Raw genomic sequence first — 138,535 nt, 5'->3', positions numbered from 1 at the left:
CTCATTTCTTTAACATTTAATTTTAGGCGTTGGTAATTGAATGAAAATTAGCATATAGCTTTTCAAGAAATAATGGTTTTATTTATTTGCAACATTATAGTAAAAAAACTGTATTCAGTGTTTTTACTATTATTATATTCAGTATATATAAATAATTCAAGATTTAATTCAAATTCAAGGGTTTTATTATCATGTGCACAGTAGCTTCAGTGAAGTTATCGAAATAAAAATCTTTGGTCCCGAGCTCCTCCAACAATGCAACGTATTACATATTAGAAAAAATAAAATAAAAAATAAAATGTGTGCGAAATGAATTTTTGTGCAGGTTATGTTGCAAGACCAGCCTTCTGGTGCAGATGAAGTTACCTATATATATGTCAGAAAAATCAATAAATACAATAAGCTAAATGATGCAGAGAATGTTGAAAGTGAGCCAGTAAATGCAGGATTCTATGTACATGTAAATAGAATAAATAATGTAACCAAATGAGTATTTAACTCACTGAGCAGCAACCCTTCAGAAGAACATAATAGTGTGGAAATTGAACAACATGCAATCATACGATTCAACATATGAAGCAGACAAAGTTTGCAGTTACAGAGGCACTTAAACTCTAAAATGGTAACGCTTTAAAACCTTAAGGTATAATTTACATTTTAGCCTATTACTTTTGTTGTAACTAGTAATGGGATTTAGTACATTTCATTCAAAAGCTTGAACTGTAACCCTCAAGCTAGGTATATTTTGTTTTGAGTGTATCCTTGATAATGATACTTATGGTATATTTTGTGTGCATTGTGTGCATCATTCCCTTCTTTTTTTGCCCGTGGCGTACGTTGATTATTTTGACGTCATTTGACATCCATAAAGTCACAACGGTCTCATAATTTGGAAGCCTACTACTCGTTAGCTCATTTGCTTGATTAATAAGTTCGAACTTATATACAAATAAATAAACGTGGGAATGTAAGTTACTGAGTATTCATGCTCAGTCGTCCAACGTTTACCACAGTAGCCCAAGAAAAGAACTGAACTGCCATAAAGGTCATTCGATAACACAATATTATTGCTAATAATATAGACAACTTTCACTCCTGGAATGTTTTGAGTACCCTACTTTAAACACAGCTAGTGTAGGAGTGTATGGTGTAAACATACAGAGGGAAATAATAAGTGAATAACTTAAAAAGTGATGTACCCAGTTTCCAAACCCATACTGCTCGATAGCATCGAGGAGCGACTGCTCTTCCCTGCTGGTCCATCCTCCCTCTGCCTCGGGACCCCACAGAGAGAACCGACCGCCGTCGACCTGCTGGTAGCCGTGCCATCTCCGGTGATTACCGATTTCTGCACCCGCCGAGAAGCACTCCGGGCACAGCTCGATATCGGGACAGTCGGTGCAGCGAAGCCGCAAGTTTGTAACATCTGCAAGGCAGTTAACGCAGTACTTTTTCCCCAGGTCGGCCATGTTGCCTGGCTCCTGCTTCTTGTTGTTGGAGGCAGAAGTGCGCGCGTGCGCACTGCGATCATCGCCGCGCGACCTACTCACATCCTGCTCTGTTAATATTCATGAGCAGAGGTCAGGGCGGCTTGGATTGGCTCCCTACACCAGTTTCCAGGACAACTGAAACAAAACGAACAGATTCATTCACTGCAGACTTGCACAAGCTGCCGAGCTTTACACAAATTAAATAATATTTTCTATTCGATTCTATCGCTATTGAAAATGGAGGGCGAGACAGAAAATGAGGTAAAGTACGATTTCGGGACGTCAGCAGATTCTTCGAATGTGGAAAACACTTCTTATACTAATGGAAATGGAAATGAAAAAGAAAATGTCCCAGCTACAATAGCTGCATCAGATCATGTTGAAGAAAACTGTGTCGCTAAAGAGACCCTCACTGAAGAAGCAGCTACATCTGAGCCATACGAGGAAAAAGGAAAAGAGTTCCTTGGTGTCCATAACATCAACACAACAACAAATGAAGGTTCGCATGGTATTGACGTGGATATGAATGTAGTCAATGAACAGGCAAAGTTTCGAAAGGGGAGTGTAGTTTTTGAAATAAATAGCCATGATGAAGATGGACCTCCCAGGTTGCCTCTTGAGGCCCTGGAGAGACTGAACACCACACTAGAAGAAAAGAAGGTTGGGGGAGAGCAATCCATTCCTGCTCCTGCTGAGAATGAAGACCTCAACTATGCAGAGTGCATGCAGCTCCACCTGGAGCTGTGTGAGGAAAGAGATAAAGCCAGCCAGCGCTGCTGCCTGTTGCAGAGGAAGTTGGCTGAGTTCTTCCACAAGAAGGCCAGAGTTGATCCCCAGGTGATACAGGTTTCAAAGGAGCTGCAGGAGTATGAGAAGCAAATAACCATCCTGACATACCTGAAACAGCAGTTTATCACTTCTACAGAGACATTTGGAAAGCAAGTAGAGGAGCTGAGGTTCATTTCTGAAGAGAAGAGGGAAAAGGTTTGTCTTACTGTCCGGGGATCTGCATCTTTCCTGTTCTGTGCTAAAACTTTGCCTTTAATAGCTGTATAATTTCCAAGTAAAAATGTTGTAAATGTTTTGTTAAAATACTAGTATAGCATTATTAAACTAGATTTAAAAAAAACCCTATAAAACAGATAAACCAATACAATGCAGCAAATGGTAGCATAACACTTAGTGCATTAACCAGGTGAGACCTGTTTCTAAAATTCAAAGGGGAACTACACCAATTTTACAGTGTTGGGGGAGTACTCTGAAGTGTCTCCAAAAAGATCTGTGTGAAGTCCAAAATATGCCCTCAAGTGATCTCATGAATGCCAGAGTCAGCTGTGGCTGAAGTTTAAAGGTGTGTATTTTCAACTAGGGTGTGAAGTTAGAAAGAGGTAAACTGACCTCTGTAGCTCCAGAACTCTTAATTCTGCTTTAGGCCATATAAGCCAAGTTTTGAAGTTTTGCACTTCAAAGTTAAATCCATCAACATTAAGAGAATGGACTGTGTTCAAGTGCACAGTTTTATCATAAACACGTTTTCTATATGAATGATCATAACCCAACACTGGCTGGTGTCTATACATACTATATATACTATGACTTTTTGTTTTTGACATACTAAACGTACTGTTACATACTAAACTATGACTTTTTAAATATACTATAATATGATTTTTAGTTTAATGGCTTTGTATACTGCAGGGTAGCTGCTGAATTTACTCCAGGTGAACTAAAGTCTGATTTAAGGGCTGATTATATTTACCATCATTAATCCAGATCTGTAAAGAAACTAAAGGGATTAAATACATGTAGTGGAGTAAAAGTACACCATGTACCTCTGAACTGTAGTGGAGCAGGAGTACAAAGTAGCAAACAATTATATACTCAAGTGAAGTAAAGAACCTCAACATTTTACTTAAGTACATTGCTTGACAAAATAAATCTACTTAGTTTCTTTACACCACTGATACTATGACGTTATTCAACATTCAATGATCCTTTTAAATAATTTCAGAAATACTATACCATGACCTTTTTCATTATATTTCCGTATAAGTCATAATGAAGTTCAAATAAAGTTTACATATCATAGTATGTAGGAAAAATGAAATTGTTATGCCTATTAGAATGACATGACAAAACTCAATGGAATTATATCAGTAAATATAAAAAAGGTCACAGTATAGTCAGACTTAAAAATATGGTAATGGTTGTGATATATTCCGTCAAAAATCATTGTGTAGTAAAAGATCTCATGAAAACAAGTTTATAGTATAATCATTTGGAAAATAATTACATAAAAAAACATAGTTTTACGTTGAAAATATAATGAACAATGAAGAAGAATGTCATGTTGACAAATATAATGAAAAATATAGAAAAGTCATTGTATATTATACAACAAGCATATTATAGTATGTAGACAAAATGACAACAGTCATAGTATAATTTATTCTTCACAAAACTACACAGTACAGTGTACCGTGTACACAATTATTAAGCAAGTTGTATTTGAGTCATTTAATTATTGAGCAACTACATTGCTCCCGGTCAATCCAATAAACATCAAACCTGAATACAAATAAAACTGAGGTTTTGGCTTTCTTAGGAGAAAATCTGTGTGTGCACAATTATTGGGCTACTATTAGTGTGCAGAATTATTGGGCTACTATTAGTGTGCACAATTATTGTGCAACTAAATGAAAAGCAAAGATTTCCCTATCTCACTTGTAGAAGGCCCCACAAGTCCTCAATAGGAGGGTCTACGTCAGGTGAGGAAAGGTTAAGGTTAGGTGAGGAATGGGGCCATGTCATTATTCTTTAATCTTTAAGGCCCTCACTGGCTAGCCACGCAGAGGAGTACTTCGATGAATGTGATGGAGCATTGTCCTGCAGAAAATCCTGGTCTTCTTGAAAGATGCAGCCTTCTTCCTGTACCACTGATGTGAGAAAGTGTCTTCTGAAAACTGGCAGAAGGTTGGTCTGTTGATTTTGAGTCCATCTCCAACCCAAAAAAGGTCCAACTAGCTCCTCTTTAATAATACCAGCCAATACCAGTACCCCAGCATCCATCTGAAAGACTTTTTAAAATGTTTGACTTTTCAGAGTCAGTTAAATCTCTTTTTTTGGTCCATTTTGCCTGAGGAAAAGAAGCTGTCTAATAATTATGCACAGCTTGATATAGGGTGGTGATCCCCCTAGGCATTACACAAATACTCCTCACTTAATATGCTTAAACCCAATAAGAATTCAAGTTTATACAGCTTGGAGTTGGTGAATACTCGCTTAATAATTGTGCACACAGTTAGTCTCTTCTGATGCAAGGCATACGCCAGATTTCACCGGATATTTTTTTTAATCTATGAACACTTACAAACATCGGGCCCAGTCAATTGGTATAGATGGAGGTCAGAAGCTCTAAGGAGAATAGATTAAACACAAAATGGTTGTTTAATCCTAAAAACACTAAGTGATCTAAAAGTGTACTGCTGTAGGAGCACACCAGACCAGCTCTGGGACAGGAAAATCCTATTTGCAGTTGTAAAAATTCCATATAGCAAGTACTTTTATAGAAATGTCTCCTTTGTATTTTCCTGAAATCCCAAATAACCATCTTGTAACCCAAATATATTTAAGCAGCAAAATTTGGGGACCTCTACAGGTTTGGAACTAGTATTGATTGTGTGTTTTGTTGTTCTGGCCATGTCTCTGTTGTCAGGTGGGAAATGAATGGCAATCATTGATGGCACTAAAGCAGGATGTAGCTGTGACAGTACTGAGTCGACACCTTGGTAAACAAGCGGCTCAGGCCAAGGTGGAGACAGCCTTGGAAACAGAGAAGCTTCTACAGCACGAGCTGAACAGGCTGCGCCTCAAAAACATCAAGCTGAGGGCCAACATTCACAGGCTGGAGGGAGAACTTTGTGAAGGGGAAACACATGCCAGGGACCCCCTACTTCTACACTTTGATCTGCTGCATGCTGAGAGGCTAGAGCTGAAAAAACACACTGAAAAGCAAAATGAGGAATGTTTAAAGACGCAGCTAAAGATCAGAAGCAGCTTGGAGGTACGTAGAACAATCCACAGGTACATATTGCGTCAAAGTCGTTTCTGTATTTGTATCTCAACATATGACTCCAGAAATAGATAACCCTAACATTGTGTTTTCTTCGGCACTATCAGCTCCTGTCAAATATTAAGGAGAAATTGTTATGGAGTCAAATGGAGGCCCAGGCCAAGCGAGAGCAGCTTGCCATGTTGGAAGCAATGGTGGCCAGGAAAAGGAACTTCCTCACAAGGACTAGGCAGGCACGCAACAGCCTTCATAGCGACAACCTGCGGCTGAGAGAGCATCGCGGACTGCTGGGAAACAGGGTCCTGCTGCTGGACTTTGAGGACACTGTGAACGCCTATGAGTACATGGAGGGACAACTAAAGGATCTGAAGCGCCGGCAAGCTGAATTGTCTTCAGTTGTGGCAGATGGAAGAAGAAGTTGATACAATCTAATTAATGAATGAATAATTAATGATCACACAATACAATAAAATGCCAGAATCAAAACAGCTGAGCAGGAGTACACTGACCAGGTTGACATTGATTTTCTGCACTATGAAAAGTGGAAGGCTTAAGAACAAATAAGTTAGGAAAAAAGACAACTCAAATGTCCGCAAGTAAATGTTCATTTGAAGTAGTTCAAATACTATATTGGACAATACAATGGTTAACACAGAGTTCAGACCAAAACATCAGATGTTAAAGGACTGATATTTTATTTTTATAAATTGCATACACACACACACACACACACACACACACACACACACACACACACACACACACACACACACACACACACACACACACACACACACACACATAAAAGGTTTTCAAATTATTTTTAATGTTAAAAAACAAATCACTTTAATATCAGTTTAAAATTGATCATTTACCCTGTACAAATAAGTATATAGAGTAAGTATAACTCAGAGATCAGAAAATTATAAACTGCAGAATGACAATTCTAGAATGTTGAATGACTGTAGGAGCCATCTTATGTGTGTTGTTGTCATTTCCATTTAGTTTGTTTGTATTTATCTTGCAATATTATTTTGAACACTTGTTGGCTGTGGTTAGTTGCACTGAGGTGTATAAATAGGGGTCAAAGGTAACAGGTAAGGGAACACAGGATTAGGGCAAACAGTTCTTCCCAGACCACAGACACCGGAACAACAGACCAGGCAAAACATATCGTATTTTAAACTAAACTGTAAATAACCCTGAACTAAACTGCATCTGCTGACCGGAAAACCATCTTGTTTGTGTTTGCATACGATCACTCTCACCCTCATCTGTGATATTATGACACCACGGAATGTTGAAGGACAATTACAGAATGCTGAATGGAAATTCTAGAATGTACAATGTGTGTTCTAGAATGCCAAATGACAATTCTAGAATGTTGAATGACAATTTTAGAATTTTTATAACAAACCTAGGATGTTGAATGGAAATTGTTGAAGGACAGTTCTAGAATGCTGAATGGAAATGTTAGGATGTTAAATGACAACTATAGAATTTAAATAAACATTCGAGAAGTTGAGTGACTATTCAAGAACGCCATTTTTGAACTTGTGGTTCATTTATTTTTCTGAAACATTTATAGTTTATTCATTTGCATTACTTATAGATTGGTCTAGCAACATAACTTGCACTAGTTTCATTATGCAATATTTAAATTGGTAATTAAAGTTTTTGTCTTATGTCCAATATATTATATGCTGCATTGTTGGAGGAGCTCAGGACCTAAGAGGTCCATTGCCATAAATACACTGTTGCTACAGTGCCAATGACAATAAAAACCCTTGAACCTTGAATACGCTTATAATAAATAGTTTTTTGGTTCTTTTGTCATTTAACAATCTATAATTGTCATTTAACATTCTACAATTTCCATTCAACATTCTGTAATTTAAATTCAGCATTCTAGAATTGTCCTTCAACATTCCGTTTTGTCATAATATCACAGATGAGGGTGAGAGTGATCGTACGCAAACCGAAACAAGATGGTTTTCCGGTCAGCAGATGCAGTTTAGTGCAGGGTTATTTACAGTTTAGTTTACAATACCAATGTTTTGGTGATGAATGAGATGTATGGGTTATTCTGCCTGGTCTGTTGTTCCGGTTTCTGTGGTCTGGTAAGAATTGTTGCCACTTCACCTGTGTTCCATCCCTTACCTGTCACATTTGACCCCTATTTATACACCTCAGTGCAGCTAATCACAGCCAACAAGTGTTCAAAATAATATTGCAAGATAAATACAAACAAACTAAATAGACATGACAACACCACACATAAAATGACCCATACAGTCATTCAACATTCTAGAATGTTCATTCAAATTCTATAATTGTCAGTCACATTCTAGAATTTCCATTCAGCATTATAGAATTTTCACTATACAATTTAGAATTTCATTTGGCATTCTAGAATAGTCATTCAACATCCTAGAAATTCCATACAGCATTCTAGAATTGTCCTTCAACATTCCGTTTTGCCATAATATCACAGATGAGGGTGAGAGTGATCGTATGCATTCCCAAACAAGATGGTTTTCCGGTCAGCAGATGCAGTTTAGTTCAGGGTTATTTACAGTTTAGTTTAAAATACGATATGTTCTGCCGGGTCTGTTGTTCCGGTGTCCGTGGTCTGGTAAGAACTGTTGGCCCTTCAGCTGTGTTCCATCCCTTACCTTTAATGTCCCCTATTTATACACCCCAGTGCAGCGAATCACAGCCAACAAGTGCTCACAGTAATAATGCAAGATAAATACAAACAAACTATACGGACATGACCACAACACACATAAGATGGCTCCTACAGTCATTCAACATGATAGAATTGTCATTCAATATCTTAGAAATTCCAGACAGCATTTTAGAATTTTCATTATACAGTTTAGAATTTTCATTTGGCATTCTGGGATTGTCGTTCTACATTCTAGAATTTCCATTCAGCATTCTACAATGTTGAATGAACATTCTGGAATTGTCATTTTACATTCTAGAACTGTCATTCTATATTTTAGAATTGTCCTTCAACATTCCGTTTTGTCATTATATCACAGATGAGGGTGAGAGTGATCGTATGCAAACACCAACAAGATGGTTTTCCGGTCAGCAGATGCAGTTTAGTTCAGGGTTATTTACAGTTTAGTTTACAATACAAATGTTTTGGTGATGAATGAGATGTATGGGTTGTTCTTCCAGGTCTGTTGTTCCGGTTTCTGTGGTGTGGTAAGAACTGTTGACACTTCACCTGTGTTCCATCCCTTACCTGTCACCTTTGACCGCTATTTATACACCTCAGTGCAGCTAATCACAGCCAACAAGTGTTCAAAATAATAATGCAAGATAAATACAAACAAGCTAAATGGACATGACAACAAGCATAAAATGGCTCCTACAGTCATTCACATTCTGAAATTGTCCTTTAACATTCCGTTTTGTCATTATATCACAGATGAGGGTGAGAGTGATCGTATGCAAACACAAACATGGTGGTTTTCCGGTCAGCAGATGCAGTTTAGTTCAGGGTTATTTACAATTTAGTTTACAATACCAATGTTGTGGTGATGAATGAGATGTATGGGTTATTCTTCCGGGTCTGTTGTTCCGGTTTCCGTGGTGTGGTAAGAACTGTTGACACTTCACCTGTGTTCCATCCCTTACCTGTCACATTTGACTCCTATTTATACACCTCAGTGCAGCTAATCACAGCCAACAAGTGTTCAAAATAATAATGCAAGATAAATACAAACAAACTAAATGGACATGACAACACCACACATAAAATGACCCATACAGACATTCAACATTCTAGAATGTTCATTCAAATTTTATAATGTCATTTAACAATCTAGAATTGTCATTCAACATCCTAGAAATTCCATACAGCATTCTAGAATTGTAATTCAACATGTTCTGGTGTCGGTGGCCTGGTAAGAACTGTTGGCCCTTCACCTGTGTTCCATCCCTTACCTTTAACCAAACAAACTATAGGGACATGACCACAACACACATAAGATGGCTCCTACAGTCATTCAACATTATAGAATTGTCATTCAACATCCTAGAAATTCAGCAGATCAGCACCTCCAAATCTGAGGCCATGGTTCTCAGCAGGAAACTGATAGACTGTCCACTCCAGGTAGGGAATGAAGCCTTACCCCAAGTGAAGGAGTTCAAGTATCTCGGAGTCTTGTTCTCGAGTGATGGAACAAAGGAGCGTGAGATGGGCCGGAGAATTGGAGCAGCTGGAGCGGTACAGCAGTCGCTTTACCGCACCGTTGTGACGAAAAGAGAGCTGAGCCAGAAGGCAAAGCTCTCTGTCTACCGGGCCATCTTCGTTCCTACCCTCACCTATGGTCATGAAGGATGGGTCATGACCGAAAGAACGAGATCGTGGATACAAGCGGCCGAAAATGGGATTTCTCCGCAGGGTGGCTGGCATCTCCCTTAGGGATAAGGTGAGAAGTTCAGTCATCCGGGAGTAGAACCGCTGCTCCTTCACGTTGAAAGGAGCCAGTTGAGGTGGTTCGGGCACCTAGTGAGGATGCCACCTGGCGCCTCCCTAGGGAGGTGTTCCAGGCACGTCCAGCTGGGAAGAGACCGAGGGGTAAACCTAGGACCAGGTGGAGGGATTATATCTCTTCGCTGGCCTGGGAGCGCCTTGGAATCCCCCAGTCAGAGCTGGTTGATGTGGCCAGGGAAAAGAAAGTTTGGGGCTCTCTGCTGGAGCTGTTACCTCCGCACCCTGACGGAAAAGCGGGAGAAGATGGATGGATGGATGGATGGATTCTAGAATTTCCATTCAGTTTCATAGAATTTTCATTATACAATTTAGAATGTTCATTCAAATCTATAATTGACATTTAACAATCTAGAACTGTCATTCAGCATTTTATAATTGTCCTTCAACATTCTGGGATTGTCGTTCTACATTCTAGAATTTCCATTCAGCATTCTACAATGTTGAATGAACATTCTGGAATTGTCATTTTTGCATTCTAGAACTGTCATTCTATATTTTAGAATTGTCCTTCAACATTCCGTTTTGTCATTATATCACAGATGAGGGTGAGAGTGATCGTATGCAAACACCAACATGGTGGTTTTCCGGTCAGCAGATGCAGTTTAGTTCAGGGTTATTTACAGTTTAGTTTACAATACAAATGTTGTGGTGATGAATGAGATGTATGGGTTGTTTTGCAGGGTCTGTTGTTTCAGTTTCTGTGGTCTGGTAAGAACTGTTACCACTTCACCTGTGTTCCATCCCTTACCTGTAACCTTTGACCGCTATTTATACACCTCAGTGCAGCTAATCACAGCCAACAAGTGTTCAAAATAATAATGCAAGATAAATACAAACAAACAATACGGACATGAGCACAACACACATAAGATGGCTCCTACAGTCATTCAACATTCTAGAAATTCAGCAGATCAGCACCTCCAAATCTGAGGACATGGTTCTCAGCAGGAAACCGATGGACTGTCCACTCCAGGTAGGAAATGAAGCCTTACCCCAAGTGAAGGAGTTCAAGTATCTCGGGGTCTTGTTCTCGAGTGAGGGAACAATGGAGCGTGAGATGGGCCGGAGAATCGGAGCAGCTGCAGTGGTACTGCAGTCGCTTTACCGCACCGTTGTGACGAAAAGAGAGCTGAGCCAGAAGGCAAAGCTCTCTGTCTACCGGGCCATTTTCGTTAACTACCCTCACCTATGGTCATGAAGGATGGGTCATGACCGAAAGAACGCGGATACAAGCGGCCGAAATGGGATTTCTCCGCAGGGTGGCTGGCATCTCCCTTAGGGATAAGGTGAGAAGTTCAGTCATCCGGAAGGGCCTCGGAGTAGAACCGCTGCTCTTTCACGTTGAAAGGAGCCAATTGAGGTGGTTCGGGCACCTAGTGAGGATGCCACCTGGAGCCTCCCTAGGGAGGTGTTCCAGGCACGTCCAGCTGGGAAGAGACCGAGGGGTAAACCTAGGACCAGGTGGAGGGATTATATCTCTTCGCTGGCCTGGGAGCGCCTTGGAATCCCCCAGTCAGAGCTGGTTGATGTGGCCAGGGAAAAGAAAATGTGGGGCTCTCTGCTGGAGCTGTTACCTCCGCAACCCTGACGGAAAAGCGGGAGAAGATGGATGGATGGATGGATGGATTCTAGAATTTCCATTCAGCTTCATATAATTTTCATTATACAATTTAGAATGTTCATTTAAATCTATAATTGACATTTAACAATCTAGAACTGTCATTCGGCATTTTAGAATTGTCCTTCAACATTCCGTTTTGCCATAATATCACAGATGAGGGTGAGAGTGATCGTATGCAAACACAAACATGGTGGTTTTCCGGTCAGCAGATGCAGTTTAGTTCAGGGTTATTTACAGTTTAGTTTACAATACCAATGTTGTGGTGATGAATGAGATGTATGGGTTATTCTTCCGGTCTGTTGTTCCGGTTTCTGTGGTGTGGTAAGAACTGTTGACACTTCACCTGTGTTCAATCCCTTACCTGTCACATTTGACTCCTATTTATACACCCCAATGCAGCTAATCACAGCCAACAAGTGTTCAAAATAATATTGCAAGATAAATACAAACAAACTAAATAGACATGACAACACCACACATAAAATGACCCATACAGACATTCAACATTCTAGAATGTTCATTCAAATTTTATAATGTCATTTAACAATCTACAATTGTCATTCAACATCCTAGAAATTCCATACAGCATTCTAGAATTGTAATTCAACATGTTCTGGTGTCGGTGGCCTGGTAAGAACTGTTGGCCCTTCACCTGTGTTCCATCCCTTACCTTTAACCAAACAAACTATAGGGACATGACCACAACACACATAAGATGGCTCCTACAGTCATTCAACATTATAGAATTGTCATTCAACATCCTAGAAATTCAGCAGATCAGCACCTCCAAATCTGAGGCCATGGTTCTCAGCAGGAAACTGATAGACTGTCCACTCCAGGTAGGGAATGAAGCCTTACCCCAAGTGAAGGAGTTCAAGTATCTCGGAGTCTTGTTCTCGAGTGATGGAACAAAGGAGCGTGAGATGGGCCGGAGAATCGGAGCAGCTGGAGCGGTACTGCAGTCGCTTTACCGCACCGTTGTGATGAAAAGAGAGCTGAGCCAGAAGGCAAAGCTCTCTGTCTACCGGGCCATCTTCGTTCCTACCCTCACCTATGGTCATGAAGGATGGGTCATGACCGAAAGAACGAGATCGTGGATACAAGCGGCCAAAATGGGATTTCTCCGCAGGGTGGCTGGCATCTCCCTTAGGGATAAGGTGAGAAGTTCAGTCATCCGGGAGTAGAACCGCTGCTCCTTCACGTTGAAAGGAGCCAGTTGAGGTGGTTCGGGCACCTAGTGAGGATGCCACCTGGCGCCTCCCTAGGGAGATGTTCCAGGCACGTCCAGCTGGGAAGAGACCGAGGGGTAAACCTAGGACCAGGTGGAGGGATTATATCTCTTCGCTGGCCTGGGAGCGCCTTGGAATCCCCCAGTCAGAGCTGGTTGATGTGGCCAGGGAAAAGAAAGTTTGGGGCTCTCTGCTGGAGCTGTTACCTCCGCAACCCTGACGGAAAAGCGGGAGAAGATGGATGGATGGATGGATGGATTCTAGAATTTCCATTCAGTTTCATAGAATTTTCATTATACAATTTAGAATGTTCATTCAAATCTATAATTGACATTTAACAATCTAGAACTGTCATTCAGCATTTTATAATTGTCCTTCAACATTCCGTTTTGCCATAATATCACAGATGAGGGTGAGAGTGATCGTATGCATTCCCAAACAAGATGGTTTTCGGATCAGCAGATGCAGTTTAGTTCAGGTTTATTTACAGTTTAGTTTAAAAGCAGATATGTTCTGCTGTGTCTGTTGTTCCGGTGTCCGTGGTCTGGTAAGAACTGTTGGCCCTTCACCTGTGTTCCATCCGTTACATGTAACCTACTGTATGTCGCCGATTTATACACCCCAATGCAGTGAATCACAGCCAACAAGTGTTCACAGTAATAATGCAAGATAAATACAAACAAACAATACGGACATGACCACAACACACATAAGATGGCTCCTACAGTCATTCAACATGATAGAATTGTCATTCAACATCCTAGAAATTCCAGACAGCATTTTAGAATTGTCATTCACATTCTAGAATTGTCCTTCAACATTCTGGGATTGTCGTTCTACATTCTAGAATTTCCATTATACAGTTTAGAATTTTCATTTGGCATTCTTCAATAGTCATTCAACATCCTAGAAATTCCATACAGCATTCTAGTATTGTCAGTCACATTCTAGAATTGTCCTTCAACATTCTGGGATTGTCGTTCCACATTCTAGAATTGTCCTTCAACATTCTACAATGTTGAATGAACATTCTGGAATTGTCATTTTTGCATTCTAGAACTGTCATTCTATATTTTAGAATTGTCCTTCAACATTCCGTTTTGTCATTATATCACAGATGAGGGTGAGAGTGATCGTATGCAAACACCAACAAGGTGGTTTTCCGGTCAGCAGATGCAGTTTAGTTCAGGGTTATTTACAGTTTAGTTTACAATACCAATGTTGTGGTGATGAATGAGATGTATGGGTTGTTTTGCAGGGTCTGTTGTTTCAGTTTCTGTGGTCTGGTAAGAACTGTTGCCACTTCACCTGTGTTCCATCCCTTACCTGTAACCTTTGACCGCTATTTATACACCTCAGTGCAGCTAATCACAGCCAACAAGTGTTCAAAATAATAATGCAAGATAAATACAAACAAACAATAAGGACATGAGCACAACACACATAAGATGGCTCCTACAGTCATTCAACATTCTAGAAATTCAGCAGATCAGCACCTCCAAATCTGAGGCCATGGTTCTCAGCAGGAAACTGATAGACTGTCCACTCCAGGTAGGGAATGAAGCCTTACCCCAAGTGAAGGAGTTCAAGTATCTCGGGGTCTTGTTCTCGAGTGAGGGAACAATGAAGCGTGAGATGGGCCGGAGAATCGGAGCAGCTGCAGCGGTACTGCAGTCGCTTTACTGCACCGTTGTGACGAAAAGAGAGCTGAGCCAGAAGGCAAAGCTCTCTGTCTACCGGGCCATTTTCGTTAACTACCCTCACCTATGGTCATGAAGGATGGGTCATGACCGAAAGAACGCGGATACAAGCGGCCGAAATGGGATTTCTCCGCAGGGTGGCTGGCATCTCCCTTAGGGATAAGGTGAGAAGTTCAGTCATCCAGGGAGGGACTCGGAGTAGAACCACTGCTCTTTCACGTTGAAAGGAGCCAGTTGAGGTGGTTCGGGCACCTAGTGAGGATGCCACCTGGCGCCTCCCTAGGGAGGTGTTCCAGGCACGTCCAGCTGGGAAGAGACCGAGGGGTAAACCTAGGACCAGGTGGAGGGATTATATCTCTTCGCTGGCCTGGGAGCGCCTTGGAATCCCCCAGTCAGAGCTGGTTGATGTGGCCAGGGAAAAGAAAATGTGGGGCTCTCTGCTGGAGCTGTTACCTCCGCGACCCTGACGGAAAAGCGGGAGAAGATGGATGGATGGATTCTAGAATTTCCATTCAGCTTCATATAATTTTCATTATACAATTTAGAATGTTCATTCAAATCTATAATTGACATTTAACAATCTAGAACTGTCATTCAGCATTTTAGAATTGTCCTTCAACATTCCGTTTTGCCATAATATCACAGATGAGGGTGAGAGTGATCGTATGCATTCCCAAACAAGATGGTTTTCGGATCAGCAGATGCAGTTTAGTTCAGGTTTATTTACAGTTTAGTTTAAAATACGATATGTTCTGCTGTGTCTGTTGTTCCGGTGTCTGTGGTCTGGTAAGAACTATTGGCCCTTCACCTGTGTTCCATCCCTTACCTGTTACCTTTGACCGCTATTTATACACCCCAATGCAGCGAATCACTGCCACCAAGTGTTCAAAATAATATTGCAAGATAAATACAAACAAACTATACGGACATGACCACAACACACATAAGAAGGCTCCTACAGTCATTCAACATTCTAGAAATTCCAGACAGCATTCTAGTATTGTCATTCACATTCTAGAATTTTCATTCAACATTCTTTATTCTTTATTAGGATCCCCATTAGCACTAGCATACGCGTTGGCTATTCTTCCTGGGGTCCTCACACACACACAAAACAAACATTAAACAAAACTAAAAGCAAAATAGAACAACTCATTTCATCATATGAACAATGGTATACGAAGTGAAACAAAAATGGTCATCACATTTTACCATCATCACAAGGCCAAACCACAGGCACAGTTACATTTTACTCTGTAATGCTCATATAATGTTTTAGCAACCTTTTAAAATATACTTGAGAATGTTCCTGAATTATGTGGACTGGTAAAGAGTTCCAGCTGACCATGGCTCTGTACATGACTGTTTTCTGTCTGATATTTGATTTAGATGTGGGTAATACGAACCTTCTTTCTATTGCATGTCTTGTTTGATAGTTATGTTGAGTGTACTGCGATATAAACCTTTGTGATAATATATGTGGTAAGTGTGTCACTGTAATATTCCTAACAAAATTTAACAAAGTATAAGTGGACCTCTGTCTGACACTCAACCATTTAAGGGTCTCCAACACTTTAGTCACTCTGGTTCTGTAGGAGCACTGCAGTGCACATCGTGCTGCCTTATTTTGAGCTACTTGTAGTTTGGCTAGATCTTTTTCTGCAGCACTAGACCAAATAACAAAACAGTAATCAAGCTGTGACAGAACCAAAGCATCTAGAACTTGTCTACTGACATCTTTTGGCAAATATTTTACAATTCTTTTAACAAGTGACACACCACTTCCCATTTTACATAGAACATTATCAATTCGTTTAGACCAAGATCATTTTTGATCCAGAGTTATACCTAACAATTTCGTTTCCTTGACCTGTTCAATTTCAATATGGTTTAAATGTAATAGCAATTTAGGTTCACCTTTTAACTGTTGATTTGATCCTATTATTAAAGATTTAGTTTTTCCAGCATTAAGTACTAACTTATTATTTATGACCCACTCAGATCTGTTCTAGATCCTTGTTCATACAGTGACTCAGCTCACTTGTAGATGAAGCTGCTCCATATATTGTCGAGTCATCTGCATACATTACAATTTTGGATTCTTGTAGCACTAATGGTAGATCATTTGTAAAAATTGAAAATAAAAGTGGCCCCAAACAACTACCCTGAGGAACTCCACAAGTGACTGACTTAATCTTTGACAAACTTCCATTAAAAAAAACAGTTTGACATCGATTGGTCAAGTAACTTTCTACCCACCTCAGCGCATTCAGATTAAAACCATATTGTTTTAGCTTGTGCAACAACAATGGATGATCAATGACATCAAAGGCAGAACTAAAATCAAGTAGTACTGTACCCACTAACTTCCTATCATCTACTTCCACCTTCCAGTCATCGGTCATTTGTGTTAAAGCAGTACATGTTGAATGGCCCGGCCGGTAAGCATGTTGATAATCAGTGTTAAGATTGTTACCTTCAAAGTATTTTTGTATTTGGTTAAAAATGATTCTCTCCATTATCTTTCCTAATGCTGGTAACAAACTTATTGGGCGGCTATTTGTACCAGAAAATGGTCCAGCTGGACTTTTTGCAAGTGGAATAATTTTTGCTATTTTCCATGCCTGTGGGCAAATACATTGTTCAATACTCAAATTGATGATATAGCAGATAGGCTCTGCAACCAAATTAGCAACATATCTAAGAAATGTACCATCTAAATGATCCACACCTGGCGGTTTATCATTACATTTACCCAGTAGACATTCAACATCTGCAATTGTCACTTTCTCTATTTTAAATTTACAATTCTTATTTTCCATAATTAAATCATTTATTAGAAAAGTGGAGTTCCTATTTATAGGTTGCTTCATATTTCTCCTGAGATCATTCACTTTATCAAGAAAATAATCATTCAAATAATTAGCAATTTGTACTGGTTTAGTCAAGAATTTCCCTTCTACCTCAAGATATGTTGAGGTGGATTTCGGCTTACGGCCCATCATGCCATTTACTAAACTCCACAGCTGTTTCTTATCATCCTTAATGTCTTTAGTTTTATTTCCGTAATACAATTGTTTTTTATTTTTATTTAATGCTGTAACATCATTTCTTAACCTTCTATAAATTTGCCCATATGACTCATAACTTGATGAGAAAGCTACAATTTTGGCATCATCTCTTTGTTTCATTAGATCTCTTATTCCTCATCTAAGCAGGGTGCTCTAAAGTTCCTTACTGTCAGTTTTCTAAGTGGTGCATGTTTATCAATCACTTGCATGAATAACAAATTAAATACTGCAAGAGCGTCATCTGGATTTAGTTTTTCAAAAATATTTTTCCAACATATCTTTTGAACATCCTTTATAAATGACTCTTCACAAAAACATTTCATTGATCTCCTCACAATTACTTTCGGTCCTGCTTTTGGCACCTTTGTCTTTCTCACGATAATTATTCAATTATGATCAGTACACCCTTCTCAATTCTGGGATTGTGGTTCTACATTCTAGAATTTCCATTCAGCATTCTACAATGTTGAATGAACATTCTGGAATTCTCCTTTTTGCATCTGGAACTGTCCTTCTACAGTTTACAATTGTCCTTCAACATTCCGTTTTGCCATAATATCACAGATGAGGGTGAGAGTGATCGTATGCATTCCCAAACAAGATGGTTTTCCGGTCAGCAGATGCAGTTTAGTTCATGATTATTTACAGTTTAGTTTACAAAACAAATGTTGTGGTGATGAATGAGATGTATGGGTTATTCTTCCGGGTCTGTTGTTCCAGTTTCCGTGGTGTGGTAAGAACTGTTGACACTTCACCTGTGTTCCATCCCTTACCTGTCACATTTGACCCCTATTTATACACCTCAGTGCAGCTAATCACAGCCAACAAGTGTTCAAAATAATATTGCAAGATAAATACAAACAAACTAAATGGACATGACAACACCACACATAAAATGACCCATACAGACATTCAACATTCTAGAATGTTCATTCAAATTTTATAATGTCATTTAACAATCTACAATAGTCATTCAACATCCTAGAAATTCGACACAGCATTCTAGTATTGTCAGTCACATTCTAGAATGTCCACTCAACATTCTAGAATTGCAATTCAACATTCTTGAATTTTCATTCAACATTTTAGAATTGTCTTTCTACATTCTAGAATTTCCACTCAAAATTCTAGAATGGTCCTTCAACATTCCGTGGTGTCATAATATCACAGATGAGGGTGAGAGTGATCGTATGCATTCCCAAACAAGATGGTTTTCCGGTCAGCAGATGCAGTTTAGTTCAGGGTTATTTACAGTTTAGTTTACAATACGATATGTTCTGCCGGGTCTGTTGTTCCGGTGTCCGTGGTCTGGTAAGAACTATTGGCCCTTCACCTGTGTTCCATCCCTTACCTTTAACCTATGTCCCCTATTTATACACCCCAGTGCAGCGAATCACAGCCAACAGTGATGTTCAAAATAATATTGGAAGAAAAATACAAAACAAACTAAATGGACATGACAACAACACACATAAAATGACCCATACAGTCATTCAACATTCTAGAATTGCAATTCAACATTCTAGAATTTCCATTATACAATTTAGAATTTTCATTCTACATTCTAGAATGTTCATTCATATTCTAGGATTGTCATTTAACAATCTAGAATATTCCTTTATAATTCACCTTATATTAGTCAGTAAAACAGTTGCGTTTTATCAGAGCACCTCACGACCAGAATCTGAATCATAAACTATCATAATACTATCTCACTCACCCATCAGGGTGCCAATAACAAACAGTCACTGAGTGGTTTGTCAGGAAGTTTATTAAAATATTTACAAGCATTTCTGTCACCAAGACGGAGACTGTCTAAGTATTCAACATAGAAGAAAATGTATAAGGTGCAAAAACAAATACTGATGCAGTGCCCCTAAAGCCCCCCACACAAAGCTACGCTATGTACAACAGGTTCACATTTACTGACGTCAGACATTTTGCTTGGGTATAAGCCATGGTGATAAAACCAGGAATCCCCATTTACCAAAACGTGTAGATATGACCTCTTATATGCCTCTTTCTTCAATTTGACATGCTGCGCACACACTAGTTCACAGACTTGTGGGGTATTGGTTTAAAAATAAGAAAGCAATAGAACATATTGAGATGCGAGGAGCAGTTAGCTGTGCTGTATGTAGCATTTCCAAACTCTATCAGTAGTGAATGCTAACACTTCTTCTGTTAACAGTCCAAAGCAATCTAGCAGAACAAACATGACAGCCAACACAGCACAGTGTATCAGAGAAATAAAAAGCAATTGGAAGCTCTAATAGAAATGTGAGATCAATGAGTTTGTGAATATTATATTTGAGGGGCTTAGAATGTGTCTTGGTACGCAAGCAGGCACACACACATGCACGAACGCATTTCATTTGTGGTTGTAGCTTGCCAAAACTGGCAACTGGATAATTACTAGTTCACGTAATTTATTTGTCTGAAGTCTTGATCATGTTTGCCCCTTTCTGCGGTGGTGAAATATCTGTCTTATCAAAGTCATTTTCCATCAACACAGAAGCTGACTTAGTTACACTGATCAAGATGATTCTTTCCACTTTTGAGTTTCTGTTATCCGTAGAGCTACGTCCATCTCAATTGTGCTCATTTTTATCTCACTATTTCTCGACCTGGTATTGGTAGATTTTTTTCCACCAGAGGGAAAAGACATTAGCAAATTCTGCTAGTCAGATGTCTGGATTGCGCCTCGTTTGTCACCATATTGAGTATTGTTTTGATAGCAGCGCTACAAGCTTATGTTGTATTGAAATCTTCAAGGATCAGTAAATATTGGCATTATTTGTCTTCATGTAATAACTCATAAAACACATTGTATTAATAATGAATTACATTATCAATCATTTGTTTGTAAAAAGGTCCTTAAACTTTCCCAACCTTGACGAAGAAAATAAATAATAACTGTTGTTATTCATGGAATGAGTTTATGAATAAAATGTCAAATAGTGTTGTATTTTTCTACAACTATACAGCTTATCATAAACCCAGCCCTACACATGAACCTCCACAATGCATTGTTTTTTCAGAGTTCAGATGATCCGGGAAGCATCTGTGCAATGCTAACAGTGAGGCGGTGGTTGCAAAGTGGTTAGGGGCTTGGCCTGGGAACTGGAAGGTCAGACCAAGTGCTACCGTGGAGTTCCCTACACTGCTATCTGGGTGCCGTACATATGGCAGGCCACTGCTCCTGACTCTAGAATAGGTCAAATGCAGAATTCTCGAATTTCCCCAACAGGGATTAATAAAAGTACATCTTTCTTAACTAATGCTACTCTTATTGATCTGATAAATGCTGCTGTTGTTTATGATTATTTAAATGCTCTTTGCTAGCAGAGGCTGACATCTGTGAGGGTAGGAGATGGGAGTCTGTTAAGCACAACCCATTCATCAAAATCAGGCTTTAAATATATCAACATAAATAAACAATGGGAAGCTAGTATTTGCTCTACACCTTTACAAATAAATATTTGGTTTTCACCTTTTTGAACCCACACTGTCAATCTGCTGGAACAGAAAGCACAGCGGAGGTCGCACAACTCCATGGTGACACAGTTTAAAGGGCCGCTACGTCTGTGTGTCGTAGTACTGTCAGGATACTAAAAGCAACAACTGGTTCTGTTCGTGTGATTGCCATGCTTGTGTGTTACCCAACGGACTGTATGAAAGGTTTAAATAAATATATACACACTTTCCTTGAAAGGTAAAAAAGGATAGAAAATAGACTGATATGATGGGGGGGTTATGTGCCTGTCTTCTGCTCCCATTCCTGAAAAACAAACACACAGACCAAAAAGGTTATCTTCAATATCAGACTTTAGAATAAATACAATTATCTTAATCAGCAGAACCATCACATGTTCAACAATAAAATAATTCAAATATGATCAAATAATATAAGAATAAGGCTTATCCAGCCAAAAGCCATTGAATAAATCAATCATATGTGTTGTTGATCCACAGCAGGGCGGCCATGCTAGTCCATCCTACAGAAGTCGTGATACGTGGTCAACATATCTGTGTTGTTATAGTAAATATTAGAAGTAGTTGTAAAATACGATGAGCTTAAAGACTTTATCTCTATATTGTATTGTATTGTGGTGTTAATAATATGGATAGTGTCAAGAAACGGCAGCTTTCTTTTTGGGGTTCAATATGGCAGGTAGTTAAGAGTTCCTGTCACCTTTACCCCCCCCCCAAGCAGGATTTGTGAGTCTGTTTGAGCCCTAGTTTACATATCTGCAGACATCACAAACTGACTTATGTTTGTAAATTAAAATGATATGAGTGTATACTGAGGGAAAATGTGGGAGCAGCTGTTCCATCCCCTCTCCACTGCAGTGAGGCAACTGACTGAAGATTATAAGCAAACCATCTGTACAGTTAGGAAGTGTGGAAAACAAACTGTCATTTTATGCTAGCCAACAAAATACCTATTTAGTCCAATAAAGTCCTTAGTCTGGAGAGACGTGTACACTTTTAATCATCTATCACTACAAAAATGATTATAAGGTATGCACCATAGCCATGGCCAATAAGGGATGGCTTTGAGCTCTGTTCACATGGATTCCACATTTTCTTTCCCACTCAGTTTTTTGAGAAAAGTACTTTCACCGGAAAAAACTCTTAAAATAGTCATTGCCGTCAATAACCCATCATTTTCACACTCTTATATCATTTTAACAGCAAAAACACAAGTATGGCACATTTAAGACATTCAAGACAACTATAACACAGGACTATTTTCTATGTGGCCCCTGTCTGCACTGTGAGCTCTGACCTTAGCTTTCCTTAGGACGTGGCCCCGGACCGCCGGCGCCTTCTGGCCCTGCTGCCTGCGGAGCAGCGAGGCGCTGTTGACCGGCAGCGAGCACGACTCTGTGTCACTGGTGTCACAGCTCGAGAATGGGGAAGACTCCTGGGTTCTTCGCAACATGGCTGGTGACTACACACACACACACACACACACACACACACACACACACACACACACACACACACACACACACACACACACACACACACACACGGAAAATAAAGAATTGTAGAATGCACTTTATATAAAACTAGCAACATACAGTATCTGAAACACTGGGGAAGCCTGAGACAGTAACGGTGTTTTTACCTTGACTCCAGAGCCAGCTTTTGGTTCAATGGTGAGGCCCAGGGTGACCCCCCCGCTCAGGGCTTTCTTCAGGCTCTCCTTTACCTCTGTAAGCTCCAGCTCTAGGGTCACCCGCTCCTCCTCCCTCTTCTTGCAGTCTTCCTCCACCTTCTTCAGTCGCTCCGTCAGAGAGGCCAGGGAACGCTTGCCTTGTTCAAGAGGAGAGGGGGATTTATTTGTGAATGTTTTCCACTTTATTCAACTGATACCTGGTGAGACGTGGAGAGGAGGGTTCCTGTGATCTCGTTAGTCCTACCAGATGAAGTCTCCACTGCAGTGCGCAGCTCAGTCCTCTCCTTCTTCAGCTGGGTCAGATGGTTCCTGATCTCCTGCTTCTTCTTCATCAGCTCTTCCTCTTTGGTCTGCAACCGCTTGGCGTCGGCCTCCACCCGGTTCTTCCCATACTTACACTGCTCTGCATCTGCATCACAGGGATTGGATGTGAAAAAGCTTGATTCAAGAATTTGAAGTCACATGAGCATCAATGGCACCCTTACCAGCACTGGGAGTTATTTTACTATTTTATTCATCACACATTGTCTTTTTGTAGAACTGCAGTAGGCATTGCGACTTTGTAATCTGGTATTTTAAAGTTTTAAATTGCAATCGGTCTGAAAAAACTTTAGATTCATACATAACATTATTTCATAATTCATAGATTCATACATTTTGTTAAAGATGTCTCATGGAATTAACACTGGAAAAAAATATGCATATATTGCCACTGAACCTCTGCTGTCCACATATTTAAAACTGGGTCCCTGTGTGACTGCCTCTCTGACTAAAAGAGATATTCCAAGACACAAACATGAGAAAGAAGAAGACTGGGCACTGGGCTCAGAAATCCACTTAACAGCCTGATGCAGTTATTCATTACAGGAAGACTGTGCCTTCCCCTTCTGGAAAATACTCTGAGGGTAATCATCCAACATCTGTGTGTGTGTGTGTGTGTGTGTGTGTGTGTGTGTGTGTGTGTGTATGCATGTGAGCTCTGATCATGAGAAACCCCTCAATCAAACCACAGCTGAATTTTTGCAAGCCAAACTTGGAAAAATTAGTATTGTGTAGCATACTTTTAATCCAACATGGCACATATCAAGTATCCGTTCCAACACAAGTGGTTATTATTCTGCCCATTCACACATTAAGCAAAACAATACAATAAAATATGAATCTGATCACAGTTCCTCCTCCCCCAGAGATCTGTCTGAGAGTCACTGGCAGGAGGGTTAAGTCTGGCCCAGCGCGCCACATGCATCATCTTCAGGGGAGCAAAGGTTTTAGAATTTGAAGTTATTTAAACCACCTGCATTTTCCAAACTGCTGTGGAGTTGAGTTTTGCTACTCAGTAATCCATGGTGGTGAGGCTGACAGTCTGATACTGAGAGAGAAGAACTGAGGAACCATTATCAGAGGTCACCGTCTGAGGACCCTTTCTGTTTTATATGAAGCTGCAGACTGCAGGTGTTTCTACTCACTGGAGCTGTTGCGTTGCAGAGAAGCTGTCCCCTTGGTCCCGTTGACTCCATTCTTTTTGGGCTGGTTCTTTGGCTCTGCCTTCTGTTTTGATGCCCCCCCATTAGGCCCAGTTCCCTTCTTCCCTTTCAGCTGATGGGAGAAGAACAGGAGGAGACATTTTAAACCTAAAAAATGTACCACTGCAGGGCGTTTGATATTGTGCGCTTCATATCCGCGATATTAGAGTTGTATCTGTGGGTACACCCCTTCTACACCAGGGGTGTCCAAACTACGGCCCGGGGGCCAACTGTGGCCCGTTGTCCATTTTCAAATGGCCCTCAGCAGATTCTAAAAGTATAATGGAATATCGTGCTTATCTTATGTTGTGGTTCTTAAATATAAATGTTAAAGTATATCACACAGTATGTGTTAATAAGCGTAGTTTCTTAAATAAATGTTGTCCATCTTAGTTGATAATAAAAGCCCCATATCTTACTTACATAATATTCAGTTTTAAGGAATGAGCTGCAAACACTTTTTGTAACAAAAATGAAACCCAAATGAGAGCTGTGATGTAGCTGCTTTTTCTTAAAGCATATTCAATTATTTAGCATCATTTACCTACATCTGATTGATTTTGCTAACTTATAACTTAACCTATAAGGCAATATACCACACCTCTAGTGAGGGCCCCATATTTCTGTATGTGGCCCTCCCCTTTTCTAAAGCTCTCAAATATCTCAGAAAAGTAAATACTGCACTGTATAAAGGTCAGTGCTTACAAATGATGGACAGGGTGGCAACCATTTCCAGGATTTCACTACGGCCCAAAGAGTTATTTCAACCTTCTCAAAGTCTTTGATTTGATTATATTGTATTTAAATATATTCTTTGATTTAGAAAAAATCTTGGCATTAGTATTTGAATGGGATCCCACATCTCCTTCAAACAACTTGTATATAATTAAGTTTCTCAGCAAAAACTACATTTTACAAGATAACATATGAATACATCCCAATAACAATATAAGTAATCTTCGCCCAATACTCTTTTTTACTGAATTCAACTAGAATGCATCATAATGAAACAATATGCAACCTATATGTTATTCTCTGAGGGTTTGTGCTTCACACTCTTTCATGTACGTTTTTCTAGCAAGGTGCAGAACATGTGTGACCTTGTGATGAGCATGTCTTGCTGTAGAGAAAAGAGTTATAGAAAGACATTTAAAAACTAAAACTAAAATATCCTTCGAACCCAATTTGTCCAGTTTAATGTAAAGCTTGGCAGTGCAGCCAGAAGTCTGCAGTTAACCTCATTGGAGGAACATTTACTCGTTATAAATCAGTGGAACTCTGTGGTCTTATGGCTGTGTTAACACCCTGTGCCACGGCACACACAGCACACACACCAAAGAGCTGGCGGAGCTCCACTCAACACAATCTGGTGACTGAAGTGAGGCAGGGTGCTAATTACAGCAGGGCCATAAAAATATGAACGCATACAGCTGACGTTCACTGCAAGGGAGAGGAAGGAATCACACTAAGTGGACAACCACACACAAACAGTACAGACTGTTGTACCAATACATGTTCCAATCATTCTGTAGATATACTTCACCAGAAACACAAAGAATAGGATCTGATCAAAGCCGAAGAAGTGTTTTTACTCCACGATCATGGAGCAAGATGGAGCTGAAGTGAATCCACCCTGATTCAAAAGAATGGATTTGGTAATGATCAGAGGCGGGAAGCAACTAAGTACATCTACTCAAGGTCTTGAGTATTTCCATGTCATGCTACTTTGTATTTCTACTCCTATACTTTAAGTACATTTAGATGAGAGTACTTTCTACTTTTACTGGAGGAACATTTTGAATGCAGGACTTTACCTGTAACAGAGTATCCCTACACTCTGGTACTTCTACTTTTACTCAAGTACAAGATCTGAGTACTTCTACTTTTACTCAAGTACAAGATCTGAGTACTTCTTCCACCTCTGAATGATTTCAGGATATACCGAGGGGGGGAGCATGCTTCAAAGATTACGGGAAAGAGGTGTTAGTGGCCAGCATCAACAACTTGTATAATGAGCTAAGCATGCTCATGCAGGAATTTTCTTTAGTGATAGTACAGTATGTCATCATTTGGGACACACAATATATCAGCTGCTAGCTGCTCTTCATAGCGGAGAACTTGGTAGGTTTAAAGATAGTTGTTTTCTTAGGAGTTTGCATTGAAAAAAGAGTAAATATGAAAAATTCAGCAGGTAGATCCAATCACAAGTCAAAATGCCTTAGTGCTTCATCAGAGTCAAAACACCTGTATATTGTGGCTAAGCGGTCATGATCACCTCCATTTCCTGAAAGTTATCAACACATGGGAAGCATAACAACCGCTAACTGAAAATGATCTGCTTATTAACTAAATAACACATTGTAATGTTGAAAAAAGAAACACATAAAGAGCATGATATAGTGAATTATAGACAGGTTGTAAAGAGGAGAGTGTTAGTCACCTGAGCAGTGGATTTAGTTTTAGTATCAGCAGAGATGAACTTAGAGGAAACTTTAGAAACAGGAGCTTTGTAGGGACTGGCAGAGGTGGAAGCAGGGGGAGGCTTGGGAGGATAACGACAGTTCAGCTTGGGAGAAGGCATGTTTTCATATAGGTCAGAGTTTTCATTATTCAGCTGGCGCCCCCCTGTGCTGGGACTGGAGTACTGCGACTGCGGGTCCTTCAGTTAGACAAGCATGCAGGCAGAGAGAGAAGAGGAGGAGCAGGGGAAGAGACACAATACAAAACAGAGAGAAAGGTCAAAGGAGAGAAAACAAGGGAGAGGTGATAGCAGTACAAACATTAGATACACTACTTTTCCATAACAAGCGTAAGGTATAATGTCGTTTAACATGTAAGATATCATACTGGGGGGGGTCTCAGTGTATTTCATCTTGGCTTACAGTATTTTCCATTGACATGGCCGTGCTATAGGTTTTGCTAACTTTGAAATCTTAGAAATTATGACTCTCAAAACAATGAGTAGGGTAACATTTTTGTTTTTGAGCAGCCACAGGCAGAGATGTAACTCTGTTCTTTCATTTTAAACAACTGATGTTGCATTTGAAACTATTCAACCCCGACTGCACATTAGGTTCATTGGCAAAATATTCAATTCCCAGCTGATTGCAATAAACAAATGACACAAGAACTGTTTAAGTAGCTCAATGAAACTGATATTACAAGGGTTTTTATCCAAATTCAACACAAAATGCTACTTTTAATGACTACTGCAGTCTCAAAAGTATTCAACCCCCTGTCTCAGGAACACCTGGTGCATGGCTGAGTCAAAAGAATTGAGCTCCATGCCCAGACACCAAGACATGCGACTCCAACTGACCCAAAAGCACAAGAAAAGTAGGCTTCAATAGGTTCATAACCATATAAATATTCCACAGGAGATTTGGAATTCTGTTCTGCAGAGCGATGAAACAAAACTGGAGGCCTATGGATCAGAGGTATGTCTGGGGGAAGAAGAATTAAGCTGAAGAGAACACCCTGCCTACAGTGAAGCATGGCGGGGGCTCAGAGATGCTCTGGGACTGCTTTGCTGCCTCTGGAAAGCTTCAGCCTGTGGAGGGCACAAGGGATTCAGGCAAGTATCAGGAAATCTAAGGTGGCGGTTGCAAAACGCACAGCCAAGAATATTACTGAACTGGAGGCCATTGCCCATGAGGAACGGGGTAAGATTCCTCGGGGCACTGTCAGGAGCTGGTTTCTGGATATGCATCACGTCTGCAGCAGGTCAGAACAGCAAAAGGGTACTACTAAGTACTGAAGATGCTTGTCATGAAGGGGTTGAATACTTTTGAGACTGCAGCAATCATTCAAAGTAGCATTTTGTGTTGAATTTGGATAAAACCCTGGTAATATTAGTTTCATTGAACTACTTAAACAGTTCTTGAGTAATTTGTTTATTACAAACAGCTGAGAAATTGTATATTTTGCCAATAAACCTAATGTGCCATAGGGGTTAAAAATTTCAATTGCAATTCTAAACTGACCTGGTGTACAGTCCAGCTGAACAATATCTTTTAAAGATCTTTATGTTAAGATAACCTCAGATGTTCCCTTATCTGCGAGAAATATTGTCCAGCAGGGATGATCAAACAAAATCTAGGCCTTTAAAAATAATGCAACGTGGTGATTATATATCAGTCAATGTGACCTGAGTTTAATCAGATTGTCCTACAGGAAAGAGTGTGAGGCATCTATCGTGTCAACAAACTTCTTCCCTGCACTCTGTCACGTTGACTTCTTTTTCAAAGCGACTTGTACGTTGTGTTAGAAAATGTAAATAGTAAAATATGTAATGAACAGGTAGATGGGTCACTGTGGTTAAGCTGCTTTAGCTGACACCGTGAGCGGGGGTTTTCTTACCGTTCCGTTGATGGGCACATCATCATAGTGGAGAGCCATGCCGCTGGGGCAGGCGTAGCCGTTGACTGGGTTGTCCAGGTACCGGTTCGGAGAGACAGCACGCTTACTTGTAAAACTGTAAGGACAAAAATAAAACGTGAAATGTATTTATTCCAGGAGGCAGGAAGGTTAACCGTCGGTAAAATACTTTCCTCTGATAAAGCTCAAGGTCAGACCTGGGTCAAGCTAGCTTTTAACCAAGCCCCTTGCTCATTTGTATGCATTTATGACCTCTGTATCTGTGTGCTATGTCCCGTCAGTGAATGTTACTTGGCATTAGTTCAAGAGTATTGTGTCTTTGCCATTGGGAACACCAGGAAGGTTCCAGAGGGCAAGCACCAACACAGAGGTGCTGGCAGCTACAAGGCAAACAGTCCACAGTAGGACACGTTATTGATATTAGTGAGATTAAATCTGCCATCAGTACATGTCGATGTTACTAAGAATTGAAATGATATGTTTTAGAGATTTCTTTAAAAAATGCGTTGTGGGCTCACTTCTAATAACATGTACACAGTGAACACAATCATTAAGACACAAGGACCTTTTTAAATCTGAATTAAGTCGCCACATAAACAGTATGTGTGTGTTAGTGTGTGGGCAGCAATGCCGTAAACATTGACGATGCAACAAACAACAAGCCAGTGGCAGTGGCCTGGCTGGATGTATGGCCTGACTTATTGTCCCAGTCCGTCCCTGGTGGCGCCTGTTGCCATGGTGCTGCCTGACGCCCACATCATTATTACTGGCCACACCTGGAAGCTGTGTGAAATCCTCATGGAATCAATCTTTGTCCTTTTGTGTTCTATACACTTTTGTGTTTGTGGCGCAGAGCAAAGTTCACCATACTATATCAGTAATTATTCATGGTAAAAACGTCAGAGTTGGTTTTAATCACTGGAAAACATGTTTGTCATTTACCAGAAGGACTGCTTGGCCAGCTGGATGACATTAGCGGTGGTCTCGACATCGATGTAGTCGTAGTGCAATGTAGCTGGGTCAGTGGTGGATCCAGTCTCAGCCAATAAAATCCCCAACCATCGTCCCATCTCCTCAGAGGAAGAGGCCTTTGGGGAAAGGACAAAGTTATAGTCAAAAGCATACTAGTTTGGGTTCAAGTTGAGTAGAAATCAATAGCATTCGATTTTACTTCTGATAAAAGCACAGGACAGTTTGTAAGGAAAATAATTGGAAACAAATGTGTAGGCAGAGGGTATACATGTGAGGAAATAGAATCAAAACAGACAAAATGATAAATTAAGGAAGTTCATACACACATTACATCAAATACACGACACAGGTCACATACATGTACATATGTAACTTCTGCTGGGGCAGAGCACACTGGAAAGCTGACTGTCCCGAAGCTAATGCCTGAAGGGGGAATAATGGGGGTCAGGTTATCTCTGCTGCTTGTGCTGTGTCTGTGAAACCTTTTCCTGTCATCTCTCCCTGTCAGTTTAGTTTAGATGTTTATTGTCATTCACACAGCATGGGGGGGTACATGAAGGGGAATGAAACATAGAACTCCGGCCTCGGTGCTAGCTATCTGTCTGAATGAATTTGAGAATAAAAGGGTTCCTCTACATTCTCTTGTGCTTCACTCTGGTTTGATGCAGGATGAGGTGGCCATGGGGGTTCGTCCTGTAATGCCTATTGAAGGTGTGGATGTCCTCCTTGGTAACGGACTGGCTGGCAGCTGTGTGTGGGCAGAGGGTCCACTGCCTCCTATAGTGTCATCTTCACCCACTGTGACTGGTAACCCAGAGTACATTTTTAGTGCTCCCCTAGAGTGTTTGAAGCTTGAGTTGTGACCCAGGCTATGAGCCGTGCACAAGAGGAATCAGAGAAGGGTGACGAGGTGCGTGAGATGGATTCTGTTGTTGTTACTGACTCAATGTTATCTGTTTCTCGCAGTGAATTGGTGATAGAGCAGAGAGCTGATCCCTCCACCGAGGATATTGACACCAGCGGTTATCTGCTGCAGGGGGAGCTGCTGGTAAGGAAATGGTTGTCACATGGGAAAGGCTTCATTGGTGAGCCTGTGTTTCAGATTGTGATTCCTGTGAAATTCCGTGAAGAGATACTCAAGACAGCACATCATCAATCGGGACATCTGGCTGTCCGTAAAAAGCTATAATTATATTTGATGGTATTTCTTTTGGCCTCATTTAAAGAGAGGTGTGTCTCAGCACATTAAATCATGTCACACATGTCTTCAAAATGTTCCCAGTCTGGGATTAATAAAGTCATTCTTATCTTATCTTATGTCAGATGACAGGTAAGCCCAATCAGAGCGTTCCTCTCTTCCCTTCCTATGCTCTTATCTTTTTATGTTTTATGTTCTTGTTTATATTTGCACTGTGGGACTGCCAGAAATGGTATTTAAATGTTCTGTATGTATAACACATGTGGAAATTTGACAATAAAGTGGACTTTGACTTTGGCTTTGGAACCTGCTCCACTGTGTCCCATCCCTGCGACTGTACAGCCTTTTGAACATTTAATCGTTGACGCTGTCACGGAATCAGAAACCCCTAGTAATCTGATTGACTATATAAACGGTTTCCAGCATTGTTGGTATTCATAAGGCCAAAGAGAAGTTGTCGTCTGCCCAGGTAAAAATGAAGTGTCTGTATGAACGAAAAACTGAGCATCACTTGTTTAGTCCTGGAGATCAGGTCCTGGCTTTGTTGCCAATGGTTAGATTGCCGTTTCTGGAAAGATTGCATTCATTTATTCCCTGGCATTTCTGCTTTATCTATTGGCTGACAGCGGAGTTCTAGTAGCTGATTTGACTCACAGGTACACATCTCCTCAAAACCATTATCCAACAGACCATTTGGAGGTCACAACTCACCTCCAGTACTGCAACCTCCTGGCCGTTACGAAGCAGGCGGAAGGCAAATGGGTGTTTGTGATCCAGGCCAGGACTGACCTCGCAGCCTCGGAGGGGCAACGAGGCGATGTGGCTCTTCAAGTCATCGCGGTCCTTGTGGAGAAGCAGCTGGTTGTCTTTCAAACGGCACCAACGCTCTCTCCAACGGTTATTGGACAACACGTTTAGGTAGCCTGACGAGCAAAGATAACAGTCAGGAAAATAATGATTCATGATTTTAACAATGTTAAATGTTTTCATCTAAAGTCATTCTTTATAGTATTAAGGTGGAAAGCAATACAACAGTGGCTGTTCTTTCTCTACATTTTGACAGGAGCCCCTAAGCTGTGTTTGTTGGAAGTGCATTTGTTGCATACATTTTTCATATATACCCTCACTGTATGGTATGACATCATATACAGCGTTAAACAATTTTGGGGTGTTAACTTAAATTTTGTCATTCCAAAATAACTTCAGAGGTAAGTTGGAGGAAGAAAGGCAGACACTCAGGGATTTTCTACACACAGATTACATGAACTGATGAAAACTGGAGGGTTGATGACAGACTTATCCACAGAGTCAAAATCAGTAAACTGATGTTCATGGCATGGTGGGGAGTCATGACTCACAGTTGATTTAATTATTACCAAAATATTCCACACTCATGACGTAAAGTGACCTAATGTAACGTACCGCAACAGAACATAATGTAACTTACCATGACGTAACGTGACATATAACATAACGAACCACAACGTACCATGATATAATGTTACATGATGCTACATTATGTAACATTACGTAACATAATGTAACATAGCATAACATAGCGTAACGTAACACATCATTGTAATATATAAGTTATATATAGGTCTTTCTGATACTGGGAATATCTGCATGAACAACTTACTGCATGTGGGTACGTCTTCTTCTGCTGAAGATGTCTGTTCGTCTGTGGACGGCTTCTTCTTGCCCAGGCCGATCATTTTGGTGATCTTCTTCCCTGCTCCCTTCCCCACCGTCCCAGTCTTCTGCTCAGACTTTGCATTCTTCTTCCCTTTTCCTAAAAGAGAGAGAGAATAACTTGAAATAAATCAAAATCAGTAAAACATTGTTATTGAGGTACTCCGCATATTGAATTTGCACTGCACTACAGAAACATGGGAAATGACTGAGAGATGTGTTTTCATTTATTTTGATTAAATTATGTGTGGATGCTTTTGCAATACTGTAGGGGGAAGAAAAGAGGAGAGAGACTAACTGTAGGCTTTACTATAAACAGCCATGCGTTCAGAACCAGTTGCATTCCTTTTTATTAGAACCTTGTGGGTTCTAAGGCTCTTCATTAGTGAATAGGTTCAGTCTGCTAGTGTAGCTTCACCGCTGGTGTGAGGGGGTAGATTTCAGCTGGCCAGAGGTGGGGAAGATATACTCACGTACTGTAGTTAAGTATTTTTTTGAGTATTTTTATTATATGCTACTAGTATTTATATTCCACTACATTTAAAAGGGACATAATGTAATTATTTAACAGCTTTAGCTACTTTTACAAAATGTATCTAAAAACATTCAACTACTGGACTAACTCTTTAAGTCACAACTCATGAAAAAAGATCACAGTTACAAAATGAAAGATCGTAGTAAGAAGAAAAAAGTGTTGGTCAAAAGATGCGATTGAAAAGATAATATGACTTTAACTTGTTCCAACTGCCAGATAAAGGGCAAAAGACACAGTGGAAAAGAATAAGGAAAAGACCTATGACTCACAACACACACACACACACACACACACACACACACACACACACACACACACACACACACACACACACACACACACACACACACACACACACACACACACACACACACACACACACACACACACACACACACACACACACACACACACACACACTTATAATCCTGCCGGTGGAGGGGAACTCATATGTCATCGTGCCACATGCTCAGAATGACTACAAAAAAACAAAGTAAGTCAATCAAAGTTTGGCTTTAAATGTTTTTTCCCTCACTTTAAAAACTACAATGGCAACTTCCTTCACTAACTGGCAGTTTGGAAGCTCTCTGTACTCAAACAGTATAAAGTATTAAGACACACTCGACACACAATGCAGGCTTTTGGGGAAAGCAGACACACAGATGTGAAAGCCATTGTAACCTTTTAAAAAAAAGCAAATTATTATTGTGTTTCCCTTCGGAGACGAAGAGGAGGAAAACTCTGATCAGGGTATTTTGATTCCAGCAAATCAGCTGTTTTTGTTACCATCCTTGGAAAGAATGTGGCTGTTTAAGCTGAAAAGAGTGTTCAGTACTCAATGAGGGAATAACTAAAATAAGACCAAAAGGTCCGTCAAGTAACTCACTGGAGTGTATTATTGGGATTTCCCTGATAATTATGTTGTCTTTACTGGATAAAAATAAAAGATTATACATCATATTCAGCCAAGTTGTTTTGACCCCGCTGTCAGAAACATTGGATTTACAGTCTACAACATTTATGCCTGTATTACAAAATGTACCTCTCGTGCCACAAATCTCGCTATTGTTGAGGAAGGGAAGGTGAACAGTGCATTTAAGTTATTAACTAGCATTAGCTAATAACACTACTTTATTAACACTGGCTCATGACTACTATCAGCATTAGCTGAAACAATAAGCAGAGAAGTGCAGCCATAATCTTCATCTGGGAGCAAGTGTATACGGAGGCTCAGAAAGAGCAGCAACATACTGAATTATGGTTGTATACATTGTTACTTGTAACAGGCAAAAACGGTCTACACCTCCCTGTGGATGCAATAAACAAATGTACATGATTAAATTAAGCTCAAATGGTAGATTGTTGCTGATCCCATTTCATAGTCCCCATAGTTTCACAGCCATGAATCATTGGTCTGTGCTGACTCCATAAAAGCCCGGTTGGATTCTGAAAATGAACTGCTTGGGAAAATCTGTTTCTGACATTATGTTAGAAAAATTACCTAATCTTTATGATGAAGAAAAGGGTGTTAAATTTAAGTTGACAAGCAAAGTGAAATATAGCACTCCAAGGGGTTTGCCTGCTGAGCAAACAAATGGTATGTAACTGCAGACTATTTCATCCATATCTTGTTTTTTTGCTTTCTGTTTCAGCAACCCTCGGTAAATAAAACCAACAGCCGGAATATATCAGGATATGAGTCCAAGTGAGAAATATTGAAGATCCCGCAACAAAATCCTACCCCTCATAAAACTTAATTGTAAGTCAATACATAAGAAACTGTCAAGTTCAGTTTTATGAGGGGTAGGACTCTGTTCTTATGTTAAAAACACATTATTTTGTATATATATATATATACACATAACTTATATATATATATAAGTTATATATACAGTATGTAATAACATCAGCCAAATTTGACAGAGCAATTTCATTGTAAGGTTCAATTACTAGCTTTGCCTGGATATTTGGGTTCAGAAAATGTGATGGTCCACGTCATTTGAACTGTGTTGTAACACAGCCCATATTATGTGATGTTAATTATTTCTACAAGTAGCATTTATCCAAATGTACAGTATTTCATTTTACATTCTGTACTTGTTTATCTTATTCTATTTACATGTATATAGAGTCCTTCATGATTGGTCACTTACAACACAATATTATTTTCTTTACATGTATAGTTTAATTCATCTGCACTACTTCATTTGTCTTGCAACATAATCTGTTTTCTACTGAGTTTCTTCTGGCAGATTCCCCAGACCTCAATCCAACCGAGCATCTGCGGGATGTGCTGGATAAACAAGGTCGATCCATGGAGGCCCCACCTCATCACTTACAGGTCCTAAAGGATCTGCTGCTCATGTCCTGGTGCCAGACACCACAGCACACCTTCAGAGGTCTAGTGGAGTCCAGGCCTCGAGGGGGGCAGGGCTGTTTTGGCTGCATAAGTGGGAGCTACGCAATGATAGGCAGGTGGTCTAATGTTGTGGCTGATCAGTGTATGTTACAGATGACTCAGAATCTTACCTTGGTCTTTGCAGTCGCTGTGTCCGTTCTCGTGAGTTGCTTCACCATCAGAACTCGGTTTATCATAAGATGCCTTCTGCCAGGTACGGAGACCATACAGAGGAAGAAGAATGAATGCACAAGAAGGTACCAAGTGAAACATTATAACACACACAGCTGTCCTATTAAATTGTATATTGTAAAAACCCTTTAGAGCATCTGCAACATGTTTCAGATAAATAATTGGTCGCCTTCTGTCTTTAAAGAGCTCCCTGCACTTTCCGTCCTGTACTAAACAGAAGAAAGTCCTGATGTGATTGTCTCTAATTGTGCAAAGAATCAGTCCTTATGGGAAGAAGTATATTTTTTCTGAAGAAAATGTTGGTGTTCTACAACAAGATCCAAAACAATCCATCCTTTCCATAGGAGGAAACCGGAGAAAAAGACTTGCTAGAGACTTGCTGGTGACTACGATGGACCATTTAGTATCTAAAGAGACAAATACTTTTAGTAGCCGGTGGAGACCAAAGTAGAGCTAAAGGGAGAGTGAATCTTGGACTTGGTGGACACCCACGGGAAAAGGAAAAATGCTAACGTCTCACCGTGTTAGGGAACGGTTTGCTCACATGGTTTATCAACTTTAAAATCTCAGTGCTGTGTTAACAGCTCGTTCTGCAGTCAGAAATTGGCTAACGCATTAATTATTAAAGGTTTAATCTTAAAAGTACGAATGTTTACTGCATGAATTTTCAGTTATAGGGACGTAAGAATACAGCACTTATCTGTTTATAGGTTAGTTTACCTTTTCCAGTTCAGGTTTGTGCACTGGTGAACCAGATCCAGTTCCATCCAAGTCTACGCCCCCATTAACACACACATCTCTCATCACCTGAAAAACAAAAGGGAATACAGCATTAGCTAATCAGCCACTGTTCACAAGTCCCACCTAGCATACATCCCCAGTGAAGTAGTTTCCTGTATACACCAGCATATCTAACTGGGCCAGCGGAATCTTGAGTCCTAACTGTGATCAGAACACATGGGTGGATCCCATTTAAAAATCCTAAAAGAATTCCTCACACCATTGCCACATAATTAAGCAGCTCATTTCTTCAGCCTGGAGAGCATGCCTGGGTAATGCAGGCCACATGTTCGGTGAACTCCCTCCTTTCATATCCCATCATGCTACTGAATGGCAGCCAATGGATCATAAAGAAAAACAAAGCATGCAGTAGAGAGTGAGCATGCATGTAGGAGTTGGTGCAGGGGTGGGGGTTTGTGCTACACACATTTGACACCACAGAAATGTACAATGTCCATGGAATCCTTATGCAATAAGGTCCAGCAGGGTGAATGAGATCTGCAGGGCTCAGGACGTGGCGCCAGTGTGCTTCATCATGACCCGGTTAGACTTCAGATCTGGCAACCCACAAACACATCTGCCAATCCTAGGCGTGTACTGTGGACATAAGGCTGGTTATGGGCAGAGAAGTAACTAAGTACATTTACTCAAGTACTGTACTTTTGGTAAAATGTTGAGATTACTTTTTAGAGTATTTCCATTTTATGCTACTTTGTACTTCTACTCCACTACAATTCAGAGGTAAATGATGTACTTTTATTCCACTACAATTATTTAATCCCTTTAGTTACTTTACAGATTTGGATTAATGATGGTAAACATAATCAGCCCTTAAATCCGACTTTAGTTCACCTGGAGTAAATTCAGCAGCTACCCTGCAGTATACAAAGCCATTAAAGTCATTTGAGTGGGTCGCAGATGTGCGAGTGAAAAATAGATTGAAAAAACTAAAAAAGATTGATAGATTTAATCTCGGTCAGGTAGTGATCTTCTCAAAAAAACATCTTTGGTGATGCTTCTCGAGTCTTCTGGCCAATCAGAATCAAGATAGCGCCATGGTGTTGTTACCGGAAGTCCCCACGGAGAATAAACTCTTTATACATCCATGGGTACAACTTCAAATAGAAATGAACATGTAAGACTCTTCTCAGACTGAGTCGTTCTACACTTAACATTAGTCAGGGTGTTACACCGTATTTGGTGACCCACTGGATTCTGTGTCCTGCAGTGATCGGATCCAGAGAGCATGATCATCCGTTATTTTCGTCATTTACCGTTTTTTTTTCCTAATAACGAAACAAATGTGTAGTCGTCTGTCGTTTTGACCCACAGAACAATGGGGGCTATGAACCCTTTAAATTAAATAACACGCCTCTCTCAACTCTCTGTGAGCAAAGTTCAGCCGTCAGAACAAAGTAACAAAATATATTATTAAATATGTCGGGTTATATAGATGTATTTATTTTCTTCTCAGAGTGTACCAGAATACATAGTTTACATGTTAGTATTTCAGATAATCTCCAGGGGGGATACCCTCAGAGCCACCCACAGGGGTTGGGTTTTCAAACATTACACATTTTCACGTGTAGTGAGACAAATGTGCCTTTTTATTTCCTACAGTTCAATTTTTTACAAATTCTAGTTTAAACTTGTTTAAAAAAACTAGTTCTCTGAGGGGATACAATCTGCCTTGCATGGCACTAACAATGTTGAAGATGTGGGTTTGTTCCCATGGACTACATATTTGTGTCCATAATATTATGTACTACTGCACTATTTTTTGTGAAATAATACATTAGTGGCTCAAAACGTTTGGTCGTGATCGATTGACAAAGGAAAAAAGTGGGTCCTGAGGCTTGACCAGTTGAGAAATTGTTCTAATTATTACTAATATAGTAGTATGATGTGATGAATGACTTAATCGTGTATATAGAGTACACATTTCAATACAAAGTTATTTTAATAATAATGTTGCCTTTATTGTTAAACAATAATTGTAATTTATCCTTTTGGTCATAACTATTTAGGATGTTTATACACTGAATACACATCTAGTTGCTTTTTACTTATCTGTGGCTAGAAAGCAAATGGTTATAAAAGGGGCACTTTGAAAAGTAATGAAAAGGCTTGGATATTTGAACAGGCGTGTATATTTGATTATGTAAATACATTTTAGTTTAAAGTAAGATGCCATAATTTGTGAGGGATTTCCAAATGTCGAGATAAATATTGTGTAACGCACTGTAGTCTATACATATCTGAGATATGATCCTTATCAACCAGCCCTACAGGGACAGTTCTGTGTATGTAGAGTGGTGGGCAACACAAAGTAACATTTAGTCAAACTGCTGTGTGCGCAAATTGCACTCTAACACACACACACACACACACACACACACACACACACACACACACACACACACACACACACACACACACACACACACACACACACACACACACACACACACACACACACACACACACACACACAGCTCCTCAGATCATGGGTTTTGGCTTGGACAGAGCATAATTGGGTTTGGCGGGGGAAATGACAGACTGTGGCTCCATGGGTTTGGCTCACAGAGCAGCTCAGAGTCCGGGGAGTGGGACAGACTGCTACATCATGTCTGTCTTCCACTGGAGAGGTAGCTCTTCAGACCTGGGTGCTATGGTCTGATCAAGCACTGCAATCAAACCTAAGACGCAGAGCACTTTTTGGTGCTGAATACAAGAATATAATAAATATATCCAAAACTGGTCCAAAACTGCACATCAGATTGTATGTGCTATAAAATAATCTTTAAGACTACAATCATACAATTGACGGTTGACCAAAGGGTAGTGAAGAACTGAGAATGTAATAATTCCAGAAAAATATGATCATTAATAAAAGTATTTCTTCCCTTTACTCACTTGAGATATATTTGGCGCACCTGCTGTAATAATGATTATATTCTAGTGTAAGGTCCACATTCTAGAATCTTCTTGGACAGCTGTGTTTTATCTGTTTAGGGAATTAATATGTAGTAGTCCTGACCCACATAACTTGATTATGATAGGACTCATTTTAAACAGAAAATGATTTTAAAGAGCGTCAGATATTCATTAACAATATTTTGATTGAGTGTGGTTTTTTAGTAAATATTATGTACGATGGTGTGTGTGTTTTTGCTGTGCTCTAGGCATTTTACCAGTGAGTTTGTGTCCTAACCAGAAGCCCGGTGACAAGCTTTGAATCTTACCTTAGGTGATAAATGCTGTGGTGTGTGCCAATGGTTGATGCCAACATGTACCGATAACCATTAAAAAAAAAGCCATGATGGTGATATACATCAGGAAGGCCATGCACGTCTGCACTCGACAGTCATTTTGCACTAGGGGTCGCAGAAGAGACGTGAGGAAGCACACTTTAGCTAAGAATAAGCAAACAAAGAACATAGAACTTACATTCCCCAAACTTAGTGCCGAAAAGGAAAGAAAAGAGAAAGTGCGTGGGAAGATATTAAATCGGTCAGACTAAAAATGAGGTCATATTGTAGCAGAAGGCAAAAGGGAGATAAGGCAAAAGAAGATAGAAAAGGAGAAAGAGGAAAAGAAATACATAAAACATTGAAAAGAAAGTTTCGGAGAATGAAGTAAGCTCCCAATATTGACAAGGATAGCCAATGTCTGGGACGATCTGTATTGTTACTAGCAGGCTGTAAACTGTCAGGTACTATCTTAGCTTTCCCCTCCCATTTCTGTCTCTTCACTACTTTAATCCTCTCTCTTTGCTTGCCCTTTATCTTTGTTTCCAATATCTCTATTTGCTTAATGTGCTTTTTTGGTTCCGCTTTTGTCACAAAGACTCGCTCATTATGCGAGATTTCACAGGAAATCTTGATTTCCATTATCCCGTAATAAGAAATGCAAAAATAACTGTTGAATACGTCTGATACCTCTAGGTAGAAGAAGGATTATACGGAGAGGGATTAAAAATATAAAAGCTGAAGAAAGAGTTCGAAAGACAAAAGCAAAAGTGTGTGGAGTATTAATTCATAAGTGAATGCTTAAAACCCAGGGGTTCTGGAAGCTTGACTCTATATGCAAAGAGGAACAGTTACTTGACGCTGCAGTGGAGATTTTTATATTTTCACTTGCTCTGTGGTTGTAGTCTTTGTTTTTTGACACCAATAAACATACATAAATAAATATATAGGGAAAAGACAGACGCAAACCCTGCCAATGACGGGACAGGTGTTCCTATCGATGGTAGCGAGGCAGAGTTGTGCTACACTTATTCTTTTTTGAAAGACCCTTCTGAGTAATGAACAAAAGTGAGCTTCAAAGTGCGAGTCCAACAGCCCGTTGGTAAAACTGAGGACTGAGTTGGCAGAGGCTAGCAAGCACAAATGATTACAAAAAATACTGTTGCACAACTGGATGTGAAGTGATCTAAATATAACTCACAATACATAGTTAAGGACAAATAAGGATTTCCAGGAGATTTTCAGGAAATGGAAGAAGAGCAAAGGTGGAGGAAGAGGGGGCTTGGGGTTTCTTTTTAATCCAAAATCCAGATGAGGCCGTTTTTTTTTCGCATGTGATCGAAACTAAAAAAAGAGCACAGAGGTGCTGGTACCACCATCAAACAAATGGAAACGGGTTGAAAAGCAAAAAACACAGCCTTTTAGATGTTGGGACGATTGGTTTGTTTTGCTGACTTGTCGAGCAGCCAGAGGGGAAGATCAGAGAGTGAAAAAGGCAATGGGGTGGGGTATGCTGAGAAAGAATGTTAGACCTGTTTATAACACACCACCTAGTCACACAAAATCAGGAAAAGGCTGAACCTGTAGAACAAAAGCAAAACTAGCCTCAGGAGACCGAAACCCTTTATTCTTGGAGAGAATGAAATGGAAGTTGCAGATCTAATTTGACCTCCCTTACAACAACATCCAACTTAAAGCTGATTCCAGGAACTATCGAGGTCAATTATTTTGGGCCTCCTAACTTTTTAACAATTCTATATTATAGAGACCTAATGCTTAAGTTGCTTTAGTAAAACATGATACAAATATTAACGTTTCCTTGGTATTTTTTTTTATCTCAATACAAAAATACGTGGCCTTGTAGATTAAGATAATGGCTGTCAAGGAACCCTAACGTTAAATGATTGACTTTTCAGTATAACAACACTATGTCATTCATAGTTTTTACTCATATGACCAGTCAGCGACCACGAGGGCAAAACAATAATGGCTAGAAATTAGACCATGGAGCGACCACAAGAGCTGGACAAATGTTCACCTTTTATAACCCACCAGTGTTTAGAGCACGGAATGAGGAGAAACAAAGATATATAGACAAAATGCAAGTCTTGGGCATGTGTGGGATTAATTTACAGCAACCAATGCCATATGTCAATCATCCAAAACAGCAAAGTTCCAGACGGAGCTGTGCTTTGGCTAAGCTAGCTAGCCTATGGTAAATCTTGTGCAGAATCTATCCTGTTGCCGAGATAGTAGCTAGTTACTAGTTCGTCCTGCAGCTTTAACTGAACAGTATCACATGATCTACATGAGCAAATGAAGTTTGTTCAGTAGAGTTCAGTACGACTGCTGCATTGGTGCAATTTGCTAAGAATCATATGAAATCTGTGACTGGTTTTGTGGTTGCTAGTGTTTACCTTAAGCCACTCCTCTGCCTGCTCTTTGCTCTGCACGGCCAGCACCAGCGCATCCGCTCCCTGGTGGACTATCCTAAGTTCATGCTTCTTCTTCTTGCCATCTTTCGGAACGTGAGTGATGCTACACCCAAGGAGGGTCAGCTCCATCTGCGGGGTGTGGTCTTTGGAGGACTTGTAACACTAGAGACAGAGAAAGGGGGCAAGGTAGAACCAAACAGGATGTTGCCGGAATGTTTCCGCAGTCATTATTTGGGGAAGAGCTGTGACACTATTTGCACACAGGCATACATTTGTACGTAGATCACCTTTAGAAACACTAAAGTGTGTGAACAGGAGTCCCTTACCAACAGTTTGTTATCTTTGATGACACAGAGCAGTTTGGTCCACTGTCCAAAGCGCTTCTTGCGCAGCAGGAATGCACAGATCCGAGCATCCTTCACCAGATCCATGGACGCCTCTGCAGATGGCCACTGGTGACGCATCTTCTGGCCCTTTCCATCCTCCTCTTCCTCATCATACGACTCATAAGAACTGCTCATGGCGTCCGAGTCATAGTCTGAAAGGAAGGGGCAGAAAGAAATAGCTCATTGTTTTTCCATACTCTGGTAGGTATCATTGATGGGTATTGTAAATCCGAGTGCCACTCACTAGCTGTGATGTATTCGGGAGCTTTTCCAGGACTTAAAGGAACTGCTTCCTCATAGTAGCCTTCTGGTAGAGAGGAGCTGGGCAGAGGGGGGGGGGCCGCTGTTTGGAGGCTGCAGAGAAAAAAGAAGCTTCCATTGATTAGTGGGAAGTTCCAGTATTAAGCAAATCAAATTAAAAAACAACATTCGTCATTTACATTCCAAATATCACTTCGACTCCTTTAAGTATTTGAAATATTACTCCCACACAACATTTCAAAATCAAATAAACGTACCACTCTACAAAAAGACTACCCTTATAAAGGATTCATAAAGGGTTAATAATTGGGTTATTACTTAGTTTGCCTCCAGCCTTTATTTAGTGTTTTCACATGATAGTGTGCTTTACCATTCTAATAGAGTGCTGTGGTGTTGTGTTGTTGAGGGCTGTATTTCACGTCATCTTTCTTTGGGTTCAATGTATGTCTATAGGATGATGATTGCAGAATCAAACAATGAGATGGTCCAGTTCACTTGGCCAGCACGGTGAATCTTAAATCAAACGTTCCTTAAAAGAGTGAATGTGAAGCACTGTATGATACCAAATTAATCCCCAGACTGTGTATTCCTCTCATACACTTACAATACTTCATCATCATGCTCATGTTTCTCTTTTTTCACCTATGAGTCGAGTGGCAGGCTAGGCCCCTAGCAGAAACATTATTTTCCTTTGGGGGAGACTCCGGTTTGGTGAACTGATTTCTTGGCAGGCATATGCTGCCCTGCTTACCTCCAGAGCCGCCAGCTCTTTCTCCCCACCACACCCTTAAAAACAAAAGAGAAAAATCCCCAGGAGAGGAAATCAGAGGGAGGGAAGTGAAAAGAAGAAAAGCAGTCGGACTCTTAATATCAGTTTGAGAGGTGGATGTGTTTGTGTTGGTGGAAGCTGACTGTTGATATGAGGACCGCAGCTATATCTCACATCCCATTCACTTCCTTTCCAAGATTTTAAAGCAAAAACACAATTTTAGAATCAGGGATCATTCAAATGTTTGGGAAAGCATTTTTTTTGCCTGTGTAGGGCATATTTCCATTACATTACACATAAGAGAATGTGGTCCCATTGCTCACCATTTAATGACCCAGACTTTAAAGGCACTGGGGTGGGCAGATAATGTTTGCACACTTATATACAGAGCAGCATATAAACACACAGACGGACTTTCCCTTTGCTTTCTCTACCCAAACGGCAGCTTGGTCCCATCACACAGTGTGCTGCAGATTTCTTCAGTCACACTGTATTCCAGTCTGCTGAGCACAAACTGCACAAAAGAAATGCAGATCTCCAAACCATCTGTGGCCTATCCTCACATGATAGTGTATTTGTATGTACTGATCTGGATTGGGGTTTTCATCTACTACAAATGAGTTGGATGGATATTTTTTAACTCCTTGTGGGGAACCTCAGCCTACATATAGATGAGGGTAGCTCTTCGTCACTTCCTGTTGAAATTATGGCCCCGCTCAATTTCCGGTGAAAACAAGACATTGAGGGAACAATACTTTATAAGCTGCTGTGTCATGCTTTGTAATGTTAGAAGTCAAAGTAGTGACTGCAGATGCTGCATTTAAATACAAAATGCTGACAAGCCAAGAAAATTCCAGTTTCAGTGTTAGCTGCTGCCTGCAGGACATCCAACCGCTATTGATTCAAATTAAACCATAAATCGAAACCGATCATCGAACTCCAATGGCATTGTGTAATGGTGTGCCTGACTGACCATCATTATTGGACTCCACTCCTTGTAGATAAAAAAATGCACGTCAAAATGTCTTTACAGACATTAAAATGAATCAGAATTGAAGCTTGACACTGTATATTGGCCATTAGCTTGTGTATTCTTAATTGACCCCAAAGGGATTGAAAATGTAAGGCCATTATTTCTATGACAGAACATAAGAGCTGACTGACGGCTTATTATTCCCAGGGTTTAGCATTCAATTTGCTTGACCTGGCTACTATAAGAAGATACAACATATGGTACTATAGGAAGTAGAATTTGCAGCTCACTTTTTTCTAAATTAAAGTAAGAGACTTTCTATAAAGTGATTTGGTTACACGGGAAACTTATAAGGCCTCCAATATTGTGTTGGCTCTAGCAGTAGAAAGTCTTCCAGGATGCTCATGTTATTGTCTCCTAACAGCATGCACGATTCTTACAAACAGCAAGGCTGCATTTCAGGTGAGGGTCAGGTGATGTCATTACAAAGCAAGCTCACTTTCTATCAGTCTGAATGAGAGCTTTATAAAGTACTTGTAAGCTAGCCAGAAGCACTCTAAAAATAAATACTCTTGCATCTTATTCACATAAATGAGTGTTGACAGGAAGAGTTTAAATATTTTTCATGTGCCATCATGTTACAAAAGCCGTGTCTATCTGACAAGAATACATTTTAGAGGAAGCACTGCTACAACCACAAGAACAGCAGCATTAACAGGTCACGTGCATGGATGCATATCAGAAATGTCAGAAATCCACAGTCATAATGTGTAATTAGGTAGTGGTAAAGGAGTCCTGACCTTGGTTTGGACTACTTTGAGTGGGAAGTATGTCTGCTGCTCTGCCCTTCCCTAAAATGTGTGCCAAGTATCAAATGTGCCCCGTGTAGAAAGACTGGACCTGAATAAATGTTCCTGCCACGGGGCCAATGGGATGCTGGAATGAATAAACTAAGCGGACACAGAAAAGCCACTCCTTTGGGAGTGGCTTTGGAAGTAAAAACTGCATTTCCAATGATTTCTTGGCATTTTCCCAATGTGGAAGCACATGTGTTTCCAGCTGCTGACAATCCTAACATATATTTTCGATGGCAAACAATGCTGGCTAAAACTAGTAGGAAGGAGGATATTGTATCCGTGATTGATTTCACATATTGAATGCGTCTTCAAAGAAATGATCTAACTATAAGTTACAAAAGTAACAACCAACAGAATACCCAACCAAGGCTGCCCCCTGTTACAGGAGAGTAGTTTTGGGGGTTTATTGGCCATGGAAAAAAATGATATAAGACTTATTGGAGCAAGTCCAGGGTGTGCTCAAATGTTGAGGAGCTGAAGCCGAGGAAAGTCCCCCAAAATACATTTAGCAATGTAAATAATTTGACTTTTGGATCAATTTTGGACACATTTGTCAACTAAGGTGTGGATTGTTTCGTAGCCAACTACAAAGCAACTTTTTGTCAGTTTGCCAAATTGACTTTCACAACAACAACCAATATCTATGGGTATAGTGGGAAGAGCCACACAACAGATATCCACATTTGTGCTGTCATTTTTGTTTGTATCATAATCATTCAAGCATTCGTGCCTCACTACAGAAACACATGTTGAATGCTTTGGTACAACACTTTTCCCGTAAAGAAAGGTGCAGACAGGTTTTACTGCCACTTTTGGAGCTGGTGTTTGGGGGCATTTGGATCAAGTGTACATAGAGTTGAAGTAAGACTAGGCCCAGCATGGAACTGCAACAGAAATGACTTGTGAGCGGAAAAAATAAAATGATATATATATATATATATATATATATATTTATACAGTCTATGGTACTTAAAGGTTACAGCACTGTATCCATAAGCATTAATCTTCAAAACATTGCACCGATACCCATATACATACATGACCCATACATTCTTCAAAGCTTTAGCATGAGGTCCAGCTAATACAATGAGTAATGCATTGAAGCCATACATCACAACAACACAAACGTACAAAGAACTAACTGTATGGATATGTGTATGTATGTGTTGCGTATACAATACAGTTTGACGGATATTGTTGCCACTTTACTTTGGTTCATTAAGTTTACTTAGTATGAACTTAAATTGTCAAAGTTCATTTGTATGTGAAAGTTAGTAGGAGAATGATGTTCACAATGTGCAAAAACAATGTCATGATGTTGGCTAATCCTCTAGCATGATATGAAGACATGTCAGGACACTTTTGTTTGTGTATCTGGCTTGTGCTAACAAATCACAGCAGCACTAATGGAACTGTCTTTGTGTAGGAGGAGAACTCAATTTGAATGTCATCTGTCACACACACACACACACACACACACACACACACACACACACACACACACACACACACACACACACACACACACACACACACACACACACACACACACACACACACAGCTCCTCAGATCATGGGTTTTGGCTTGGCCTAGATAACGACCTGCAAACCTCAGAGATACACAACTCATTGTTTCAACAACCCATGCTCGTGTTACCTCCCATAAAACAAAACCTTTCTCTCATTTAAGACTCATTCCTTCACTTCCCCTCCACCCTTCCTGCCACAGGCTGGCATGTTAAGTGTTTTTGTGTATTTTTTGGACAGGTGCATTCACCAGAGTGCTATTACTGGATGCCAGCTTGCAGGCTGTTCTGAAAAAATAACTGGAGATGGGGATTGGGCTCAGTGTTTCCTACATTTCCCTCACTGAACAATGAGATGTGGTAAGCAGAAGTTGATAGAAGGAGGATGTAGTCCACATTTTTGCAAATGGTTTGAGATTGAAGCTGTGGAACAGGCACTTTCCCGCCCAACACACACACACACACACACACACACACACACACACACACACACACACACACACACACACACACACACACACACACACACACACACACACACACACACACACACACACACACACACACACACACACACACACACACACACACACACACACACACACACACACACACACACACACACACACACACACACACACACACACACACACACACACACACACACACACACACACACACACACACACACACACACACACACACACACACACACACAGTTTTGTAGCAACTTCCTAATGACCCTCTTACTCAGGGGTAGGGAACCTTTTTCCTATCTGAATCAGAATCAAGAGCCATTTCAATTTTAACAACATCCTTTCGGGCCATACTTATTATTGAACTCATGACCTCTGCTGAAGTGAGGACACATTCAACTCGAGGGAATCACTCGTCAATTGTATACTGTTTTTTTCAAAGGATTTATCATCCAGCTGAAAATGAGTAATAATAGATCTGAACAACAAAATGGACCACATACAACTTTCTTCAACTATATATTTTATTTGATTTATTTATCGTTATTTTCATTGAGGATGACAACTTGTTAGCGCTGGGTTTAACAGCCTACTGTAACAAGTTATTGTAATTATTCCGGAAAAAATAAGCCTCGTGAAAAATCCATGATCATATCCTGGATTATGAAATGATGAACTCAAAAGGAAGGATATCAGTAAATAACTAAATTGATAATATAAGGGCATTCTGCTGGTAGTAAAGGTCCAGTGCCTCTCAACAGGACACAGTGCAGAGAATAATTACAGGTGTTCTTATTGTGCAGGTGTATGTGGAACAGGAACACACTGCTGGTGCTCTGGCAGGGATAACAGTGTGTCTTGTATTAGTAGTAGAACAGCGAACATGTCTGCAACAAAAACTCTGTGAAAACTCTGCAGCGACTGACAGCCGATCCAGCAGCCATCAGAAATCACAAAACGGAAGTGTTAAACGTGACTTATCCATGCTACCTCCTCTTCGTGTGGTTTCGTGAGGAGAAGACGCGAGTGAGGGAAGCATGATTGCAAGTTAAAGGTCTCCTATTATGCTATATTTGAAAAATAAATCTAAAGCCACATATCCGATATTACATCATTATATCGGCAGCAAATCTGGATCAGCTTGTTTGTACCCCCGTTTTTAGAGATGTGGGTAAGGAGGAAAAGAGACACTTTGTGAGACTCCTTACACACCAGGGACACATATTTATGTATAAAACACAGTAAAAAGTGCATTTTGCATAATAAGGGACCTTTAAGAGAAATGAGATGGACCTACGGAGAGTCTTGAGTACTCCACTGACTAGCATTGAACTCCTCTGATATTGTCGGACTCACACTTGATACTAACTCTCTAGCTGTAGCAAAGATGAAGAGCTGTGAAAGTAGAGCAGAAATAGCTACACTTTCCCCTCAGTGCTTTATTAAGTCACTATGATCACATCATGTTTCAGAAAAAAAAAAACCTTGGCATTGTAAAACCCCTCCAAAAGGATTTCAGTGGGGGAAAAAGTTGTGAAATAGGTTTTCCATTCGTGGCCCGTGTTTCTCAGTGGGAACGTTTTACAAAGAGTGTTAGTATAAGTAGACTGAAACAGTTGTGGTCCTCATGATAAACCATTATGAGAGCATGTGTCATTTATTTACATCCAATTGCACACTGTAGTTAAGACTTAATCAGTGTCCAATATGTCACTTATTTGATATTCAATAGGATCTGTTAGACAGCCTCATTTCCTGTCTAAAGTCAATGACACAAGTCTAATGATGTCACTGAATGGTTTGCCATGGCTGAAAAACCCACAGAGTAGGGGAACCCCACTGGAATAAAGTACAACATGAGGACAGATTCTTTGAGAGCAAATGAAGACCAGAACAGGTCATGCCACAGCTCCCAAAGGTCATTAATTTCTGAAGACCTCCAAAAGCTGGAGCGATTCAACTGAAATGGTGTAACTGGGACCCGTAGCCTGACACTGCACAGTGACACATTTACTTACTGCACTGTGTTTCACTTTCAGGCTAGAAAACATTTGGTTTGGCAAAATACAGCCTGCCTAGATTTATTCAGCAAAGCTGCTTGTCTACAGCCACCTCCAGGGCCATGACGTGTAAAGGGAAAGACGTTTGTGTTTTCAAATGACTGCAAACCACTAGTGATAGCTAACAATACAAAAGAGAGCATTTAGACATTGTGTGTACAGTATTGGTTGTTTGAACACAAAGCTTGAGCCAAGACATATATTTATCTTCTAAAGGGGTGGGGAGGAGGGGGTTGTCTGAATGAAAATGAGAAGGGGAGGAAATGAATTCCAAATGGGAGCCAGACTGCTAGGGATAACGCAACCTTGCTATCCATCATATGAACGCACTTCTGCACGCTGGTTGACTTGTGTAGTAAGGGAGGTTCTGTTTGGGGGAAGACAAGGGAGGAGAGTAGGAAGGGGTGGGGGATGGCATTGCTCTCCAACATCAACACAGATGGAAATCATTTGTGTCTCAACAGAAAGCTGGTCCGCATTCTCCTTAAGCAGAGCTGAGGTAGAACCCTGAGGATGTGAATACAACTGTTGCCTAAAGAAGTGGTGCTAAAACAATTAGAGAACATTTTATACAATGTGTGTGTGTGTGTGTGTGTGTGTGTGTGTGTGTGTGTGTGTGTGTGTGTGTGTGTGTGTGTGTGTGTGTGTGTGTGTGTGTGTGTGTGTGTGGCTCAGAAAAAGCAAGCAATTTGACTACTATACGTCACTTAAAGCATTTTGAAGTATTTTCTGGAATTTATAGATGTATTAAAACATGAAATATTAAAAACTAACAGAAAAGGTGGACAAAACAACAATAATGTTAGCAGTTTTTAGGTGTGATGCACCTTCTGCGTGTCAATTTGTGCTAAGTGGAACCACGCTTCATTTAAGTTTTCATTTTTGATGACAGGAACGTATTCCATGCCAACTATGAAAGAGCAATATTACTGTAGAATAAATCGTGGATATAAAAAGAGACAGTCAATAGGATGTAATTAGAACCAGACTGTGTTTATTCTTTGTGTTAACATGCATGAATGTGTTCATCCGAACACATTTAAGAGATTGTAAAGTGGGGCAGTGATCCTCTAACTTAGATCTGAAGTGATTTATGAGGTGAGGGTGGAGAGGATCTAACTGACTAAAGATCCTGTTCTCTGTGAGTATACACAATGTGTGTCTGAGCAAAGCCACCTCTTTTCCTAACGTTAGGATTGGTTATTGTACGTTACATCTCTTTGAATGATATGTTGGTGTGGTGATCTGCCCCTGGGAAACAAATCTGTACCGTCAGTTTGTAAACATCATCTTTTCTCGAATGCTGAGGCATTAACCATCTGACTTTCTTTCCCAGCTAATGTAGCATGTTTTGAGCTAAGTTAAGTTAACTGTCATTGCCAAAGTGTATGAAATCAAAGGATGTATGATGATATTTAAATGCATAAATGAAAAATGTACCTGTATAATGATGTTTTTAACAGCTAACGCAGCTAAAACGGTTTATTTAGTTGTGGTTTTGCAAACAGCTCCTTTTAAAAATGTGCCTTTAGTACTGCACGCCTTTGCTACATATACAGAAGTCTAAGCTGTCCATTTTATTTTATTTTACAGTAACTTATGACTTATCAAATTACGAATATAAAAAAACGTATATCAAAAATAAGTTCTTGTATGATTGCCTTTTAAATCCACATGAATACTCCAAACCAATCATTCCTTATGTAACAGCAGTGGAGACGGCTGCCCAGGCTCTGGGATGCAGAGCCGTCTACTTCTCCTTTACTCTTTCACCAAATCTCTCATTTTTTACTGAACTTAAAGCCACTCACACTTTATTCAATAATACATTTCTAATATTTAACTGCAATTGGCATGTTAAAGAAGGTTTGAGTTTTCCTATTGTTTACTTAATTATGTTATTTTTCCCTAACCTCCCTACCCCTTTTTACTCCTTTCTGTTGACTTTATCTCTCTTCATGTCCGCTGCAAGCTGTCATTTATACAACTTGAAGGAACGGAGAGAGGAGAGTGCCCTGACAGATTATCCAGAGGTCAGTGTGGAAATGTGATAAATGGTCATTTCAGAGCAGAGAGAGCAACAGAGATCTGGAAAAGTACAGTAGCTAAGTGTCCATGGAAGTATATTTATGATGTTGGTATTTAATACTCATTCACTGACTTGGGAAGAAATGTTACCATTGAAAATCATAAGGTTTGAGGGACCATAAGCCAAAGGGTGAAGAAAATCAAACTGCTTAAAAGACTAGATCTCAACTGATCAGAATTGACCACTAAGAAAATAGTTTGACATTTAAGAGAAAAGGTTTATTTGCTTACTTAAGAACATTAATGTCAGATGGATACCACTCACACATCTATCCACTAAATATGAAGCTACGACTAGCAGCCAGTTAGCTTAGCCTTCTCATGAACTTGATGTTGTTTTCTAAGACTAGTCGTTTAGACAGAGTTAATAAGACGTACAGAAACATCGTTGGATTGGAGAAGCAAATCTGATATTATTTGGCAATTTTCTTATATGCTATATTTAAAATATATATATATTTAACAGTTACTGGTTGGTCATATAAAACATATTTGCAAATAGAAGAGATAGAATCGGAGGATGAAACCCTCTTTATTAGTCACATACATGCACACAGCAGAGCACACACAGTGAAATTGGTCCTCTGCATTTAACCCATCCTAATACTAGGAGCAGTGGGCAGCTATTGTGCAGCGCCCGGGGAGCAATGGGGAGGGGGGGATTGGAGGTGTCTGGTGCCTTGCTCAAGGGCACCACAGCAGGGCCTAGGAGGTGAACTGGGACCTCTCCAAGTAGCAGTCCACTTTCCATATTTCAAGTCTGTTCGGGGACTTGAACCGGCGACCCTACAATTCCCAGTCCAAGCCCCTACTGACTGAGCCACTGCTGGAATCCAAATCTAGTTTCTTTTATGTCAGAAAGGATTTGAAAAAAAATGATGGTACATCTGAAAAGATATGTGACAGCTTTTGGTAAAGGTTCCTAGAAAGTGGGTTGAGATTATTTTGTCAGACTGACAGAAACATTGCACTCCTCACTTTAACTGGTTTTACTGGAAACCACAGCTATCCTCTGCAGGCACACACTGGGCAGAACGGAGGGAACTGCTTCTCATTACACACTGCACAGTCAGGATTGGTGCTATAGTGTGTGTAGGGAGCGGGGGTATAGAACAAGGTGTTGTGGCTTAATGTTTTGGTGAGAAGGCTTTGAGGGACATCACCTGCTTTCCATCAGAGGCATCAGCTCTGACACACACATGCACGCACGCATGCACGCACGCACAGCAGAAGTAAAGATGTTACAGTCCTTACTGAAGTGAGGAGACATGTCATTCGGCTGAACACTGATGTGATTAAAGATGTGTTGCAGTTACAGGCTCATGTTCAATGACATGCCGATGATTGCAGTGAGTATATTATTTGAATTAGAGGTTTACAAATAAGTTGGATTGTTACTAACGTTGAAAGATGCATGTGTATCTCTCTTATGATAACATAAAGTTGGCTGCGGTTCCATCTCCAAAACAACATATAAGAGGACATTTGAGACTGAACCTGAAGCATCATGATGTTCCCAGTAGGGCTATATGCTGCCAAGTAACTTCTCAGATTTTGTAGAAGTGTGTTTAGGTCAAGGTCATGGTGTCAGGATAAGGTCATACCAGCCAGGGGTGAGGGATCTCAGGGAGGGGCATCTGAGGCGGGGCCGGCAGACCACTGCTGATCTCTGACTTGAAGGAAGGCTCTGTGAAGGAGAGAAAGTGTGTTACTATGAAGTGTGTGTGAGGAGGAGTAACTCTAAACATCACATGGGTTTTGCTGGACTGACGAAGCAAAAGCGCGTTGAATCCCCGGAAAGGGTCCCGCTTGCTTTACTGCTACTTATTAAAATAATTATTTCACGCAATATATTCATTCAAACATGCGTTTTTGATTTATAAATGATTGTTTTGCTTCTGCTTGGAAACAATAGTCTGTTCTACTGGGAAAAATTGTTGGAGATCCGGCCATAGCCACAGTAGTCATAGAAAAGTACCATACAGTATGATGTACCCCATATCCAGTTCCCATTGGTGGTTACTTCCTGTCTGTCTGATTTCTCGCTCTCAGTGTCTTTCATCCGCATCACTTTCTTTACCCCATGATTCCTTTAATGCTCCCCACTAATATGAACATTTGAAACACTGCAATAGTGGGGTGTATTAGATGTAAGGCTGCCCCCCACTAGTCAACTTAACGTTACTTGGAGAAAAATATTCGTCGACTAATTTTCCATTAGTCTATTAGTAAAAAAAAACAAAAAAAAACATGCAGTGTTGAAACCATTTTGGGCACGGAAAAAAAATCCTAATTTATCATAAACTTGAGGCGATTAAACGATTAATCGCCTGAATGGAAGACTATTAGTGGAGTAGCAACATCTTTAGTCGAGGGTAGCCCTAATGAGGACATGAGGGCAAATTCAGGAACATGGTGGTGGGCTTTGTGACATGGTGGAAGAGGTGTTTAAATGCACATTCAAACTTTCTGCTGCATTCAAGGTGCCATTCACAGGTTCAATAATTCTCTGTCATATCCACTACTCCCTATCGCTTTCTGGGCTGCAACTTTCCCTGTATAGATTTGTTATCTACATTATTGAGATCCCACTTCCCCAAATGCCTTCACCCTCTCTGCATGGGAAGGTTCTGAATGCATCAACAAGCCCAGGTCTAGAAGATATGAATGCATGTTACACAGAGGTTCAGTCTGTAGGGACCTGGACTTTGAACCGAAGGATCGCCCTACTTCACGTCCCGATCGGACCAAAGTTTGGGCCACTGCCGAGGTGCCCTTAAGCAAGGCACATAACCACCAACTGCTCCTTTGTGCGGCTAGACTGGTAGATCACATGGTGCATCTCACTGTGTGTATCTGTATGTGACTTTAGTGGAAAACTGAATTTCAATAAAAGGTCCATCTTCTTATGTCAGATATGTAACCATATAAGCTCCAGGTATCTCCACAGTGTTTCTGAAAAGTCTTACTGTGCGAGCTGGCTGTTCATCTCACCTTTTTCTGAGAGAACTCGGTGCAGAATGTTCGAGAGGTGCAGCTTCTTCTCTCGAACCCCCGCACTCAGATATTCCCTGTCCAACAGGTCCAGGAAGAGACGGAGCTCACACACCAGCTCCTCCATCGCTGCAACATGAACACACACACGTTTTAAATTCACAATATATATTCAGGGATGCCGTTAGTGAAGACATTTGGCACATACTGTATGATACAATATACACGATAGCAGGCAACACGTTGAGAGCTGTTGGAAACATGGAAACGTCCAATCCTGCACATTATTCAATTATCAATCATACACTTTTACGATAATGCGATACAAGCAATGTATTCCTCTTTCTTTTTTTCATTTTGTTCCACACAGCTATGCTGCTGTTTGTTTGTACCTAAATAAATATTGTTCAATTCTATGGCTACATGTAAATATTGCATAATTACACCAGCTTCCAGGCTGCACTCATGTTGATGCTCTCTAGGGTTGCAGATTGTTTGACTTTTATTCTATTGTTTGGTCTGCTGACAAAGCATCTACCTCTCTGTCTCTTTCATTCAAACACACGCACGCACACACACACACACACACACACACACACACACACACACACACACACACACACACACACACACACACACACACACACACACACACACACACATCACTCTTTGTGATATTAAATAAACAACCTCACAATAGATGGTCCAGGGGACGCTGCCTATTTACCCGGAACATTCTACATTGTCTTAACTCTGAGGGGAGGTTTTCGTCATGGTTGCATTGAACAACATCCAGTTTAATCTTGTAAAATGTTGTTTTTCACAATTCAAAATGAATAAATAGTTGTTTGAGGTCGATGTTTTTAAGCAATGTATGTGAGCTGCTCTTTCAAAATGTTGGAACAGCTCATTTTGAGATGGATTTGTGTCCAAAGCTTCTGTTATGTCTATTTTTGTGGTATTAGTGGACTTTAAACAACCAAAGCATTGGCTTTTCTAATATAAAAAATACTATTGCTATATTCAAAAGAGAATTTCATTTTTTTTACTTCAGCAAACACCGTCAAATCCGTGAGATTGAGTTTGATACTGACTTACACAGACATTGACGAAAAGTAAAACATGGTTAAGTGGACAGCAAATAGATATGTAAAATAAATCCTTCAATCAGTCAAATCATACAGGCTTCCTTCTAGCGGAGAGAGCCAGAGGTCCAACAATAGTTCAAATCATTTGGAAAGTAATCACAATACATTATGAAAATAAATGCTTATCATTGTTTTTACTTTTCCCCAAAACATGTTTACATGCCATGCCATGAGAGTTATGAGGGAATAATGTCCTCCTTTACACTCAACAAGTCATGACGCTCGTCTTTCTCTTTCACGGGGAGGGGAAAAAAGGACTACAGCATGAACAGGTATGGGGGCGTTTAAACAAAAAGCCAGCATTATCCAAAGATGCTGCTAAAAACACAAGAACTGAAGGAGCAGGCGATGTGAAAAAGAAAACTAACAAACAGACAGCAGACTGACGGACGGACAGGAACAAGCACAGAACACAGTAGGAAACGACGATAAAAGAAAAAGGAACAAAAGGGGAATCCTGGGTATGTTTGAACTGTCCAAAAATCAGCTCCTATCGTCTTCTCCTGTGCTCTATCCCTTGGCCTCTTTGTGAAAGGTCACGGGGTTAAGGAATAGTGGATAGGAGAATTTAAAAGGACTTAGGAAAAGAGTCTGCAGTGCTTTGAGAATCAGACTGGCACTTACACTATCCCACGTGTTTATGATGAACCAGCTGATGTTATAAATGTGCGTCTGCTGTGGGAGCTACAGTTCTCTGTACAGGACTGCTGAAAGACTCTAGAGACTCTGCACCGTGCTCTGATGGTGGTGTTTATGCTTTATGAACATGGAAAACAGTGAGACATATATTCTTCATTAGGTTGGAATTGTACGGAAAGTGAAACCTATGGTTGTCATCCGTGACAAACACTGTGAAATGTGGACTTTATTTGATTATTTCAGTAAAAAAGTAGCGTTTTGATGAATATAGTGCTGAATGTTCAAAACAAAGCACTTTGGCAAGTTACGGCTTAAACTGCTTTAATAAGCACCATAACTTTCATGAAACGCATTTCTCCGTCACGATCGGTTGTTTCCGTGAACCGAAAGGTTGTGTCATGGTAAAAGTTGTGGCCGCAAGGCATTCTGGGACTTTCTCCTTTCCTTTCCTAAAGGAAGGTTCAGTGTTTCCTAAGCTAAAGGTGGTTATAAAGGAAGTTTCAGAGCTCCTTTCCTATCATCTAGATAATCAGAACAGCCCTTATCTTGGCTGCCACTGAGGGACTTCCGGGTCATTTCACTCCGTTAGGAACCTTCCTAAGATAAACTGACTATTCCACAACAACCCAGGAGACAATCAGACAATCAGTAAACAAAGTAAAACTAGACAAAACCCAAAGAGGGAAAACATTTCAAAAATAAAACAGGAAACTATAGTATAAACACAGAACCAGGATCAGGACGTTATCAAGAACTGTCTAGCTGTAATATTTATTCATAAGTTGATGTTTATTCCCCAGATACAGATGTGTGTCCACTCTGAGCCCTGTTGAGGGAAGGAATGTACAGTAAGTGTTTTCATCACTTGATGTTCTTGCTACTTTCTGCCAGGTATCTGCGATGACGCAACACACTCTTATATCTTCTTCAAAACATGTCAGAATTCCCGATCTGATCATATTTCACTCTGCACAGGCATCCACCGTTAACCAACAGCAGATGAGACTGCAGGTATGATGGAGGTTATGACTGAATTCGCCTTTCGCTAAGCCACACCCTAGAATGCAGACTGGCCAATCAAAGCAGAGCCAACAACGGACTCCGACAAAGCTCCAACACTTTCATGACAGCGCTCTATTGACTGTGTCTCAGATTTTCGTACTTTTAACACTGTCGTTTGTGGACTATAACAAATATATGGTTAAATGTTGTGCCTGGGGCACTTGTAAGACTGATAGTTGTTACCCAGAGAGGGTGGAGGGGTGTGTGCATTTTTTTCCCTTCCCCAAACCAAAATCAAAGCCTGACAAGTGTCGCCTGTGGATTAAATTTAGTGGATATCCTCACTCTCAGCTGAACCCCTCAAGGATCGACCGGCACACTTTTGTGTGTTCTAATGTAAGACTTTAACCCTACAGTTAAGTTAAAGTATTCGGTATTCTGTGATTTCAATCTATACATTTGGTTGTTGTATTGGCAGAAGATGGGTCGCCTTTTTCTGTCTGCCTTGGCCCTGGCCACAACGATTGCTGTCTCGGGCTGTGGTGTAACTTTGACACCTCTGGGTTTATGCCACTGTTGTGGTAAGCTTGTGGAGGACTGTAGTTCTAGGCCTACAGACATGTTGGCGTTGTGTGTCTTACAGAGGTCCAGGGTATGGATAAGCCCGATGATGTGTGCGCAGAACCCTGCGGAGCTAATGAAACATCACCTCGTTAATTACAGCTAGCCTGCTAACGTTCCCTATTATGGTTATGATACGCTAGTATATAAGGCTATACAATGTTATACGTGCTTTGTGCTTATGCTTTATAATAACGACGATAATAGTGAATATAGACCTACCCAGCTTTACAGGAACAGTGTTGCTCGTTGACATAATTTGTGCCAGCGCCCGTCTGGATCATCAGCTGATGTGGCAACTCACTTTTTGATTGTGATTTATACGCTTTAACCTCTATTTTGATCGCATTATGCTCATTTTTTGTTACCTTGAGGTCCTGTATGTAACCCTCAAAGGCATACTGTAAACCTCTCTGTTTACTTCGGTCAGAAACAGTATTTGCTGCTTTGTAAAAGCCAGAGAGCAGTTCAGCTGGAAGAGCTGTCAAAGACGCCATGTTGAAAGTATGTTTGTCGGACTTAGCAACAATAACCAAGGGGGGCGGGGCTTAGCGAAAGGTCAATTCTTCCAGAGACGTGTAGTTTTTCAACCACAATAAATGATCCCAGCAGTAGGACAGCAGTGAGAGCTAAACCAGCCCAGAGACAAATTAGAGACTCAATAGACTAATTGATTAGTAAAACAAGTGTGTGTTGAAACCATCAAACAACATACTCTAAGGCAAGGGTGCCCAACCAGTCGATCGCGGTCTACCAGTCGATCGCGGGCTGAGTTCCAGTTGATCGCGAGAAAATGTTGCATGTAGCCTATCCTCCTACTGTTGTGTAAAATAGGCCTACATTAAAACTTCCAACTTAAAACATCTTAAATAGGCACAATGAACTGCTGATCGCGTGAAGCAGTGTGTAGATTTGTAGCTGTAGTAAGGTAGATCAGGCATAATCACAGAAAAAATCTCACGCGCTTCTTTCTATCTGCCCGCGCATGGTATGGTTGCTAGGTTCTAACTAAGGACTCGGAGGGGCGCGAGAAGCTTGACTACAGTGAGTGGATACTACCATGGCAGCAGAAGCTAAAACATCTAAAACTTATCATTTTCATTCAGAGTGGGAGGAGGATTATTGTTTCGTGTATTCGAATGCCAAGTTCATCTGTCTTATCTGCAATGCAAATGTGGCTTTACCAAAGAAAGGGAATTTGGAGCGGCATTTCAAGACGGTCCACAAGAGCCACGATACAAACTTCCCAGCTAAATCACCACTGCCGCCCGAAAAGTCAAGGAATTAAAAAGTCAGCTAGCTGCACAACAGTCCATTTTTACCAGGCCCAATACCACGAGTAAGGCTGCAACCATAGCTTCTTATCGTGTCTGTCCTGTTCTTGCAAAAGGAAAGAAATCTTTCAGGGATGGTGAGATTGTGAAAGAAGCGTTCATGGAAGCCGCAGATGCGCTTTTTGCCGATTTTAAAAATGGAAAGGAGATTGTGTCTGCTATTCAGGATGTGCAGCTATCAAGAAATCCTGTTACACGGCGATGCGAGGGAATGGCGGAGGATGTTGAACAGCAATTGAGGAATGATGTTGACACATGTGAGTGTTTTTCTCTGCAAGTCGATGAATCCACTGATGCTGTGGATGTGGCTCAGCTATGTGTGTTCATTAGAATGGTTTTCGACAATATGAGTGTAAAAGAGGAGCTGCTGACCATTTTGCCTTTGAAAGGGCACACAAGAGGCACAGATATTTTTCAGGGTTTTTTTAAAATATGAAAGACGTGATGGATGTGGCTAACAAGATTGCCTGTTCTGTTCGGGCCAGACGCAGAGGCGATTATTCCGTGCGCAACTGGAGGAGACCGGTGCAGAACACACAGATCTGCTGCTGCACACAGACGTAAGGTGGCTCAGCAGAGGTACATTTCTGGAACGGTTTTCTGAATTGTTGCCCGAAATTAAAGAATTTCTGAAACGTTCAAACCATGCTGAGTATGCACAGCTAGAAGACACTCAGTGGCTCTTGGATTTAGCCTTTCTTACTGATCTGACTGACAAGCTCAATAACTTGAATCTAGAGCTGCAGGGTAAGAACAAACACATCATCAACATGATCAGCTCCGTGAACACCTTTAAAAGCAAGTTGCTGCTGCTATCAAGCAGGTTGCAACAGTGTGATCTGCGGAACTTTCCACACATGGACACAGAACTTAAGCGTCAGGGCAAAGACTGTGTGGAGCTTGAGAGTGCACGATGATGATATGATGATCAAGTGCAAAGCATCTTGTCAGAATTTGACAGGCGCTTTACCGACTTCGCATCCATTGAGCCTGTTGTCAGTTTTCTTTTTCATTTGGGGAAAATATAGATGTGGATTGTATAACGTCCAAAGTGGCATCACTCTTCAACCTGGATAGCGGTGCTACTGAGAATGAGATCCTCACACTAAATAATGACATTGAGCTCAAATCAAGAGACCTGACACAAATGTCCAATTCTGGAATCTAATGCAGAAAGAAGTACCCCAACCTCAGACAAACTGCAAAGAATTTGACAATTTTTTTGCACTTTTTGGATCAACATATTTGTGTGAGTCTGCCTTTTCACATATGAAAATCATTAAGTCAAAATACAGATCCACCATGACTGATGACCACCTTGCGGCCTGCTTACGGCTGGCACTCAGCTCCTACTGTCCGGACTATGAGAGACTAGCTTCCTCCTCTCAGTGCCAGAAGTCCCACTAAGGTAGAGAACCACTTTTCCAACTTAAATTAGGCATTGTATTAATTGGGTTGTATGTTGTTGAGTTGTTACGGGCCAGTCCTAGGCCTACTTGTGCTTATTCTTTGCACGACGTACATTTACTTCAATAAATGTATTATTATTGTAAAAACTTGATCTTTGTGTCAGAAAATGGTGTTGTTATATACAGTGGGGCAAAAAAGTATTTAGTCAGCCACCAATTGTGCAAGTTCTCCCATTTAAAAAGATGAGAGAGGCCTGTAATTTTCAGCATAGGTACACTTCAACTATGAGAGACAGAATGAGAAAAAAAAATCCAGGAAATCACATTGTAGGATTTTTAAAGAATTCATTGGTAAATTCCTCGGTAAAATAAGTATTTGGTCAACTACAAACAAGCAAGATTTCTGGCTCTCACAGACCTGTAACTTCTTCTTTAAGAGGCTCCTCTGTCCTCCACTCGTTACCTGTATTAATGGCACCTTTTTGAACTCGTTATCAGTATAAAAGACACCTGTCCACAACCTCAAACAGTCATACTCCAAACTCCACTATGGCCAAGACCAAAGAGCTGTCAAAGGAGACCAGAGACAAAATTGTAGACCTGCACCAGGCTGGGAAAACTGAATCTGCAATAGGTAAGCAGCTTGGTGTGAAGAAATCAACTGTGGGAGCAATTATTAGAAAATGGAAGACATACAAGACCACTGCTAATCTCCCTCGATCTGGGGCTCCACGCAAGATCTCACCCCGTGGGGTCAAAATGATCACAAGAACGGTGAGCAAAAATCCCAGAACCACACAGGGGGACCTAGTGAATGACCTGCAGAGAGCTGGGACCAAAGTAACAGAGGCTACCATCAGTAACACACTACGCCGCCAGGGACTTAAATCCTGCAGTTCCAGACGTGTCCCCCTGCTTAAGCCAGTACATGTCCAGGCCCGTCTGAAGTTAGCTAGAGGGCATTTGGATGATCCAGAAGAGGATTGGGAGAATGTCATATGGTCAGATGAAACCAAAATAGAACTTTTTGGTAAAAACTCAACTCGTCGTGTTTGGAGGAGAAAGAATGCAGAGTTGCATCCAAAGAACACCATACCTACTGTGAAGCATGGGGGTGGAAACATCATGCTTTGGGGCTGTTTTTCTGCAAAGGGACCAGGATGACTGATCTGTGTAAAGAAAAGAATGAATGGGGCCATGTATCGTGAGATTTTGAGTGAAAACCTCCTTCCATCAGCAAGGGCACTGAAGATGAAGCGTGGCTGGGTCTTTCAGCATGACAATGATCCCAAACACACCGCCAGGGCAACGAAGGAGTGGCTTCGTAAGAAGCATTTCAAGGTCCTGGAGTTGCCTAGCCAGTTTCCAGATCTCAACCCCATAGAAAATCTTTGGAGGGAGTTGAAAGTCCGTGTTGCCCAGCGACAGCCCCAAAACATCACTGCTTTAGAGGAGATCTGCATGGAGGAATGGGCCAAAATACCAGCAACAGTGTGAAAACCTTGTGAAGACTTACAGAAAACGTTTGGCCTCTGTCATTGCCAACAAAGGGTATATAACAAAGTATTGAGATGAACTTTTGTTATTGACCAAATACTTATTTTCCACAATAATTTGAAAATAAATTCTTTAAAAATCCTACAATGTGATTTCCTGGATTTTTTTTTCTCATTTTGTCTTTCATAGTTGAGGTATACCTGTGATAAAAATTACAGGCCTCTCTCATCTTTTTAAATGGGAGAACTTGCACAATTGGTGGCTGACTAAATACTTTTTTGCCCCACTGTAGGTGCACAATTAATTGTGGCTACGCTATGGCTTTCGATATGGCTTGGTAGATCTCGACACACTATCAACTTTAAAAGTAGATCTTGGTTCAAAAAAGGTTGGGCACCCCTGCTCTAAGGTAAGCTTATTATTATTTCACAATAAGAAGAAATAAGACACCAGTACCCAGAGGTGGCAAAAGTACACACATACTTGAAAGTAAAAGTACAGATACTCGTGTTTAAAAATACTCTGGTAAAATAGAAGTACTGACTAAACTTCTTTACTCAAGTAAAAGTAAAGTACCGATAACTTATAGAGAAACTGCTAAATGGACCTCACTTTATATTAAAAGAACATCAATGATCTTCTATTTCAAATTGTAATAATATCATGGTTAGCTAACGAAAGTTTGAATGGTGAACCACCATTTAGAACAAAAGCAATAAAAACGACGAGGCTGCATTGTGGATTCTAGGGTGACTCCCTGGAAACACAAACATTATTATGGTTTAAAAAAAACAGAATTGAGTTATAAATCTAACTTTATCTAAAATAGTAGAAACAATTAATTAACAATAATTGTGTGTCGGATTTTCATTGGCGTCACAGCACACTGGATCGAGCCCGAAAGTGGGTTTGCTGCCGGCGAATTCTTGAAAGCCAAAAGTTCCTGGGTTTTGGGGCCGACACAATTGACATCACATTCGCCATGAATGGTTTGTATGCCGATAATAGCGAACATCTCCCTCATGTACGGCCATGGGTGAGGGAGATGAATATCCCTGCTGCTCTCTGTATTTTCACTAAGTTCATCCCCCTTCTCTTCCTCTCCCGCTTCTACCCTTGCGTCCGCCATTATTCTGTGAGCTGCGGTTCTAGTACTGGCTGGTTTGGAATAATAAGGAGCCGCAGTTGCTTCCAGTTCAGACTAAGATGATGGAATAAGACTTGAGTTCTCATTGGTCCCTCTTCTTTAGAGAATACCAGGAAATGATGGATACATGGATGGTGTTAAAATCAACAGGCACACAATGACTCGAAATAAAAATGATCACGCCACCAAACGCAGATTCAAACTAAAGTAACCAGCCTGTTTAGAAAACGTAAGAAGTAGAAAGTACAGGTATTTGTGTTAAAAATGTAAGAAGTAAAAGTAAAAAGTAGTGGAGTAAAGTACTGATTCCAGAAAAATGTACCTAAATACAGTAACGAGGTATTTGTACTCCACTACTTCCCCTCTCTGACAGTACCAGTGAGATGAAGAGATTGTGATCAGCTAACACTAACTATCTCTCCTCCTGTCAATGTTGTAACTTGTTAGATTTAAAGCAGAGAAATCATTTTTGTATTTGCTTACTGACATAAGCAGGAGAAATGTTGAAACATATTGTTACCTGATTTCATTTTGAAATGCTTGAAAGGAAATGCTTTTATTTTGAATTGCAAGTCTCTGTGTTTTCTGGTTGTTGTAAAAGGATAAGAGATGTCGAGTGCATTTTCCACTACAACCACCATTCCTTTTGTAAACTGCTGCATTCATTCAAAGTAAATGAAAAAAGTCAAAGTAAACTAGACCCACTTTGTTCATCATTCCAATGCACAACAGTCAATTCTAACAATGTAGCTTTTTAAGGGACAAAATATGATGTGGCCCCTTGATGTGAGGATGTTCTATTGGTCGCTGTTGGAACTTTGACACCTGACACACCTTACAACTGGACTTCAAGGTCATAAAGAAACATGAGTCTCTATTTAAAGCAGAATCACTGTAACGCCTCTCACTGGCAAACTCTCGTCCCCATGCCTGCTTTTATATCACAGAAGAGAACAGCCAAGCACTCCTTCCTGCTCCATTTACGCTTTCACTGAGCTTTGTGCAATACTTTACCACTACTGGGGTGGTCAAAACACTGTGTGTGTGTGTGTGTGTGTGTGTGTGTGTGTGTGTGTGTGTGTGTGTGTGTGTGTGTGTGTGTGTGTGTGTGTGTGTGTGTGTGTGTGTGTGTGTGTGTGTGTGTGTGTGTGTGTGTGTGTGAGATTAAAAACATGAAGCAGGCTCTCTAGCTCACCTAAGACGTGGAGGGAAAATGAAGTGGCGTGGAGCGAGAAGGACCACCCTCAAAGAGGGCCCGAGGGGAAGCAGAAAAAAACCTTGTCATGCAAACAAAGGTCCACACCCTTTAACAAACACTCTCTCCCGTCTCATTCCCCTGCTTTGTCACTCATTCAACTTCCTTATTCTTTTGCTGTTGTTCTCATCCTGAAGTCCAAGTCGCTTGTAGCTAAAACATACACACATGCTCACACTTTGGATAGTGCAAATGCATTTTTTACAAAACATGTGTTGATAAGTAGATTTGGCAAATATTTTGTATAAATGACACATATTCTTTGCACTCTAATTAGCCTCTGAGCACATTTGCTGTGTCAACACTTAGCCAAACACACAAAGACCCACTAAAAACACCTAGAGACGGAGGGATGTGTCCTCTGGAAGGTATTCACACTTCCCAGCGCTCAGAACAAAAGGGGTTTTCCTGAGTGAAGTGTGTGTGTGTGTGTGTGTGTGTGTGTGTGTGTGTGTGTGTGTGTGTGTGTGTGTGTGTGTGTGTGTGTGTGTGTGTGTGTGTGTGTGTGTGTTTTGCGAGGCAACAGGATTATGTTTGGATCTTGGAGAGAACTTGAGACCCTGCGGCTCCTTTGCTGTTTTTGCAAAAAAATGCTTAGCCAGGTTAGAGGGAGGAGGGTTCTCTGCCCTCTTCCCAGAACACAGCTGTTGTGATTGAGAGCACACTGACATACGCTATCCTACTTTCAGTGTGTGTGCGTGTGTGTTTCAGGTGTCTGCTTTTCATAACTGAGGGCGTCTTTTAACACTTTGGGGTTGTGTTTAGTCTTGGCATTTCCAAAGTGTGGAGGTCAGGATCTGTCTACAGAAACTCACAAACACATACAAGGTTTAAGGACTATAATAATACAACATTAAATATCAGTGGTTCTACAATGTGTGGTGAAACTAAATCCAGGGGCTCTCGCTGTACAAAATGTCCTGCTAATTACAAATAATCAGGAACACATTCTACTCCTGCCAGTCATCATGTGAATGTGGACTTACTTGGATATGAGGCTTCAGAAACCTCATAAAGGTGTAGGCCAGGGTCATAAGTAAACACTCCCAAAAGTAGACCCAGTCAGTTGTCATAATGAAAATGTTTCTGGCAGTATAGTATATAGTATATGCCCACACAAGGCACGTTGAGGCAAATCTCTGGCATTCATTCAGAGAAACATTCAGTTCAACATTGCATGACCGAGAAAGAGCGTGAGAAATCTACTTTTCCAGAGTCCACTGAAAATTAGATTTTCAATTATTTTATTCAGCGAGTCACACACCTCTTAGGAAATAACCTCTGCAAAGTGTATTTCAACGCTGTCTGTGACTGCGATCAGCTTGGACGGGAGTGTGTTTGTTTAGTGATTGGGGCGCACACGCTGTATTCATTTCAGTGACAAGTGTCTGTGCTTTCCTTACAGTGTGCTGTTTTCATGCTGAGGCATCACGGTTGTTGTTATTGTTGAGTTCTGCTTTGTGATAGCGCTCTTTACTTCAAGTATTAAGGTACAAGAAGCCTATAAATATCTAAGTTGTTCATGCCCCACCAGTTTTGTGCATATAAAAACGCCACTGAAAGTATGCAGCCGAAAACTGTTATCGACCAGAACAAAGAAAGTTTACAATGACTGGAAAACTTGTCTGGAACTGGCACTTTTCTAGTTAAATAAATATACAAAAATAAAACATAAATGCGACTTATACCCCAAAGTGACTTATTATGTGTTTTTTTTCTCTTAACGACACAATCTTTGAGAGCGACTAAGACACGGTGCAACTTATAGTACGGTAGTAAAACTATAGGATCAACATCCTAAAAGTGTGCATTCAAATTGTACTAATGTCTCCACACCTTACATTACATTCGTCACAAAGTTCTGGAGTTGCTGCTCATCATTTCTTTAGCCATGGATGTGTACTTACTTACCTACTTTATTCTAGAATATTTACGTGTGCTTTTCTTCTCCTGCATATTACAGTGTTAGCTTATTCTGTGTGACTGGTGAAGCCGCACACAGTCTAGTATTCGACATACTTATCTCATCTTCTCCTTCTTTCACAAATGTTGTCATGCTACTCATCGGGCAGCTTGACACAAAACACACATAAAAAACACGTGCGGAAGACCGGGATCGGTGTGCTTTGTCTTTTATAAGAGATTCACCGAGCCGTTTTCACGCAAATCACAGAAAACTGCGATCAGTTTCACCATAGGAATGAATGGGAAATCCATTTGAACAGAGCTGAAAAAAAGCACCCCACTTTGACCCCAGATTCCGCATACTTTAACGAAGAACAAAAATGACACGTTTAAACGCTTCTCGAGGCCATGGACTTTATTAAACTAATTGGATATTTGTTGATAGTAGTCGCAGCTTACGTTTTGTGAAAGTGCCACACTGTTTCACATTTTATAATGGGTGTGTGTGGGAGAGCACTTTAAGACTTAGAGGGGGGACATCATGCTCTGATCTCTGAACACACCTGTCAGTCTCTAACTAAATCGAGTGGTGGTCTAAAGATGTTCAGAAACCACGCAGGAAGGTGGTACCAGAATCCAAAAATGTAATAGATAAACAGTTAAAATAGTCAGCTAAAAGTGAGATCAAATAATGATTCTAACATGCCATAGCAACACGCGCACCACGGCTTCAGTCACACAGTCAACATTTCTCAGAATTTTCTAGTTCTGTGTTATTGCATGCCTTTTTTTTGACCTGCTATGCCACTTTTGCTGTCACAATTGTAAATGTACCCACTGTGGGACTATTAAAGGATTTCTGATAAGTGTAGAGTCAATGAGAGGCTGATTAAAGGAACTTTGCACTCAAGCTGAAAATCTGTTTGGATGAGAGTTCCTAGAGAAGAACAGCAGCAACACCACAAGCCAAGCCTTCAGGACAAACCAAACACAGAGCTCTTGCAAGGGCCTGTTCAGGCGCTTACTTTTGGTATATAATTAGAAGCCGCAATTTGTTACAGTAAAGCTACAGAACATCCTAAATCCACATCTAAGGACAGCAGATGGCAACAAGTCTCTTCTGCATGCCCCCCGCAAGGTCACATTCAAATGGCACAGTGAATCTGGAAAACATCTGATGTCTAAGTAAAAAGGAGGTCCAAGTACAAATACCTTTAGTATTTCGAATCTTATGTCTGTTGTAGGGGTGGCACGGATCACAAAACTCACGGTTCACGGTGTATCACGGTTTGAGGTCCACGGTTTACGGTTTAGTACGGTTCTTGGTGTTTTTTTTACTTTTTTATCGTAGCCCCATAATACACGCCGTTACACCAGTGGAACACTGTAATAGTCACTGAAAAGATTTTACTACCACAGCACAACACTTCTATGACATTACACAGTGCCTTTAGCAATGCATTACAACTTGGTCCTTGCCATTCTGGTAACAGCCAGTTTATAACAGGAGCCCTGTCTCTGAGAATATTCTTAGGCAGATGCTATTACTAACCATAGTTTAGGATACAGCATTTAAAAGGGTATAAAATTATAGTTATAATGTAATAATAATGCACAAACTTGAATTTCAATTGACTCTAAGCACACTGTTTTAACAATCTCAGAAAGGTAGTATTTTGATAGAGCAAGAGGGAAGACATGGATGATTTCAACATGTTTTACTTTATTACTCAAAATAAGGGTCAGGAATGTTTGCTGTCCTTTGAACAGGCGAACACAATTGCCTATGAGAACATGAGGCCGTAAACATAATATGAGCCCACCATCCAACCAGCCTAACAGAAAACAAAATCAACAACTCTTCTAATCCCTGAGAGTGAGGATGTATTTTTTTCACTTGAAATTAAAGTGCAGTGCTTTGAAACATATGGCTGGATTTGGTATCTAAACTTAAAGTGCCACTGTTATATTAACAAAATTTCGAACAAAATACACACAGACACAATCAGTATAAAATATTGCAATAGAACCAAACACTGCACTGTTTAAAACAGCCTTCCCCCTTTCACTTAATTCTCATATTCTTCTGCATGAAAATGAGTTTGTCAACATTTTCTGGCAAGAGACGAGACCTACTTGCAGTTACAATGTCCCCTGCTGTGGAAAAAACCCGCTCACTTGGCACAGATGTACCTGGGACAGCCAGGTCACGTTGTGCCAACTTTGCTACATGGGGATACGTGCGTTGGTCTTCCACCATGCGAGGGGATTTTCATCCACAGAGATGCAGCCTGTTTCCTTGTATGAAGTGACCTCTTCACGAATTATATCTTGGAAAGGCTTTGTGCTTCTTGCCTGTGTTGTAAAAAAAATCGTAGCTTTTTGTAAAGAAATTCGCTTGTGTGGCTGTCGTATATTGGGCGCGTTTGTAATACGCAGCTTCGTAACTCCCATTGGGGATTAATGTGGTGGGCAGTCACTGTCAGGTAACTTTCCGTGGACCTAGAAGTCCATCCATCCGTCGTCAGAGCTACGTGGCATGCCAAAGACAACTCCGTCACTATTTCCTCCCTTGTCTCGTCATATAACTTGGGTATCACATTGGTGCCAAAGTATCTGCGAGAGGGCATGACGTACCGCGGCTCCCGGAGCATCCTCTATCTCCGGCCTGGGCGGCCCGCCTTCTCCACTCCCACTTGCCATGTTTGTACACGCTGACACACCTCGACCTCTCAGCTTTCGCTTCTTTCGCGCGAATGAAAACCACGTGGTAACATACGGGCATTAGGCTACAATGCAACGTCGAACGTCTGGAGAAAAAAAACCAAAAAAAAAAACCGTGGACTCCGTACGGTGCACAGACGCACCGCACCGTGGCAAGCAAACCGTACGGTTCGGTTTTTTCACCAAAACCGTGCCATGCCTAGTCTGTTGTGCTTCTTTGTTGCAGGTGATTACCACCGCCCCCCCCCCCCCCAACATAACTGCTGATACAGCAAACAGATGCATGAGAAGCCAAACCTATTAAATGAGTCAACCAACCTATCATCTACGGAGAGCACTTTCTGTGGTTCTGGGACACTTAATTGCATTGTGGGTAGAATTTACAGTAAGATGTTGGTTTTCCTTAATGGAGATTGGTGTATGGTCTGGCATCGTCATGGATACTGCCTCCAAGGAGCCACCAAAGCATGGCAGGGCTTTACTGTAGAGCATTCATTATGGCAATACACACAAAGGTTCATCAAGAAAATATTCTCCAAAACTAACAAATATGACAGAGCTTTTAGTTAGGATTTGATCCGCCTGAACTTCACAGCACAGCTCGTAAAGATCAGCTGAAAAAAAGTCACTATTTAGAGTAGAGAACCATTATTTGAGTGTAAAGCTAAATGATAAAAACGTGGGGGTGGTTGCTTTCAGTAGTACCATTAGAGCGGTGGGAAACAGAAAATGTGTTTGGGGCGCAGTAAACTCAACATTTCTTTTTTCTTTTAAGATGACATTGTGATTAGAACATCTGTGTTGAAACCAACAACTGTAAAGAAACGTAGCGTTAGCAGTTAGCTAGAGCAGCCGGTGGATAATGCATTCATGATCTATTCATAAAAAATGAATGAATTCATGTTAGGCAAATGTAAATTATATCATGATCATTTCAAAAGAAGTCTTGTAAAGCGTAGTTTCCGATGAGAAACTTGAATCAATACAATATAGAGGGTTGAGAAATGTCACTGGCCATTGATTGCTAAACTTCTGGTATGGTGACATGCTTAAAAAGCGTGTGCTTATAATCCAGCTAGATCATATATTTGTTCTATATCACTGTATATTGAATATCTTTAAGGCTCAAGATTGTGTGTTATGATCTAAAAGCTTCAGAATGGATCTTAAACTGCTGTTTCCAATTCCAAGATAAACCTTTGAACCTCAATTCATGAAGAGAACTGCTCCACATTTTCATGATGCCTTTTGATTTTCTCAAAGGATAAATATTCTATTCTTATAATAACATATTTATCCTTTGGGTAATTGTACATTTGATCTGCAATGCGAGGGGGACTCGAGTCACATATTTTGTGACTTGAGACTATTGTTAGCATCTTGTGCTAGCTGCGCTAACGGATATAAGGAGCTGCTTCTACAACAAGGTGGAGGAGAGTCCTCTCCTGTCACACTGAGAGGCTGGTAACTACAGTTCAGTGAGGTAAAGGACTCTCTGGGTGTTTGGATAGTTAACTTTAATCTTAGTTATCTCAGTGGCTCTCTTAACGGTTTGGTCACCATTTATGTAAATAAGTATTTCCAAGGCAGAACTTTATATGATCATTATAGTCAGAGAATAAATGAAAAACAGGTATGAAATCATTCAAATTCATACTATAGGACTATACTATAGGAGGATAGTTTTGTTTCATATAGGTGTTGAGAGATGTAGCCATAGATCTAGTCCCTTAATTCTTCCCCTCAAAGTACACCAGATTGATGCATTTAATGTAAAAAATGTAAACAAATCTTGCCGGGGGAGTGAGTCTAAATTAGAGTTCAAATTATTAACCGTGTGTATATTATGAAGATCATAGTGTGGGTTGAAAATAAGCTTTAACGTTAATGTTGAATGTAAAACTCAACTTTTAGATGATTTAAATGCGGGAACTGGAGTTATTCATCAGCATTGACTTGACTTGTGACTTGCTTTACCTGATCAATGACTTGACTTCACTTGCTTGACTTATAGCAGGGACTCGACTTGACTTGCTTGATTCTCACCACAGTAACTTGGGACTTTCTTGAGACTTATAGGTTAAGATTTGAGACTTGCACATGTATGACTTCCCACCCCTGAATATGGGAATATGGGAATATGGGAGATGTTGTGACAGCATCAGAGGACGGGCGACGCTGCGATTAGTTTATGATGAATGACAAGCTGCCACGCTCTCTCCCTAATCCTCAGCTCTGTAATTATGAGGTTTCTGTGCTTTTTCTACCCGTTGGACATGCCAAGCGAACATCACAAAGCGAGGCTGGCTGCTATTAAACAGCACAGGTGGTTTACCGTAGGAACAGATGTCTCCCTGACCGCAAATACACATCTGCAAACCCTGATCTGAAGAAAGAGGTGGGAGCAAAAAGAGGTTGTAGATAAAGAGAGAAGTTGCAGCGCTGACAGAGGTTTACATAAGATATGAGAGAAGAAGGCAAAACAGGGTGGAAAGAGAAAGAGTGCTTCTCTAATAGCAAGCTGCAGAAAGATAGTGTTTGAGCAGAGCAGTGATGTTCCCTGTGGTATCTCTTTAAAGAGATGATTAGAGGGTGCTCAGACAAAACCACAGGCCAAGGAGAGGGAGATGGAGTAAAGGGGAGTTAAGAAACTGTATTAGAGCTCCAGATTTTTTCCAGATTCTATCTTTTGACGGGAATTGAGGACCATGTGGTTTTCTTAATTGCACTGGGAATCTGCCTGGGTGTGAGGAATGAGTGTCACACTGTACGGAACGTTTTCATTGGTGAAGTCATGGAAGTTGTAAACCAACTAGAATGGAATCATGTATTTATCCCCTGATGACCTGACAACCAATCCCACTAGGACAGTGGAATTGTCCCAAACAGTGGATGGGTCGACCTGATCCAGGCCCAATACCAGCCTTACAGAACAGCTCCAGTATTGGCCAACCCACCTGGATAGCTTTTTGTCTTTTATAGCTTTGGAAAATCTCAATAACCAGTTTGGTAAAATGAACACTGTCTGTTTTTATGGACCACAAAACTCCCTGGCCTCAAGTAAGCTTACATAATAATGTGCACTGTACAGATTTAGCAGGGAAAGGGAAAATGCTGCATCTATTTAACAAAGGCACTCAAAATATCTTTAAAAGAATCACAGGTTGGATCCGATTTGGGTTAACAGGTCAGTGTTTGCATCAGACTTTCACGCTTGATCGACTTGGTCGTAAAATGTACGTCATAATGTTATCTATTATTAAATTGACCCTTTGACCTTAGGGTGGTACATTCAATAAACATGGTGGACACATTAACCTGATACCATGGAGCCTATCATTCCATTGTAAGTCGTCAGGGCATAATACCAATCTGTTGTTTTAGTGATATTATTGATTTAACAAAAACAAACAATCGGAGGTTGTTCTCACAGGCTATGGTTTCTTATGATAAACATATTTATAGACATTATTCATTACCATTCATGCAAAGTGTTTTACTTAGAAGTCCACTAACCAAGACAGTGCTGGTTGAGACATACAGCCGAACTGCATTGTAGTACCGTTGCTTCGCTTTGCCTGTGTTGCTCGCGGTGAAAGTTGAGAAAAGTTCAACTTCTCAAGCGTCGACTGAAGCGCCAGCCAATCAAATTCCGCTTATGCAAGTACAAACGCTAGCCAAAGCGTGTGTATGTAAATATGCTGGGAGAGCGCAGTCAGTTCGTCATATTCCAAAAAAGGGAGGAGAAAATAATAAAAGCGGTAGGGAATCACAGTCTTATAAGACCACCCTGTACAAATACAGGGATACAAACAGGAGGAGTGATTGGTTCATGGTCGCATTAACCCCAAGTGCCAGACACGCCCACCGGCAAGAGTAAACGCAGTGGAACCGTGTGTTCGCTGCGTAAGTAGCCTACCGTACAAAACTTTATGTTGTTGGAAAGACAACTGACCTTGCATTTGTCAATGATCATATGTTAGTTCATTATTATGCCTGCAGGTCACGCATACACAAATGATTTAGAGGGCATTTGCAGTTTCCAACCTCTAACAAACTAACTCCACACACCAGAGACCACCCTGTCAGTCGGCCTATCACAGTGCACCAGGTTACTGTAATGAATGCAGCGTAACACTTTACAAGCTGAATGTACTTCAGTAGGATTTGTGATGTGGTTATAGCTCATGACGATCTGGCTACTACAGGCTTCCTTAAAATGTCAGGTTTTACAAATGATTGATTTAATCATACTCAAACTAATGTACTGCCCTGGGGAGGAACGGAGAGAGATAGAGAGAAGAAGAGACAGCACAAATGGAAGAAGTGGTGAAGTGGGAGCTTTCGAACAGCAATGAATGTGTATCCTCACTGCATATGAAACGGACATGGGTCACATGTTTGGCTGTGTTCGCACCCGGTCTCTTCTTCCACTACTTACAGAGTGTTTGCGCGTTGTTGTGCTGGTGCCTGTGTGTGAACGCTCTGAATGCTCTTTGGGAAACATGAGCACTGTACAACTGTTTTATTATTATTGTTTTTCGAATGAATGTATCATCCTGGCCACAAAAAACAGCTAGACTAACCCTACATAAAGCTTAGGTAATGTTTAATGTGAGACCTTTAAAAAGGAATTCTGAGAGAAAATGTAGCATACATGCCTGCTCAAAAGTAGCTCTGTGATGAAATAAGCCAATCTGTAATATGTCATGAAAATGTATACAGAAAGCCAGAGCAGCTCGCTGAAAGAGAAAGAAAATAATACAGAAATACAAATATGTGTTAGCTTCATCCACTGGTGCTTTATTAACCCTGTAAAGCACAAATATAGAAAAACATCAGCAATTTTGTTTTTGTTTTGACCTTTCAGAGGTTGTTGTAGGAAGACTCTGGTGCAGAAATGAAAGAGTGTTCACATTTGTTATGCTTTTGTACGTTTTTAGGGAAATGTAATATTGCAATGATCAAAATAAAAATGAATGTATTCCACAATGACTAAACATTTACATGTTCTAGACATGTAATATATATAAAAATATATATATATTTGAGACATTTTACTTCGACCTATAAACACATTTACTACCCAATAGCAGTGTGAGGCTGAACAAAAGGACCTTTTGACTATGTATATGTAGTGTTTTAAAAAAACAAACATTCACTTTTTTAGGATAACTTAAAGTGATGTTGTAAAGTTACACCTGGGGGCCTTACAGGTTGAGTAGTCCCTCAAGGGATCCTCAAATTGGAAGAATCTAGAAAGAAATATAAAAAACTGCCTCATTGAGAGGCATGACACAATACAAACACAAATCACACTCCGATGTCTGTATCCAAATCTAAATATAGTAAAAAGGTGTGAAACTTTTTTTTTTCAATGCAACTAACCCTAGCATATGTACATACAGACTGGAGACCTGAGATCTACAAGGAAAAGTCAACCTTTCCCAGGACACAACTCGCTGAACACTTGTCCTCTCAGGAACTGCTACCATCGTCCCACAGAACCAGAAACCCCCACCTGGTCTGTGTGAGTGTTAGCATGTGTGGCTAAAGACAGTGGCTACACAGGTGGATCAAAACAAACTCAGGACACCACATAAACAAATTCACGTAAACACACAGAATTATGATGTCCTCACAAGTGTGTCCATTTGTCCAGACCGCAGCGTCCCCTTTGTTGTAGGTGCTGTCTCTACAGGAGGACCACCCTTAATCTGAGAGGCCGCCTGAGGGGTTAGCCCCCCAAATGACTCCATAATCACCCCCACTACATTAGCTAAACCACATTTTGTTCCAACATTTTGTTTTAAAACTTTGACAGACTATAATTTTCATAACTTTGATCTCATATCCTTGTGTGACTCCGTACTTTTTTTTCTTCTCGATCTGTTGTTGCATAAACTTTTGAATTTCCCCACGTGGATTAATAAAGGTACATCTTAACTCATCTTATCTTATCTTACACCCCACACAGGCTCATCCTGTTCAACAATAATCCAAAAACGAGAGTGAGGAGAAATGAGAAATGAACAATCATCCTCTCTCATTGTAACAATCTGACATTGAGAGTATTAGTTTTACGGTTTGATGCAGAAGTCCAAATGTAAATGCTTGGATGATGAAGATGATGCCATTTATTTCAAAGCCTTATGAAACCCACACAGGTTTTCAAACAGCGCTGTGTATCTCCCTTCTTTTCCCGGGGTATTTATTCCTTACAGATGACTATTGACTTAAGTTGAAGGCCGCCAGGGCTATGATTATTCGGCTCAAAATTAAAGTCTCTGTTCTCACAAGCCAGTTTACTGACAGGCCAGCGTAGGGGCGGTGGAGGGAGGGATTACTTTTAAACTCAGCTCTCCTCGTCTCGCCTCTCCCTTCTGCCGTCCGTCCTCCCTACGACCACCAAAAATGAGGGGCTTGCATGTGAAAGCTCTTAAACTTCAATCATCATCGTGGCGAATGGACTTTCAGAAAGTCTAAACCAACTCTAAACCAGAACCAAATGGTGACATCCATGTACCTATACTGCCCACATCACACACACCCCAGTTAATTGCCTTTTTGACTCAGGGTTTCCATGAGGAGAGCTGTAATAATGAATGGCTATAAACACTTTAACGCTTGTGGATTTTTGCCCCCATAACATTGCATCCTGTAAGTGGAACAACTCTAGAGCAGGGACTTGCTGAAAGGTATCCTTGATGCGTTTCCACTGCCATCTCAGGGCGACCCTAAGACCAAAGCAAGGCAGGGTCCAAGAAATCAGAACCAAATGAGCCTTATTGAGGCTCAAACCCACCAGCTTTTATTACTGCTAACATTAAAACTAAACCAGTCCATTTTAATGAAACCACCTTGATTGTGATTCCTCAACTGGGGTATGAACCAAACCATGATGTCAGAGTACCGTTACACCTCCATTGAAGTACACGGCTACCTAAATATATAACAACTAGGCTTCAATCCTTACTAGATAAGCCAATATAAGCCAAGAAATAGGGACGCTGTAATGTTACCTCTGAGAAAATATTTTGGAAACTTGGGTAAACCAGGTGGGTTTACCATCTATCACATTCCTGAATATTAGTTGTCCTAAAATCACAACTGCTAAACCCCTTGACCAAATCCAAAACAAACACAGGCCTCTGCTACATTCTGGTGCTGCTGAGATGTGATTCCAGCTCCTCCAAACAATGGACGTCTGTCAGAACTTCAGCAGCAGCCCGGCAGAGCAGCCCTGCAGCTGCTGGGGGGTCCGGTTAATGTACCACTCCATTGTCTGCTGCATGTAAAAGACAATAGACATATGGAGCATTTGTATCGTCATTCCAGGATCATGTTGGGAAAAAATCTGGACATTGTAATAACTGACTGGGAAAGGCCAGCACTGCTCTAAATACCTTTCATCAGTAGAGCTGTTGAGGTGGATTGAGGACAATAAATGACTCTGTATACAGAAGTGGAAGTACTCAGATACGTAAGTGAAAGTAAAACAATGTTAGCATCAAAATATACTTAAAGTACTCATTATGCAGATCGGCCCATTTCAGAATAGTAAACTATCAAAGTATATGATATGTTTAGATTATAATTACTGATGCATTAAAGTGTTGTGTAAGAATAATCAATATATTGTGACAGAACATCAAAGGACATAGTTCTCTGTTTCCCAACGGACCGGACTTTGTACTAGCCGGTCCCTGGATGTTATTGTTTTTAGCCTCAGGTAGCATGTAGCTAATGTGTATGTGAGTATAAGCAGAATGACGCATGGAGTTACATACTAAACACACCGCCTCTAACTCTCACCCATTGACGCTGCAATAATACTATTATTACATGTTTAATAACCAATAAACCTCAGAAGAATTGTATAATAAAGTATAATAAGAGATGCAGAAGATGACGAAGCAGAATGCGCCGAGGACCCGCCCCATGGACATCAGCCAATGGAAGACTAAATACAAGAGGGAATATATAAAAATCAATGTTATTTAGAGAAACGGTCTCTTTTATCCATGCAACTGTAGACAGATAGCTGCTCTATGTGGACTGTGGATCAGTGAGTTGGATAGAGGAACCACAGCTGTGTTCCTACTGTATTACTAAATACCGTTAAACTTCATGACAAGCATCCTGGTCTACTTCAGACCCACTCTTGGTCTTCCAACAAAGAATCTTAACAGTTCTCAGAGCTGGTAAAGTTGCAGCTAGTTTAATGGCTTTGTATACTGCAGGGTAGCTGCTGAATTTACTCCAGGTGAACTACAGTCTGATTTTTATTTTTTAATAAATGTAGTGGAGTAAAAGTACAAGATTTTCCTTATAAGTGGGGTACAAGTAAAAAGTATTTAAAATAATTTAACTACTCAAGTAAGGTACAAGTACCTCAACATTTTACTTAACTAAATGTACTTTGTTACTTTACACCACTGTTTGTATATTAATTATAGATGTTATATGTTTGCTAATACAATGCACTTAAAGGCCTACTGAAACGTTTTTGTTTTTACTTAAATGGGGATAGCAGTTCAGTTCTATGTATATTACTTGATCTTTTGGTGAAATTCTTGTATTTTTGGGGAGCACGTACAAGCAGAATAATTGACAAGAAAAAAGGATTTTTATCAGCCTGCGAGGACCTTCTCAAAACAGTCGCGAGTGTAACTGTACGGGTGTTTCAACCATGGCTAGCAGTACTAGTCAGAGTGATTTCAGCGAAAGTCCGTCTGTTTCTGTTGGTGCTGAACATGATGAAAGCGTCAGTGAGCTCTCTGATGATGGAAATCGAACCATAATACCCGGATTTCCGCCGAAAAAGACGTTTATTTCACTTCGCTTTTTTTCTTTTGTATCTGTTTTGTTTGCGCTGGATTATACAACTACTCAACATATTGCAAGGAAAACAATGTAGATATTCTACAACTATGGATTATTATGAACATTTCAAGACCAAGCATGCTGGGCTAACTTATTCGTACGGCCATACAGACAATTTACAAGGTAGGAAGGCAGCGAATGGAGGGGGAGGGGCATTTTGATATGTTATACAATGGAATAAACATATTTTACACACGAAATATATGTTTATTCATGTATCGATTCTTGAGACTCTCAGCTTTCAAATGATATATAGCATTACTATGGTAGCTCATGCTTTTTGTGCCCGTGTCCGCTTCACCTCCCGATTCCAAGCTCGGGACCGACTGTCATCTTTCGGGAATGTTAACAATGACACTCCGTCCGAGTTGGTGTTGCTGCAGAAGGCCGCAATGCATCACTTCCCACTCGCGATTTTCGTCATTTTAGCCAAAAACTGACAAAGCAAAACACGATGAAACACACCGGCAACAATGGCCGCCACACTTGTGGTTAAACTCGTGACGTCACGTGGGAGCTCCGCCCAGAAGGGTCTCAAACAAGACTGTTTTCCGAGATTTCCTGGCGCGCAATTTGATATGAATTACTCCGTTAATTCGACCGTAATGACATCGGTTGCAATGATAAGTTATTGAGTTGTATATGTACTACTAGACTGCGTGGTGTGTAGTGCTGCACTTCAGTAGGCCTTTAAATATGAAAGCTTAAAAGCCTGATATTGGGTAATAAAGTAAGTCTAGGATATCAAAATACCGTATGTCTAAATTCATATCCAGCCCTATGTCGTACAGTATAGCCTAGACACTGTACAGTGTAGCTCCTAAGCTAGCAGCAGATCTTAGCACAATTGTCAGTCATTCCCGGTTCTTCCTGATCCCTTTGTTTTATGTTTCAGTGAAGCATGCAACATAATAGGTGTTGTTTATGTATCATGGTCTGTTGTCTAGCAACGATAAGGTAATGCAAACCAGACTTGCTTTTAAAGTTTCATTGCTAAAAAAAACAGAATTAAGTTACATAACAAGGGGCTATGTCGAACAGATGAAATGATAAAATAATACCTAAAACAAGCATTTGCATCATAGCTCCATATCCTGACAATTATGTCAGGACACTCATTTAAAACAATTCAAACTGAAAAATGTGAAATGTTACTTTTGGGGGATCGGTGTTGTTTAAAATTGGTATTCCAGTGAGGAGTTTGTCCTGGCTGCTATCTAACAAAGTATCTACTCTTCTATGTGGCTTGAGGTTTATGCAGCTCTTCTGCTAATCTAATGACCAATCCATCAAATTCCTCTGTAGTAGTAACATGAAAGATTCGCCCGAATATATCCTAAAAGTTACAAATAAATCAGTGTCAGTGCTTCATGAGGTCAGGGCCTTACCTCCTGCTTCACATGTAGCAGGCGTTCATGTGTGCATACAGGCCATATTGAATTGCCAGATGATTGAATGGAGTTGGCGGAGTTCATACTGCATAGACACTTAAAAAAACGACCACAACCCAAACGTCACGGTCAGAGCCCGCTGTCTCTCCACAGTCTCTCCTCCTGACGCCCTCTCTAACCCCTCCTGTTCGAGACACATCCGAACTTTTCCACAGAGAGATACTTCAACGCACATTTCAAACTGAAATCTACCACTAGCTCTTCAACATTCTGAATAGACTTATAGAAACTGCCCTATGAACATAATGTTGACCAGAATCACCCTGGATATACATAATGAACTATCCTGACGGGAGTTTTCCAGCGCGTGTGTCCGTGCGTTTGTGCACGCAGGCTTTGAGCGATGCACGAAGCACGAGATACATGAGCCTGGCACACTGAAGAGTACATGGAGGCGTTTTAATAATCGGGGTTTGTATTCACATCATAAACTGACTTTCGACCCTGAAAAAACGGCTAGCCTACGGTTTACAGAACATAGAAAAGTCAGAGTACGCTCAAAAACAATATGAAGTTCTGCAGAATATACCAAACCAAACTTTTCATGATTTATATGAAACCCAGTGGAGTTCTCTTGAGGTACCGGTCCCCGCAGACTCCCATGGAAAACAGGCTGCAGTAAAGGGAGGGTGTTGAGGAACTCGCAATAACGTATTATTTCGGTACAGAGAGACAGACTCACCCCTGTTAGAGCCGAACAGAACCGGGTCGCTCCTCATCCTGAAATCCGTCTCATCTAATCCGGAGAAGGCACGTGCCGAGCGGCTCGCGGCAGCAGTTACTCCACACAAGGACTTTAAGACGCTTTATGCTTCAGTTCAAACTTCTACTTATTCCTGTTCTATTGAACCGGCCACTGAAACCGTCCTCTGTTCCCTGAAACTGCTCTCTCCTCCTCCCTCCTTTCCTCCTCCCCTCTTTGATTCCACTAATGTCTCTCTATCCCTCGCGCTCTCTCTCCAGCAGTTTGCCTGCATGGATACATGCTGCGTTTGAAGACCATCGTTCATTACATAGTTCAAAGCTTGCTTGCTGGATTTTACCACGGGTCGGACTATTGGTTTCAGAATGAATTGATTTGATTAAGTCTTTTTAGTAACAGAGCATGTTGGTGCTTCATTAAATATATCAATATATTTCAGTTTGAAAAAATATTATAGTTGAAAACAATGACATGAACACTTAAGGAACTACTTTTAACATTGCCGGGATACAATTCATCTTATTCATTGCTATCAATATTAGACAAAAACGACATTGTCCAATTCGCTGGATATCCAAATCTAACAATGATATTTACCTAGGTGCATTTCAAAGCAGCGTTTTCCTCGTCCTCTTAATCCTCCTCCTCCGTGTCTGCAGGGGAGAGTCTATGATAGAGGCTGTTGGAATTTGTTTTGGTATGTTTCTAAACATACTTCATTCCATGTATTGAATATACTTTAAGGGAATTGTATTTAACACAGTGTTTGTCATGTGAATAAGTGAAGCATGAAACACATGACTACCACAAAGATATAAACACATATTTCGAATAAAATTACATTCCGTTATTGGGGAGAGCTTTAACCTCACCAATGCATTGACCTGTGAGTTATTTACTATAAATTGCTTTGTAATTTAATATGGAAGTTAATTAACTCTTCAACTCCTTGATGTAACCATAGTGAAAAGCATTTGCTACATACTGCAGAGAAGGAAACAAGTAAATAAAAGAGAGCTTGCTTTTGTAATTACTCTCCATTACCATAAGCTGCCGATTCCCCCCATCCCTAGGGGCACGAGCCAGTCTGAGTCAAATGTCCCATCTGCCACTGAGGGAGGAGAAAGAGGAGGAGGGAGGGGGCTGGTGGTGGTGGTGTCGGTAGGGGGGTGACATGCTTTTTAATATGTTTTCTTTAGGCCTGCACTTTTTCTGTTAGGAACTTAAGACAGAGGTAAGGAACAGTCTGATGGGAAAGATAAATGTCACCTTTCAGTTCCACCATCAAGGAGAGCCACACACTGGCAGAGGTTGTTAAAGTCTATTAACAACCTCCTTAAAGTTAAAGACTATATCTCGTACAGCTTTTCACTGTCCCACTGTTCGTTTTCTCACATTGAGTCCTCTCTGAGTTATGGAGAGCAGGGTACAGTAGTAACATCGATCTGTACCTATTCAAATCAGCAGGCTAGGTGACATGGCCAGGGGCATTCTAGTTTCAAATTTTTTTTACTAAATTTTCTATTTTTTACTGGTTCGCAAACTGGCAGAAGGCATCCCAGTTGACATTGGTTGAGAGGTGGTGTACAGCCCGAACAGGACACTAGATAATCACTGGGCAAACATGCGGACAAAAGCAACCATTCAAGCTCACACTCACACTTCTCACATTCTGAGAATATGCAATTCCACACAGATGGGTCGAAGCCTCCTGATGGTTCTAACTCTCACTGTGAGGGAACAGTGCACTCCTGCAATTATGAGCATATTATTATAATTAAAACTACCCAAGCTCAAAACTGCTTTCATTAAGTGGTTCATTTTAAGTTAACATAACAAAGTTGAGATAAGTAGATAGAATCGGAGGATGAAACCCTCTTTATTAGTCACATACATGCACACAGCAGAGCACACACAGTGAAATTAGTCCTCTGCATTTAACCCATCCTAGTACTAGGAGCAGTGGGCAGCTATCGTGCAGCACCCGGGGAGCAATGGGGAGGGGGGTTGGAGGTGTCCGGTGCCTTGCTCAAGGGCACCACAGCAGGGCCTAGGAGGTGAAGTGAAGTAGACAATAAATAACATGGTCATATTACTTCTGCTGCGTTACCTCGCAACCAACACCCTTGCTTTCTACCATCACAAGAAGAATCTAACGTTAAGCAAACACTGTAACCAAGTACTTTAAGTATCTTTTGTTTAGCTATACCCTATCCAGTGATAACAGAACAAAAAAACACTGACAAACTATTCGACCAACAGGGCATCAAATGAAAAAATTGCACAAGCAAACATCTTCCCTAAAACTGAGGAGAAGTGCATTGATAAATCTCAGTGGACTTTAAAATACCAGCCCCAGCTTTCTAATACACATAGCCATTTATTCCACTGTGGCACAACAGCTGGCAAAGCGTCACACACACACACACACACACACACACACACACACACACACACACACACACACACACACACACACACACACACACACACACACACACACACACACACACACACTTGTGGTCATGAAAATAATCTTTAAATCTTCAAAAAACGCTTGACTAATGCAGATTTAATCTTCATTAAAACTCACACTGCCGGTCAGAAGAATTTGGACTAAAAAACTCAGCTGAGAGGAAAACACAAGTTGGGTTTGAGCTGCAGGAGAGGGTGGCATTCCTAACAGCCCTGTTTATTGTACGGCACTGCAGCAGTATGCAGGTCAGATGACCCTACATCAGTGAATAGCAGTTGAGAAATCCAGTGGGAGGATTTCTGCTTGAGCTATGAGAGTCTTATCAGCAAAAGATATGATGATGGAGCAGGAGTGTGTGTGTTGAAATAATGTATCGTGAAAGAACAGATGGATTGCAATGAAAAAGCATGTGTGTTGTAACTCTCATATCCTTTATTACATTCTCCATCAAATGAGTAATTACATGAGCTCAGTGCACACACATACACACACACACACACACACACACACACACACACACACACACACACACACACTTTTGAAACTGGATAGATGTTTGACACTGTTGAATAAAAGTCAACAGTGACATCAGTGTTTGGCCCCCTGACTGAGATTAAACCTAATAGAGATCAAGATACTGTAATAACTTGGACCCCTCCTTGTCCAAGTCAGCCATCAACCTGTCATGTTATTCAGACACCCCGCTGAGCAAACCAATACTCTATACTTATTACCATCAAGATACGATCATACCTTATTGTCAGATCAAGTCAGACATTTCTCTTGCATCATCAGCTCCATGTGCAACACCAACAAGGAGGCAAAATTAAGATACAAGGAAAGACATTTAACAAAACTTCCAGATCAACGAGGAGACATTCAAGACCCTCTAACGTACATTTGACCTAGGATTCAACTTTGTATTTAATGTTAGGATTGACCGGTACACAAAAGAATGCTTCAGTCTTGATTAAATCACAGCACCTCGTACCTCCCATTTGATGGAAACGATTTATATTCCCTGCTCAGGAAATGGATGGGGTCAGAAATGATGTTCATATGTTATTATGGATGGCTGATTCATATTGTTTCTCACAGGGTTGACCTACAATCATAAGCAGATTTTTGACTTTAATAACCGGACTGCACATAAAGCCTGCACTGCTTGAACAATGACTTGAACTGCACTTTCTTCTGCACACATACATATGAATATATTTAACAATACGGACTCCAAATATATATATGCCAAATTCATTTCTAATAATTTGTTGTCCGAACTGCTTGTTTCAAAACCGTTACTTACCTGTATATCATTTTTATAATTTCTATTACTATTTCATATCCTTGTGTGAATCTGTCCCGTTTTTCTTCTCGATCTGTTGCTGCTTAAACTCTTGAATTTCCCCACAGGGATTAATAAAGGTACATCTTATCTTATCTTTAAAGCGGTGGACAAATCAGTTCATTGTGTGATGTCTGATATCTTAAGAGCCCTACCTGAACCTCAGCAGATCAGCAAAGCCATCAGTGTGTGTCTTCGAATAGGGGGGGGAAAGGCAGGCTGTGTGTATGTGCCAGCCAGCCAGCCAGCCTGTTTTGATTCAGTGTGTGTCCCTCTTTGCAGAATAAGGCTGGTATTCAAAGCACGTCTGTCAAAACAGCAGCCAACCTGCACACCTCTCAGCACGCAGGAAGACATTCCCTCCTCACACACACACAGACTGCACTGTCAAGGAAAACAGGGTGGAGAGACTCCTGAGGGACGGCTGCTCTGGATTTGGTTGTTTACATCCATGGGAATGTGAATGCACAGATTTGTGTGTGTCCGGTTGCATTTCAGGTTATTCAAAGGTTGTGAAGTATGCTTCTTTAAAGACACATTATTTAAAGGTGCCCACTGTGCTGCCATATGAAATGTTGAGACATCCACCAAGCTGGCAAGGTACACAGTTCTAATTTTCATCATACAAGGCAACCGTCTGTTTCAAAATCAGGAGCTGTCATTTCTTGAATGTTGAACTGGCAGGGGTCAAAGGCTATTAGAGTGAAAGCTGAAAGTGTCCTTTTTATTGGACATAATGGGGAAAGTTAGCCGTACTCAGCAAATATTGACAGCTTTGTTTCCTCAAGGGTGCTAACTTCACATCCACACTGTTGTGGTTAGTAATATATTAACAATGTTTGAGCCGACAGATTACACATCTTGTTCAATATAATTGGCCATACAACTAATTCATCAAGTAATATCTGCTAGATCTTTTAGTCTTTTTTTAAACATGTACTTATAGATTCTTCACATTTATGCAATGGTTCTTCTTTTGCCTAAAACTTTCCATGAAGATGCAGCTCTTTGCATCTAGGAAATCAAACGGTAGTTTTAAGTGCCTAAAGACTTAAAGGTCTCCTGTTGTGCTATATTTCAACAATATATTGTAGGGCCATATCTTTACAAAACATGTCTGTGAAGTGTTTTGCTCAAACCAAACAGATCCCCCATAGCATGCCTCATCCCCCTCTATTTCAGCCCTGTTCCTGAAGTGCTGATTCTGTGACTGTAGCTTTAAATTTGAGCTGAGCTGAAGCTTGCCACGCCCCTTTAGGGCATCATGCAGCTCTCTGTCTGAAGAGAGAAGTTTCTAATGGAGACACCAAACGCTGCCGTGATTAAACGCCATATGACGTCATAACCGAAGAAAATCTGGATCAGCCCGTTTGTACCCCCCGTTTTTAGAGATGTGGGTAAGGAGGAAAAGAGAGAGGGTTGTATTTTCTGACACTTTGTGAGTCTCCTTACACACCGGGGACACATATATATATATATATAACAGACAGCAAACATTTTGAGTAATAGAGGACCTTTAAGGTATAGTATTTGAACGCACTGCATGCTGCTCTGAAGGGAACAGAGGGGGTTGACAGTAAATGTCTCTCTCTCTCACACACACACACACACACACACACACACACACCTCTCTTAACGGGAATTGTAAGGGGATGCTGACGTCAAGCTATAATAAATCCCAAGTCACGCATCATAACAGTTGAGAAGCAAGCTCTAATGCCCAGGCCTGGAAGTCCCATCATCATTATTTCATCATCCTTACTGAAGTCAGTTAGGTGTGTGTGTGTGTGTGTGTTTGTGTGTGTGTGTGTGTGTGTGTGTGTGTGTGTGTGTGTGTGTGTGTGTGTGTGCGTGTGTGCGTGCGTGTGTGTGTGTGTGTGCAGACCTGAGTGGTCTTCAGCCATGGTTAGAATTCCACATGGCCATGGATGAGTGTGTGAGCATGGCTGTAAAAAATGTGTGTCTCCACTGTAAGAAAAGTAGCAAGTTCATATCTTTAATTTTTTTTTGAGAGATTTTATCTTGTTCACAAAGCATGGATGTGCAAATCCAAATTCCGATGAATTTGGGACTCGTAAAAAATACATAAATAAAAACAGAGTACCATGATTTGCAATGCCTTTTTGACCTTTTGTTCAATTGAGTTCACTACATAGACAAGATTTGTAACGTTTAAAGTGATAAACTTTTTTTTTTTTCCTGCAGCACGTTCCAAAAAAGCTGGGACAGGGGCAACAAAAGACTTGGAAAGTTGAGGAATGCTTAAAAAACACTTGTTTGGAACATTCCACAGGTGAACAGGTTAACTGGAAACTGGTGAGTGTCATGATTGGGTAAGAAAGGAGATTCCCTGAAAGCCTCAGTCGTTCACAAGCAAGGATGGGGCGAGGTTCACTACTTTGTGAACAACTGTGTGAGCAAGTGGTCCAACAGTTTAAGAACAATGTTTCTCAATGTACAAAGAGATTTCATCATCTACAGTGCATAATGTCATCAAAAGATGAATCCGGAGAAATCTATGCACATGAGCGGCAAGGCCGAAAACCAACATTGATTGCCCGTGACCTTCGATACCCGAGCCATATACCGACAACACCCAGAAACGCCCGCTGGCTTCACTGGGCCCGAGCTCATCTGGGATGGACTGACGCAAAGTGGAAAAGTGTGTGTGGTCTGATGAGTTCACATTTCTAATTGGCAAAAAGGAAAAGGACCATTCAGATTCAGCGCCAAGATTAAAAGCGTGTCCTCAGTTCCCGACGCTGTTGTTAGAAGGAAAGGTGATGGAACACGGTGGTAACATGCCTCTGTCCCAGCTTTTTTTAAACGTGTTGCAGGCATCACATTCAAAATGTCACAGGAACTCTAGATTCAGCTATTAGCACAAACTGTATCCGACCGAATGATAGAAAAAAGGATTTATCAAGTGCTCTGCCTATAAAGTGGATTTACCTAAGTACGCAGATTTACAGATGTCGCATTCCTAATGTGAGAGGGCAGTAGGAGGAGTATCAGGTGACTGACATGGATGTCCACCATTTGGCCTAATTGAATATGTGCTTCAACACCTTCAACGGGAGTAGAGCTCTGGGGAACTGTGATGAATGTATTTCTTGGCAAAAACATTGCAGAGACAGTGAAAGAGATCTTTAGAGGGCTGGCAGTATCAGCTCAGCAGCAGTGCTGTCTTTGTGGACACCTCACAAGAGCGTGACCCTAACCCTGTGGCAAGTAAATCGCACTCATGTGTGAACTAAAACCAAAGCGTACATATGTTTAAACCTAAATGTGTGTTTATCGAGTATGAGACAGTTTGCAAAATCCATGTTGTGGCAGAACATAACACCAGCCATAGAAACTGCCAGATGCTAACTTACATACTGTATGTTGGACAATTTGCACAATTAGCATAAGTTGTGTTAATTAGCATGAAATACCATTATAGACTAGATAGAGTATGTGGACAATAGTTTGTAATTGCTTTGACAATTTTGAGTGCTGAGTCCATTTCTGACATTAATATTTGCACATTTTGGGTCGATTTGGAAGTTTTAGGGGACTATTTATTTGAATATAACCTTTCATTTACAATCAGATTTTTAAACAGGTTTACAATAAATAAATGCCCCTAAAGAGTTTTTTTTTAAATGTAATTTTTTTATGTTTTTGTCCAAGAGATGCTTATCTGAAGCCGTTGTTACAAGACGTTACATTAATTGAGCCTAAAGTTGAATTCTAACCTAGGTGAACTGCTCCAAACTGAGCTTGTTTAGGACATTTGTTTCACCTGCTAGTTCTGTAGGTCTGGGCATATACAAATTAATCAATCACACACAAACACAGGGTATAGCAATTACGTCCAGATGGCCTCGAGAAAGGGATCTCAGTTTGCCAGCAATCCCACTCTGGACTGGTTTGTTTTGCAGAAACGAACATGATTAAGCTGGATCATTGGTTCATGTAATCATTTGTAAAAAAGGAATTGTGTAATTTCATTATATCACTGCACTGAAATAGTAAACTTTGCTCTTCAGCTAATTTCCTGTTGATATGTGATATCACATCAAACGAAGGTATGGAGTTCATGTACAGTATACTGTAAATTGTATTTTGTCTAATTTTTGCATTATTTTATTTACCTTATTTGCACTATGTATGTTGAGTTGTTGGGGGAGCCTGGGATATAAGACTTTCATGTGCATATGACAAATAAAACCTTTGAACCTTTTTTAACCTTGTGTAATCAAAATGCTAGATTATTCTCCCTAGCCCAAATCATGGAAATTATCCCAACAGAATGTGGACTAACTGTTCCAAATAGTGTTTGTTTAAATAATGCTATATGTGTGCAGGAGTTCAGACTCATGATGGACAAGTGGCGTCCACATTACTCACAATGCAACCCTGCTGCAAACTGTTTTGTTGGGTATGTAAGGGTTATGCAGTGCAAAGAGCAGGCAGCAATGTTCACCCTGCACGAGGAGTCACTGTGTGCTGTCACAGCCATATGCTCCAACACTGTGGTGGGTAATGTGGGGAATGGAATGAGCTGAAATGACTTCATACTTCAACTCTTTCCACTGAGCCCAGGAGGCCAACTCTAGGTGAGGGAGGCGGGACAGAGAGAGCCTGGAGAGCAGAGCAGGTTTCATAGCCAAATGGTTGGAAGTGATCTCTGTGTGTGTGTGTGCTCAGTAACCAGCTAAGCTGGCTGATGGTGGTGTGTGTATCTCCCAACAGCATCACCACACATCATTTACTCCTAACATGTCAGAGAAGGTTCCAGCCAATCAGAGTTTAGCTGAATCCTAGCTATTACACTGTTGACTATTTACGTTGTACTCTCAGTAGGAAAAGCTGTGTCTTCATAGAAGCATAATTCATCTAATCCTGCTGTATGATTGCAGGTGGTACAGTCAATGCTTTAATGGTTTGCGTTCTGTTTTCTTCCGTTTCATATGTCTGTTCAAATGTTTTTTTGTGGGTCGTCATGGATGATTGTTACTGTTTTTGATTATTATATGCACTCACTAAATTATACTTATTCATTTTACTTGAACTCTTAATGGCCATCAAAGCACTGTTGTTTGAAATGAGTTGTAGACACAGGACTCAAACATGCACAAGGAGAACTTTTGACCCCTGCTACAACATTGGCTCTGAGCAAGTTTCCTCAACATGATAATGGAAAGGACAATTTGTCTGTATTACATACTTACAGATATACACACATGTACAGTAACTGTATGTATGTACTGTCATATGATCAATTTGCTTATAAGAACAACAGATATTCATAATTGTTTCTGCAAATGTACCAGTGTTACCCAGCAGAGGAACTTACAGTCCTTTGGTAAGATGTGTCACCACACTAGCACATTGTAATGGCCATTTTATTTACCGTGAGCTTTTCACTCGGCACCAAAATCTATGACACTTCTTAACGCAAATTTTCCTAACCTAGATGACCCCATGACCTTTACTCTAGCACTGCCAACAAGACATACTTTAACTGGAACTCCATTACTGGCAGGCCTGTAGATATAACAATTTTAATTTTCAACTACAGGAGTAAAATCTATACAACTCCTAAAAAACCCGATGGAAGGCAGCAATTACGCTCAGCTAGCACCGCCACTGCCTCCTGGTTTTTCACCCCACACACACAAGGCAAACCAATAAGCTATTGGTGTGAACAACAGGCCCACAGTCCAATTGTGAGTTTCTGATTTGGTGTGACTACACTTACATTTGCCACAGATGTTGGCTTCTTTTCACTTTCTTTAGATGCTAAAAAATAAGAACAAAATATAAGCTAAAATCCTATCTGAAACACTTCTTTCAGAAATCTTCATGTCACTTTAATAACTACACAGCTACTGTGCTCTATTAGAACATCAGAGAGCTGACAACACAACCCAACATAAGAATTGGCAGCATGTAGGAAGAACCCAGGAGTCACATGCAGGGCCGTTTCATATTCAGAACATGTTGTGGCTTACGGTGATTAGATTTGGATCATGACAAAAAAAAATAACATCATGAATAGAAGTTGCTGATATTTTGAGACAAGCTTTATGGAGATGCTGATTTCCTTTTCCAGCAGGACTTGGCACCTGCCCACCAATACCTCGTTTAGTGACCATGGAACTACTGTGCTTGATTGGGCAGCACACTCGCCTGCCATGAACCTTAACGGGGTATTGTCAAGAGGAAGATGTGAGACACAAGGACCAACCATGCAGACAAAGCATGCATGTAGTATTCAATTGATGTTTGTTAATATATAATTGTGTCCTGCGTAGGCTGATTTTTCCTCGCACCGACAGATAAAGCAAACAGTCTGATAGGAAGAGGGGGTGAAGTGGAGCATTGGGGAATCGGAAATGACTGTGTGGCAATGGCAATTTGTTTACATACCTTATTTTGTGTGTGTGTGTGTGTGTAACAGGTTCAGCTCTGTTTTCATTCATCTTTGTTGACATAGATGTGGTGTTTCTATTTACTCAGGGGTTCTACTACATAGCTGGTTTAGTGCAGCAGTGGTGGACACAACCACAATCTCACATTATAATAAACCTAACTTCAAACAGATGGCACAAACATATATACACACACACACACACATACACACTCACAAACACACACACACACACACACACATACACACTCACACACACACACACACACACACACACACACACACACACACACACACACACACACACACACACACACACACTCACACACACACACACACACACACACACACACACACACACACACACACACACACACACACAAACTTAAAGGAAAGTGGTAATATCGTAGCTTCACATCTCTTTTGAGACACACCTGCAACGTGCGGACCCAACAAGAGCTTTGACAATCACACACAAACTTATTTACATCTGTGGCTACTTCTTCACACACACACACACACACACACACACACACACACACACACACACACACACACACACACACACACACACACACAAACTCCATCCAATCAGTGAGCAGCAGCCTTCAGACAGACAGGGTTTGTTGGGCTTGCCGTCTGGTGTGAAGGAATGCAGAGGTATGGGTTGGGCTAATATTTCTTGTCCCGGGTCGAGTAAGTAAGGTTAGACTGCTCTACTTATGGTGGTTCCTTGTGTTTTTGCCCTGCAGGTTTTTTAATAAACAGCCTTTATCTGTGATCAGACTATAACAACAAGTCAGATCCGGCCATACATCCGTCATACCGGAAAAAAAGAATTCCACTGGCAGTGCAGTGGCGTTTTAGATCCTAAACAGTTGAATATTTGCACCACATCCTATAGTAAATAAAATGACCCTAAATGAAGAAACCTCACCAAAATACAGTTTTAAAATGTATAATGTGTGTGCTTTGGATAAAATGTAATTATTTTATTGCTGCAATTCATTTATGTTTCTCTCCAAAAACTATGTTGTACAATACTACATTTGAACACGTCATGATATAGTTATTACTGATAAAAGTAGCAAAAAGCTAGATTAAAATAGAGAAAGTTAAAGTTTAGCGAGCTATCCTGCTGTGATTCTACACTGAAGAGGAAAACTCACTACTGACTCATCTTGGTGAGATTGCTGCATCCAAACATGTCTTTCTATCGTCCACAGGACAACGGGATGCCATGAAACAGTTATGATCAACTTTATTTATTGAAGGCTTTCTCCTCGTTTGAAGGGAGCTACAGATTTGAATTGTGTTGGGTGAAAAAAACCAAGGCCATTAAAAGTACAGGACACTGAACTATCAGCGTCTGTGAGAGGAGAGGAGAGGAGAGGAGAGGAGAGGAGAGGAGAGGAGAGGAGAGGAGAGGAGAAGAGAGGAGAGGAGAGGACGAGAGGAGAGGAGAGGACAAGAGAGGAGAGGAGAGGAGAGGAGAGGACAAGAGAGGACAAGAGAGGAGAGGAGAGGAGAGGAGAGGACAAGAGAGGACAAGAGAGGAGAGGAGAGGAGAGGAGAGGACAAGAGAGGAGAGGAGAGGAGAGGACAAGAGAGGAGAGGAGAGGAATGGAAAGGAGAGGAGAGGAGAGGAGGTGATATAAAGTCTAGATCAGTGTTTTAAGTCTGTGTATGTTTTGGTCATTGGTTTTAATATTTTTCACATTCTGCTCCCGGGAGTTGACGTTTACGAAATAAGAGATGATGAGGACGGTCCTGTGTTGGCTGTGTTTCGGGGTTCCTTGGTCAAATCAGCCCACGCCGATGTTAGGCACAATAAACACTACATTTATATATCTTTAACGACTTTATTCCACTGCCATACAGAACAACTCACTTGCTCCCATCTCCATTGCAACATGCCGAGAGAGAGCCACATGAAAAACTGGGCATGCGTACACGCGTTCCCAGGGTCAAAGGGTAAACATAAAGTGAGGGACACTATAAGTTAACAATCTCCCTATCCTTTTTATGTCAAATAATAAAACAATGTAAAAGTAATACCTGTCAAAAGATTTCAAATAAACATACAAAGTCATCCAATGACTATACACAAAAGAATACCTCTTAAGTGACATCCTGATACATTCAGAGTGAGTTTGACAAACGATGAACATACAAACAATGCAAACAAAGTGCTTTGAATTGTCTGTGCTAATAAAGTTTTCACCACAGATCCCACAGTCCTTCATTTAGAGCTTTCAAAAGCACCAGAGCTGATGCTCCCTTTTTGGTGAGACAGTCAGCGAGTTGGCCTTTTGTGTCTGACCAGAGCATCTCCTTGATTTTCTTCCTTTGTATGAGCTCCTTAATGCTGCTTATTTCCAACCTGAGTCTCTTCTCTATGACCTGTTTAGTTGACTTAAGGGCATCGAACATAGATCGATTGTTAGTCACACAGACCAGTGAAGGAGAATTCAGTTCAACATTACCAGTGGTTAGCTCAGAAAAGAGGGTTGCAAGAAAAATAGCATTGTCTACACCATCTGACATAGCAAGTGTTTCTCCTGCAAGGGTGCTTCGTACAACACGTCTAATTCTCTTGGATTGCCAACAGAGAGGAGAAAACTTCCCTCTTCCTCCCATAAGAACATCAATGTGGGAGATCACCAAAAGAAGCATCACTGAAAACAACCAAGTTGAGAGCATCATTGTTTCCCAAATGCTGAAACTCCAGGGTCACCTTTTCTGACTTAAGCTTACGGATGACCTTATTTATCTCATGCATAGGCTGCACCGTAGCATTTTTTATATTAGATGCCAAACTACATGAGTCAAACATAACATCTGGTCTGGTCTGCTTGGAAACCCATAGGATCTGTCCTATGTTTGACCTAAGCTGCTCTTTTTTAGTGTCATTAAGGGCGGCATCTCTCTGTATAGCACATGCTGGTTGCATGTGAAGAGGTTGTAGATTATCAATGTAACTGTGCTGATGTACCTAAGCAACACCAGCAACAGCAGCAAAATCCATCCCCACATAGCAGAAATGCTCATGCTCCTCCCGCCCTACATGGAACACTGACTTTAGTAGGGGGATCACATTTGTTGAAAAGTCTTGCGGGCCTGCCCAAAGAAAATCATCTACATGGCATGCAAGTACTCCAGTGACCTTAAACTCCTTGTGTAACCAATAAAAGACTGCTGGATCCACCTGTGACGTTCTACCACCTGTGCTCAGCATGATTGCTTTGACTTTGTCACACCAATATAGAGATGCATCAGCAAGACCATATACACATTTCTTTAGTTTCCAAAGAACATTTTCACCGCCTGCCTCAGGAGGGGGCCAGACATAAATATCCCTGGACAGCTCCATGCCCTGCAAGAATGCTGTATAGAAAACACTTTTTTATGACAATCAAATAAAGAGCTATTTTCCAAAACGATTTTCTTTTTTTTACTTTTGTAATTTATTTTCAGAAATGACTGATATTTTGAAACAAGTTAAGACCAAAACATGTTAAATAAAAATGTTTTTTTATATAAAAATACATTTCTATAAAGGATACAACTGTGTCCTGAGTTGACACTATGAATAAGCCAACCCTGAGTATTCTCAGGGTTGGCTTATTCAGGCAGTCCATGGTCAGCCTCGTACACCACCAGTGCGCACTTCTGTTCCAGGAGTGTTCTCATCATCAGGAATGTGCTATTCCATCCTGTTTCGCATCTTGGTCTTCATTCACATGTCTCTCTAGATGTCTCTCAGCCGAGAGGTACCAAGCTCTAAATCTATGTGTATCATCGTTATTTCGGCTTGACAGCTTTAAAACACCTGATACTGATTCTTTAACTTGCAGGTACAATGCCGCTAGATAGTCATTATTTTTTTTGGCTAAAAATAATAGCCAGGCCTACCTGTATGCGAACCAGGGAATTCTTGGGCATGTAACACAGCTCTCTTCATCTCGAAGTTTTCATCGATCCACTGAGCCGTGAGGCTCAACATGCTTGTTTGGTTGAGGCTCCAGATATCCATTGTAAAACTAATGTCACTGACATTGCTGTTGAGTAACTTGTGGACGTGGGTGGCTACGATATCGTGTAAGGCAGGCAGGGAGACATCCGCAAAGTAACGACGACTTGGCTTGTCATAGCGGGGCTCAGCGACGTCAAGCACCTCGCTGACTCTTTCGTCTTCCACTACTGAAAACGGTTGGTCATCAACAGCGATCATCTTTGTTATTGCCATGCTCAATGCCTTTTGCTTTGGGTGGTTCTTGTGGAATTTCTTGGTCTTTTCCAGCGCTTGTTCTATGGGGTTACCGACTGGTGCAGCTGCCGTAGCTTTCTTCCACTGCTTGTTAGCATTAGCTAGTTTCTCATATTCTTTGTAGGCTTCAGGATGCTTGTTTTTTAAGTGGGTGATCAAATTGGTTGTATTGAACGATTTGACACAAACTCCCCCTCGCATCACCCGGCCCTCACAATCATTGCATACACCATAGCAAGGATCCTCTTCATACACTTTGGAGAACGACCAAACACACGACATCGCTGCTCCCTCACCAAAGGCAAAGTCAAACTGACGTTTTTTGCCGCCTCCAGCACATACTTCGGCACATTATGTGACGTGTAAATGTATGCGCTCGTGCAAAAACAAACATCCCCGCCCCCACACTCACATCAAAGCCGACACACATGTCAAATACACAGGAATGGTTATCGGCCTGTTCACATTGGCCCTATTTTGACATCGGAACAATACCGATGTGTAAAAAATGGTGACCATATCGGCGGCCGATATATCGTGCACCACTACTTGCCACTGATTTTGACAGATTACTGATAACAATAGCCTAAGAGATTCTGAGGCACAGGTCGGAGGATATTTCTGTAACTCTTGCACATTAAGCTCTTCAAAACCTCTGGCTACAAGTTGTGCTTTAGGCACAATACCCTTGGGAGTTTCTTTGAGAGTACAGACCCATCTGGTGGAGACACATTTTTGGCCTGCGGTTTCAACCTCCTCAAACACATCATTATCGTGCCAATTCCTTATCTCTTCTTGTTTTGCTGCAGCAAATGAAATTCTTTTGTTATGAGTACATCAGCCTCCCTGTCGTCTGACTCAATGTTAAGACTACGAACATGTGATACACCAACTGACTCCTTTTGTCCCTCACTGCCATCAGGTTCCATATGTTGTAGGTTATAACACTTTTTGTACTTTCCTGTGGCTTTTCCTGCTCTGCCTAAAACTCTGGCTGTACATTGAATGCCATCATCTCTACCCAAATGTTACAGTCTGACCTTTTCTTAACTTTACATCTGCAAAAGCACTGGAGTTACCACAGACCCTGTGTTCTGTGTCTGTTTGTGTCACATTAGTTTGTGTCAAGGGTGGGTGCAACACTTCTCCTGTATTCACCTCCATGTCACTGATATTCTCCTGTTCATCGTCAGTATTCTGGTCACTATCTGAGCTATCTACTGCAGTGTTTGTAATGCCTCCCTCACTTTCCGCTTTTCTGTTAGGATCATCTTCTGCAGTCTGCTTGTCCTGCTCCTGTGTGTTTAACTTACAAAGCCTAGAGTGATACACTCTAACAAGAATACCACCATGTCTTACAAATACAACAACTCCATCCTGACCAATAACCAACCCTGGTCCCTTCCACTCAGTGCCGACATCTGTAGGTCTGAGCTGCTTGCGAAGTGCCTTCCTTATTCTCTCTGAGCATTCGGCTTCAGTGAATGCTTTCCAGGAAGCATGCAGAGCTGATATGTGTTCTCCTACCCTATCACTTACAGTGGTACCCTCTAAAGCAGGTAGCTTATCAACTAGTACAGAGGGGAGGTTATGATTCTTTCCAAAGACTAGTTGATGTGGGCTGTAACCATGGACATTGAGCATACTGTTCTTGGCCATAAGGGCCCAGTCAAGAGCAGTGTGCCAATCACATCCATTTTCCCGTTTCACGTTGTGGAGGATTTCGGTGAGTTTCTGATTGTGTCTCTCCAGCAGGCCGTTGCTCTAGGGACTGTATGCTGCTGTTGTTTTTGTCTCAATATTGAAGTTTTCCGCCATGTCTCTGATTTCCTCATTATTGAATTCTCCACCGTTGTCACTGTATAGTCTCCGGGGGAAAACATGCACACTTATCCATGTGTGAATGAAGGAGTTGACGATTTCAGAGGGTTTCTTTGTTTTCACAATGTATCCAGCACTGAAACGCGTGAAATGGTCGATGATATGGAGGTACCATATCCCTGGTTCCAACTCGTGCAGGTCCACTGTTACCGTTTCATTATACTCTGAAGCCAAGGGCAAACCTACAGCAGGCTTTGGCTTTGTCTTGCTGTACCTTTTGCATATGTCACAGTCATGTACTATTTGCTGGAAAATAGCAATACATTCTTTGTCCTTATTTCCTGCATTATGAATGAGCCTATGTGGACGATCTGCAGAAGCATGGCCAAACGGTTTGTGAAGCTTCAGGAGAACTTTGTTTGCTGCACATCGCACTGGCCTTTATTTGGGGCAGGCTTGTATATGGACCAGGCCTTTATTTCTTGCTTACCTTCTGTTGTATTGTATTACTTAAATCAAATAATGGGCATAATTACAGTAGGCTAATATCATTCACTGCATATGCATTTAGCGTTGTGCGTCTCCTCACTGAAAAACCATTCCGCTCAAGCCAGCCCCTGCTTGCTAGAAGTTACGAAATCAGTCACGGGGGAAAAGATTTCCAAAACTTTGTTCTAAACACGCTATTATGCTTATCGCGGACTAAACATTCCGTTTCACATCTACATTCATGATTCTACTAGACTTCGTGATGTCCTAAAATAATGTCATGATTTTGATCGTTTAAAGTTGCTTTCGCGTTGCCTGTGGAGTCTGGATTGTTCACACGTCTTGCATGCCCTTATAAGGAGCTCGTGGAGCGTTTTTGTATGGAAATTAGGTGCACGAGAACTCTGTGCACAGCTGTTTTAGGAACAGACAGGCTGTTTAGGAACACGTCCAGGCATTCATTAATCCAGCGGAGATCTGTTGTTAGGTTAATCTTCCGAAGCCCGTTTGAATATACTTCAGAAGACAAAGAATGTTCGGCCAATGCGACCCAATATGAACGCCAATTTATGAATTTATGAATACCGCGGTATCAACGATACCTCAAAATTCATATCATGGCGCAGAACAATACCGGTTTTTACTATCATACCGGTAGCCTATCGCCCACCCTTAGTGCCTGCTAAAGGCTGCCTCTGTTGTCCAGTCTGTAACGTGTACCGTTTTCCTCGTCCTTGCGGTCTTTGCTCTGTGAAGAACGCCACATCCTGCTGGTTCACTTGAATTCCATTTGACGAGCCTGGCGTTTTTCCTCCAATGTACCCGATTTCATGTGGGCGAACTTTAAGTCTGTGCACGCCGTCAGTGCAAGTTGCCTGTTTTTCACGTCCAGACAAGCCGTGTCCAAGAGCTTCAATGCTAACAGAGCGTCAGGTAGAGTCATATTGTACTTGTTCATACGGATCGCTGCTCAAAGTCAATGATATTGTCCGACTTGGACAGAGAACCGTCTTTTGTAATCCCATCAAAATGGGAATACACTTCATATGCACGGTCCTTTTCCTCCTGCAGGAACACACTATCCGGTTTCTGTAACAACGTATCCATGCCGTTATTACTGTCCAAGTCATCTGCGGGTATTTCCGTGGCTGTTTCCCGGGCTCTTCCTTGGAGCCCCAAGTAAGGTGACCACATTTCTGAAACAAAATCTGGGGACATTTTCGGTTCAGAAGTGTAAAAATCTCCAAAACATTAACTGTATTTAAGTTAAAAAAAACTACAACAGGGACACTGCCCTTACTGTTCATAAAGCAGTTTATCTCACCCTATTTCTCCTAAATTGCAAAGGAATTGATTAGCAATGAGGTTCTTTTAGTAGCTGAGGTTTTAGAACATCCATAAAATCAGCTGTAGGCCTTACACAGGTATCAGCCAAACAGAGTTCAGCCAAATGAAGGCGTCCACCTTACACCATGATTTTCACAAGATTTGAGGAAGACTTTTAAATGGAAAAGGCCACAAAGGAGCAAACAGCTACAACCTGGCATGATAGATTTCCTCTTGTTGTACAATATTAATGTCTTATTGTGAATGGTCCCTAACTCTAAATAAATAAAGGCAGCCAGCCAGAGTGCTAGTCATCACTGACACTGACAGGCTGGCACAGGTACGTGATGAATAGTTTTTAATAAGTTTCCAGGGGTTTTATTTAATGGCACGTTGCCAACTACCTCTAAGGAGCTAGAGTGACACTGAAATGTCATAATAATAAAACTGTGTGCCATAGAGTTACTAAACAGTTGTTTTTAGCATCACTGCTAATAATGTTAGCAATATCTGTGACAGACAAACAGATCATAGCGATTATTATTGAATGATTTGGCTGTTCTGTACCATTCACTGGCTTTTTCTTTGTGGTGTGAATTCTTCAATTTCTTTTTCGGGGGGATAGTCGGCTCATCTTCAGTACGTCCTATTGAAAACTAAATCTTATGTGCTGACCACCCCATGCTGAACAGAAAACCCTCATCAACAGTGATACATACACATACTATCATTCTCTGAAGCAATCACAGTAAAGCTGTTGTCCCTGGACAAGATGGCAGAACTGCCTCATCGGCCCATCCTTTTGTTTTGGTTCCATTCGGCCTGAAAAAAACTGCGCATACGTACACACGTTCCCAGGGTCAAAGGGTAAACATAAAGTGATACATGATCTTTAACCCTTGTGCCATCCTCAAATGTACTACCCATTGGACAGCTTTGTGGCCAAAATGTACCCCATACATAAATGTATAGCAAACATTCAATCATTTTCAGGAATTTCACCCATGAAATGCCTGTTGAATTATTTGAATTAGTTCATTATTCATTACAAAAAAACACACAAAAAACAAATAGAAGGGGGATGGGGCTTTGGTGGTTTTTAGAATCTTGGATATGTCAAAGATTAGCAGCACAGCTGATTTGATTGCATGATGCCCGATGTGTGTGTGCCAGGCCAACTCTTGGGACTGAACGAGCTACATTTCAAAAGATTGTTTTTTGTTGCTAAAGATAATATTCAAGCCATTTAGGAATAATTATGCTTACATAACAAGTCATTTATTAAATTTAACCTGTTCAACCCTGTGCAAACATTTGTTGGTCAAGTTGATATGAAAAAAACAAGTGAAAACATGTGACATCAATTCTGTCACTTTAACCTAAAAATGTCTCGTAAAATCTAGAGTGACATATATGTCACAATAAGAAATATGATTATGATCTGTTCAGTTAATTTAACTGATTCAAAGATATTAAGGCACAGGGTTTGGCTATTGGTTTAATATCTTATGTGTCCAAAATGCACCTAAAGAGATATGATAAAGATTCACAAAACATTTGAGTCAAAATGGTGAGCACATAAGAAAGCCCATCAACAATATTTGGGAGAAACAATAATAATTTAGCATTACTGTATTTCTTGGTATGATAGGTCAACATATAAATATTAATGAAATAATAGCTGATGAAGGAAATCTCGTAACAGTGGCGAGTAGATTTTAATCTATATTTCATATATATTTGACGCTGAAGGCTACTTATTTAAGGGCATAAAAAAAGGGTCAAATCCCCATATCGATTGGCTAAAATAAGTTCGATTTCAAAGACAGTGAAACACCTTCTATATTGACTGTCTTCAACTCTAGCCTCTGTGAATCATTGAGCAAACTGCGGCTAGCTTCTGAAACAAGCTGGGTGCAACACCACCCTCACTACTCTAGTTTCAACGGTCCCTGAAGGCAAGCCAGGTGGAAACACCATCTGCTTGTCTTTAAAAGATTCTACTTTGGAACAAACCCAAGCCATACCATTTCTCTCTGTTTCTTGGTTGTGGCGCTATGGATATATGGCTCTTTTATCCCTATATCTCCATCTCATCATCACTAACACGTGGGGGGTGCTTGGTGGTCAGGTTGGTGGTGGATGTGGAGTTGACCAGATTTTAAATATCTCTTTCTCTCATCATTACTCATCCCACTCTGTTTCTGAGGAGCACAGCGATAGGGAGACAAGAGGTGAGACTATGTAAACTATAACAATAAAGGACTGAAGCAGAGGTAGCTGGAGGACTATTGGAAATCATTTCATACAAAACTATTGGAATGATAGTTGGAAATCTGACAGTTATTATTACACCTGCTTTATTAAGTGAAAATGCAATAATCATACAGGTTTATCAAGGTAACAACGAAACAGCAGGCTTCATATCATGTCCTTTATTCTGATTGGAGGTCCCTGGAGCTAAAACCCCTAAAAGCCAGCAATTAGTGAGCAATCAAACTGAACTCAAACACACAACACAATGAGTTGAAATATGTTAAAACACACCGCTGACGGTGGTGTTTGAGCATCTCCGCTGAGGGCCGGTTGGAGGTCGGTCTCTGTGGGTTGTAAGCATGAAAACAAAACTGCCGGTGAAAAAACAATGGAACTGAGAAAACTGTGTCTCCATCAGAAGAAGACATACTTTATTAATCCCTTACAGGGAAATTGCTTTCTCTACTTTGTTGTGTTGACACACATTAAACACACAGAGGATATACATGCACAAACACAGAGGAAATACATGCACACACAACCACATGCAGAGGAGAGGTGGCAGAGCAGAGAGGCAGCCAGGTACCCGGCACCAAGGGAGCAGATAGAGGTTAGGTGCCTTGCTCAAGGGCACCTCGGCAGTGGCCTAGGAGGAGAACTGGCACCTCTCCAGCTACCAGCTCACTCCATTTTTTTTTTTTGGTCCGATCGGGACGTGAACCGGCAACCCTTCGGTCCCAAGACCGAAGTCCCTACTTACTGAGCCACTGCAATCAGAGAAATGTTTTCATTTTGGAATTACCATGTAAATAATCCACATCAAAGACCCTATCTGAGATTCAGGTGAAGACACTTTTTTTCTACACTGCTTTTTTCCCTACGCTGCTACGGACAATCATTTGCACAATCCTTTGTACTACATCTCTATATATATCCGACTCCGTACTTTTGAAGGAACTGTTTTTTAAAATGTTCTTTATTTTGTATATATTCACTGTATTTCATGTGTGTATATATATTTATGTATACATATAAGTTGTGTGTATAGGAGTGTATGTATATACATATTCTATATGTTTTGTATATTAACACACTAATGAAAAGATTTACAATAAAGTTGACTTTGATTTTGAGCACGGATGAAGAGAGAGAGACAAAGTGTACCAACCTGCTGAATTCCAGACTAACATGCACACACACATTCACACACTCACATCAACAGGCAGCTCATACCCCTTCAGACAGTGACTCACAACACATTCATCTGTTAGTTTCCTCCACATCTTAAACCTTTACACATTAAAAAAGCTTGCACACACACACACACACCCACACCCACACACACACACACCATTTTATACTTAAGCTAATGTTGACTAATTAATTATTCAACATTACCTATTCATCTAAATGGTCTAAATGGTCTGTATTTATATCGCTCTTTATCCAATCTTTGCGACTCTTCAAAGCCACAAGTTGTACACAGTCTTCATTCACTCACTCATATCCCATTCATAGAGAGCAAGGGCCCTTTTGGCTCAAGGAATCAACACCAACACACCTTCACGCTCTGCCCAGCCACTCTGCACACCTTTAAACCCGGAGAGCCAGACGGTATTCTTAACTTGAACATATTTCTGCCTCACCATGGTCAATGCACTGCCTTCATATAGTCCTTTTACAGCACTAATACACACTCAGACACCGCCAGATATGCCATTTGTGTTTAGTTTATTGACCTAGAACAATTCAGCACAGTGGAGTGAATCATCAACCTTCCATTGACTAATAAATGTGTTTGTCCACTATTATTATGTATCTGATCAAAGGAAACAACTACTTTTTTCTCATCCTCATCTCCCTGTCATGGAGAGAAATACATGGAGTTTGTTTTCTCCTGATTTTGTGAGGGATCAATGCAGCCAGGCTTCAGCTTTATGAGATGCATTAGCTTTATCAGGCGTTTCTATCAGATGAAAGGTATTTCTGACCATCTCCCAATTCTTTTAGTTAATAAAAAGTATAATCATGCTTTTCCCCCTGCTCTTTTTGAGTTGCATTTACTTGAATTTTCAAATGCAAACGACACATTTTCCGTAATTCCTCACAAGAGCTACATAAAGTATAAATGCACTAAACACGCTCTTGTCTTTTTATGTTATATGTTCTTTTATATTTGCACTTTGGGACTGCCAGAAACGGTATTTCAATTTTCTGTATGTATAACACATGTGGAAACTTTGACAATAACGTGGACTTTGACATTTGACTTTGAAACCCAGGCACTGTTCTTATTCCAACCTGACACGTAGAAGATAGAACCGCAAAACACACCGAAGGATTTTACCTAACCTCTTGCACATTAAACGGATGGCAACTATCACAAAATAAGATTTTATAAAAGAAAACAATTCCTCATTTATTTCATCATTTCAGGGTTGAAATGTGGAAGCAGTGCAAGATCATAAAAAGAGCTGACTCCTATCCTACATGAAATGAATAATCAGTCCAACACAAAGCCTTGCAGTTGGGTGATGTCATTATGTAACATACCTTCCTTTGCAGCTGACTTTTAAGTTCCATCATGCTATCAGTTTTGTTGCCTGAGGTGCTGGAGTGTGTTTGTGTGTGTGTGTGTGTGTGTGTGTGTGTGTGTGTGTGTGTGTGTGTGTGTGTGTGTGTGTGTGTGTGTGTGTGTGTGTGTGTGTGTGTGTGTGTGTGTGTGTGTAATCCTATATCCCAATCTGTTTTCAAACGGAAACACAGCTGGCCTGACTCAGTTGTGATGTTGAAGTGTCAGAGATACAGTCTGTAGGTCTGCTGTTTTTCTTTACTGATGACAATCTGCTTTATCCTGTGTGCAAATATTCAGCACACATATGTTTAAACAAACCACCTCCATTATTTAAGGTCCAGCAGTATGTCAAACTTATCAGTTTCCTCATTTGTTGCTTCTTTTTTTGGAAACCAAAATTTGATGTCAAGATGGTGCAGATTATGGAATCAATTTATTGAACATGTTAACAAAGATTTTATTAAGCCTAAATAATAAAGTACTTGTTCAAAAGGGGCAAGAAGAAGCATGAAAGCTTTTCTAGTCCTACCCCCTCTAGCAAACATTGCTAATTGAAAGTCCTACAGAGTTCAGTACGAATAAATAATAATAATAATAATAATAATAAAATAATAATAATAATAATAATAATAATAATAATAATAATAATAATAAAATAATAATAATAATAATAAAATAATAATAATAATAATAATAATAATAATAAAATAATCTTTACAGTTAAACCAAAAAAATCATCAAAGACAAACAATAATGCTGAGATCATCAGTCCTGCTCATAACCATTTAAAGTTGTTGTAGTAAATTGTTTTTTTAGTTTCAATAAAGTTTCACAGTATTCCAGCTCATCATTACAGTTGTTCCACAGATTAACACCTCTTGTTGTGATGCAGTGGATTGGGAATTTGTTGTTTGTATTTGATACAAGGCCCTGAAAAGCTAAGGCTTACGTTTTTTATATGATATTAATGAAAGTTGATCTTAAGAATGTGACTACTGGAATAAATGTGACATAATCTGATAAAGTTAAGATGTATCACTGCTGAAGATGTTGGAACTACAGCTGCACATTAACCAGAGAACAGCTAAACTTTCACATTAGACCTTTAAACATTAAGACTAATGCAGAACACCAGAAGCTCTCTATTTGATATACATTGCTGTTTGCTAAAAACATTTGGTAAACAACTCCACCAATACTCCAGAAGGTGTGAGGGAAAGAAAGGGACTGATGGTTTGCTGAACTCGTGTTGACAGACGCTGAACTATCCAAACACATTACTTGTGAGCCAAAGATTCCGGTCGTGTACGGACTTGAAGTTGAAAACCTTGGCTTTGTGAAGCCGGCATTGCAATCCTGCACTTAGTCTGCGTCTTCTCACAAGCACTGACAGGCAGAGAGACGGATCAGGACACACACATGCTCTGATGAATCCCCTCTGAGCCCTCTTTCTCTACCCATTGTATTGGTTCACCCACACACATAGGTTTCTTTTGTGCAATATTTGAGTTAAGGTGTAACAATAGTGAAACAATCAGTAGTGTAGTAATTGTTTTTGACCGCGGGTTTTAGATCGACTGATCAGTGCCGTAACCACAGCTAGAGATGCAGCTGAGTGCAGTAAGGAAGGGTTTGAGGAAGGACTTCCTGCAGTGCACTGATCAAAAGTTTTTTAACCTTTGTCAGTACTAAAATGTGTTTTCAGTTAGATCTAATTTAGCAAACCTGCCTCCATAAATAAAAGAACACAAAGCAGTTGGGTCATATTTACCAGCCTTGTCAGAGTGTGGATTGTATAGAAATATGTTCACTTTCAAGTCAGTGAATGTTATATTACAAATAATTTCCTCAATGGAGTGTCTATATAACTGTTTCCTTTTTATTTTATTTACAAAAATGTGAGAGCTGGAAAAGAAACAGCTTTATCAAGGGTCTTAATTCCAGTAAAAAAAAATCTTAATGAGAATGACTGTGGCTAGACAGACATGCATAAAAATAGATGTGATTAAAAAGTGTGTGTGTGAATGTAACATGGACAACACACCCCAGATCAAATATTTCTTTATTTTCTCTTCTTCATCACTCCTGACTGTGAGCGCAGAGTCATCACCTGCAGGCAAACACCTGGACCCTCACGGTAGAGCGAGGTTTTGAGAGAGAGAAAGAGCGAGGGAGAGAGAGAGAGAGAGAGAGGGGATATTGACTGGCGACGGCAGGCTGGGAAGGTTGGCCTACAGCAAGGCACAGTGGGATACAAATACTGTAAGGAGAGCAGAGACAGAAAAAGCTGAAGGGCTGAAGACTAGAGACGAGACAATGTGCTGGGGGGAGCAGACACAAAGGGAGGAGAGGATCAAAGGAAAAAGTTTAGACTTGGGGAATTATTTGTTACAACTATTACTGCAATAACACCTTATGTCTACAGACTGAGGATCATAAAACCTCCCCTCCCGCTTGATGATGTCACTCAGAGAATAATATTTTGGAAGCAGATGTAATGCTGTTAAAAATGAGGGATACACTAAACACATCATGGGCTACACTGACTGGGGTGGGGGTGGGGGGGGTTGCTGCATATCAAATCTCAGCTCACACTGTAACCATGGCATCAACACACACACACACTGGAACCAGATGTCCAATGGTAATGATGTCATCAGCAGAACCAACAGTATTGACAAGCCTGGGATAAAGAGCCAGCTGCTCAGAAAGCTCAGCGCTCATTCGATGAAGCCTGTGTGCATACACAATTATAAAATACCAAATGTGTTATCTTGTTAATGGCATTAGAGATGCTACGATGACATTTGTAGCTTTTCCCCCCAAATGAGCTCTGATATACACCATTTAACAAGGTGTGTGTCTTCATGTGTATTGTGTGTGACAGACAGAAACCTCGTTTGTGTTTACAAGATATTATATAGCTCTGAAAGATCAGGAAAAAACATTTTTGGTAACATTTTGTCAAATAAGTTCAATATATCTGTTAAGAATCTCTAACAACTGTTTAGAGCCCAAGCTGCTGTTTTACATGAAATTGTTAGGGGATTCAGCTCGTGACTGCATTGTGGGGATGATAGATTGTGTATTTTCTGACACTTTGTGAGTCTCCTTACACACATAAAAAAAGGAACTTGAGTAAACAGTTGCAGTATGTTGTTTATCGCAGCAGTGTTTACCCCATGGTCTCAGCTGTGACACCATGTTCTCCAGCTGATCCACAGTGAAGGAGCATGCTAAGATATTTATTGGCCAGAAAGTATTCAGTAATTTATCAAAACAATTTAAAAGTGTGCAAATAGAAGATTTTACTGATCTTATTTTGTCCCACGATGGCAATAAAACATTATGGGATGAAAATGTCTCTATTGCAGTCCAACCCCCTCCAGTTTTCCTTTCTTTTCATAAGCCAGCAGGATGTTTACAGTCGGTCTGCCATTGTCCATTGTCACATGGAGACTGGCCGTGGTGGAGTTGGCATGGACTTCCAAGCAACCAAGGGAATACAGGCACACTCACACACACGCACGCACGCACGCACGCACACACACACACACACACACACACACACACACACACTGAACAATTTCAAAGAGTTCATGGACTTATAATTTATAAGACAGGTCAGCTAAGGTAGGGAGTATGGAGAGGTTAATGCCTTTTTGGTTTTGAATGTGTCCGTACTATCAGTTTCTTTTACTTCTGTTGACAACATTTAAGGTTTGAGGATTATATAATGGATAGTAACATTTACTGTAAAATGCTCTTAATTCTCAAAGGTTTGTAGAATCCCTGTGCAAAATATAAAGTTGTTTCGTCTGTATAATACAGTCGGTGCACAACATGTAACTTTTCAATAGTGCTGACATGATTAGTAAATGAATTGATTAGTTGATTGAGAAAAAGTTGCCTGCCACTATTCTGATAATTGGTTGATTGTAATATGTTCATTTGTTGATGATTGTAAACATTATAATTTTCTTTTTTGAAGAAATCTGTAGGCTAGGCTAGATGTACATTTAGATAGATGACCAATGGTGGTGGCTAATTGTAAAGTCATTTCCATTGTTGTCATTTGATTGGGCGGTGGTGGCGAAGTCCATAGGGACTTGGCCTTGGAGCTGAAAGGTCATCAGTTCAAGTCCCCGAAAGACAAAGTGCTACCGTGGTGTCCCTGAGCAAGGCACCGTTCCCTACACTGGGCGCCGTACATATGGCAGCCCACACGGCTCCTAACACTAGGATGGGTCAAATGCAGAATGTAAAATTTCCCCTCTGTGGGACCAGTAAGGGTTCCTTCTTCTTTATCCTATTACCAGTTCCAGCCTGCTGTATTTGAATAATTGTATTTGTTGGACAGCATTGAGCAGCTGGCACGCCCCGCTCTGAATGTGTGGCATTACATTTTTTGCAGCCCTGACTGAATATCTTAACATCCTCAATATAAAGATGTAGGCCTACAAAAGTTATACATTTGAAACATATTTCTATTTAGCTTCTTTCTTCTCAATACAATATATCCTTGTCTGGAGGTCACAGCAAGGGGAGTTGGGGGAGGCTCCCAGCTGGTCCACCCCTCCTGCAGAGCTGCTGATGCTGGAGCAGCCTGCAGCCTCCAGCCCAGAGTTAACTCCCCCACTCAGTCATTCAGCCAATCAATCACCCCGCCCTCCTCCACCTCTCCCTGCTGTCTCTCCTCTCCCCACATGGTCCTTTGTATCCCTCACCATTCACAGCACTGACTCTCACGGTATTCCTAACTCATCTGTACATCCCAATAAAACATGTTTACTACAGCTACCGTTATTCCAGCCTGCTGTAAAATAAGGTTTAAATTAAATTAAAAACAAATAAAATAGGTATTAATAGGGGTACTGTATGTTAAGGTATGTTACGGTTATAGTAATACAATAACAAGAATGATGCTTGGATGCTATTAAATCAACATTTAGGTGAACTTCATTTTAAAAGGCAGTGCCACCAATTAATAGAACATCCATCACCTTACATCACACTGTAGGACTGTAACTGGACCAATACAAATAAGAAAGTAGTACACACGTTGGATAGACACTACTTTAGGGCAGCCTACTTATTGAGACAAACATGCTCATGGGAATGCATTTTCAATATTATAAGAAACGGCTTTTTTCTTTAAATGTCTACATAAAATAAAAGCCTAAATCACTCATCTCTGAATGAATCCACTTAAGAACTCGTCAGAGAGCGCGTTAACAACACACAGAGATAAACGGCAGCAGTGAACATCAGAACATTAATGCTAACTTCACAAAGTGTGTGAAAGAGGCTCACCTTTGACGTTTTCTTCCTTTTCCATGTTGGAGATATTCAGTATATTCCTCACACCGGTGACAATAGACGCAGGGTGGGTGTGCCTGTCAACCCAGGGAGTGATTGACAGCAGTGTCAGCCAATTGGAGGCTAGGTCTCCGCTACAAGAGGCGGGTCCGTGGTGCTTCTTAGCCATGTGGGACCTTGCTAGCTAAGTCAGAGAGGACCACACGGGGTTTCGCTTCTAGCCCTCTGTCGCTGTAACCAGTGGTATAAAGTAGCTAAGTAGATTTAGTCAAGTACAATTTTGTGGTTCTTGTATTTTACTTGAGTATTTACATTGTTTGCTACTTTGTACTTTTACTCCGCTACATTTATTAATTGCCTCCAGATTTGGATTAATGATGTGAAATATAATCCATACTTATCTATGAGCACAATACACTTGAAATCAAAAGTAAAGGCAGAGCCGGGTGCTCTGAGATGTGTGATGCACCCAGCTGTTTCCATCCAGGGAGAGCACCTCTTCACCCCCTCTTCAAACTAGTCAGGTTTTTGTCTAACTATATTCTGATGTAGCAATACTTTGTTTGACTATATTCACGTTGGAGGCTTAATTTGAACTGCTTATATTAGTACTTATTTGATGACTTTCAATCTCTTTCTCAGGTATAACCTGGTGCAGTGAACATTTTTTTGGGAACAGTGCTGTGTCCCCAACAAGCTCTCCAAATCTAAAATTAAAGCACGGACTATTTTAGAATATCAGCTTTGTGTTCTTCTTAACAGGCCCAGGTTTCACACTGAGTGAGTATCAAGACATTGAGAGACTTGTCAATAAATGGTCATTTCATGCGCTGCATCACGCTACAATGTGAGGATTTGTAGCTTTTTTGGGGGGCTGTTATTGCCAGGATTATTCGAGTTTAAAAAATGTACCGCGGCTCCTGAAAGGTTGAAAACACTGACCAGGTGCACCGTTCTTGCAAATGAAACAAGATATATTTGGTGATGTACGCACCTCTAGCTCGTTTTCCGGTAAGAAAAAAAAAGTATAAAATGGTTGTGTAAAGAGGTTATGTGAGGAGAGTTGTTTCAGCCATGATCAACATGAATATAATAGGAAATGGGAACCGTGTCGCATTCTTGGGCGACGCAGCCATCTTTGAAGGATAGCAACGACTGCAGGCTACAATATCCATAGCTTGTCAGCTGTATTTCTTCCAAAATGTATAAGTTAAGCCCAAAATAGCAATGTCTACAAAGAGAGGCTTTTGACAGAGGTATTATTTTAAAATGAATTAAGAGAAGAATGGTCAAAGTATCTTGACAACTTTCCACCAATCATTGGTTTTGATGTCGGCAGCTGGAGTTTTAAGTGAGTTACTGGAATGGCACATTTGAAAATGTTTAATTTTTGGAGATCAGTGTCCTAATTTACACCTTTAACCGGTGTAAGACCTTCAAATGTACAGACCCAATAACAACTACACAAACATCCGGACAAAGTTAAGATAGCTGATGTTATGCTAACGGAATGCTCACAAATCTGAGGCTTATCACCTGTAATTATTCTGCAAGTACATTTATATAGACTACTACATTTCATGTTTAAAATGTAATTCCCACTGTAGTGGTTTGTGTTACTGGAGACCAGCAATTCTTTTAGCAACAGTCAGCAGTTGGCTGCCTCCCAAGCTGACCAATTCGGCATCTTGTTGCTGCTACCCCATTCTCATACATTCTCCATGCTGCAAATGTAACGTGATGTGTCCATCGGTAAATGTACATGCATGGAATGCCAGATGGAACCATGTGATCCATATGAGCGCTGACAATATGTACAAGTCTCACTCAACTCAATTCTCCACCCTACAAAACATCCACACACCTATTTCTTGCACACTGAAAGGTCAATTCATAAGAATGGATTATTTTTTTTGGGCAACAATGAAACCAACTCAAGCACTTCAACCCATAGGGACTAGTTTGGATAAAGCACTTTAATAGCAGATGAATATTAGAAAGAGGACATGACACTTTATGACAACAGTTAGTGTGTTACTTACAGGAGCAAACATGATTTGACACTCAGATTAAACTCAAAAGTCGATATGTTACTTTTCAAAAGCCATCTTCTCCAGGATGTTATTCATTCTACACTATACCCTTAAGATTTCAAAATAAAATCCTTTCCTAATGCAATTAAATAAATACATAATACAGGCTAATGTAAGCAGCTGACCTGGGCATTTCAGTTAATGCCATTTAAATAATCAATCACTCAAAACACATTGATAATGTTTTCATACACTTGCAGTTTGCGATCAGTGGACAAACCCCGTTTTCCCACCCTCATGCATGCCTGAAGAGTTATACACATTGGCTTGTAAGGTGACAAATATTGCAAATATATCTGGTATATGTCCAGTATATGTTCAGATACATACTGCAGTACGTATGTTGGCAAGTTTTGCAGTCCAGAAATCATCAAGCAAAGCTTATGAACTTCAGCTTAAATGTGGAGCTTTTACTGTATGCAACAAAGCTTTCAAACAACAAACATATACAGGAGGTAAATATCTATCCGAGGAGGAAATAACACAGCTAGAGCATCAAGCTAATTCCCACCTATTGTGCATAGGTGCTGCTGCAGGTATCTGAAGCTTAACAAAGTCAGCTTGGGCTTTTTTCCCCCGGTAACAAATCAGGAGTTCTCTCAGCTACACTCATGACTGTTTAATGGTACTTTCCAGAAGTCAAAAATAGCTTATAAAAAATATTTTCATTTGTTTGTGGACACCTCTGCACACCCTGAACCTGTAATAAATGTTTTCTGCAGGGCCTCCTCCTGTTTGACACCCCCTCTCTATCTGTGATGTACTGCCATGTCCAGCCTCGGCTCTCCTTTCAGTGCTGATTTATGGGATGCTTGCATAAGAGAAGAGAACACATATCAAAGCTAATCAGCGAGGAAGACAGTGTATGATAAGGTGCTTTCTGACCGTTTTTAAAGAAAGAGATCACAGAAGCTGACGCTTTCTCGTATGCTCGTCTTTGTTCTTCAAGTCAAAGGGCGCCTTACTGCCTTAAAGCAACGGTTCAAATAAAATGACTTCATAATGTAATGATGACTAAATAATGGAGAGACAGCAAGAGAGAAAAAGCAGAGTAGCAAGACAATGTTATGTAGAGACAGATGATGAAACAAACTGCTGATAAAAAAAACATAAAAAATGTTAGGTGAGATAAGTCCGGACAGACAGAGTCTAAGAAGCTGCACATCAGAAAATCAGAAACACTTCAAGCTGAGGGTAGTCCTGCACCACAATTATTTTCAATGTGTTTATTTAGACATGTTGTTTGAAAGCATGGAAATGGGTTGGGGGGATGCAGACAAGGAGCATCAACACAGGCCATGCAAACGCAGCTCCTCATCTGTAGAGTTGTCAGTCACACATTCGGAGCACAGTGCATACAAAAAGTTTCAGATGCTGCTTTAACATGGTTCCACAGGGAGTGCCTGTCCGTGGCATCAGGCAGATGGCATGGAGTTTTACAGGTGGAAAGTAGGGCTATCACGGCGGTGCATATATAGATTATTCAAATGGGTTGCGTTTATTTTCGGTTTCCAGGAACACAGGACGGATGCTTTTTGAGACACTTTTCTTTTCTTAAAAGAGACGTGCCTTCTTCTTCAGATCGGTCTTCTTCCAGAGGGCCAGGCGGTCAAACTGCTGCAGTGTCATGCAGAACACCTGTCGGAAGTCCTCAGGGGATAGATGTCTCTGCAAAAGCATCACACAAAAGGAAAACATATTTACTTTTAAGCAACGGCCCTCACTACTCATAAGGACAACTTTGAGACTGGATTTTGGCACTGTCTTCTACCAACACTCAACTAGTTGCTTTAAACGCTGAAGGAAATCTATCTGTCAACCAGGGTTAGAAGAAGTTTCAGTAGATATTCAACTTAATGCCACAGTGTCCTGACCGTATAAGGCAGGGGTGTACCAACGTTTCTCACTGAGGGCCACATACAGAAATATATATGTAGGGCTGGGGCCCTCACTAGAGGTGTGGTATATTGCCTTATAGGTTAAGTTATAAGTTAGCAAAATCAATCAGATGTAGGTAAATGATGCTAAATATTTGAATATCCTTTAAGAAAAAGCAGCAACATCACAGCTCTCATTTGGGTTTCAATTTTGTTATTTTGTTGAATATTATGTAAATAAGATATGGGGCTTTTATTATCAACTAAGATGGACAGCATTTATTTGAAAAACTACGCTTATTAACACATACTGTGTGATATACTTTAACATTTATATTTAAGAACCACAACATAAGATAACACAAGTTTCATGTGAGGGCCATGGTCCATTATACTTTTAGAATTTGCTGAGGGCCATTGGACAACGGGCCACAGTTGGCTGGTAGTGTTATTTTTTTGCAAAATATCCATATGTGACTTTTTGTGATTCCTATGATTAAAGTGGATTATCTTTACAAAGCAGGGTTTACTTTAAATGTGGTTAAAAGAAAGTTTACATTTTTATTTAAAAGTGCGTGGCGCATACATAGAAATATATTTTGGTATAGGTGTATTTAGATATGTGCTCTGTGTTCTCTAATAGTGAACTGATAATGTAAATGTTTATTTCAGTTTAATTTTCACTGCCATATGTTCCAGCAGTCCAGTGATGGCACCAGCATGTTGATGGTTCTTCAGCGGGCTGAACTCAAATGAACCAGATGTCTTGAGCTCTTCAATCAATTGAAACTTCAAACTGAATCAATGAAATCATTCCAGCCACAGGCCGGCTTTCCTTTACTCACACAATACTAAATAAAGGTTACTCCAAATAACCAGGCGTTATGATGTCTTCTGTCTTTGACATTTCAAATTCCAAGAAGTTCCTCCAAACAAAACTTCAATCCGAACCCAGTTTGGAACAAAGATATTAGGTTAGAATGAGAAAAAAACAAACAGACTTTTAAAAACTTTGGCTGCACTGTGCACATCAGTTGGCTCCTCTATGACGACAGTAATAGTAAATAAGAGGCAGGCTCTTTTGGTGTGGTAGCCAATCACCTGGTTTCTATAGCAACAGAGCAGGAATGTGGAGGGAAAAACATTCAGACCCTCCCTCCTGCCATGCTGAGAGATCAAGAACACGATGGATAAATGACAAAGAATAAGATCACTATGATCAAGACATTTAGGGTAATGCAACATTCCTATTCCTACTATTCTTTGATCATTTCCTGAAGATAATGGAAGCATCGTTTGTATTGCATAACCACTTCTTTCAGTCTTTTCTTTGACAAGTTAAAAGGTTAAGTAAGCTCGTGGTCTTAAAACCAAGGCTGCACCAATCATATTGCTTCAAGAAGTTCCCGAGTAAGCTTTAAAGTAGGTGTTATTCTGAGTTTATATAGGATGTGTTTTGCACCATGAAAATCAGTCGGGTTCTAGCTTAAGAATGCAAAATCATATGGAACTAGGTTAAGACTCACTTACATAAGGACAACATTTAAGCAACGTAAGGTAAATGTGTGCAGTGCCAGGCTCTAAAGTACATTTTGGACAATCCAATCATCATTCAACTTTCAGATATGATGAACCAACCAGTCAATACGGTGGCAAAAGAGAGAAGACAGAACTGAACTAAAACTTTCAGAGTTCAGCTTTTGCTTTTTAGTTAAATTACTTAAAGTTAAAAGCTCCTCTCATGAGAAGTAGCCTCACACAGACAGTAGGCTGTCAAATCCAAGCAACACTGATCAAATAACAGTTTTTACAGCCTGGATTGAAAAGCTTCCAACTCAGCGTTATGTTGGCAACACAGCGTGTGTGTGGAGAGATAACAGACACTAGCTTAGAAAGCTCACACACACAATAACAGTGTGCAGACAGACAGGGGAGACACTGTAACTCGGCTTGAGGACAGACCCTGCTTCCAGTCTGTGAGCCAGTCCTCAACTACATCCTGAGCTTCTATCATCAATAGAGTATCATTCTTCTCATTTCAAGCTATTTATTTCCAACACTCTTGTTTCATATTTGTCTAACTATTTCTTTAAATGATGTCTGTGCACTAAAGCTTCCTGATGGATCTTTGTGTGCACCTCCTCCTACAGCCGCCACTAGAAACTGGTCAGAAATGTCCCACTCGGTTGTGTTGCCTCCTGATGAAGTGTCTCAGTCTTGGCTTGGGTTTGATTTTTGATTTTGGTTGAGCCGCTGATTATTTTGAGCAAACCAGCAGCACTCTGGGGTCAGGGATCAGAAGCCATGGTTGCTAAACAGAGGTTGAACTATAAGAGGACTGAAGAAAGGGTTTTTTTCTTACTTTTTGCCCAGATGTTTTTGAGTAGACCCCTGTGAAATGCATGTCTACATTATCTTTAATTATTATATTTCACCAATATGTCGCCAAAGATTCACAGGGAGTTTATATAATATTTTATTATAAAATTGGCCTGTCGCCGCAAGCAAGAAAAACCCCACGACCATTCGCATTACCCATATATCACAGCTCAACACCGTGTTCCAAAAGCATAGGCGTTATTCTGCTGTTCATAGCCTCTGTTGGTTTCAGGATCCTCACCAGATCAACCACAGCATTAGTCCGTGGGGACTCACTTGGCTGTGATTAATGCCAGAGGGGGACAGAACATTATTGTTAATACTGACAAATAAAAGATCTCATCTAAATAAAACTCAAGGCTTCAGTTTCTTCACGCAAATAGCACCATGATGCTTAATGGTGAAATGACCAGCTGCTTTAAGGTAGCATTAAGGAGCTCAACATTGATGTTTTACCCCCCGAGTTAAACCCCTTAAAACATTTATTTTCACAAGCATCAAACAGTCAGTATAATCTACATTTCTCCCATGGTTATTTATTAATTCAACTTATCAATTCAATGTATTGCCAATTCTATCCTCACATGATGCTCTGAATGCATTTCCAATGTGTCACAAATATAATTCTGGAAAAGAAAACTATTTAAAGGTTTTCTTAAGAAAAGTGAAGGATGTTGAGTCTAAAAATAATTTGGGCACAGGGTTAGAATGTGAACCTGTGGGCATTACGTACAGTAGGTGTAGCATTGAATATAAGCTCCTTGTGGTTTTCCTATTTTGTTTCTACTAGAATGGTTTTATTTGTCTGGGATCACTTTTCAGCCAGAGCTGCTCTCTGGCACGGAGCCAATAATGACACCCCTGTACACATATTATTGGCCACAGAGTTATCCATTGTTTAGAAAAACAAAAGGAGACCATTTGGAAACCATCTTTACAGAAATGAAGGACTGGCTGACACTTGATTCTTCCTGTCTCAACTGTGCAGAGCCTTTACTTTTCAGAGGCTTTAAAGGAGGGAGAGGATTAGAGCTCACCTCCAGTCTGGTGCGATCCACGTCTCTGGGAAGCTTCACTTTCACTCTATGCGTCACTGCCAGAACTTCATAAGGGTAGATCTGGCACAAGGAAAGTAAGCATTGTGGGAGATTTATTAGGCTAAGCACCCAGGACTGTTATTTGTAATGTATTAACAAATGACGAGGGAAATCTTACCTTGTATTCTGAGAGGCATGAAAAGAGAGAAAGAGAGAATTAATCTCCTGGAAAAATACCTTTGTATTTGAAATGTGCGCACACACACACACACACACACACACACACACACACACACACACACACACACACACACACACACACACACACACACACACACACACACACACACACACCAATAATTCTGCAGCTGGAAAGATGACATCACCCCTCTACATTGTTACCTCCAGTAACTGATCTGGAGCCAGAGCTGCAGGGCGCTGCATGATTGGTCACAATGTAATCAGGGACTGTAAACTCCCATAACCCATATGTACTGAGGGAAAGATGACACAGGCCTTTTACATCTACCAGTTTAAGAGTCTTAAATAGCAGTATTATCTGGAGGGAAAGGGTCTCTTTTGGGCTTGTAACATTGTGAAATTATTTTTGGGAGTTCTTCTTTCCATAATAAACATCCATGTATTTGTTGCTACATCCATAGGAAGTACAACACTAAGACGCTCAGCACTTTTACTATTGTTTTGTCACAACTGGTTCAGAATTGTGGAAGTGCTGGGTCAAAAAGATTACAAAGTCTACCGTCCAAATGTCTGCAGGTTTTGGGCTTAAGTGTATAGTCTGTATTTTAAATGTTCAATTGGAGCACTGACAGCAATGAAAAAGCTTGCAAATCCTTCCATTAGGAGGAAAAGAACACAGAACAGGAGAGAAACATTGTTCACCTCTCATGCCTCCCCAGCTTTGGGAGTCTGGGTCCGCTTCATCCTCCACCATCTCAGCAGCCTATAGGAACACATACACACATGTAAACACACCCTTCAGACATCATTCACATGCCCTGACCTTCTTCATGTTGCCAAGAACCGTGCTGGTCTCCTTTAGAGCCGGGGTTTCACTGTTCTGCCTCTGCTTTGATCCCATTGGTTGACCAATAGGAAGTCAATATGACACACTGCTCTGATAGTGAGCTCACATTACTGAGTTTGGATGAAGGGCAAAACAAAGTTACCCTTTGGTATAGGAAGATTTTTAAAACTCTCCCCCGTGAAAGATTACAGGCTATCTCCAGGGGCAATGACGGGCTGTTTATGAGGGTCTGGTTAGGGTTGATTATTTACCTTTTGACCTGAAAGACTTAGTTCTGAGAGGTAAGCATTTTTCTGAGTTGTGTGCATGGTTGTGTCTTTTGTTGACATTTGTTGAATTCAATAAAGAGTATTTTTTTTAAACAAAGGTCAAAATTGCTTTGGTAAGTGCCCTCTTCCAGTAAGTGGATGTTTGATGGAAACTTGTTCAATAGTCTATGACCTAGACAATAATTTCTCCACTAAGCGCTAACAAAAACCCAATAAAAAATATCTTTATACCATCATCTTTATTTTCCAACAATAATGAATCCTGAACATTCATTTCCTTCTTCCTGTTTTGTTTGCCTGTCCTCCAACAACAGACAAACAGGGGAAAGCAGCATCAGTGGATGATAGACTAACCCAGAGCCCTGTCTGTGTGGAGTCAAAGTGATACTCATATTGAAAGCGAAAGGCTCTGCAGAACCCTTTCAAATGGGTTCAAATGCTACTTTGATGTTCCTGTGATGATAAGTAAAGGGTGGAGGAGGCAGAGGAAAGTGTGACGGAAAAAATAGAGGCTTGTTTGACTCTTATTGCACAGCTGCTGAGCGCTTGGATTCGGCACAGCACGAACTAGTGATCACAAACAAAACATCAAGATCCTCCGAACACCTCAGCCGCTTCTCTGAAGAAGCAGTCTAACATTCAAATGTCCTCTTATTGCAAAACATCAGCACCAACCCAGGCTCACCTCATTCGAGTCACAAAGGTAAATCTCCAGCAACACCATGCAGAACAATGTTATTGTTGGACCAATTGATCGTGGAACACATCTTGAAATATTGATGATATGGCGAAGTTACGGAAAATGTTCTAGTCAGACACCCAAGCCACACAACGGGAATTGAGGGTGCTATTACAAATTCAGCAACCGCAACACCCAGAACAACATAAGGTTACAGAATCAGAGAATACATGTCGAAATAAGAGCACTTTCAGAGCACTACATACTGTATTTTTGGAATTTATGAATGATTCACTGTCAAATCAGCAGAGGTGAAGTTATGCTGGTTCCTGTCTCTGAAGTTATGTAGGGTCAGAAATCAGGGACAGTGAGGCGGGTGGAGATGTGATAGGGTGAGGATGTTATTTCGGCTGATTGATTCTACATTTAAAACATTGTTCATTTCCTGATCGGAAGGTTCAAAAATGGGTAAAGGAAACAACTATAGTTTATTTAATTTGGGTTTTACATGAGTAGCTCTGGTGGGTGTTTTTGTCAATTCTGAGGATCAAACTATAGCTGGGATCCAAAGGGTCAGATTACCAGAGAGAATGTTCACAAACTCACAGGTAATTAAAACACATTTGTGTGATGTGAAAGAGAAATGTTATGACCCATCTGTGTGCGGTTCAATCTTTCAATATTAAAATACACACAAAAGTTACACGGCCCTAGCTGTGATGAAAAATACTTTTCATCGATAGTTTTCGGAATATCTGTCTCAGTTACAGGAAGTGCAATATACAGTATGCACTTCCTTTGGCAATTCTACTGTGCAGTAACAATAATCATTTTCATGTGCAGAAGATATTAATTCTAGTATCTCAAACCAATGCTGCGATTAGTACTTAATTGTCTGTATTTTATTGTTAACATGTAATTTAACATGTAATTTCTCTATATTTAACACGTTAGCTGCGTTATATTTGCTTGCCTTTTTATCTGTTATGTCACTTTTGCTGTAACAATGTACATTTCCCCGCTGCTGGACTAATTTGATTTCTGAAGCACAGTTGTTTAAAGTATGTGCTCATTTCCTACCGACCCCCAGCTCACCTTGTAGATGCCGTTCCTTCCATAGCCGGGTAATGATGCAGTCTTATTGTAGGGGAAATCTGCCAAGATAAAGAAACATAGATCATCAATATTCTCATTCATGCTTGAGCTATCTGTCAATATGTATATTGTTTGATGTTGTGAATGACACCAGGCTGAATTTGGGATGTACTCACTGGGCTGCGAGGTGTCGGTGGGCAGACTGCAGGTGGACTTGCAGGGGTCCAGCTCATCGGGGCCCATGTGTCCATCTATCTCGCTCTTTAAAATCATCCAACTGGTCCTCTGTGACGAGAGACAGAGAGGGGAGGGGGGTGAAAGTGATGGATGATGGCACAGTATGAGTTAATGAATTAGTAAATGGATGTACAGTATTTGTAAAGTTTAGGAAAATGCCTTGAAAAGAGAAAGACAAACACACACGCATCCACACGTAGACCCACCTTACTATCCTCCCCATCCTGCCAGGATGTTCTAGAAGCTGTGAACACAGTCAGATGTTAATGTGCTGGATCATCTGTGCTGCACTGCTATTTACATGGAGCTGGGTGGATAGCAGCCAGAGGTTCAACAACATCGACTCTAACCATGGCACATTATAGAAGGGTTCATCTCGTCCTGGACTTAGAAATCACGGAAATCTCTGCTACTGAGCCACTAGACTTTTAGACTTTGACTTAATGTGCTGTCGCTTCCAGTCCATAACTACAGGATCCAGTAAGTGTTATGAGAAAGAAATGAATAAACAATGCTTAGTAACACAGTTCATAAAGTGTCTCAGTCCTGTCCTGCTCTCTGTGAGGAACAGCAATGACACAAAATTATGTTCAAATATCCATGATCTCAATCCCAAAAATGTAAACTGAATTACATTAAAGCGAGGAACACCTTTCGTGTTCACATGATGTGAATCTTTGCACATGAATGACCAGTTCCAAATGATTTGGACGGCATGAATTTGTTTGTAAAAATGAAGCTCGATTTAATTTATTTTGGTCAATGGTAAACGCATCTGCTAACAAAAGGCATGCTAAAGCATTAGCACAGATTTATCGAGATCACTTTGGTAAAAAGGGTTATCTTTGATCAGTTAACTGATTCACATTCCCCCACACAAATAAGGGCAGTCCATTGTCCATGTAATGTCCATTTACACAACTCCAAGGTTACATCGTTAGATACAGTCTTTACCCTGGATAATAAAGATAAATACCCCCACCCCCCAGTTTTTGGCAGACAGCACACACCTTGTCAGTGACCTCATGTGTGCATGAATACACACACTCAAGATGCTAGAGCAGTTTCATCCATCTGTAGGTCTGTGCTGTCTGCGGCTGATTCACCCGTCATATCCACTAAAGATGAATGTTTACTCGGATCATGTAGCTGATGAGAGTTTTTGGACGCTGTTTGGAGTGACCTTGTCATGTGCACATATATCTTGAGGACAACGACAGTGAGAAGTGCTCATCATAAATTGGGAACACACAAACAATGTTGAGGGAAGAACACACACAACTGAAACAGTGACGGGTACAACAGCGATGCCACCATACACAGTGAATCATGTGCTCAACTGCTCACAGGGAAACACAGTCACGACATAACCAACAAATGGGCTGGTGCGATGAGCGCAGAGACATGCATGCTCAGTTGGGGGGGGGGGGGGGGGGGCACAGTTAAGAGCTTTTATTCCAACAATCAGTCCCAAATGGGTTTGATTATAAAACTCTGAAATCAAAGTGTCAGATCAAACCTTGATATGTAACTAGAGGGAAGAACTCTCTGCTCCCTCTTGTAGGGTAAATATACACTAACATCGAGCCAACAACTGCGGCTGCACAGAGAAGAAGACACTTTCAATCATGTTTGAATCTGGCACAACTTAGATTAATGATGTCACAGAAAGTGTCTTGCATTCGCCAACTAACACAAAACATCCCTACTGACATCACTTATTAGAGTGTGGTTAGAATTGCAACATACATAAATGCTTCAACCTGTGGGGCCAGGGTCAATAGTGCTATAGTTTCATAACCTCGGTGCTCTCACACCAGCCCTGTGCATGGATTCTGCTAAAGGAGTGCAGGCCTTTGAGAAACACATGAGAACAGGGGTAACCATGACGAACTGACTGGCATGCAACACATCGTGCAGAGACCAGACCAGAGGAGGAAGTGTTAAGAGGGAGGAGACTGTACCATGCTGTCTGTAGATGGGGGGTTTTCTATAGATATTATCTTTGACCAGAGTCTCTGAAGATGTGAACAGACGCAGAGAAAGAAAATGGAAGAAGCCAACATGGGAGGGAGAGAAAGAAAGAAAGAGAATGGAGAAAAAGAAGCATGAGTTAGCAGTTTTTGAGGGATGAGGTAAAAAAGGGGCCGCAGTATCATTTGGTTAAAAATCAAGACATTGTCATTTTTTTATAATTGCAAATCAGATACAATATTATTCATGCAACATATTCAAAAATATATCAATAATATTGCCTTTCGCTGAATTAGAGGTTAATTGATGCTAAACAATTCAATAGTATAAGAAACCACACATGGTCCCCAGGCATCAAACAGTATTAGCATTTGTTTTAGATTTCTGAATCAAAAAAGGCACCTTTTAGTCTAGACGCCAGCTTAGTGAACCCGAAAATGTTGATTACCAAAGTTTTAAGTTAGAAATGAATATTACGGGCCCCCAGCACGTAGAAACCGAAGGGCATTATAGCCAGTGTAACAGTTAAAACATGGCTTGACATATTTGAACGTTTTGGAGTGGTCTTTGGGGTTATTGAGAATGCTATATCCGTTTCTGGCATTTTCAGGATAAAAAATAGCCGATTAAACCAGAAAGTGGCCATATTTGTACTGTCTTTGGGCTGATCTTTGCTACCATGAGTGGTGTTACAACCATTGGATATAGAGAGCACACATTAAAAATGATTATCTCTATGGCGGACAATAAATAAATAAATAGGCAATCTGTCCAATCCAATTGATCTAGAGTCCCCTAAATATTAAAAATCTTCCTACTGGGAGTAGAAATATCGCCACTCTCTGGTTAAAACTGCCACTGTTTATCCTGAAAATGTGAGAATTGCATTCAGCATCCTCAATAACCCCCAAAACCACTCCAGAATTATCCAAATCAGCCGAGCCATTTTTAAACTATTGTCCACGTTGGCTATAAAGCTAATCAACACAACTTAGGCTCATTGTGCAAACTGCCCAACATATGCAGGTTAGCATCCGGCAGTTTCTATGTGCTGGGGACCTGTACTCTACATTTCTAATATAAAGCTTTGGGGTACACAACATTTCCGGGTTCCCAATAGGACTCAATGAGCTGGCAACTAGACTATTTATTAATAGTAAAAGCATAACAACAACAGAGTAAACATGTAAACATAATTAAAGAGTTGTTGGTTCTGCTAGGTGATGGAGGATAATGTTTGACAGTATATTCCTTTAAGGTTGATCTAATTAATCCATCTGAGTATCAGTGGACCCAGAGAGATGCTTAGAAACAGCTGTCCCGCATTAACCCACAGCAGAGACATGACTCACAATAAAACGCATAATGGACAATGACAATGACAGCTTTTGAAGTGGATAATTATTGGCTTTTAAAATGTGATCTCCTCTGCAAAACAATGTTGTTGTATGTTGGATCAAACCAATGTTCCTCAGTGAGACACAACAAGTGATGATGGATATACCAGGCATGAGACATAATGCACATTATACAGTCTTTTATAACAGTTATTCACTGTTAGTCATGTACATGTGGAAAACTGTAATTGTTTGTTTTTTTATAGATTGGATTGATTCAATGAAAATGATCATTATGCTGACAAAATTGTGCATCTAAAGCATTTCCATTTCTCCAAGTTCCCTAGTTAGAAGACACATGGATAGATTTCTTTTTTTAAACGAACCCCTCGAAACGCTGTTTGACCAAATCATGGAGCAACATATAAAGTGCTGAGGTCACAAATAGAGTTAAAGGCTCTGTTTCTGTGCTTGACACCCACAGATACCAAAGCTGTGGCATAGTAATAGCTGGTGAAGTTTCCAGAAATTGAGAAAGGGGTCCAATGCATTGAAAAAACGGTTTAATCTGATCACAAATCATATTTGTGAAACATCTGTTCTAACTGCCATGGACTGAAGTTTGAACCATTTAGCAGTACTGTAGAAAAAGTGGATTTACAGATCAGTCACAGGTCAGGAGATGATGCTACTCGTATCAAGTTACAAAATAATACATTTCTTCAAGAGATTCTTATAGTTAACAAATCAGTTGGCAACAATTGATGGTTCGAATGCTTACATATTTGTAGTAGATTACCTTGCCACTTATCTCTGTATTACCGATGTCAGCCCTATAATGTGTTACGATGCAGGAGAAATGAAGGAGTTGAAAGCCAAGTGGTGTGGTTATTGCCTACCTGGAACGTGGAAATGCCGGGGAGCAGCCACATATGTTGAAGTAGAGGAAGGGGATTTGCCATCAGAGTAGGTGGATAAGCTGGGGGTGCTCCGTCCACTCTCACTACCTTCAAGTTGGGTAGGCATTGCAGATGAGAGGCAAAAGGGAAAGGGTTTGGGAGAACACAAAGGGTATTGGGGGGGCAAAAAGGCAGCATTATGGTAAGCATATTGATAACGTTTAAAAATCAAACCTGTTAATGTTTTGCTGATGCAGGTGACTTGATAACCCGGCCATATACTGTACCTGTATGTATTCTACCAAAACATGTATTTGATGTATTTCTAAAGAATCCTACAGTTTGACCGAATTTTGAGGTAATGAGACACAAAAACCATCCCATAGCATTATATTTCAGAGATATAGTTAGGCTATAGTGACTTTGCCCAAATCTTTATCCCCCCCACATCTCCAGGTCCTGTTCCTAGTGTTGTAATCCCTCCAGAACACCCCAAGTTTGCCCTGTGGTGGTGACCACCTGTAACATCTGAAACCCCCCCACAGTAAGGCATTTTAGATGGCTAACGGACCTCATGTTGGTCCGATCCTTGCCAAGCAACAGTACTCTCAAAGCTAAATGCTATTACCTACAGTAGGATTAGACTTCATATCTCAATTTTTAATTCGATCTGTTTTACCCAATGACACCCAGACCCAAGGGACCTCCATTTGGAAACAGTTAGGATGTACAACTGCTCATTTAGACTATCCAACTTTCAAAGTGGCAAACATTTTCTAGAGAGTTGGAGATGCCGATCGTGGATATTTGTCAAAAAGACCCTAGTAGCGTTCTGAAATCAATGTCAAAGACGAGCTTAAATGAAACTCTTGAGTCTCTATACTCGAATACAACCTAATGCTCAGTGTGCGGAAACACGTCTGCACTAGCCCGGGTTAGTTGTTGCAGTAGCACTACGGATCATTGGTTAAACTGGTAGGGATGGGATGGAGATTGTGTCCTCATCAATTGAATGTTTTACACCAGAAGATCATGACTTTGTTGTGTATTATTATCATTGTCACTAAGATAACGCCACTAAAGGTAACCCTATGGGGTATAGGACATTTGTTTAGTCGGTACCACTTTACAAAAAGACTACCCTTATAAAGGATTCATAAAGGCTTAATAATTAGGTCATTAATTAGTTTGTAAACACTTTATTAATCATTAAGAACCATTTATAAACCAGTTCTAACATAGATTTCATACATCAACACAGGCTCACTATTTGGCAGGATGACTAAGCCTTATATTGGCTACCTAGCTTACCTCGTCTTCTTCCCCCCCATCCATCTTGATGTTATGTTTATTTCTTGTCTTATAAATGATTTATAAAGTGTTAACAACCTAATTAATAAATGAATTACAAACGCTTTATAAGGGTAGTCTTGTTGTAACGTGGTAATGTGTAGTTTTTATGAGTGTTTGCTGTCAGTGTGAGATTTTAACATGCATTAACATTGAGCTGACTTCCTGTGTGTGTCCCCCCCATGTTGTTTCATCACAGACTGGCTAGGTGATGGAGTCACTGGCACCCTCAGGCCAAAAGTAATAAACACTCTACATCCAGTTTAGAGAAAGACAGCAGAGAGAGAGAGTTTAACATTGTGCATGAGAGAGAGTGTTAGCTGATTGGAAACACACTCTCCTCCTTCAGACAGAGAGGAACCATCGGCAGGGGTCTTGATGCAAGTGGATGAGATCACTGACGTACACAGCAAGGCTGTTAGTGTTGGTGAGAGATCCCTTACACATACACACACACATGCCCATAAACAAACACACACACACAGCAAAGTACTCTTCAGTGCAGGTCTAAATGAACGGCAGATTCTCCATAACACATCTGGAGCAAAGATATGAGGTGTTGGAGGCTTTAGGAGATTAGGGAGGAGATGTATTATAATTTATGTGAGCGGTTTAAACATCCGACAAAAAGGTGGAAGCCCTTTAATCAAAGCATTAATCAAAACCTTATAACAAATTCACAGAGGGTGGAAGAGAGGTTTGGGGTCATTAAAAAATAGGAAAGTAGGGAAATGATAAAAAGCCTTGCAAGGGCCTAAACTCTCTCAAGTTTCCAAATGATACAAAACAGCCCTAGGTAATTATTTCAAATAGTTCAGTGTGTGTTAGTTCCATATGTATCGCCTCATGATACAAAATGGAAATCAGGCTTATTGCCCACTGATGAAAACACTTGAATTTGCAGTAGTCCAAACTGGGTGTCATTCCCTGGAAGAATCACAAGACACGCAACAGTTGCAGAGAGAATCAAACAAACCGGAATTAACGCTTATTGCCATACGTTGGACAGATTGTACATTTTAGTAATACTCTCACAGCGCCTTCTATGACACTTAGAAGAGGAAACCTGACAGGTCATTAAAGTAGAAGCTTTTTGTATAAAAACACATCTTTTTCACAGCATGTGAGGAAAAGTTAAGAACTTAACAAGACCAACGACCAATGTCTTGCATTCCACTGGAACTAGCAACCAGACCTCAAATTACTACTCTGTCGCTCGAGCTCTCTTTCATATTTCCCATTGCAGAACTCTCCTCTCAGTCTCTCCTCACTGCTAAGGAAAACCACCAAAACCTTTGAATGCGTGTTTGTGATTTTCTCTGCAAAAGTAAAAGCTCTTGCTGTTTCCCACTCCTCCTATTAATCAGTAAGATCAAAGCTAGCTTATGTCAGAAAAACGTGTTCCCACTGTAAGGGTTCTGTAGAGTAAAAACATGGCTTTTCAAAGTTCTTGGTGCTGTAGGAACTGTTTGAATTAAGGCTGTCCCTTTTAATTTGAAAACACACTTGTCATGATCTGTTTAAATTCATGCCTTGTACAGTCTTGTGAAAAATGCACTGTCCGTCAAACCCTGGACCTTGATTACTATATTGGACACTACTGAACAAATCCTTTTTAAAGGTAAGGCTGTCTGCAGCTCGGCACTTCAGACACGCTTGAACATTACCTGAAGTAGACCTCTCAAATGAACACTGTGAAAATGGTGATTCAGCAAAATATTTTAAAGCTATTACGGTTCAAATTAATTTAATATTTAAGTGGCAGCCCTAACATAATGTTTAAAAATAAGGTGCTGAATATGGTCAAGAGAGTTGTTTCTAGGGAATGCATTGTGCTTCTGCAAAAACAAGACCTCAACCAGACAACAAAACACAAAGCCTCAGCTCTCCTCCCTAATCAAATCAAGGACAAAAGGTTAACACACCAAACGGAATTACGTCTTGAAATGACAACAAACAAGTGTTGATTCAGGAAAACAACAGGGAAGATCAGACAAAGGCAGGCAAACAATTAAGGCATCAACCTGAACAGACAAGCACAACAATGGAATCACCATTAACCTTCCTCCTAATGCCAAATGTATCAGGTTCAAGTTAAACCATGCAAAACGACAACCACGTCCACACACACAAGTGAACAGGGCAAGCACAATGAGAACACTGAGTGGCCCAACCAATGTACCTTGATGCACACCATGAAACCCCGACAACACCACAATATTAGACAACAACATCACAAAACCTGCTATCCATTCCACTGGGGAGGGGAGACACAGAGATGAGAAAGACTTTGGGTTTTTTTTACCGTTAGGAGGAGGTAAACTGAGATGCAGGGATGTCCTAGCTTTAGAGTCAGGGAGGGGGTCCTGTTTGAACCCTGAAGGGTTGGGCAGAGTGGGGGATTGGGAGAAGATGAAGCAAAGGGAGGTGGTTGGATAAGCCTTTCTGCAGGAGTTACAGCGTGCAAGTGGAATGTGCACTGTACTGGTTTGTGATGTTGATTTCAAGGACGTGTGGTATCATGTATACCATTAGCAGTTTCATGGTTTGGGGTTCAGTCATTAAGGAAAATAAATCTCCATTAAGATCAAACTGTGGTGACACACACAAATACGACACTCCAGCTCAGGCGTTCCATTTCCCCTTCTGAATAATGGCTCTATGGTGAACCGGGAGAACCAGTCTTGAGTATCCAACACATGGTTAATATATGGTGCTAAACCGCAGCCCATGCAACGTGAAGTCAATTCAGTGGTCATATCACAGCACTCCATTCTGAAAGACCTTTGGTCTCAGTCGAATACAGAGAGGACTGGAGTTTGTTTCTGCTGTAGGGAAGTTGTTTCATTCGTCCATTTTTCTGATCTTAATGCAAAGTTTGTTCTGGTCAGCTGGGAGAACATCTGAAACTGTGCTTTAGGGGCTCTATGAATCCCCTTTCAAATATTAGTTCCTAAAAAGGATGATTGTTGATGAATTTGTCTAAGGTTTGACATCAAAAAAAGTTCTGCCAAGTTGTCCACTGTCTGTATTAGACCAGATCTTGGTCGGTCTCAGCGTGCTTTGATACCTCTAAAGTAAGGGATGTAGTTGTGCTGCTGCAGCATGGCCAGGGTGGTGGGGTTTAGGTGATAAGACAAGCCGGTACTGCCACCTTCTGATGTTGGTGACAACTTGCCACTGCCACCACTACCACCACCACTCACTTCAGCCCCAGCAGAAGAGTGAACGGGGAGAGAAGGTGAATCCCTGGCCCAAGTGGAGGGGTACTTAATGACACCCATGAGGGATGGAGGCAAAGGGAGAGAACTGGAGTCTCGGGCCTGGCTGCTGGGTCTACCACCAAGGCTTACCTCTGGCCCTGAATGTCCAATCAGATCAAAACATCATCTTTAATGGAAAGTACTGTGTAACTTTACAGTTAGTTTTTTGTTGCAATTTAGCATAAAAATAAAAGCAAGACATTAAACTTGAACGATACAATAATGTAAATATACAATGTATGTAATAAAGCCTCTCAAGTTTAGGGAATTGGTGTATGACAATACTGCACTTAATTTAAAAAGCTTTATACCTGCTTTTTGCCAAATTGGCATACTTCCCCTTAAAATAATAATAATATAAGTCACAATTTCTACTTTGTGGTAACTCTGGGGTTCTGAGGCTTTTGATAAATGATAACATATACATAATGAACCAATGACAGGTAAATATTCACAGGCAAAAAGCTGATATTAACTTAGCTTGACAACCATGCATTTTTCAGAATATCCAACAGATTTCCACAGAGCGATTTAAGGGTTGCAGATTCTGATCATGCAGTAGAGAAGCATGTCACTTCATTTCTGGTTTTGGGTATGGTCACATCAGGAAATCTTCTCAAAATACATCATCATTTAATTTCCGATGTTTGTAGCAGATCTGCTCTAAATATAGTAAGCAAGCATTTATCCCAATCATCTTGTTTCTGAATTATGCATGGCACCTTACCAGAACCCTGGGTAATGATTCAGAAATGCTAAATTAAATAACAAACCTAGAGGGTTTTCACACAACAACAGCAATATATGGATCATGGTTTGTGTGTCATGTCTGAGCACGAGGCTGATACCTGGACGGCTGTAATTCTGGGGAGAACGGCACGGGGTGTATCGTCCGTACCCCCCCAGGGAGCTGTTAGAGCTGGGACTGGAGGGCCTCCGCTGACGGGGGGACTTCTCCCCATCGCCCTGGACACACAAACACATAAAGTAAGAAGTCAGGGCTTCCTTTTGAAAAAAAAAAACATCCTCCCTCCATAGCCACTCCATAATGGGACGGATCGATCGGCATACAAAGATCTAGGTTATACAGTCCCCTCCAAAACTATTGAAACAGCAAGGCCAATTCCTTCATTTTGCTGTACAACGAAAGCAGTTGGGTTTTAAATCAAAAGATGAATATGAGACAAATGTCAGTATTGCAGGTATTTACATCTAGATCTGTTAAACAACTGAGAAGATATCATCTTTTGTTTAACCCACCCATTTTTCAAGTGAGCAAAAGTATAGGAACATGTGACAGTTTTTTGTTGCCCAGGTGTGTCCTCTAACATTGCTTATTCAAACAGTAAATAGCACTGCATGTCTCCTTTCAGTTTTAGCTTTGGGGTTTCCCTGTGCAGACTGCGTAGTTATAACGTGTTACCAACAAGAAGACTAGAGAGCTGCCTATGGGAGAAAAGCAAGCAATTTTGAAACTGAGATAAGATTGAAAATCAATCAGAGCAATTGCACAAAACCTTGGCCATAGCCAGTACAACCATTTAGAATGTCCTGAAGAAGAAAGAAACCACTGGTGTACTGAGCAACAGACATCGAACAGAAGGTGATGACAGAAACATACATTGTGAGAACTGTAAGAAAACTTCCGGAACAACAGCACAGAGGCTGCACCAGAAGATGCCAACTACTCATTAGAATTAAGGAAAGCCAAATTTGAATTTGCCAAAAAGTACAGAGACAAGGCTTAAAAGTTCTCTGAGATTTTGAATGGACTGATGAGACAAAGATGAACCTTTTCCAAAGTGATGGAAAGGCTAACGTCTGGAGAAAGAAAGGATCTGCTCATCTATGAAACACGCTGGAGATGATGTCATGGCTTGCATGGCTTCTTCTGGGAAGGGCTCATTGATCTTCATTGATGATGTCACACATGATGGCAGCAGCAAAATGAACTCAGAAGCCAGCAGGAACATTTTGTCTGCCAATTTAAAGAGAAATGTAACCAAACTGATGGGGAGATCCTTCATCATGCAGCAAGACAACGACCCAAAACACACTGCCAAAACAAGGAGTTCCTCAGGGGAAAGAAGTGGAAGCTTTTAGACTGGCCAAGTCAATCTCCAGACTGAAACCCTATTGAGCATGCATTTGCTAAAGAGGAGACTGAAGGGAAAACCCCTGAAACAACTGAAGAGGCTGCCGGGAAAGCCTGGAACAGCATCACAAAAGAAGAATGCAAAAGTGTGGTGATGTTAAAGGGGCGCAGGTTTGATGCAGTTATTGCAAGCAAAGGATTTGCAACTAAATACTAAGTATTATTCACTTCTCACACTATTGTAAGTCTCTGCTCATAAACTTTTGCTCACCTAAAAATGTAGTGTTCCATTAAAAGCAATGCTATCTCTTATACCTGGAAATAGAAGCTGAAATACTGACCTTTGGTCCCATATTCATCTTTTGATTTCAAACCCAATTGTTTTCGATAATGTGTTTAAACTTTTTGCTTGTTTACAACTCTCTTATTATTTAGTTGAATACAATGAGATTAGTTGATGCTAAAATGAAGAACATCAGACCATAGTCTGATTTAAGCAAATTAACATGTTAACATATTGATCATTGAAACCCTTATAAGGCTTTTAAGAAATCTCTGTTTCGCTGAAAAGCCCTTTTTAACACAAGTCTCTCACCCCTCCCCCCACACGTGGTGCATTCAGTTACCTCAGAAGGGGTAGAAGGAAGCAGCTGTGGGGACTGCAAATGAAGAAGAGGAGAAAGCCAATGATTAAGACCAACTCATATGTGGAGTCATATGAGAGTTATTATTGGCTTTTTGTGTTAGAAAAAGCAGCATGAGTTGCTGAATGACTGTTGCTGACTTTACTGTCAGAGTGGGGGACAAGGATGTAGCTAAATGAAAGTGAAGACAACAAGAGCAACAAAAGGAATAAAGGAAAGTTGGACCTGTGTGTGATAGAAAAACCATGAAAGCTTTTTGATCAATTCAAATGCTTGAAAGAACAGAGCCATTGGCACAACTTTAAATAATGTGCTTTAAAATAAAAATGTTTCAAATTAAATCTATTGGCTACTAACAGATTTTCAAAGAGTATATCGCCATCTTGTGGTAACGTAGCGGTGAAACTGCCATGCAGCCTTCATTGGGTTGTACATAAGAGACACGTACGTACAAATTCCTAATGAAAGACGTCAGAGTGAATTTTAACTGTGTGAATTTTCATAAAGAGATGTAAAGCTAGAAAAACGAAACTAAAAGACTCGAGAGAGCTGTGAGGCCGCTCTACCTCTCCGTAGTGCCTCTCCTCAGATGGGTAGCTGACATATGGAGAGTAGGACAGCATGTCTGGCCTGTCAATGTTATAGATGGCCTTGGTTTTTGGAAGGGCTGCCAGGTCCTTGTAGTCCAGCATCTCCTCTCCTAGTTTGGCCTGTCAGCAGAGAGAAAAAACACTCCTAAGCAATCTATCAATCATGTTCTGGGATATTTATTTGAGAGCAAACATGTATAGGACAAATACAACAGATCATTTGTGTGCTGCAGAACTGTGTGTCTTACATAGATGACTCTGCTGGGGGAGCCTGAGGCGCTGGAGGCTGGGACTGAAGTAATGCTCTCAGATGAAGTCCGGGTCACCTAAAACACACACACCATTACGGTTAAATAGATGAGATGCACACAGGTGAGAGAAAGAGAGGTATCACTGTTCATTCAATTAAAGACTTGCTTTTTGTGAAGAGATATTTGGATCTGATTTACACTTTAAATCTCTTTTTTCTTGTCCTTTAAGCAAACACATTAAAGAAGTACATCATTGTTTTTCCCAGGAATGAATCCTTTGAATACTATTGTTATTACTATTGTTCTAGTGAAATCTTCCACCTGCTTGTTTGTTCCAACCACAATTTAAAAAAATAGATATTCCATTTACTTATATATAAAGGGTAAAATGTTATCCCATTAACTCAAATCTAAATATCTAAATTCTAAATCCTTTTTGTAACTTTTTCTCATTCCATTATGTTCAAACAGCACTATTAGTGAAGCTCTGCCTAACGTGGCAATCAATCAGTTCTGTTAAATCACACAGGTTGAAGACAGAGGACTTTTCTTTATCAGTTTGTTTGATCTGAGGTTACGGCCTCTCTGTCAGACAAGTTGTGTGTGTGTTGCTCTCTTCATTTATCCTACAGATGCAGGTACTGAAACACATCACTCATGGTTAGACCATCCTACATGCACAGACTGATGATCAGCATGGGACAGCATCATCAGTCCCTGACCAAACAGAGGTCTTTAGATCTGGTGGCTCGTGCTACATGAAGCAACTACAGTAGCATGGTGTCAGCAGCTCTGATAACCCATGCAGCAGATGGTTTTGGGTGAGTGGGGTTCAGGTGGGATGTTCAGGAGCACCTACCTGCTGCTCAGGGACTTCAGTGAGCTGTATCCTGACCTGCTTCTGGGAGGGAGAGGGGTTAAGATGAGGGAAGAAGGATGGGAGATGAGGGAAGGGCAGATACTGGATGTGAAGCTGCAGGGTTCTGATGAAATTCGAAAACAATGGCTATTGGTTCTGAACTCTCTATTCACCTTACATGTTTGTCTTGAGGATGGACTTATCTTTTGAACAGCTTGGTGGATTTGTGTTGTATGAATTCAACATTACACCTGCAGATTACTTTTATTTTGTGCAGAATCCATTAATGAATCATAGATTAAAATGTAGAAACGATGTGTTGAATATAGACAAAGCACTTTAGTCCATGTCTGATATCACTACATGATGTATAACTGGCTGCTTGTTTGAAAGTTGTTGAGGAATTTTAAGGGCTTTTTGGTGTTTATTAGAAAGGTTCAATTAACTGCTTTGTGTTCTTAGCATTCATTTGAACCAATTTTCCTCGCTTTATACAGCTGTACAATTAAGAAACCAATAATACATTAAATCTTCCCAAATCCAAGTACTATTTTTTCCAAAAGGAGAGGCTCTGTGGTCTACTGGGATCTATCTTGTTTTTATTTCAGGGTTTAAAAAAGTCTGAAGCATCTTATGTGTTTGGACAAGTCATTCGTTGTGGCTTGTTTAGGTCTTCTCCATGCACCCACCTTGCTCTTCTCCTCCTGCTTGGCTGCTTGTCTGCATGGAGGATGCCATATGGAGGATCCTGAAGACAAACACAATCACTGTCAGACTGGGATTATTTCCAACATTTCACTGTGTCTAAAACTGGCCAAACAATCTTGTGAGACCGGTAATGGTGGAAGTATTCAGATCTTTATACCACAGTTTAGAAATACTCTGGAACAAGTCAAAGTCTGGCATTCAAAAGGTTACTTAAGTAAAAGTAAAAAGTATTATGATCAAAATATACTTAAAGTATGTAAAATGTAAAAAATAAATCTATGAACCTGCATAGAAACTGGTACTCAAACCTATCAAATAAATGCAGTAAGTAAAAAGAAAACAACATTTTATTCCAAATTGTAGTTGAGAAGAAGTATGTTGAGCATAAAAAGGAAATACTAGTAATAACGTTAATGACAAGTACCTAAAAGATGTACTTAAGTGCAGTACTTGAGTTCATGTAGGTACTTTCCACCACAGCTGGTGAGAAACCCAAATAACCATTCCAGTCCCTGACCATTCCTCCCTGGATATTCATCTGGTGCCATCTTTTGGTCAAAATGAAACTTTTACTTGAATATTTTGATGAATGATTCAGGCCTAAAAGACTAATGATAACACCTTTATTACTCAGTTTCAATTTGTACTTAGAGGTCATTTAGATTTTAGTTTAAGCTACTAGCAAGGGTTACACAAGCTTATTCTTGATATATTGAAATGTGACAATTAGCAGAGAGAAGGGGTCAGAGTAAACGGAGCAGCCAGCTGCTACTCTGTGTTGGTGCCCCAGCAGCAAGCTGCAATTGGCACAAGGAGATCAACCATACATTGGGTTAATAATACTGCTGTTGGGTAGTGAGAGGGAAAAGAGGCAGAAGACATGTGTCCAGGGTTCACAGAGACAGGATTTAAATAAACAGAAAGGAAAAGGAACAGAGCAAATGAGGAATTATTTTTGTCTAACAATCGACAGTCACATGTTTTAGGATTTAAAACTTTCTAGAAAGGCAGACACAGTATCTGTCTTGAAGCTAGGAGCTATTAAAACATATGAAAGATTGGAGGTTTATTATTCTTCAGACCCAAAAACAGATGTTACCTTGCAGGTACATTTCTTCTCCCTCTGCAAACATCTGCTCACAGCGGGCACAGCGGGCACATGTGGGGTGGTAGTGCTTCTCTCCAGCCTGTGAGGACAAAACAAAAACAGGTTATGACCATCACACACATCAGAAAAACAGAAGGGCATTCCGTTGGAATGAAAGCAGGGTTCTATAATGCAAATCAATGACATATTTGCATTGACCTGCAAGGGAAATGCCCACATTTTTCAAATTCCCCCATACCAGTGTTTTCTGTTAGATAACCAGCTGAACCTGATGTCTTATCTGGTAAACACTGGAAGTGAATTACAAAGCTGAATGCAAAACACTGTTATGGAATAATGTCGCTGTATGTTTGGTCTCTTCTGATTAAGTCTTCAAAAATGATGTGGGAACACTTCCACACAACCATACAATGATGCAAAGACATTGGTGTTAATGACCACACTTACTCCCTGAAGACATGTCTAATAGAAAAGTCATAATTATGTATTTAGAAATGCTGATGCAACATATATAATCAGGTCTGGGAGTGTTGCTGAGCTTATAGTAATTGCAAAGCCTAAAAATGTCTACAAATAAACGGTTGTTTTGTCATTTTGCCACAAGATGGAGCACTTGTGTTGCAAGTGCAGTCATGTCGAGTGAGGGGAAAAGAGTAGCATTGGTATAAAAGCATCTCAATGAACTTGATTTTTAACCTACATACTTGACTCATCAATATTTATCAACAGCAATGTTCCAATTTGTTCCAGTTCCAAATAACCCTTAGCACTGGCAGATCATTTATCATGACCCGTGGGTTTAGCATGGATTTATATTACATGGCTTGACATTGAGATGCTAATGGGGGTGTGAAATGATTCATGTATTAAGCTAAAGACCAACAAGGCAGTGTGAGGGGGCTGTTGTCATGGTAAGGATGAATGTGTCTGTGATATTGCACTGAAGTTATAACGTGAATTGTTTCTGGGCTTGTGAAACCACAGCGCTACAGGAATACATAGATCTTCAGGGTTCCGTGTGGTCCTCCGAGAGACTCCCTGGGACACTTTGGCCTGGTTCCAAAAAACTCAACCTGACTTGACCTGTTCCTTTTGGGTTTTCCATTGAGTACTGGCACCTTCCGCAACCGGTGGAGGTTCCAAGCTAATTTGGCCGGTACTTAATGCTGATGTAAAAACAGTACAGGACACGGATTGGTCAGAGAGAATTGTCTTCCTGGGTTTTAAAAGCGAAGTACTGTCAACAGCTATTACATTTATTTTTTCAGTCATCCCGGATGTAAAACAAATGGAAGCCAGCAGAACTGCACAGTGCACTACTCATAACAGTTGCAGACGTTCCTCTGTTAGGTTGTAGAAAAAGGATTCAGCAAGTCTCCAGATTACACCGACATTTAAAGGGGTGTTGCTACGGCAAACAGCTGATAACCCCACATACACTGAAGATTACAAAAAGAAATTGTGTAAGGTGAGGCGAGTTGATCCAAATCATACATAAAACAGAGACATGGTTTATCCTTAGTTGTTTTCAAATGTGGTCTGACTATCCTTGGGTTTCTCTGGTTTTTGTAGGAAGAATTACCTCACACTTTTCTAAGTGAAAACAAGTACAATTTATGGACTCAATAATAACATAAATGACACATGAAAGCAATGAAAACATTCATTAGATGTCTGCTGATCTCTGACTCCCACAGGCATCCCATCTTACAACATCGCCCTGATTACGCACAATCCCTCAGAGGTCCCTTCACTTTGTTGCGTCATCTCAACATGGAACCATACCAGAACACCCTGCCTAATGCTTATCTTCACCAAAGGTGATTAGAGTAAGCAACCAGAGACAAATTGACTGAGCAATAAGCCGGAAGACACCAGAAAAAAAGCTATCATTTTAACTGTGAAAGTTAAGATAGACCTACAGCAATGAGGAAGTTGCCTTTGAAACATTGAACCCTGGTGTTAAAATGCTGGAACTGGATTACAATTTAAACATGGAAAGACTCAGAGGGCCGGAAAAGAGATAGCACTGCAATAAAATTCTGCCTTTGTCAAAATCTAAGGGTGCATGAGAGTGATACTATCATGTCATGTGGGACTGATAAGTCAGGGGAGAGGAGCGGTTAAGATTGACTTAGGACTGGCAGCCCTGGATGAGCCGCTGCAGCTGGTTGGAGATTGTAGCTGAGACTCCAGCAGAGTTACGTTCCTGCCTTTACAGAGCTTGAAGCTTTGGTTAAAAAAAACACACATAAAATCACATCCCAAGTTGCACCATCGGGCAAAAGAGGAGATCCTTTTAGAAGATTGTAATGGATTTTTGGTGTGGAGTATGGCTACAGTAAAAGATCGGTGATGCGTTTTATGGACTAGGTCAGTCATTCATAAAGTCAACTCTACCATTATTAAACTCAGCTTGTCACATTTACTCATTTCTGTTTCCCTTTTCAAGGGCTAATCCAATACAGGAGTAATGTATATCCAGTTAAAGCTTCATAGTAAACGGTTCATGGAGTGTTAGCCATACTTAAGGCCTTATTGTGTTTAAGAAAACTTGGTTGTACTGTACTGTGTGTCAGACCATGTCTAAAGACAATAGTTTACCCAGGCCAAATGGCCACTCAAAAGGTGTAATATAAATATAAATGCTACAGCACAATCCTAACGTCTGTCCTCAAAAGGTAAACACAGAAAACATCTTTTTTGACTAGAACACGTTGGCTAGCTACCCACACACAGTGGATTCTGAGGTTCCCAAATGAATCATTACATTCCGATATGTGGCGCTGGAAGTTGTCGGAAAATTCACAAAACACTTTCTTATTTGGATGCTATAGCTTGCTCGCCTCAACGTTCATTAAGTTATACCTTTAACCGAAGTCAGCCTCAGTTAGTGCAACCAATGAGTGAACAGCTGTTGGATGGTAAGATAAAGTGAGCAGTGATAGATGATGACCCGAACCTTTCTTCATTGGTGGGTTCATACTTTTTGTATCCTCCAAACATCAATAATTTGATTTAACTAAACTGAAATACAGTCTTTGCTATGCTTGTTGTTTTCCTGGCACTCAATCCAATTCAAGTTAACATGACAGATGATTTCAAGTAAGAGCAATACATGAGCGTCACAGAAATAAGCTGATCAACATAGCTGTGGAGAAACTATTAAAAGGTTTTATTTCAACCTCCTCCACCCCTGCCAGTGAGGGCTACAGACACCTTACAGCCACACAAAGCACACTCTTTGATCTCACACAAATGTCATGGCATTTTGAATAAAGGCTGTTACTGTAGTGCATCCTAGCACATGTAGACTGACTGACAATGGCAGCTTATTCACTGAGGAATTTGGTTTAAAATGAACAAAAATAATGACAATTATTAAAGAGCTGGGAATGTTTTCTGAAACAATACGTAAAGTAACCCATTTTGAAGAGTTAAGTGTGTGCACAAAACCGAAATGGGAGCAGTTCTGCATCAGGGGGGTGAAACTAATTTTAGTTCAGGGCCTCATAAAGCCAAATTTGAGTGGGTCAGACCAGTAAAATCACAGCATAATTACCAAAAACCACAACTCCAAATTATTCCCTTTGTTTAAGTGCTAAAAAGTTCATTCTGAAAATGTTTTTTCATGTTCACATTTTCACATGAATACCCTGACATTTCTTAAGAAAGATAGAATTTCAACAATTGTATGCCTCAGTTTATCATTTAGATATGTGCTTTACCATGCTTATGGCATCTAACAGAGCTAACAGAGTTATCAGAGCTAACAGAGCTTCCACTACAGTGGCGTGATTTGGGACTGCGTTATCAGCAAGACCTGAGGTAAGAGAGCAGTGTTGAGTGGATACATGAACGAAACACACACGCACACACACACACACACACACACACACACACACACACACACACACACACACACACACACACACACACACACACACACACACATACACCCACACACACACACACACACACACACACACACACACACACACACACACACACACACACACACACACACACACACACACACACACACACCCACACACACACACACACACACACACACACACACACACACACACACC

The 138,535-nt window shown here is 40.6% G+C and overlaps 4 protein-coding genes across 13 annotated transcripts in view; 1 reads left to right on the top strand and 3 right to left on the bottom strand.

Moving 5' to 3' along the window:
* Nucleotides 1-1,528, bottom strand: part of tada2b (transcriptional adaptor 2B) — a 5,357-nt gene extending 3,829 nt beyond the window's left edge. Inside the window, exon 1 of the mRNA XM_063900489.1 lies at nucleotides 1,200-1,528. Coding sequence (XP_063756559.1) covers nucleotides 1,200-1,469 — 270 coding nt within the window. The 5' untranslated portion in view covers nucleotides 1,470-1,528. The remainder of the gene's footprint in view (nucleotides 1-1,199) is intronic.
* cfap184 (cilia and flagella associated protein 184) lies at nucleotides 1,270-7,102 on the top strand. The gene is made up of 3 exons (XM_063900487.1): nucleotides 1,270-2,474; nucleotides 5,206-5,553; nucleotides 5,670-7,102. Exons 1-3 carry the CDS (start codon nucleotides 1,728-1,730, stop codon nucleotides 5,982-5,984), a joined length of 1,410 nt encoding a protein of 469 aa, XP_063756557.1. The 5' UTR covers nucleotides 1,270-1,727; the 3' UTR covers nucleotides 5,985-7,102.
* An 11,508-nt stretch (nucleotides 7,103-18,610) lies between these two features.
* afap1 (actin filament associated protein 1) lies at nucleotides 18,611-80,530 on the bottom strand. The gene is given in 18 exon segments (XM_063901065.1): nucleotides 18,611-21,480; nucleotides 22,492-22,656; nucleotides 22,837-23,024; nucleotides 23,132-23,296; nucleotides 24,354-24,483; nucleotides 28,770-28,884; nucleotides 29,730-29,875; nucleotides 31,669-31,880; nucleotides 32,597-32,749; nucleotides 35,714-35,789; nucleotides 36,495-36,581; nucleotides 42,223-42,402; nucleotides 42,567-42,778; nucleotides 42,871-42,964; nucleotides 42,966-42,980; nucleotides 53,241-53,323; nucleotides 54,631-54,759; nucleotides 80,331-80,530. Coding segments are annotated over 18 exon segments (2,214 nt in total). The 5' UTR covers nucleotides 80,368-80,530; the 3' UTR covers nucleotides 18,611-21,453.
* A 30,076-nt stretch (nucleotides 80,531-110,606) lies between these two features.
* The window catches only part of ablim2 (actin binding LIM protein family, member 2), an 89,071-nt gene continuing 61,142 nt past the window's right edge, over nucleotides 110,607-138,535 (bottom strand). For 3 of the 10 annotated variants that reach the window (XR_010167288.1, XR_010167287.1, XR_010167295.1), the window contains exons 7-22: nucleotides 134,433-134,520; nucleotides 133,315-133,373; nucleotides 132,626-132,667; nucleotides 131,764-131,841; nucleotides 131,492-131,635; nucleotides 130,908-130,940; nucleotides 129,035-129,152; nucleotides 127,994-128,284; nucleotides 123,574-123,681; nucleotides 121,328-121,381; nucleotides 119,570-119,607; nucleotides 119,303-119,411; nucleotides 119,127-119,185; nucleotides 116,214-116,999; nucleotides 116,036-116,116; nucleotides 110,607-112,410 (exon numbers count right to left, since the gene is read on the bottom strand). Coding sequence is in view for 1 of the 10 variants with exons in the window: in XM_063900510.1 (XP_063756580.1) it covers nucleotides 112,297-112,410; nucleotides 116,036-116,116; nucleotides 116,214-116,221; nucleotides 116,939-116,999; nucleotides 119,127-119,185; nucleotides 119,303-119,411; nucleotides 119,570-119,607; nucleotides 121,328-121,381; nucleotides 123,574-123,681; nucleotides 127,229-127,300; nucleotides 127,994-128,284; nucleotides 129,035-129,152; nucleotides 130,908-130,940; nucleotides 131,492-131,635; nucleotides 131,764-131,841; nucleotides 132,626-132,667; nucleotides 133,315-133,373; nucleotides 134,433-134,520 (1,557 nt within the window). In the remaining 9 variants the exon portion in view is untranslated. Of the gene's footprint in view, nucleotides 112,411-116,035; nucleotides 116,117-116,213; nucleotides 117,000-119,126; nucleotides 119,186-119,302; nucleotides 119,412-119,569; nucleotides 119,608-121,327; nucleotides 121,382-123,573; nucleotides 123,682-127,228; nucleotides 127,301-127,993; nucleotides 128,285-129,034; nucleotides 129,153-130,907; nucleotides 130,941-131,491; nucleotides 131,636-131,763; nucleotides 131,842-132,625; nucleotides 132,668-133,314; nucleotides 133,374-134,432; nucleotides 134,521-138,535 lie in introns of all 10 variants that reach the window. The other 7 variants (XM_063900510.1, XR_010167294.1, XR_010167289.1 and 4 more) reach the window with 7 other exon arrangements.

The sequence above is a fragment of the Eleginops maclovinus genome, chromosome 14 (genome assembly GCF_036324505.1).
Source record: "Eleginops maclovinus isolate JMC-PN-2008 ecotype Puerto Natales chromosome 14, JC_Emac_rtc_rv5, whole genome shotgun sequence".
In the NCBI taxonomy this organism is placed as follows: Eukaryota; Metazoa; Chordata; class Actinopteri; order Perciformes; family Eleginopidae; genus Eleginops; species Eleginops maclovinus.
This window is presented reverse-complemented; position numbering and strand designations above follow the sequence as displayed.

What these genes read in the sequence shown, in the direction of transcription:
- cfap184 (XM_063900487.1), top strand. Translation starts at nt 1,728, where the DNA reads ATGGAGGGCGAGACAGAAAATGAGGTAAAGTACGATTTCGGGACGTCA. An exon ending in CTGAAGAGAAGAGGGAAAAG is followed by an intron (nt 2,475 to 5,205) that starts GTTTGTCTTACT and finishes CTCTGTTGTCAG; the next exon opens with GTGGGAAATGAATGGCAATC. An exon ending in AGATCAGAAGCAGCTTGGAG is followed by an intron (nt 5,554 to 5,669) that starts GTACGTAGAACA and finishes CGGCACTATCAG; the next exon opens with CTCCTGTCAAATATTAAGGA.